Below are 140,907 nucleotides of genomic sequence, written 5' to 3'. Positions count from 1 at the left end.
TACACTCACGCTGTGTGGTGTTCATCACACAGTGACTCAATTACTTGCAGAAACAAATAGTATTCATGAGGGAATTCTGTGCCAAAAAAATAAAAAATTCTGCAAAATTCTGCATATTTTATTTGTCAAAATAACAATATAATCACACCATTTTCAATTGTTTTGGTAATGTATTTCAAAGTACCTGTCAGCAAGTATGTCTGTAACAATACAGACACCAAAAAAGATTCACAAACTTTTTTTGACAAATTGATTCCTTACTAGGTATATCAGCACATCTATATGGCTCCACAGAGCAGATGGTAATACTAATAATGGTGAATTCGGGGCAGGAACCTGTGTTACTTCTACACTAGGGTGGAGAATTTAAATGTAGCAATGGTGAGAAATGTAATCTGCTTTCAAGCCAGAGCTGATTGATTTAAATCGCTGATTTAAATTATTATTTAGCAGAAAACTTTGATTTAAATCATCAATTTTAATCATGTTTTGCATTTTTACTTTTTAGTTATTTTCCTAAAGAAAGATTGATTCTCACTGATAACCATTAGAACATGTTGGTTTTCCAATAAATATAGACTTTATACTAAATTTGCTGCTACTTTTTAATAACCAGGAAGGATACGTTGCATTTATACATGTGCTTAAGCAATTATTATATAGCTGAACTTATATTTATTTGGATTCTTGATTTTTACATTTTCATTATGTTAGAAAATGAATGATGCATTTCTGATTTCCCAGATGATTAATTTTTTATATCTAATTTCTGTCCCGCTTTATTTGGATAAAAATTCAAATTCAGTTAAAAATACACAAACGGTATTTTTTTATTTATTTAACTAAAATTATTTTAAATGTGCTGAATACATAAGAAGAAAGTTTATCAAGATACGTGTTACACTTAAATCTACGATATATACTCGATCATAAGCCAGTTTGTTTATAAGCTGACTCCCCCCAAGATGGATAAATAACAATGGAAAAATTTTATGATCCATTCATAAGCCGGCACTATAATTCAGGAGTTCAGCAAACTGGCTCTCGGGCTATCAGGATAAGCCGCTGGCAGGCCGAGATGGTTTGTTTACCTCGAGCGTCTGCAGGCATGGAGGTAAACCTAAGTAAACAAAGTGTCCCAGTGCGCCAGCTGCTTACCCTGACGGACCAGGACGGCAACTGGTGAGGAGATTTTTTTAGGGGGAGAAGCTGGAGGTTGGGAGTAACCCCTGTGACCACCACCACATGACCCCACCCTGAGGCCAGGACCCCTGCACTCTCCCTATCCCATACCTTCCCACCTTATCTGGGAAGGGCCAGAGGAGGATGTCTCTGACCTGGCTGGAGCTGCTCTGGCAGGCTGGGCAGCACAGCCACAGCATGTTTTGGCAGGCTGGGCTGGGCGGCGCGGCCACAGCGTGCTCTGCCCTCAGAGCACGGACCTGAGGCTGGTGGGGGAGAGCAGTGTGGCCAGAAGCGGAGAGACTCTGACCCTGCCTCTTCCCTTCTGGCTCTGCTGGCTGTGCTGCCTCTCCTTGCTCCCTCTGTTGTGGGGAGGGGCTGTGTCCCACCTCTCCATCTCTCTACCCATTCATAAGCTGACCTCCTTCTCTGGTGCTTCCCTTTTTTACTAAAAAAATTCAGCTTATGAATGAGTATATGTAACTAATTTGTTAAACAAAGGCAGATGAAATTCAACAAAATGGCAGATTAAATTTAATGTTGATAAATGCAAAGTAGTGCACATTGGAAAACATAACCCTAACTATACATATACAATGATGGGGTCTATAATAATGGAGATATACCTATCTCCTAGAACTGGAGGGGACCTGGAGTCCAGCCCCCTGCCTTCACTAGCAGGACCAAGTGCTGATTTTGCCCCAGATCCCTAAGTGGCCCCCTCAAGGGTTGAACTCACAGCCCTGGGTTTAGCAGGACAATGCTCAAATCACTGAGCTATCCTTCCCCCCCCTAAATTAGCTGTTACCACTCAAGAAAAAGATCTTGGAGTCATTGTGGATAGTTCTTTGAAATCATCCACTCAATATGCAGTAGCAGTCAAAAAAGGGAACAGAATGTTGGAAATCATCAAGAAAAGTATAGATAATAAGACAGAAAATATCATATTGCCTCTATATAAATCCATGGTACACTCACAGCTTGAATACTGCATGCAGATGTGGTTGTCCCATCTCAAAAAAGATATATTGGAACCGGAAAAGGTTCAGAAAAGGGTAACAAAAATGATTAGGGCTATGGAACGGCTTCGGTATGAGGAGAGATTAACAAGATTGGGACTTTTCAGCTTGGAAAAGAGGTGACTAAGGGGGGATATGATAGAGGTCTATAAAATCATGAGTAGTAAAGAGAAATTAAATAAGGAAGTGTTATTTAATCCTCATAATACAAGAATAAGGGGCCACCAAATGAAATTAATAGGTAGCAGGTTTAAAACAAACACAGGAAAGTATTTTTTCATGCAACACACTGTGAACCTCTGGAACCCCTTGCCCAGAGGGTGTTGTGAAGGCCAGTACTATAATGGTGTTCAAAAGGGAGCTAGATAGATTCATGGAAGATAGGTCCATCAATGGCTATTAGCCTGGATAGGCAGGAATGGTGTCCCTAGCCTTGTTTGCCAGAAGCTGGGACTGGGTGACAGGGCTTGGATCACTTGATGATAACCTGTCTGTTCATTCCCTTTGGGGCACCTGTCAGAGGACATGATACTGGGCTTGATGGACCTTTGGTCTGACCCAGTATGGCCATTCTTATGTAAGGAAATATTATCTGTAGTTAATAAATTGAAGTGATTTTTTCTGGTCACCCTGTCTGTCAGGATTTTAGAACTAATAGATCTCATCCTCTCATACCTATAGATGAAAAAGGAGAAACTAGTTTTTCTGCTGTTTTGACTCCTGTTGGTTTCTTAACTTTTAATGAATTAGTCATTAACCTGAACTAGATGAATGAACTGAAATGAAGAAAATATTCTCTCTGCACCTGCAGAAGAGGCTATTGAAGTCAAAAGCTGACTCCAGATGCTTACCCAGTAACTTCAATAAGTTCAGTGGTTTGATTTTTTTTAAAAAAGTTGGCACCAAGTATATTACTTAATATTATTTATTTAATTTAAATTATTTTAATAGATTATAATAACTTCAGGCCTTAATATAGGTTATCATAATTTCAAATTTAATTTTAAATAGGTGTATTTTTAAAAATAAACCTGTATTTACATTTTTTAAAATCAGATTTAAATTTTAAAAATCTAAATTTTTTTATTTTAAAACAATAACCTATTTTTTATCCTCCATGTTCCCAACAGCCCCCGCCTATGTCATGTTCACATATTGAGTGCGCTCGTGTTTATGCCTTAGATTTAAATGCAATGTAGTGAAGTTACGGTGCTTCTGGGAAGGGGAACTTAGAACTTTCTGAGTTGGTGTGTTTACTTTTTCATCCCTGAAGTTGTTGCAGTACCAAAGTGGGCTTTGTAACTGAATTTCCTGTGTCTCTTTTTTTCTCTATCCTTCCTGTGGCATGTGGGGAGGGCCTGAGTGCAGGCCTTTGGCATGGAGTTATCACACCACCCACACAAGAACATGTAACTTTTCTTGTAACTTTCAGCCGCGTGGCAGACTCTACCAGCCCAAACCCCAGAAACCAATTCTGAATGAATGAGAACTAGGGAGAGTCAGAAGGGAATGTGTTTAAATACATGCATGCATGAGCACCCATGCTATGTTCCTGCTGTGAGCAGGAGCAGCTATAGATGTCTTGCTAGGAGTGGGTGGGTAGATGGAGTAACAGTGTGGAGAACCTCGCTGTTTGGAGTTACCTGTGGTTTTCTGGCCTGCAGAGGGCACTGTCCTAGTGGAGAGATGCCCCAGATCTAGGCCCATGTAAGAGCTGCTGCTTCTAGCTCAGTGACTTACTGATTATCCCCTTAACAGATTGCTAAAGTGGAGAAGTTGAAGCCTCTGGAAGTGGAACTGCGGCGCCTGGAGGACCTCTCTGAGTCTATTGTCAATGACTTTGCTTACATGAAGAAACGAGAGGAGGAGATGCGGGACACCAATGGTAAGAGTTCATGTACTCCCAGGGAGGACTGCAGCTGTAAGATCTATACTCTCACTATGTCTGGGTTAATGGGACAGAATTTGGAGATTAGGCAATTACAGCTGTCACTGTCTGTTCTGTACACTGTCAAGAGACCTTTAAACTTCTGGGAGGGGGATGCTCAACCAGCCCTTTCTAGAAGTCAGTTCCTTTTCTCCCACACAATGCTCATGATTCTACCATGGGAAAATAACCTCATGGTGGTGCTGCATCTGCTCAGGCCCCAGTTCCCTCCTCCTCACCCTCAAATCTGAAATTTCACCACTGAAGTTCTACAGAGCTGAGGGAAGATGATTTCTGGGAGACCTTCCCCTCAAGAGGATCCTCTATCCTGACTCTGGGCATCAGAGCTTCTTTGTATTGGTTTGTCTGTTTCAGAGTCGACCAACATCAGGGTCCTGTACTTCAGCATCTTCTCCATGTTCTGTCTCATCGGACTGGCCACCTGGCAGGTCTTCTATTTGCGTCGTTTCTTCAAAGCCAAGAAGCTGATTGAGTAAAGGGGTAATTCCCCTTCCCCTCCTCTCAAACCCAGCTGGACACCGCTGGGACCCAGCCATGGCCCTCCAGAGCCATCTTGCAGATGATACATGCTGAGTGGAGGTTTTCTGCAGGAACTATCTCCTAAGAGGGGAGGGGAGTATAAGCACTGGAGACTACAAAGGGGCTTCTGACCTCTTGTTGGATGGTAGGGGCGGGGGAGGTTGTGGTGGGTTTGGGGACTCCTGAGGCAGTGATGAAATAAAATTTGTTTCTGTGACAGCTGCAGTTGGTTTTGCACGCTGTCTTTTCTCCTTTTATATTCTAAGCTTGGTGTCTCCCATCTGTCTGTGATCATTGTGTTACTCTGAGCCACTTGAACCAGCTAAGCTCATTAGGTGCCATGCAGCTAAAATTTGAGGAAGGGAGAACTCCAAAGTTCTGGAACCCAACCATATGCAAACAGAGCTTGGTGCAAAGTGACAGGGGTTGCAGTGCTAGCAGGGAGGGGGCATTGAATTTTAGCCTCTGTCATAGACATTGGTGTTTCTCCCTGTGGGAGCTGGAGTCTTTGTGATGATGGGTCAATGCATTCAGGCAGATAAGGGTTGGATTTGGAGGATGGGGAGCTAACAGGCTGGGCAAGATGTTACTGAGCTTGAAGAGAAGCCTGCTTGACTCAAACAAGCTGTTGAGAGTCAGCTCCACCCTGTCCCCATGTGTTGCTCTTGGATTTGCTTCTCTTTCTGAAACGATGCAGCAGTTCCCTGAAAGTGCCTTGGTCACTGAGGGACCTTTGTGTGGAGGCAGAAGGCCTTGCTCAGATTCAGATTTGCAATGCAGGCTTGGGCCCCATCTTTAAAATGGGAGCATGGTAGGTTGGGAATTTCGTGAGGCCCTCTTCTCATCTGCTAGAGTTAATGCCAAGTGTAGCTGGCTGGACCTTCATTCCCTATACATGACATGCCCTGTTTTGTGTTCTGGGGATGTATGGGACACCCTCCCGGCTGGCATTCAGAGGAGCAGAGGGAGTGCAGATGAAGTGGAGTACAGTACACAATGGGAACACGGATATGCCCCTTCTGAGGGTCTCTGAGTTGACGAGCACATGTGACAATGGCAGAAATGTCTTTCCTAAACTGGTGAGAGCAGCTGTGCTGTATGTAGTGAGAGGCCCTCTGTAGTCCTACTGCCTCTAGCACAATGTTGGATTAAACAGACCAGGTAGATTCATTTCCTGGACTTATCCCACAAGGGTTTCTGGGCAGAATTTTGAAAATTCTTTCATCTTCCCTTAGAACAAAAAGACCATCAGGGCCTAGCCCCTGATCACACACCCCTCCTCCTTCCAGCCCAGAGGGCTCCCTGCCATTCAGACAAAGCAGCATTTATGTTGTTTGTGTTTTCTGAAATTATTTTGTGAAATGTTTTTCTAGTCTGAATTTATCCTTCTGCTATTAAAAAAAAAAAAAAAAAAAAGCCCACAGGCAGCCAGGAAGGAAGAGGAGAAAATTGAAATTAAGACCCTCTATTGTCTTCTAAATCCATTAGACAAGTCACAGTTTTGTATCATTTGTCCTGAAATCTTGTATCTTTTTTGGCTTTTTGCTCTTTCTTCACTAGCCCTTCCTCCTCCTCCCCCACCTACAAGATCCTGACCTTGTTAGTTCCACCTGGAAGTGCCCAAGCTGCTTTTAATTTCTGCTTTTTTAACAGCTCTGTTCAGAACCCAAGGCCCACCTGCTTTATCCCTTTAAGCACTGGGAAGCTGTTACAACACCACAGCAAAGATGTCTCAGGATGGGACTGAACTAGAAGAGATAGTTACAGGTAGTTTAGCTTCCCACAGTCTGAAGCCTGTAGCAGATCTGCTAAGACTTAAAAAAGGGTGAGAATTAAAAGAATGTTTGGAGGCACTTCTCCTGTCTCTGCTTTTGCTCACCCCTTTGCTATGTTGGCACACTGAGATCTCTTACATAAATGAGGTGGTGAGGCTAGCACTACACCCAGGTGACTGTTGCTCTGTAGTCACATTGATGTTGCTCAGCCTCTGTCTCTGCTCTTAGCTCTTGTGGTATGGGGACTGGGGAACAGACACTGGGAACTTGTATAGAATTGCCTGTAATTACTTGTCTGGGGATTTTGTCATTTTTCTCAAATAAAGCTTCCTTTGGAAAAATAACCCTCCTGAATTGTGTGACTCTTGTCCTCTTCAGGCCACATTCCCACTAACTGATTCTCCTCGCACTCCTGACTGCAGGCACGCTAACCAGGGAAGTCTCAGCACTTAAAGGAGATTCGCAATTTCCTCCACTCTAACTTCAGTAACTGCTTGTAAATTAAATTTGTCTAAGGAATGTAAGTGAATTCTGGGCTGCTGAAAGGAGTCATGTTGATAGGCCTGGAGATTGCAGGCCTTCAGTTTGTAGAACAGGTACAGCACAGGCATCAGCAGGACAAACAGCACTCACGCTGACCTAGAAGGACCACCTCTAACAGGGAGAGTGTCTCTGGTTGATTAAATCCTTGCCCTCTCTACTAACTATGCCATCTGATCATGTGGGGGCCATCTTTTGTGAAGGAACTGGACTGAGACCATCAAATGATTTCACCAAATAACTCTCAGCTGGTAACTGACATGGGCTGGTGCTCTGGAGGTGAAAGGCTCTGTATCTCATTGTCGCTTCTCTGTGACATACAGTCCAAGTTAATTCCTATTCATTAAGAAAAATGGGGTAACTTTAGGTCTGTTCTACAGAGGGAACTTTAAATCTCAAACATGGGTTTGCCCCTTGTGAGTGACAAATATGCACTGAATGGAGTGACTACTAGGCAATTTCTTTATTGTATGCAGGCAGTATCCCCTGTTGTGCTCCTGTACCTCTTGCTGAGAGATGCTGGAACTGTAGTACTGGAAGCGAGCACCCCTTCCTGCACCACTTCCTCAGGTGCCCCATATGGTGAGATGGGTAATTGCTAATTCCCCATATGATCTGTGCTGCTGCATCATTCTTTAGAACACCCCTGGCATTGCAGGAGTAGAGGAAAGGATTTCAGACTAGTGTTTTCAGGAGAGCTTCCATTCTCTCCAGTTAAGTGTTGTTGCAGCCAAAAAAATCCATACTTCTATGGCAGCTTACTTTCTGGTGTGCATACTACAGACATCTCCAGAGGAGCTGGCCCCAGGTGACCTAGTCTAGGCCCTCTCATCCTGTACTCTTGCAACCTTATTTGTTATGTTTATACAGTGCCTGACACAATGGGGCTCAGGCCTGTGGCTGCTATTGGAATAATAACTGTCAATAGACAGTTCTGCCATTCAGCATTTCAGGAAGGGAAATTCTCAGCCCTGTCAGATAAGGTGTAGTCTCTCTGTATACATTTAAGTATATAATCACTAGATACAGCTGTTCTCTCATCTGGATAGTTTGGATTTGGGTCTGGATCTCCTCAAAGGTCTTAGGGAGTTGATGTGGTTTGTTAATTCTGTTCCAAGTCTGAGCAATGGGCTGAAGCTGAGCTATTCAGATAATTGGGTCTTGGCCCATCTCTACTTGTGACAAACACATCACCAGTAGATGTAATTATTGAAGCAAACTGCATCAGACAGACAGTGCCAGGCATCTTCCACCCACCCATTCTAACTGAACATGACTAACAATTCCTACATTATTTAGACAGTACATAAACATTTTACCTAGAACTGCTTTAACTCAGATATAGCCTCATATATTCCATCTCTCTTCCTATGTCAGGGCAAATTCTATGCTCTGTACAGAATACCTACCTCAGCTGCTCTATTTTTTGTTATGTAATTAACATTCTAGACCATATCACACACCTCCCAGAAGACATCAAAATGTGTAACAAATAACCACAATGTGGAACACCTGTGTTTTGTTGCATGCTATGCCATGACTGATGGTAGATAATGTTTTCTAACTAAAACATGTTAAAGACATTTTCTTGCTGTGTGTGTCAAATAAACCAATCTGTTAGAGAAGGGTAGTGGGTCCCTACCTGGGCATCTCATGGAAAGATAAGGGTTTGGAAAAAGAGGGATGGTCCCTGCCAAGGGTCTCCAAATTCACTTAATGTTGGTGGACTCCCCTTCTGAATTAACTTGGTTTAAGCTGGCCCTACTTTTAGCTTCCTTTGTTACTGCCTTCACCAGTACTTGCCTTCCTGAGGCTCACGAGGCCCTCAGGCTCTGCTCCTCTCTCCCTCTACCCTTAATGAGCAGAGAGAAGCCTCTGAGAGTGGGAACTTAACTACCCTGGAGCGGATAGTTGCGGTTGGGGAAGGAGGGCATGGGACCAATGCATCTTTCACAGGAGGAGAGCAGGGAGTAAAGAGAGAATGGCACCTATTAGCTTGTGAAGAGCACAGCAGTTCAGGTCCTACTCTGCTCTTTGCCTTTTCCCCTCCTCCCTCTGTAAAAATGTATCATCATACCCAGTTGCTGTCCCCCTTCTGCCTACCCAAAACAACCCCGGGCATCCTTCTGGGCTTGTTTCCTTAGAGGCCCCTCTCTCCTCCTTAGAAGGGAGGTGGAAATGGGAGAAGGGGAGCAGAAAGCAAAATGCACTGTAGAAGCCTGGGACACTTGAGTTCCCTGCCATACCAAAAATATTAAACTGGTATTAGTCACCTAGCACAGAAAGAACGAGCAATGAGAAAAAGGGATCAATGTATGTATGATATTTGGATGGTTTAATATGAATTTTCATATTATAAATGGACATTATAGTGAGAGGCAAATTAGAAATACCTAAAGATTACATCCTGTATCTGCATTACGGTGATAGATTATCTCCATACTTTGTTTTATTAACTAACATGTGGTGTATAGCTGAAGCAATACTTAGGTTATCTGGCAACCTTAACTTTGAGCTAAAGTTTTTGGCTGAAAATGTCCTTTTGGAGGACTAGGGGTTGGGGAGAGGGAGAGAGAGGAACAAAGCAGCAGAAGATACTTTAGGAGCTTAAGCTGATTTCAGTTATAAAGTTATATGTGGATAAAACTTTGTGTCAGAGACTTTAAATGAATTATTTTCAGTGTGTAAAGGGGTATATGTCTAAGTCTTTATGTACTGAAAAGAATTCAGTGTATAAATTTTGATGCAATTGTAAACTCTTCAGGGCATGTTTGTCCTCCTGTGTGCTTGAGGTAGAATGGTAGAGTGATTCCAGTTGGGGCCATTGGATGCTACCACTATACAAATAATAAATAAATAAGAATAAATGTGAATAAAACTCCTGCTGAAAAGGCCTCTTGGATTTCTGTGCTGTTTGCTAATTCCACATAGATGGGTTGTAGGTGTTAAAAGCAACTATAATTTTTCTGCTGGATTTACAATTTCTACTTGGATTCCTGTGAATGCTAGATATACTTTAGCCAAACATAAGTTATTGTGCTCAATACAGGGGTAACTGGGTGAAATGTAATGGCCTGTGTTATACAGGAGGTCAGACTAGATGGTGTAATAGTCCTTTGTGGACTTAATCTCTATGAGCCTATGAAATACTGGACCTAAACCTTTGTGTTGAAGGGTCTTAGCTTTTCCCTCATTTTATGTGGACACTCCTTTCTTCAGGTACAATGTAATGTGCTCCTCCTAGTGAATCCAGTACATGCAGTAGTTTGTGTACATGAAGTGAAAGGCATGGAGCTTTAACCTGCACCAGACTCAAATCCTGGTAGATGGTGAGGACTCAACATTTCAAATTTTATATTGGCTGAGGATGTTTGTGGCAGTTTATGGGGAGGAAGACCAACCACCTTTCAGTTGATTGTCTTTTGTACAAAATATTATCTGTGTGAGTCTTCATACACAAGTATTTTTTATTGCATAAGGTTAGAGGTTTGTCGGTATAATGTATGTGATTAAAGATGTCGTTACATAACTGACACCTTAAGCCATTCTGATCATCAGGTGGCCTGCCTTGTTTCCCACCTTCACTATCTAAAATGACATCTGAAGCCCAAGGTCTTTGTTCTTTACATCAGCTCTGCTGCCACCAGCGCTGCTAAGCTAACCATGGACAGAAACAGAGCAAAAATGCTCTGCATAGACTGGGAATGCACAGACTAGGAGCACCAGAGTTATGGGTCACAGGAGAAGAGTGGCAATGAGGAGCAGGGGGCTAGCTCAGTGCATGCAATTTTATGTCCAATGTTTGCCAGAGTCCATTTGATTAGCAGCTTTCCCTGTGTAGCTAAGGATAAAAGATACCAGGTATATTTAGTATATAGAGGTGAAATATAAGAATTAATGTTGTAACATAGGCCTGAGGCCTGTAAAACAACCACTTAGCTAAATTAACTATGACCTAAATATTTGACATAAGCCTCTAACCAGTAAGTGACCCTAAATCACAAGCTGCCACAACATAGCAATCACCCTATACCACAAGATGTCACAAACATGAACTACACACAGAAAACTTAAAACTCAGAAGTCTTATGAAAATAATAGTGTTTTCCATCAAACCCTTCTCACATCTACACTTTTAAACAATGGAGTGGCACCATGTTGAAAATTTTTCATGTTGGCCTTTGTGAGGAGAAACTGGTTTGTTTATATGACAGTAATGCCCAGAGGCGCCAGTCAGGATTGGAGTGCCATTTTGCTTGTAATTGCACAAACAGATCTGTCCTTGCTCTGAATCACTTCCCGTCTAAATTGGAACAAGATGTAGTGGGAGGGTGTAGAACAAACCACATGGTGAGGGGAACGATAAAGTTGCTAACAATAGGAACGCAGGTTGCATAACTTACTTAAGTTTACAATTTGGAGTGTGTATGTAGATAGAGAGATAGATATAGATACCAAGGATCATTAAAGGCCTGTTGGTGATTCTTTAGTTTCACTTGTTCACTTCTCTTTTTTTTTTTAATTGTACTGATTAAGGATGCTAATAAACTTGTTTTTAACATTTTCATATTAAAAGTTGCCTATTTTTGTTTTAATAGATAGAAATGTACAGAATGTTTGTGTGAAAATGCCATTTATGTTAGACATAAAACATTAGTAACATACCCAGATTTTTTAAAAGGCTAATTTTTAAAGTCCTATAATTTAAAACAAATAATAATGAAATAAATTAAAAGGAAAAAGGGAAATAATCTTTACTATAGTCTGTGAGTGGTGGCAAAAATGTTAAGGCCAAGAATGTTTCCAGAGTTCTAGGTCAATACATGTAAATGAGGCCTAGACTAGAAGAGGCCTTAACTATGAAGAGACTAAAGGCCAAAAGTGAAATCCTGGCCCTACGAAATACACAGGCGATGTCACTGGGGCCAGGAGCCCTCCAGAGTTCATATACTAACCGTGATGTGTGCATATATTGCAGTTTGCACAAGCACATGTACAATGAGCTATTTACACACCTAAGGCAGTCTCATGCATTTTGGGAGATTTGTCCTCAGCCTCTCCACAAATCCCAGTGCTGGGGTGACGGATGGGAGCCACAGTATAAGGGAATGAAGTTTGCTGTTGAAAAAGAGCACCATGAAACTCTCAACACAAGTCATCCCCACCCCTCGCCCTCCAACTTTCAGAAGTGTTAATGGAGCCTGGACCTCAGCCCTATGTGGAGCATCTTTGAGCTCTAAGTACACTCTAGGACCCAGCCAGCTGGTGTGTCCAGAGCTCTTCGCTATGGCATATTCTGCTGTGGGTCTCCCTCAATTGCTCTTATTTAAGTTCAACTTTATTTAAATAATAGAATAATTATAATTATGTGATGCTGGCAGACCCAGTGCCAGCTCAGGCCACGGTCGTTAGGCCTCACTGAACCCTTACAGATACATAGCTGGAAACCAGTGTTGCTTACCTGTGTGTTAGGTTACTAAAACAGATATTAGAGTTAAAACAATGTGTTTAGATTTTATGGAACACTTGTGGGATGCTTCATGTACTAATCCCACTTACAATGTCTGTATCCCATATTATAAACGATTGCTCTGTAACTATAAAAATGTATGTGATTTTTGATGTAAAGTGACCATCTATCACATAATCTAGCTTACCCGGGTGGCAAGATAAACTGGAATGTCCAAGGAGACTGTCTGTTACTCCATGATAAAACTGCTACAGTGCTTTTGGAGTTCACATTTTTTTATTGGATTGGTGAAAATTATAGAATGAACAACCAGTCTGGGGTTTCTGCCCTGCCTTTTGATAGTCTGTCCTGAGATCGGCACTCATGGTCATGAGACACTCCAGCCAGTGCGACACATTAACTGGGCCAAAGAGTTAGAATGACTCCATAGCTTAGTGGTTATTGCATTCATCTGACAGGGGGCAGGTCCCTGTTCAAATCCGTTCTCCTGCTCTGGAGACGGAGGGTGGGGTGGTAGTTGAATGAGGGGCCTCCCACATTCAGAATGAATACCTTCTTCACTTGACTAAATGTTATGACAGTGGTCCCCAACGCGGTGCCATCTTAATGCGCGCACATCCTGGCCCCCGAGAGAGCACCCGCCGAAATGCCACGGTGGGGATGCCTCTCGATGATGACACTTGTCACCGACAAGTGATGTCATCGAGAGGCATCGCCCCCGAATTTCGGCAGGGACGCCTCTCGCTGACGCCGCCTGCCGTTGACAAGTGACGTCATCAAGAGGCGTCGCCACCGAATTTCGGCGGGGACGCCTCTCGCTGATGCCGCTTGCCGTCGACGAGTGATGTTATTGAGAGGTGTCGCCACCAAATTTCGGTGGGGACGCCTCTCGCTGACGCTGCTTGTTGTCAAATACCTATCTTCCCCTGGTTCATGGATCACAGAGAGCACTTCCCTGCAACCTGTACTTAAGCACCTGTAATAAAGCCTTCTGTCCCAGATCTGGACTTTAGCGTCCAAAATCTGGGGGCTTACCTGAAACTCCCCCAAGCTCACTACCTGCTTGGATATTTTCTCGCTGCCACCAACTAGGACTATTGGGGGTCCAGTATCCCACCGGATTACCCCAGACTTCCCGCCCCCCGTGGGGACCCAAACCCAACCGCCTGGGTCTCTCCGTCTCCTCTCCAGCTTCCCCCCTTCCCTGGGTTGCCGTGCGATACTAATTCACCTCCTTGACAATGCAAACCACAAGAGACTATTTCTCTTCCCGAGCTAGGCATTCACAGCTGGGGCTAATCCGTAGCACACAAGGAAGATTCCCCCTCCCTCCGGTCTCGTAGCAGTAACTAGGAGAAAAACCTCAACACAAGAAGAACAGGAATGTATTCTTTCGCCCGTTCCTATTCCCTATTCGCCCTGGGAATAGGAAAAACCCAAGCCTGGTTTCCTTTCCCTCTCTGTCCTTCCCAGTGAGGAAGACGCTACCTGGTTCACAGAAGTTCTATCCCTTTGCCTCATCAGGAAAGAAACTCCCACCTATTATTCAAGAACTTATTAAGGGGGGGGGTGGGGAGAAAGAGAGAGCAGGGGGGAAAATACAAAACAATACTTGTCAGGTTAAGAAAGCTCGAATACAGGCTCTTGACTTATAGAAAATATGAATAAACAGTCGATTTAAAATAGCTCCGATTAAACCAGGTCCAGCAAATCAACATACATTAAATAAGACCAAAGCTCATCATCAGCCGAATACTTGGCTCACTTTTGTACTCACAGATGTTATGGAAACTTGAGATAGAGATGGAGTTAGAAGAAAAACTTGTCATTACTCCAACCGAGAGAAACAACAAAGACCGCAGTATACACAATATCCTGCCCTGACTTTATAAACAATCCAGCAAATCTTGATGGTCCTCTAGTCAGGGTTTGGTTCTCTTGTCCCGCTTACAGAAAGAACATTAACCCTTACCTACCTTATCTATTATGACACGCCCCCCAATGATACACAGACAGTTGGCAAGAAAGTCCTGAGGTATTTCAACCTAGATACTTTAAAACTAATGAAAGTAATACAAAACATGTACCGTTTACTACTTAGTAAGCTGTAAACATACAAGACTTTTACATTTTAAGAAAAGTTTAACCAGTTGTATCCGGAAAACTCTCAGCGGGAGAGGGCATCCAGCTACTTTGTTGAGCTCTGAAATGTGTCGATTTCCAAAATCAAATCTTGGAAGAGCTAGACCCAACGACAGAGTTCTTGTGTTGCCTTTGGCTGTATGCAAGCCACTTAGGCGCAGCATGGTCGTTTGTAGCGGAACCGTGCCGCTCCAAATATGGACGCAGCTTTTCCCAGGGCGAACAATGGCATATTTGCCTTCCTTTACTGGGACTGACCTATCGGAGAGGCCCACCGACCTGGCGAAAATGTCTGTAGCCTGGCACATACTGCTTATAGCTGGGTGTGTACGTAGGACAACTTACGCTTTGTGGCCATCGGGTTAGCAAAGTCCACAAGTCAGTACGATATGCTTTCCTGCCGGTGTATTGTGTGAAAAAGACCCGAATATGCCACAGCTACTCGCTGAACATGGACCTTCATTCATGGTGAGTCTGAGGAGGCCTTGCCGAATTGAGGCTTTCCCACTCATGTGCACAGGCTCACAAGAACTGGACATAACTGCAACTCCTTGACCCATCCCTCCCAGTAGCTAAGGAATTTCCTCCCAACCTGTCTTTGTGTTCTGTTCACCCGCAGCAGACCACTGGATGATCATGTGCTAAGACTTCAAGAGATTCCCCGTCGTTTTAGTTGGAACACCACTACCCCACGTTGCGGTGCAGCATTCTTCGGGCGATCCACCAGAAAAGAAATTTTCCCTTGTAAAAGTCCTTGGTCTATAACACCGGATCGTCCAGAAAGCAGCTGAGACGGCTGGGTTGTCCGTGCGCCACCAATGCTTGCTGAGGCTGTCATCGTCCTGCCTGCTGCGAGCTGTTCCCTTGATAGCGGGGAACCCGGTTGGTCACTCGAACTGGGACGACTTGGACTTGGTCCCTCTGGAAGTGAATGTAGCAGATGGGGTTTTTTGTCGCTGGTTACGCTGTCGCCGCTGTCACCTTGGTTGGGAAATTTCAGTGCTCTGGCTGCAGCCTCTTCCGGTATGGCTGGTTTTTGTTGCTCCTGCCAGTTAGGCTCTTGGTCCCTTCGGCGGTGGGTTGAAGATGTTGCTTGCATTGCTTGGCTGGTGCGGGTTGCTGTTCCATTCGGGTCTGGACTGGAGGTGTTTGTGGCACTGGCTATTAGCCGTTGACAATGGTATCCGGATCCACTACCTCAGTCTTGGGTCCATGGTTACGACAGACAGGTTCTCTGTGGACGGTCAGGCAATCGGAATGGGAAGTCTGGAAGCGTGCTGGTTTGGCTGCCGTGTACCATTCCTCTCTCTTGGACTGCTTCACTCCGGATGGCAAGTTCTTCCCCTCAAGAGCATGGGATGAATTACATTGCATCGAACTGCAAAGTCCACATCCCTGACCAGGCCTTTTTGTACCTGGACAGGCAGTTCAGCTTGCATCCACAGCTTGTACATGAAGGCGTTAAATTGTCACTTGTCCTGGGTTGATGAGTTGGAGTCGACCGAAGGATTTGGATAGCTGAACTTGGCTCCGTGTCTCTCCACTGCGGCCCTCTTTTCCGGCCACTCTCATAATATTTCCTTCGCTCCTCAAGGATTGAGAGGTACTTGGGCCTGGGGATCTTAGCGTTGCTGGGAGTCGCAATGACTTGCACTCCCGGGTGGGTTATGGAGCGTTGCCCTTTGGGCAGTTGCCTTGATATGTCCGTTCATTACAGTTATGACAATTTTCCAGATACCGTTACTGGATTGAAGTAAAGTTACTGGAGAGCTAGTGATGGGAAGGATATAGGGCTGTGCTTTTTTGAGCTATGTAGTGGGGTTTGGGTGCCTCGCTGTGTAGGGTTGTAAGTTGTCGGTGTGCAAGTGCCTGGCGTTATTCACTCCCCTTTACAGTCTTTCTTGCCTCCTGCCACTGCCTATCGCCATGGCTCCACTCCCCTGCCTCGGGTAGTTCGGGTGTCCAGCTAGGATGAGCGTGTAATGTCCTCAGGAAACCATCCAAAACTGCTCCATTTGCATGACGGTGGCGCAGTTTGTTCAAAAGGTTGAGTCCTGGGATCCTGCCTATCCACGTCACCAAATGCTTCCCCCAACGAGTAAGGTCGTGTTTGGGAAATGACCATCGGTTCCACTTTTGTTTCTGAAGCCGCCGAGGCGTGATGCGGAGGTAGCACTCCCCATTCTGGATCGGCATGGTTAGAAAACAGTGTATCTGCGTCCATTCGGTTCCGTGGCACTTTTCAGCGCCAAGTCTGCAAGACGGTCCACTGAGGTGTGACCTTAGCTCCGGATGTAATCAAGTCTGTAGGAATGTACCCAAACAGCGCCCTTCCAAAAAAGTTCTAAAAGGTCTCAGTGTCATCACACTGCTTGTAGTTGGGAAATTTCCTGTGCCGGATTAACACAACTGCGCGGAGGAGGTAGGATTGTCTTGGCCCTGATGCTTTAGCCTGTTCTATCTTCTAGTTCATGACTTTCTCTTGTTATCCTCTCTTCACTTTCTGTGTGTTTTCCCTCTGAAGTATCTATCTGTCTTCTGTGGACCGCCTCTTCTACGGTACTACTTCTTGTTCTTCTTCGTACGTTTCTCTCTTTCTAGTAGGCCACCTTCTTCTTTTGTTTTATGAGGTGTAGGCCGCTCTCGTCTTGAGTGTGTCTTTCGTCTGCCTTTTGAGCTTCTTGCTTCTCTTTGGTGGCGCCAGTTTGAATTGTTCCATACCTGCCTTCTTTTACGTTCCATCTCCTTTTTATTAATTTCACCGTCAGAAGTTTTTGTCGATAGTCGTTTGTGTCAGCGATATTTCTCTGTTCGTCCTTGGAACTCATTGGTTCCTGTTATCTTGTGATTGTGTGCCTCTGTGGTTGTTGCCTGAATTGCCGCTTTCTGGACTTCCTCGAGAATTTTTACCTACAACTGCTTTGACTTGTCGATGTCTGTTTGATAGCAACTGAACCAAACAAAAGCAACTGTATTCAACCGCTGTGTTTTGCTGCGTGGGTACTTAAGATCCAATTGTTACAAAGACCTGTATCTCTTTAATATGACTCTGCATCAAATGCGAAGCTCTAACAGCAAGCAGAAAAAAAACTTTTTCTCTCTAAGCACTTTAAAACCAACCCCTTTCTCTAGCTAATCCTAGACGAGAAAAAAGAAAAAAAGGTAGCTTGTGGCTTTGGAATTTCCGAACTTGCCCAATATACGCTGCCATCCATGTATAAGCTCTGTCGCCAGATCTGGACTGTAGCGTCCAAATACTGGGGGGGCTTTCCTGACCTCCCCAAGCTCACTACTTGCCTTGGATATTTTCTTCCCGCTGCCCACACTAGGACTTATTGGGGTGCTCAGTATCCCCCTGCAGTCAACCCAACCTTCCCCTGGGGACCCCAAGACCAGACCACTGGCTCTCTCCTTCCCTCTCCGACTTCCCCCACTTCCCTGGGTTAGCCGGGCGAGACTAGACTTCACTCCTTGAATCAAAACAGCAGAGACTATTCTCTCCCCCGAGCGTAGAGCATTCACAGCTATCACGTCTAGTACACACAAGGAGTATCCCCTCCCCTGGTCTCGTTAGCAGTAACTATGCAGAAAACTTCACCACAAGAGAACAGAGATGTTCTTCCCCGTCCAATATTCCCCGCCTGGGGAAGGAAAAACCATCACAGCCTGGCTTTCCTTTCCCTTCTCGTGTCTTCCGTGAGGGAAGAACGTACCTTGTGACAGAATCTATCCTTTGCCTCACTAGAAAAAGAACTCCCACCAGTTTCAAAAGAATCTTATATAAAAGAAAGAAAAGTACCAAAAGCAATATTCTGCATTAAAAAAAATCATACAGGCTCGTTGCTTATAAGAAAATATGAATAAACAGTCTGACTGAAAAGATGCCCGACTAAAACCAGTCCAGCAATCACATACAGTGTAAATACACACCAAGCTCCATCATAGCCGAATTACTTCGTTCCTTTTGTACCAAATACCCCAAAACTAGATGTTTTAGAGAAACTTGAGATAAGATAGAGTTAAAAGAAAAACTGTTTATCACAGCCGAGGAGAACGAAAAAGCCGAGTAATACAAATTCCCGCCCCTGACTTTAAACAATCCAGTTCTCTGATTGGTCCTCTGGTCAGGTGTTTGGTTCTCTTTGTTCCCCCTTTACAGGAAAAGAAAATTAACCCTTACCTTACCTATCTACTTATGACAGCACCCCTCTCTGAGAGAGGGTCAGGGCTTAGCATACTCTACTTGTCAGTGTCTCCCATTGGTTAGCTTAAGCAACTCCCTGCCTACTGTGGTGGCTTTGTGGATCACATTCTAAGGCACTTATCTCCCCATTCATTGTACAGAAACCTGGGTGCCTAATTCAGGCTTTGTGGATCCCAGTTGTCTGCCTGTGATTTTCTAGGCACCTAAAAGTTAGGTACCATGATGCTCATCCATTCACATAGCCATCTCAATGTAAAATGCTAGTGAAGATAAAGCACTGTAGTTTTTGCCTTGATGTAGCTAGTGGAGATCAAACTCAGGCAGGGAGAGGGGCATGGGGTTAACCTGCACTAGCTATATCAAGGTACAACTCAACTTGTCTTTGCTAGGATTTTACATCACAACTGCTATTCCCAATACAAAACCACAGCTTTCTGTAGTGAAGACATAGCCTCTGAGGATAGCACAGTAGCTGGGGTTATCTGACTCTTAAGAATATTAAAGAGACAAGGTGGGTGAAGTAATATCTTTTATTGGACCAACTTCTGTTGGTGAGAAAGCCAAGCCCTCGAGCCACACGGAGGGTATGTCTACAATACAACTGCTAAAGCAGCAAGGCTATGGTACTGCAGCTGTGCTGCTGTAGTGTAGACATTTCCTACATTGACAAAAGAGGGTTTTCTGTCAAAATAATTAATCCACCTCTCTGAGAGGCAGTAGCTAGGTTGACAGAAGAATTCTCCCATTGACCTAGCCACATCTACAGGGGAAAACAGGTTGACTTAACTACAACAGACAGGGTGCAAAATTTTTCACAGAACTCAGTGACACAGCTTGTTTGGTCTAATTTTTAAGTGTAGACCAGGCCTAAGGCTTGCACAGCTTTTTGCTTATCTTTTGGTGCATCTCCTTTTGCCATCTGAGGTGGACAGATGTCTGTTACATTTTGTCATTTTAAACACTTAAGTGTTTTACAGGATTATGAGAGTTTGCATCGGAGTGAATTATTACTTTGTAAAGAATGTTTTTAATTCAGTTTATAACAGATGAGCTGTGTGGCTCTCAAATGACAAATGAGTGGTGTTTTGTCTTATGCTCTCTGTTGGCCCGTTCCATGACCTTTGAAACAGCTGATCCTGAGATTTTATTGCAACAATAAAATGGTTGTATTCGTGTTGCAAGTGGTCAGCATGGTCTGTCATCGTTCATTGCCTTACCCCTGTATTTTCAATGTTGCCCAAACAGTCTCTGTCATGGGACTGATGGTAGCTGGGTAGCATTCCCAGTGCTCATGGCTGCTAGGGTCACATGCACAGCTGATGTCTGCAAAAGTTGTTGTTTCCTTGAGGCCTCATTTGATTTGTATTATTTCATTTTCTCATACTAGTGATTTAGATGTTGAATAACTTCCTCCTGGGAATTGTTACACAAAAACAGCTGCAACTGAACAGTTCTCACAAAATGTAATCTCATCTCCTTGGTAGTTTTTTCTCTTATTTTCCTTCTATAGTTCATCACCTTGAGGTATCTTTGCCCTTGAGCTGTTGAATCATGTACAAACTAACCTGTGTGATTTTGTATAAACAGCATCAGGCGAGGTTTCATGTTGCATTACAGCTTTATAGAGAGGAACTAATCTCTCCCTGCTTTGGGATGTGGCGCCTCAATAGGTGCAGCACAAAACCTTTGCTGCCATATCACACTGTAGCTCCTGTCTGCTTTTCTGTAAACCCTCATCATTTTGGTCTCTTTCACCCATTCCTGCTTCCCAGATCTCTTCTTCCCATTCAGTGTCTCATTTAAGGATAATTTTCCGCCAGGTGTATTATATTAGCTACACTTTCCCAAGTTGAATTTCATTCTCTTTCTATATTTCTAGATACTTTTCATTTCTCTGTCATTGGTACTGTCTGCAGTTCCTTCATATTAGTAACATTTACAAACTTCATTAACATGGTGTCTTGTCCCTTTTGAAGATCATCAATGAAGACATTAAATAATACTATTTCTATCAATGGATCCATCCATATGAGTCTTCCTATCCAAATCCATTTGAATTAATCTTTCAATTAAGATTTTGTGGGACATAGCATAGAATACTATTCTTCACCAAACTCCAAACATATTCTAATGTAAATAATTTGTTATTCACTTTTTTTTTTTTTTAAAGCAAACAGGTCTGTCTGACAAGACTTATTCTGTATTCACTGCCAATGCTTCTTATTAATCATAGTTCCATTACTCTCCAGTCTTCAGATTCTACCATTCTTACATGCATTGATTAATATCTTACTATGCAAGTGGTCCCACTGATTTGAGTAGGACTACTTGTGGAGTAGGGCAATGCTCAATGTAAGGGTGGTAGATGTTTTGTGATTTTATTCTCTATTTGTTCATCATTTTATGGACAGAAGTTAAATTTACAGGACAATATTGGACAGGATTATTCTTTTTGTGTGTGAAAAGGGGTACACTGATTTTCCACTTGTCTTCCAGTATCCTGCTCCTCACTCCAGAACTATTACTCTCACTTATGTCTTCATTTTGCCAGATCCCTTCTTCATGATGCAGGGACAAGGAGTGCAGGATAGTGACCTATTCAACTGAGTACTGTGTATCTGAGCTTTTACACACTCCTGTCAAAATCCTTTATTTATGAAGTTGAAAATGTGGCACTACCATTTTTCCTTTCTAGAAGACACTAGCTTTGAAAGACAGGACAGACAGAAGAGAAGAACTTCATGTGGAAAAAGTTATGTCACACAGCAAATGAATTTTGATGGGCAAATCATTGCTCTTTTAAAAAGTGTTTATAATGGAAATGCTGAGTAGCTCTTTAGCCCTAGCTGCATTAGCCAGCACCATAATCATGTCACATTCTAATGCGCAAAAAAAAGCCTCTCTGTTTTCAAACTGAGTGACAGAGACAACACTAAGCAGAGTTTAGTTGCCTCATTTATTTTGGGGGAAATTTATATATGAACTCCCAAAGTCTTTTGTGTGGTTAACATCAAATAGCTTAAAAATGAACATATTCCTGGCATTAATCCATATTTTCTTATATTTAACTACAATTATCTCAGAATAAAATATCGATATGATAGATTGTTTACATTTTTATGGGCAGAGAAACTCTAGGGCAGCATTTCCCAAACTGTGTTCCATGGAGCACTAGTGTTCTGCATGATGTAAATAGGTGTTCCATGAAAGACTCTTGCACTTGATTTTTGTACTACTTTATACACACTTTCCAGTTAGAAATTGTTAGTTCAATTTGTTTTATAAAATAAAATATATTTGAGCATAAATAATGCAATTTTTTACTTGAGAACCAAACAACTACAAAATAATATTATAAGGCTAAAAAGTGTTCAGTGGCCAAAAGAAGTTTGGGAAAAGCTGCTCTAGGGTTAAAGTCATTAGTACGTCTTATGACAGAGGGGCTATTGCAGCCCTAGGTCTAAATATTATTTATGGGGCTGCTCACAATAAGTTTACTTTGTCTTGGGTAGAGAAAGTCCAGAATGCAGCCATGTATTTCTGACTGGAGTGGTCTGGCAGAAGCATATTGAACTGGGCTGTGCTTCTGCACTGGCTCCCTCTGCTGGTCGCTATTTGCAAAGCCCTGAATACCTTTGATCCAAGTTAGCTTTAAAGGCGGCCTCTTCATCTAGGCTTCCCTGCAGTCTATCTGATCAACGGCCCAGAGCTTGAAGCTGGTTGTTTCTGGCATTCAGGCCTGGTGGAGACTTATTTAACCACGTAGCAGAAGATCTGTGGAGAAGCACATGCCTGGCAAGGCATGAGTGGTGCTGTGGGGAGGCCTGGCCAGGCTCCCTCACATTGAGACCGGTGAACGCAACCAACGAGAACCCCCGAGGCCTAGAACAAGTAATGATGGGGAAAGGAACAGCCCTAGCTAGAGGGGCTAATGGAGCCGGTCGGACTCCAGCAACTGTCTGCCCCCAAACTACCCAGGGGCCACAGAGATCCTCTCCCAGGCCCCCTCCCCCACCACAGCTGTCTTCGCTTCCCAATTGCAGAGCCCTCCAGAGTGCTCCCCCAGCCCCACAGAGCTCCCTCTGAGCCCTCCCCAGCTCCCGAAAACTGCCTGCAGAGCCTCTCCCTCACAGAGCCCTGACCACTCCCCAGTGCCCCCGAGTGCTCCCCCCCACAGCTCCTCCCTCAGAGCCCTGACCACTCCCCAGTGCCCCTGAGTGCTCCCCCCACAGCCCCGACCACTCCCCAGTGCCCCTGACTGCTCCCCCCACAGCCCCTCCTTCACAGAGCCCTGAACACCCCCCAGTCTCCCCAAGTGCTCCCCCACAGCCCCTCCTCTCACACAGCCCTGAACACCCCCATCTCCCCGAGTGCTCCCCCCATAGCCCCTCCCCTCACACAGCCCTGAACACCCCATCTCCCCGAGTGCTCCCCCCACAGCCCCTCCCCTCACACAGCCCTGAACAACCCCCCGTCTCCGAGTGCTCCCCCCACAGCTCCTCCCCTCACACAGCCCTCCTTGTCCCACCCCGTCTCCCCGAGTGCTCCCCCCACAGTCCCTCCCCTCACAGAGCCCTGAATACACCCGTCTCCCCGAGTGCTCTCCCCCAGCCCCTGCCTCACAGAGCCCTGAACACCCCCGAGTGCTCCCCCCAGCCCCTTTCTCACAGAGCCCTGAACACCCCCGAGTGCTGCTCCCCCCCAGCCCCTCTCTCACAGAGCCCTGAACACCCCCGAGTGCTGCTCCCCCCCAGCCCCTCTCTCACAGAGCCCTGAACACCCCCGAGTGCTGCTCCCCCCCAGCCCCTCTCTCACAGAGCCCTGAACACCCCCGAGTGCTGCTCCCCCCCAGCCCCTCTCTCACAGAGCCCTGAACACCCCCGAGTGCTGCTCCCCCCCAGCCCCTCTCCCTCAGAGCCCTGTCCGCCGCAGCCCGCCCCCCACCCAGGTCCCCCTCGTGCGGGTGCCCGCCAGGCAGCGGGAGCGCGCGGGTCACTGCGGCGGCCGGAAGCGGTTCCGGGACGTGCGGGAGCCAACATGGAGCCTGTCGGGGCTGCGGGACCTGGGGGAGGCTGGTGAGGGAGAGGTTCGACACAGAGCGGGCGCGGAGCCAGGGACGCTCCCGGTCTCTCCTGCGAGTGCCCGGCCGTGCGGCGGGCGGAGTTACCCGGACCATGTCCCTGGGCGAGTACGAGCGGCACTGCGACTCCATCAACTCCGACTTCGGCAGCGAGTCCTCGGGCCGGGGCGCGCCCCGCGCGGGCCCCAGCCTGGGCGCCGAGCAGGAGGAGCTGCACTATGTCCCCATCCGCATCCTGGGCCGCGGCGCCTTCGGGGAGGCCACCCTCTACCGCCGGACCGAGGTACCGCCAGCGGCTGCGCCCGGACCGCGGCTCCCCGGCCCGAGGGTCCCAGGCCTGAGGGCGTAACCGGCCCCTGCTGTCCCTGGGCGCTCCCCAGGTGCGGCCCTGAGCCTGCGGGCAGCAGGGGGCCAGCCGCCTTCTCCGCCAGCCAGGGCCGCGCTGCAGAGGAAGCGGAGGCCCAGGCCAGCCCGTTGCGCGGTGGAGGCGACGCGGGCATGGCTGGCTTGGCACAGGCTCCTGCCGGTGGGGGAGGTTTCGGTCTCTCCATCAGCTGTGGCTGGAAATAGGGATCCTGCGCGCCCTGCCTCCGCTGATAAAACCCCGCTACTGCAAACCGTCTTGCCCAAGCCAGAGCCTGCTTCCTAGACAGGGAACCAGCATGGACCCTGGCCACATCTCTTCTGCTAAGTGGTATCTCAGTGAGACTCGGCCAGTTCACTTCCAGCTCCCTTCCAATCTTTGTAGGGCACTGGGACGGCAGAGAAACTGTGGCCTGGTGTATGCTGAAATAGCCATAGAGCTGGGCATTTTCAGCATAATGTGTGATAATTACTGCCCAAAGCATCCAACTCCTGCAGAAGTCTCCTATAGCCATTGAACAGGAGGAGTCGCAGGATAGGCCACTGTGGTACTCCAGAGAGAGCCCTTGGGAAAATAGTAGTTCTTTAACAACAGCCTCTGAGTTCTCGCTGAGAGAGAGGAGCTAAACCACTGCAAAGTTGTGCCATATGCCTCTGCAGGGGCCTGCATGCACATCAGCAACATCGGCTGGTCAGTGGTATCATAGATCTAATTATTAGGATGTGTACCATTGTAAGGCATATATCTTCAGTCATAGATATCAGTACAGTTTCTGTGCCATACCCAGGCCTGAAAGCTGATTGTTTGCAACAGGAAAGCTGAGGAATTGAGGTGCTGGCAGCATGCCCTATAATAATCTGTTCAATTTTCTCCCCAAAAATAGGAGGTTAGGGCCCAAGTGATGACTGAAGATGTTAATGTCAAGCAATGTTTTTTTGAGCTGGAGTCTGGCTAGTGCTCCTTTTGGTCTTTCAGATTTTCAAAGTGAGGCATTAAGAATCCCTGCCACTAACGTACCTCAAACTTTTCTGCTGCTTTCACCAGTTATAACAAATACAAGGCAATCCTGCAGAGCTGACTGAAGCTCTCTTAGTATGTTCACAATCTCTGTAAAAACAGAGGAAACTCAGCCACAGAAACCAAAGCGCTCTCTTCTCCCCTTTCAATTAAATCCATCCAGATTCCTTTTTTCGTTGTTGCTGCTGCTGCTGGCAGAGAGAAACACTTGACTCCAGTTATCAAATTGTCTTTAGGATTTATTACTTCTGCTGGAAGAAGGGGACAACTAGGTATTGTAGCATGGGTGACTGGGGACAAATAATGATGTTTCACCAAGGCATTGACAGAATGACCCAATGAATGGACAGTATAATTCTACAATTGGGTGGGTCTATAAGGGCAGACTGTTACAATTCTCTGTAGCTCCTCAAGTCTCTGGATAAACTGGCTCTGGAATAGTGAGGAGCTTCTGAGGGACAGTGCTCTTTCACCATACCCTACATTAATGCTTGTTAGGGAAAAAAATGGAGTATAGCAGAACTGTTGTTTAACTGGGGAATGCACAATTTGTTTGAGTTTGTGCAAGAAAAAACAACCACCAAAGACAATAAAAACCTCCCATTTCCCTATAGCACTTTCCTTGATAAGTTCCTAATTTATTTTAAAACAAGAGAGCACTAGCCAGCTAGAAAAAACAGCTACATATAGTGATTTTTAGCCTCAGAAATAGAAAAACTTCAGATTAATTCTGTGCAAAAGCTTTGCCTGAATCATAGAATATCAGGGTTTGGACAGGACCTCATCTAGTCCAACCCCCTGCTCAAAGCAAGACTAATCCCCAGACAGATTTTTGCCCCAGATCCCTAAATGGCCCCCTCAAGGATTGAGCTCACAACCCTGGGTTTAAGCAGGCCAATGCTCAAACCGCTGAGCTATCCCTCCCACTCACTGAAATCTGTAAGCGGGAGAAAGTGTGTTTATCTTTCATGGAGGTTTAATTTCCTGACTCAAGGGTACATGTTGTTCTTTACCCTTCCCAGCAATATGTTTTAATTAAGAGTCTTTGTGTTTCAGGATGACTCGCTTGTGGTGTGGAAAGAGGTGGATCTCACCCGATTATCAGAAAAAGAGCGTCGTGATGCTTTGAATGAAATAGTTATCCTTGCTCTGTTGCAGCATGACAACATCATTGCCTACTACAATCATTTCATGGATAACACCACACTGCTGATCGAGCTGGAATACTGTAATGGTGAGATCCCCAGTCCCATCTGCAAAAGGGAAGGTGCTGTGCAGCTCTGGAGCAGAATCTGCTGGAGCATTAACTGTATTTCTTAATATCTTCTAGAGGGAAGAGGAATAAAGCCAAATCTTGTAGTGCAGCTAGAGAAGGGGATATTGGGGGTCTGTGGCAGGGTGCCAAAAAGAGAAGCTAAGTGATCAATCTAGGTCGTTCCAGAGACTGACTAGTGATTGTGAGCAGATGGAGCATTGAAAAAAGTGGAGGTATTGTTAATACAGAGCTTTAAATATATCTCCCACATTTGAGCATGTACATAGGTCTTCCTGCACTGTCCTCCTATCAGGTCATCTGCTCCAGCTTCCTGCCATAGGTCTGCTCCAGCTTCCTGCCATCAGGTCATCTGCTCCAGCTTCCTGCCAGTACAGGGCATATCTCTGTTTTAGGGACATGGCCAGAAGACACAGCACCTTTTTAAATGAGTCGTTTCTTTAGCTAGAGTTACAACCAGGGCTTGAAAATCCTCCTGTCTAGGGTAAGCAGGAATCTTTCCTGGGCATGTGCCATCAGATTTTGTAGAATCTAAATCTTCCATTGGAAAAAAAACTTTTCTAGCCATTATGGTTGTGGAGAGAACCTTGCAAACGTGACCCAGGTTTGAACCAATGCAATGATAACTTCCAAAGTCTGAAAAGAGAGTGATCCCATTTTGGGGGTGGGGTGGTTAGCAGATACCACTGTTGGGAGAGGGAAGGGGCCAGGCTATTACTGCTGGTAAGACAGCTGAGAGAAGAGAGAATATGCAGCTGCTACTGTTAAGACCAGAGAGCTCTGGATGGAGCTACTACCTCCACTCTCTGGAATAGGGGGCACTGTGGTGTGGGAATCCAGTCACCCCAGCAGATGACTATGTGAGCTTGGGGCCTTCCACTAACACTACCTGCCACTTACGCAGAAGATTATTCTGTATGGGAGCAAGGTCCCTCATGTTGCCGCCACCACCACAGGAAGGATGAGGACTCCACATATGCACAGCTTTTTGAAGGTGCCTCACACACACGGTTCTCTGCTTGTGGGGATATTGGCAGGAGGAGGTATTTGTACAAGAGCTCTTTGCTAGGGTGGCAGGCAGAGGGCCTATAATCATTGGCTGTCATGCTGGCCAGGGCCTCGCTGCTCCTCAGGTCCACTGCCCTTGTTTTTAGGTGAGATGAGGTGTCAGTCTAGGACAGGTGGGCAAACTATGGCCCGCAGGACCATCCTGCCCGGTTCTTGAGCTCCTAGCTGAGGAGGCGAACCCCTGGCCCCTCCCCTGCTGTCCACTGTCCCTGACAGCCTTAGCTTGCCATGCCGCCAGCGCTCTGGGCAGCAGGGCTGTGAGAGCCACTGGCCTGCCCTGGTTTTCTAGACTGCGCGGTGGCATGGCTGGCTCTGGCCAGGCAGTGCAGCTGCCAGTCCTGGTGCTCTGAGTGACATGATAAGGGGGCAGGGAGCAGGGGGGTTGGGTAAGGGGCAGGGCATCCCAGGGAGCAGGGGGCGGTTGGATGAGGGCGGAGGTTCTGGGTGGGGGTGGTCAGGGGACAGGGAACGAGGCGGGTTGGATAGGCATGGGAGTCCTGGGGGGCCTGTCAGGGTGGGGTGTGGATAGGGGGTGGGGTATTCAGGGACAGTGGAGTAGGAGGGGTTAATAGGTGGTGGGTCCGGGCGGGCGGGCAGAGTTAGGCAGGGGGTCCCAGAGAAGCTGTCAGGGGGGCAAGGAACGGAGGCAGTGAAGGGTTGAGGTTTCTGAGGGGGTGGAAGAGGGGGAGAATGGAGGTGGGGGCAAGAATGTTTGGGGAGGCACAGCCCTACCTGGCCCTCAATACAGTTTCGGAACCCCAATGTGGTCCTCAGGACAAAAAGTTTGCCCACCCCTGGTCTAGGAGGAGGGAAACAGCCCCCTGACACCAGTCCTCTTGTCACTGACAGAAGCTCTGGTTTGGGGCCAGTACAAATTGATTTGAGGGGGCAGATAAGGGCTGACCAGTTATTAATGGTTACATCCCCCCACGTACAATGCATGTGTGCATATGCACACACACACACTTTCTCTCTAAATTGTCTTATTTGAGGGCGGACCAGCATTAATTGACTTATTTGGTGTAGGAAAGGGCAATATGAGTTGAGAGATCAGAATTCAGCCTGTAGTAGACAGGAGTATTAGGGACCAGCGAGTGGTGACCAGGAGGAGGGTGTGTGACTTAAGACACAACTGTATTTTGGCCTAACAAATGGGCTTAGTGTTTGGGCCAGTCAGTGTTGGGAAAATATTATAAGCCCTGAAGACAGCAATAGTGGAGCAATGAAATGCACCAGATGTTGCTCATTGTTTTATTTTTGGTGTTGGCAGTGGGTTCCAGTTTAGTATAAACTGTGAATTTCAGTGTTAGATGTTTATGCACTACCTCCTTCCAGATAACTAATGAATATGATAAGACCATGCCTACTTCAGTTACTCACAACCCTACTAGGCATCTCCTGAAAATGGGATGCTTTTGAAGTTTATTGTTGCTCTGTGTTTGCAGTTCTTCAGCCAGGTTTCAGTCCAAAATAATTTATATTAATTTTTCAAGCAAGATTTCACTAGACACTATCAAATATACTGTGGAGATCCAAAAACACATGGACAGAAAATAATATTAGTATATAACCCCTCTCTTCCAAGGATCCAGGGATTTACAAATGTAGTTAAATATTATCCCCATTTTACAGATGATGCTGACACACAGGGAAGTTGTGACTTGCATAAGGTCACGCAGCAATAGTGGCAGAGCTGGAACTAAACCCAGATTCATCATGGAAGAATGCCAGTTAATACGTTTTTTGAAAATAACCTGAAGCATAATTGATGGGAGAGGGAAAAACCTGGGAAGCAAGAATGAACAAGAAAGACCCCAGTGTGTTAGTTGGCAGCAAATTAGACATGAGTTTGCAATGATTTGACATGAAAAGAAAAAAGCGAATGTGATTTTTGGCTTGCATACACACAGAGGCATCACATAACCAAGTGGGGAAGTAAAGTATCTCCCTACATATGACTGTGGAGATATTGTACCTGAGATACAGCATTCATACCTGGGCAGTTCTGTGCCAAAAAGATGCCGGTACACTGGAAGGAGTTCAGAGAAAACCAACAAAAATTATTAAAGGGCTTGGGATAGGCGGGATGGGGAGAAAGGGAATTTGATTTATGAAGAAAGAAAAGAGCTAAATATAAAAGCTTGGCTTTTAAATTACTAAAGGAGAAGATGTGTTGTTTTAAAGTATTTTAGAAAGTGTGAATGCAAAGTGAGGAAAGGTTTGCGTGCAGCCTGCATATGACTAGGAAGAATGGGAAGAAATTAAGCAAAGGGAAATTTAGATTGAATATCAGGAAAATCTTCCTTATAGGGAAATCTGTAGAACACTCTTTCAAGGGATATAAAGGAATTCCGTCACCAGCACTTGGAACACCTAAGATTTGACAAAGCCTTGGAGAATGTACTGCAGGATGTGCTATGCTCTCCCCATGGGAATGAAAAAGAGGGCCTAATGGGTCCCTTCATCCCTTACATCTATGATAATCACCACTGGAACATGAGTAGATGATTGTTGAGGACTAAAATGGTGCAGGATGTAATCAGAGGAGACTTGAGACTTGCCAGTAAGATGCTGGCTTGGTAGGGAGTATTTTCTTGCTCACTGCTTGCTGCAGTCCATTTGTTCATCATTCCTTTTAGCTTTCCTTGATCTTCAACTCACCCTCCTGGAATTGCTAGGCAGCCTGAAGAGAGAGAGACTGATTAGTGGTTAAGGCTTCTGCTCTTGTTGGGTTGTCCATTTCACATGGTATATCTCTCATCAGGGCATTTGATGGTCACAAACCTAGATAATGGGGCTTGCATGGACAGAGATGATGGGGATGTAATCACTGCTGCTCTTGGGGATTTTTCTGCAATGGTTGTAATTCTTTTTATTTTGTGTTGAATTTTTTGCTGTGCTCTGCCGGGCAGTCTAGTCTGATTTCCTGTACAGGGTATAAAGGTCTGCCCATTCTAGGAAACACTGTTACATAAGGGACTAGCTGTTCTTTCATATACATCTTTTAGAATAAATTGAAGGTGGTGCTGAGAGAGAATAATCCCTTTCTTGCTTTAGATGTGCCAATTTTCCTGTTAGAGGAAAGGGGTTTTTTGCATTCTGAAGAATTTTTTTGTGTGAGACACTGCAGAGTCTAAGTGAAGATTACAGAAGGAGAGCTACTTCTGAATAGGCTGCAACAGTCCAGCAGATTCCTAACTGGATTCCTGATGATACATCAGCAGAACATTTACTATCACTAAGATGTGCTTCTCTCTCTCACTTTTAATTGCAGGGGGGAACCTCTACGATAAGATCCTGCGGCAGAAAGACAAGTTGTTTGAGGAAGAGGTAATTTGGGCTGCTTGAGGATAGCAGTGGTGCTGGTTTCAGCGCTACTTGAACATATATAGTTATCTGGGTGTTTATACCATGCTTCTTCCCATAGCATTAGCTCACCTCTATTCTTGTCAGGGGTCTCACCTTGTATCCTTTGGGCTGTAGTCCTGCCTCTTCTTTTGGACATCATAAGCAATTATGAGGCATCAGGAAGCCTTTTATATCGCAAGTGGAATAATGGAGGGAGAATCAGTGGCTGTGGCTGCTTTACGGTCTCAGCTGAGATTTTGCTCTAAGATCTCCCTTTCTGCATTCCCGTCTGTCACTCTGCTCATTTCTCTGTTTTGGCCTTCTGTGGGATCTGTTCCAAATACGGGTCGTTCACCAACTAAATGAACCTGTCTGACTGGACTTTTTCCTGGGCCAAACTTGTTAATGTGTACTCTTCTTTTCTCATTAGCTCCCACATTCTCACTGCTTCCTTCTCCCATTTTGTATTAAGATTCTCACATTTGCACAGCTCATAAAATAAACTTGAAGAATTTCTGAGTCTTGTAAAGATAAAATGGTCCAAATTGGGGGTTGCAAAGACCCACCCCACACCAAATTCCCTCAGAAGATTGTTAGCTGCCACTCCTAATTATTTGTACTGGTAAGGTACCAATTTCTATAGCATGTGTCACAGTGCACTTTGAAGATCACTGACACAAAATTATCTTATGGACATTCCCTCCTATAAGGATCCCCAAATTGGGATATTTCCAGTGGAATGAAGAAGACCTCTCCCTAAAAGAGCCTCCAGCCAGGATATTCCTTGCTGATGGTCACCAGGTTCTCTTGCTGTAACTTGCCAGGACAATAGTGTGTGTAATTTTTGGACCTCATGTGACCTTTGTTCCTGCCTCTACAGATGGTAGTGTGGTACCTATTTCAGATTGCATCAGCTGTGAGCTGTATCCATAGAGCAGGAATCCTTCACAGGTAGGTGTCTAATGTAACAAAGCTCGGGTGAAAGTGGATTCATGTGTCTGAGGGCCGAACCCATTTGAAAATCTCTGCGCTCCTATTTCTAAAGCAGCATACCCCAGGCTAGCAGGAGGCATGGGGAGAGGGGAAATCTGTCATACTTGTGTGATCTTCCTTTGGGAAGCTTCCCTGCTCAGGGCTTCTCTGGGTACTTTGGCATTAAATGCCAGCTCACCTCACAAGTTTAGGTTAGAAACTGCATTGCTGATTTTGCACAATGAACTAGAAAAGAATTGCTCTATATAGCCCGTCCTGCGGCCATTGGAACCTATTGATTGTTGATTAAAAAGGTAAATATCAATAAGGGAATAAACAAGCCTCTGACTTGAAGCACAAAACAAATTTATTTCCTAAATCAGGCAGGATGGAGGTAATCACTAGTGGAGAACACTGTCCCCATCTGCAATAATATCCCAGCATCAGATCAGTGTGTGACTCTGCATCATTACTCATGTGGGCTAACCACATCACACCAGTGCTCCATGGACTGCAGTGGCGGCTTCTTCACAATTCCAGGTGCTGATGTTGATCTGTAGAACTCTAAATATAAAATAGTGTGTCTGGGGGACTATGTTTTCGAGGGGCTTAAACCTCTGGATTCACATTCTTTCATACTTAACAGTCTCCTAACCTTAAGAGCTTAGTGTAAAGCTCATTTCTTCCCAAAGGCCTTTGCTTAAGGCCAGAGGTTCTGGAACAATTTATATAATGTGGGTGCTGAGAGCCATTGAACCAAACTGTAAACCCTGTATATAATGGAAACCACTTCAAGCCAGGGGATGTGGCAGCACCCCTAGTTCCATCACCTATGCCTAAGGGTGAGGCAGACAGCTGTTATGTTTAACAGTTAAGTTCTAGGATGGGGTTGCTTTTACACTGCATTTTATTTTGTTAAGAATTTTCCATGGGTTCATATGCCTGAGATTGGCCCATTTCTGAAAATGGAAAAATAAAACTGTCTTTAATGGTCTTTGCTTTGGTTCACAGGAGAAAGAACCATAGTCTGTACATTGGGCTCTGAAGGATGAATGTTCTAGACTATTTCTGTTTGTGCATATATGATAAAACACAGCTAAGGTAATTACTGCCCTGGGACTATGGGATGAGAAGCTCTGTCAGTGATTGCAACAGTGGACTTTCCATGTCTGAAGAAATGCTAATCAAGTCTGATGCAGTGAGAGACACCATTCATGGCTAACAGAAAAAGGAAGGCAACAAGTTCACTCCAAATCCTGATGAGCAGAAAAATGCTCAAATACCCCAGCTTCATAGTGACACTTCTCTCTCTCTTTCTCACCAGAGATATAAAGACATTAAATATCTTCCTCACCAAGGCAAACCTGATTAAGTTGGGAGACTATGGGTTGGCAAAGAAGCTGAACTCTGAGTACTCCATGGCTGAGACTGTGAGTATTGTGACAAAGTTCCTCCTCTACCTTGGTGGGTCCTGCGCTTATTGGCGGATTTGCTCACCTCAGTGATCTTCCCCTCTTGTGGAACCCACAGTCTGGGTCAGCTCCTCCTGTGTCTGATCAGGAGTTGGGAGGGAACCCGGGCCCACTCTCTACTCCAGGTTCCAGCCCAGGGCCCTGTGGATTGCAGCTGTCTATAGTGCCTCCTGTAATAGCTGCAACTCCCTGGGCTTATTTCCCCATGGCCTCCTCCAAACACCTTCTTTATCCTCACCACAGGATCTTCCTCCTGGTGTCTGATAACGCTTGTACTCCTTAGTCCGCAAACTGAAGTGAGCTCCTTTTTAAACCCAGATGCCCTGATTAGCCTGCCTTGCCTGGCTACAGGTGTTCTAATCAGCCTGTCTGCCTTAATTGGTTCTAGCAGGTTCCTGATTACTCTAGTGCAGCTCCTCTCTGGGTCACTCAGGGAACACAAAACTTGGCTGCAGGTGTTCTAATTAAAGTAGCTATCTCCACTGCCTTCTGGAAAGATCTTAATTGGCCCAGGTGCCTTGATTAACCTGGAGCAACTGCCATTTGGTTACCATGGTACTAGGGATTTGTTTAGCCTGGGGCTAACCTGTTTCTCAGTACTTTACTGTAGCCATCTGGCCTTGCCCCATCACAGTATATTGTAGCATAGCAATTTTGGGGCAATGTAATTTTTGTTTTAAAGAAAAAAATTAGACATGTGAATGCTTGCTGGTAGGGGAAGTGCTTTTTAGTGGGTGGAGGAATAGGGATGTGAGTCTGCATCAAATGAAAGGGGATTATGGAGAAGGGATAAATGAAGCTGGGTGATAGGGGAGGTGAGAGCGACTTGAGTGCTCAGGTGAGGGGGAGGGACTCTGGGAAGGAGACATGGGGATAAGTGGCAGGAGGACTAGAGGACAACTGAGGCAGGGGCGCTGGTCAGCAACTCTGGTCAGTCCTACATTCCATAGGTGCCGTCTTCTGGCACCGATGGGTGCTCGACCTGCTCCTGCCCCAACTCTGCCCCGCCCCCATTCCAACCCCTTCCCCAAATCCCTGCCCTCTCCCTGCCTTATCCCTTGAATGCGTTGTGTTTCTGCTCCTCCCCCCACCTCCAGAGCTTGTTACAGCACGAAACAACTGTTTTGCGGCAGCAAGCACTGGGAGGAGAAGCGGGGATGTGGTGCGCTTGGGAGGAGGTGGAGGTGAGCTGGGTGCAGAGTACTTACCAATTTTTCCCAGTGGGTGCTCCAGCCCTGGAGTACCCACAGAATCGGTGCCTATGCTACATTCTCCCCTTCTGTATGTATGCACCCTTCATGGGAGATAGGATATGGAGGGTCTTGCCTCTGGGGATGTGCCAGGGTCCTGGGAGGACTCTGCCCATCTTTTGGGTCTGATCCTGCTTCCCTGATCCCCTCTTGAGTCAGGTTGTGGAGGGGGCTTGCCTGTCTGGCAGTCCCTGAGCCCCTCTCCTTACCTGTTCATGTGAGCTGGAGCTGCCTGCTCCTCTAGTGGGGGAGCGAATCTGAGTCCATCTCTCTGATGCCAATGGATATGTCTACATAGCAAAGACAAATCCTCGCCTGGCCTATGCCAACCAACATGGGCTGCAAGGGTGTTTCATTGCTATGTAGATTTCCAGGCTCTGGAGGGTCCTAGAGCCTGGGCTCTAACTTGAGCCTGGAATTCTGCACAGCAATGAAACAGTCTGAGCCCCATGAGCCTGAGTCAGCTGGCACAGGCCAGCTGCAGCTTTTTCTTTGCTGTGTAGACATACCCTATGTGAGCCAGGATCTGGAGAAGCCCTGCACTTCTAGGGAGAGCTGGGAACAGAACTAAACACTCTGCTGACACAGGTGAGGCATTAAGAACAGTCATGCTTGATGCGTATCACAGGGCAGGGAGATGGAAACACCCACTGATGAATGGAGCAGTTAACACATCTCTGAGTTATTGTTTCAGACTATGTTAATCTCCATAGGGTGTTCTTATTCATCTGAGATCATCACACCTCTCTGAGCCTCCTGTGTTTTTAGGATTATCCTGGGTTGGGGATCTGCGTATAGAAAAGCAGTTGCTGATGATTAATTTCATAAATATTATAGTGGAGCAGCAGCTCTGCTACAGTTAGGATTGAGAAGATTTTCTGTTTAAAGGATGATTTTCCTATGTGTTCCAAAATCTGCATGCCTGTCGATATTGTCTTGAAATTTGCTGTGTCTTATAGGGGTGCAGGGTAGGGTTTGTGATCCACATTTGGGGTCATTTGACCAAGGGGTTCCCTAGATATGACCCTCCCCAGAAAAAAGCTTTTCTTTAAAGTTCACAGATTCTTCCAGCATTTTTTGGCGCACACTGGGCTTCTGCAATACTAATGGTTTAATGGGACAGGAGCGGGAGGGTGAACTAGAAGTGGTGGTGATGGATGGAAATGGGAGCTATGTGTTGCAGGGAATAGGGGGGGTGGACGTGAGGAGAGAGAGGCATCAGTCTTTGCTCACAAAACTCGAAGCACCAAACTGCTTAGACTTTGATGTAGCACAGGTGTTTGGAGCACATTGTCCTGGAACATCCAATACAGTTCCGTTGAAGGAGCTCTCCTCTTCTCCCTCCAGTATCTGATCTCCCAGCTCCATTGTTCCTGTGGTGATTAGTAGGCTTGGAATTGGAGACTGCTCTCAATCCCAACCTGTTAAGGATTTTATAGGCTAGGACACCTGCCAGCACACACTTTTTTCCCCTAAGGGTTGATTGTTAAATTTAATGCAACTGTTGGTGTTTTGCTAGGATGCTTCCTTCCTTTAAAAACTTCCTTCCACAACATCAGCACTATTACATAGCTCCATAACAGAAGGGAACTTAGGGTTACTGTAGTATGCCCTAGTAGCTCCTGCTATATCAAAACCATTTCAGTTGTAACCCATTTTCCTCACATTCATAACATTTAGAAATTCACCTTTTGTGCTGAGAATTTCCATGCTTGATTTTTCTCAAAGGAGTGTGTGTGTCTTTTTCTTGCCCTCTCCTTTTTGGCTGGTGGATAGTTTGAGCAAAATTCATTGACACTTTTGAGTTCTCTGAGGGTGACAATAAATACATGCTGAAGTTGGTATTTGACTGTATGACTAGAGTTCGTGGAGTTGTATAACTACCACCCAGCTTAAGGGAAAATTGATAGTGGATGATAGAGTAAGAAGGGATTGAAATAGCCCTGTGAATGTTCTGGTAAGATTCTAGCAAAGACTAATGAAAGCCTACCTCATTTGTGACATAACTGCCCATTCTCCCAGCCCAGCCTAGCAATCCCAGGGTCTGTTGCTGAGGCAGTTTGCATAAAGAGGATTATAAATATCCCCCTCTTCCTAAAGACATGATCTATTCTCATTTCTCTCTCAATTTCATTCCACAGTGGTTAGTCTGACTCATTGCTAAGGGGAAGAGCCTATTCAGCTGGAAGCTTCTTCCTACTTACACCACTTGTCATGTTCATTCTCAGTTTCTCATTGTGATTTTGACCTGTTCATCTTTGATGTGGTGTTCATGATGGCTTCTGCAATTAACCAAAATATAGGTTTCATTGTTGAGGAAAAGCCAGTCCTGCAGCAGAAGCCTTCCAGATGGGACTTGGGCCTGCTTTTTGTCTTCCTGATCCTGAAAACTTCCCTCTTTATTCTGAAACAGAGCAGCTTTTGTCTGCTATCATCCCACGATCAGACAGAACTGCTCACCAGCTGTGAGCTGGCAGCTGCTTTCACATGCTTTGTCAGATTCCTTGCCCCTCACCTTCCCAAGACTACTCAGGAGAGTGAGGAGAAATGGATGGCTGAGCCTGATATGTTGTCATCGCCTGCTTTGTAGTCCTGTTTGTTCTCACCTGCAAGGTGGTGAATGGTGAGGTAGGGCTATAGGTCCCTCTCCTGAAGTCCTAACTTCCACTATGTGCTACATCAGAGTCTGAGCAGCTTGGGTACCTTGGCTTTTCTGTAAACATTAGAAAATTAGGGTTTGCAATGGAAACACTGATGGATCCATAGTAATTGTGGTGGGTCTGGGTGGAATGTGTATGAAGATTTTCTGCTTTTGTTGTCCAGTTGGTGGGAACTCCATACTACATGTCCCCAGAGCTCTGCCAGGGGGTGAAATACAACTTCAAATCTGATATCTGGGCTGTGGGCTGTGTTGTCTTTGAGCTTCTCACCCTGAAGAGAACCTTTGATGCTACAGTAAGTCCATAGACTGGAGGATAAATCGAATATGCTGTTTGTTATTGTCACAGTGTCTCTGCGTGTCCTGTAGTTTTTCTAACTTTTATTTTTATTCCTTCATGGCTATTGGTAATTTGAGTATTTATGAACATGAGGGTCTGAGAGCACAACCGAGAGCTGAAAGTAATATGGGCAAACTTTTCCTGCCCGGCTTTGCTGATACTCTTTGATCCTCCCTGCAGCCTGAGACATCACACACACAGGGAGTGTAGATGGTCCTGATTTGTACCAGTGTTTGAAGGGAAATATTCCCTTTTGACCAAAGCAGGACTTCATTAATTGGCTGTGCAACCAAGTCCCATTTTCCCCTCCATCCCCCCCCCAGAAGTCTTATGCTGGTAGTTGAGAGTTTGTAATTTCTGAACCTCCTAGGATTTAATCCTTTTGTCTTGTTCCACAGTTTGATTATGTGAGGAGTGTGGCTGACTGGCACAGCTGGGAGATACCACTCAGCTATGTGGGGAGCTTGGCTGGCTGGCTCGCACTTGTGGGTGGGTGGTTGAATAAAGCTGTCAGCTAGTGTAGTGTGGCCATGTGGGGAATGCAGCCAGCTGGCATGGTATGGCTGTGATATGTTCTGTACCAGCTATGGGGCCATTTCAAATCACTGTCCTTTTCTGACTTTTCATTGTCAGTGGTGCCAGGACTCCAGTACATGAGTGCCTACATGGTATCTTCAGAGCTGGGGAGCGTCTGCACACTGATGGAGCCTGACAAACAGGGAGGAGCCCACCCTCCACTCCCTCCTTGCCTCATTTGGAGAGAAGCTTGTTGTTGCCACCAAGCCCTAGCTTGGAAAGGCTATCTGGAAGAGGTAGCATTTCTGCAGGGGAGGTGACTAGGTTGCTGCAGCACCTAGTAGCAGCTGAGAGGAGGGGGGACATGTTGAAGTGGGAGAGTCAGAGAAAGACATGATAAACATCAGAGGCCTGCAGCATCCCTCCCCATTGGGCACACTGTCCAACTCAACTCAGCTCAGCTCCTTTACAACTGGTCATTGTTTCCTCCCTAGAATCCCCTAAACCTGTGTGTGAAGATTGTAAAGGGAAATCGGGCCATGGAGGTTGATTCCAGTGTCTATTCCCTGGAGCTGATCCAGATGGTGCACTCCTGCCTCGATCAGGTTGGGAAGATTAATTCTCTCTTCAGATCTACTGCCCCTTGCCTAAGTCCTGCAGCTCCAGAACAGTGGGTGACTGCTGAGATGGGTATTTCAGAGTGGGGTATGTAGGTGCAGACAGATTCCCACATGCAGCTGCCTATGCAGCCTGATGTGTCAGTGAGAGTGACTTCTGCTTCCTCTTGTTTTCTGAAAACTTCATGTCTGGATCCCTTTCCAGCTCCATGGGATTTGGGGGGCTGCTGGATTTTCTCTGATGCTGTATGTTGGGGGAATGGTTAGAGGCTGAGGTTTTCACATTCATCAGCAGGCCTATCAGCATGATAGATATGGAAGCATCTTCCCAGCATGATCTATCCTGGCTCCACCTCTGGCTCCAGCTCTCTGGGCTGTGGCTCTTGGCTTAATATTCTTGTTGCCCTCAGAGCATGTGCTTCTTGGAGGCAGTTAAATTGCCCACATCTTTGGAGTGTTGGGAGTCCACAATTTGAATATCTGGCATTTAACCCTGTGCTGTCCAGAGACGTGATGGCCCTTTGGTTCATTTCTGTTTGACCGCTTGCCTTTCTGAAAGCAAGCAGGGCATGAGAGGAGACGACCAGTGGGGCTTGGAATGAGCTATTCTATCCCAAGATTTCACTGTAGACACTGACCCTTTCCTTAGGAGTGACCTGTTGCTCATCTCTTTCAGGATCCTGAGAAGAGGCCAACTGCCGATGAGCTGCTTGAACATGTTCTTCTCAGCAAACGCAGGAGGTAGCCAAACGTTCTCACCTTGGACGCAGATGGGCTGTAGGGGTCAAGAGGGACCTTGGAGCTTTATGCAAACTAATAATTCTGATGTTTCCCGAATTCAGCCCTTAGATTGATTTCTGGCCGGTAGGAGAAACACCTGAAATAGACTCTACCCTTTTCAAAAGAGGGGAGTGAATTGCAGCTATTCAGGCAAGAGAAAACCTTGCTGGAGTGTTTTAATTAACCTGTGTACCGATGGGAGCATGGAGGTCTGGGGAGTGTCCCTCTGCTGTCTTTGGCCTAACAGCTGATATGCTGGGAACTCTGGTGTGTTTCTCTGAGACTCCTTAGAGGGACCCTAGCTACTGACATTCAAGTTAGACCTTTGGGAACACGTAGCAGCGCTCAGGGACTTGAAAGATCATTGTAAAAGCCCTTTTATCTCCTGTATCTCATATAATAAGCCCAGTCCTGCACTTTCCCCTTAGCCCTCCCTGCAGAGTTGTGATGGAAATGCCCCATTTCAGTGGGTGCCCACACTTAGCTGCACTAAAGACCATGTTGACAATTGACCAGAAGCCTGAGGACTGTGCTTGAGTATTTGCTCACCCTCATCTTCCGTGCAGAGGGGCAGCCCACAGAGACTGCACGTCAGGTCCCAAGATGTGCTGCTTCATGGTGTTCTAAATGGCCTGGCTGAGACGTAACCTACCCTTCATGTAAGATGAGGGTGGCTGTGGGCCATGCTGTTAGACTGTTTGAGTTACGTTTTGGCCACCCTAGTGATAGTAGACCTATTTCCTTGCTTGAAGATGCTTTTTGTTGGTACGCAACCCCCAGAATGGTGCTCCAGGCTGTTGTTTTGCTGAACATTCCATCTTTAGGGTGAGATTTAAAATCCACATCCTGTTCACTTGTGGTCATTAAAGATCCAGTGGTACTTTTCACAAATGTTGGGGTGTAAGCTTCATCATCATGGCCAAATTCTGGCTCTGGTATATACTTTTTGCCTCCCGTAATTCCCACGAGAGTTTGTTAGCTCTGTGGTGCGTTACTTCTGCCCTAATCATGTGTGTTGCTGTAGGATGTGTAAATAGCTGCTGCGGTCCACCCCAGAAGGAGCAGCATTTAATTTGAAGAGAAAGTAATCCCTGTGTATGGATTGTCAGTTTGTGGAGTCTGTAAAGTGTTTGGGCTATAGTAATATGTAGTTACTATTTTCTATAATGTTTTTCTTTTTTTTCTTTTTATTTTTTTTCCCCCCTGTGGCAGGGAGATGGAGGAGAAAGTCACTCTGCTTAATGGGCCAACCAAACGACCAAGGTAATGATTTGAGCATGTATTTAAAGAGAGATTTGTAGAGAATAGCTCCCTACCTAGTAATTTTGCTGAGAATGCTAGAGATGAGGCTGTGACATTCTTAATGGAGTGTTATAGTTAGAAAAACTTTAAATGCTAAAAACTCAGGGAGGGTGCAATTGTATGCTCATCAGTGTATGAGGCTGTAATCCGACTCCCTCTTTTTAGGCTCATCTCAAATGCAAAAGTGGGACTTTCTACTATATGTGGGGAGAGTGTTAAGTGGATCATTCCGTCTCTAGGCCAAATAGGGAAGGTTGTCATTTGCTTGAAGGGACCCCGTGATTATTGGCAGATAACATGCAGCTAACTGATGTTGAAGCAGCCAGTGGGACCCAGTTCAGAAGAGCAGGAGGTGTCCTGTGTGCATCTCAGTTCCCTCAGTGTACATTGTTATGTCACTTGGCTTGGTGAGTGGCCTAGGGGAAAGGGATGGGGTATGGGGGAGGCACTGCTTGGACTCTGAGGAGGCTGCCAAATGCAGCCTATATCTGTCAGCTACCCATCCTTCTCCGTGGAGAGAAGGTGTGATGTCCCCACATGCTTGGCTGTTTGTGGTAGTCTGGGATCCATGGACAGTGTGAGAGTTGGTCCTGGCCTGTATCTGGAGGGTGTGATCTCTGACTGGTATTGGGAGGGCAAATGAGGTAGTTACAGTGGGTTTCTTGGCCAGATAGGGAGGGTAGTCAGTATAGACTGGGCTCTTCAGACCATAGTGAAATGGGGGAGATGCTGGGTCTACACTGTGTTGAGGGTCAGATGTGAGATGTTGAGCTCTGTGGCACTATTGATGGTTGGATGAACTGCAGAATGGTCAGGTCACTGGCCCATATGTGGTGGGTGGGTTGTGATTCATCAGTTTGTGGTGTAAGGGAAATTGTGGGTCTGTGGCCCATTTTAGTAATGTAGATGGAATAGGGTGAGTGTTGATGAGGGGGCAAAGCTAACACTGGTATTTTCTGATCTTTAAAGTGTGCAACTTTCTATAAAAGTTCTGTTAGCAGCCTTTTGAGGGTGATACATTCTGAACCCTAACTCAGCCCTAATGAAGCTTTTGTTGGATAATTCCTTTGTGTGTGTGTTAAGTTTGAGTGAAAGAGAGTGTCTTATACTCAGATAACTCAAAAACAGTACTGGAGCGGTAACTCAAGTTAGCTATGGTTGTGGTGCGGAGATGAGCACAATTAATTGAGGTGTGGTGGAACAGTGAAAATTACGACGAATAAACCATAGTTTTTAAGTTAAATCCCATGGCAGACTCACATTCCTAGAGACTAGTTTCCACTTTGAGGCATTTGAAAATGAGGACAACTAGATTTTTTTAAAATGAGGTGAGGTGTGGTGGTATTCATAACAGTCATCAAGCACTCCAGGACAACATAATCACTGCCCACAGGTACCAGGCTGCCAGTGAGGAATTGGGCTATTCATTTTAATTTTGTGACAGTTTTTCATAAAACAGGGTATGTGCATAAATTCTTTCTTAATCCCAGCTAATGAGCTAATCTGTAGCAAACAATTTCTGCAATAAATGTAGCTGTTTTTCTGCTGGTGAATTATCAAACAGTTTGATTTTCACACATTGATTATTTGAAAGCATTGGCTCAGCTCTGTGTTTGATCCTGTTTCAGTCCATGTGTTGCTCACAAACTACTCGCTTTGACTGTGGCTTCCATTTTGTGATCTGTTGTTTATGAAATAATTGGTCACCTAAGTTATGTAGCGTGTTTTTATTCCTTGATTGGATGTCTGAAATTCTGTTAAAGGGAAACTGGAGACTGAGGTGGCCATGTATTCCTTTGTGTATGTTTGCGTGATTATTTGTGAATCTTTCACTTTCGGAGCACTCTTTCGTGAGTACTCATGAGACCTTCACGTTTGGCAAATACCAACTGTCATGTCAGTGTTCTAAATGTCATTAGATTGGATTCTGGTTTTTATTTGAATGATTGTTGGAGGCTCCTTTTTCTACAGTACTGACCCAGCTGTGCTCCTGAGCATATTAGAACACTCCAGACATTACAGTCTCTGAGGAGAGAAGAGTTTTTGTAAAGAAAAACCCACTAATGTTTGTGAACAGCTGCAGCTCAGACGCAAGCAGTCCAATTCTCTTTTAGCTTCTCCTCTGTGTGGGGACCAGAAAAAAGGATTTGGGTTGAACAGTGTTGACAGTGGTCATAGCTTCATACTAAGATCATTTGTGTTCTGGGGGATGTTATATAGGTCGAGCACCGTCAGTGAGACACCAATTGCAGTGGTGACTTCGCGCACTAGTGAGGTGTATGTTTGGGGGGGTGGGAAGTCCACCCCCCAGAAGCTGGATGTCATCAAAAGTGGCTGCAGTGCGCGCCAGGTGTGTGCCGGAAACACTCACTTTGCTGTGGTGACAGTGGAGAAGGAGCTCTACACTTGGGTGGTAAGTGAGCCAAGCAGAAAGAACTTAGGAAGGCAAGGAGGCCAGGGATAGAAGATTTAAAAGTTAGAGTATCCAGCCATAGGTCAGTTTATCAGTCTGTTAGAAACAGGAGAATGGAAGCTCAGGAAGGAGAGAGATTAAATGTAGACAGGTTTGGGGATTGGATGAAGTAGCGGAAATGGTTGGAGGCAGCCCCTTTGGGTGCTAACCTAAACCTCTCAAGTACAATATTTTTTTATGGTGGGGAGGGGGTAGGGGGTCAGAAGTTCTGCTGTGGAGTCGGGTGTAGAAGTGCTGCTGATGTTACCCAGAATTGCAGCACACCAAAGGGTGGTAAGTTAGGGACTGTGGCATGGTGCCGTGAGCCAAGTATCCTTTCTTTCTCTCCCTAATCTCAAAGTGCAGTGTCAGTCTTGTACTATTCCATTGGCCTGTATCTATTTTTGGAGAAGGGTTTTCAGAGACCACATGGAATGGGTGGGGAGGGTCCATTAGAATGCAGGAGTCACTGTGCTGAGTGCAGAAACCGTGGCCTGACTGGATATAGGTAGGACTCTGAGTACTCTGCAGCAGGCTGGTTCCAAATTCTGCAGCAAGGGCCTCTTCTTTCAGTGACCAAGCTGGAGACTGCCGCAGCTTAAGGTAAATGGAAAAATTGTTTTATAGTGAATTTTAAAATAATTCACTTTTGTTTCCCCTGTTGCTTTGGTATTAAACTAAACAAATGTATCCTACACCTACATTTTCAGCATTCTGCAGATTTTTGTATTGACAGCACACAACTGCAGCACAGAACCTGTTCAGAGGGGAAGGGGAGGAGCAGGAAATGTTGATCATTGAATAGGGGCTAGGTCTCTTGGGGAGGGAGGCAGTTGGTGATTATCGGACAAACACATTCACTACTAAACCCATCAGTGAGATCATTAACATTGTTGACACTCTAATTGTCATATTTAGGTTTCAGCATCAACAACCCATCAAGATGAAAGGGGAAATTCAAAATTTTCAGGGCTATTGTTTCAGTCTTTCTGCAGACTCAGGCAGACGTTGCTACATCAGTGACGCTTGTTTCACACGCTTAAGGATTTCTTTGCACTCATAAGCATTAGCAGTGTATATAATAATGAAAGCTGAGATCCTTGAGCACTGTTCTGCACCAATGAGCATATCCTGCAGCATAACAGATTACACAGGGCCTTAGCCATATAATGCACCTGTCCATTTGAGTAGGCATGGGAAAGAAGAGGCATTCCTTCTTAACTCTTGTGGCCATCAGCTGATGGCCTGAAGCCTGATTGCTCCTCCTAAGGGCATAATTAAAGCTACCTGAAAGCCCAAGGTGGTATTTAAGTGGCATTTGTATCATACTCCACTGAAAGACCAGATGTTTCCCTAGGATAGGGTAGCCAAAATGCTTTCCCTTACTGTTTTCTCCTTACTTCCTCATTCTCAGGCTTCAAGGGTACTGACAGTATCCCCCTGAGCTCTGGACATGCATCCTTACCAGGCTTCTGTGTATTACAGAATATGCAGGGGGGCACAAAGCTGCATGGCCAGCTGGGGCATGGAGACAAAGCTTCATACCGGCAGCCAAAGCGTGTGGAGAAGTTGCAGGGGAAGGCTATCCACCAGGTGTCCTGTGGGGATGACTTTACCGTTTGCATCACAGGTGAGAGATTGATTGGGTGGCATGAGGAGAGACCCTGGTCTGCTGCACAGTGGACCAGTCAGCCTCCAAGACCAGATCAGCAGAGCAACTTTACCAGGCGAAAGGCTACACTTTGGCTTTCTCTGAGCTTCTCAAACAAGAGGCCTGCAGGTCCCAGCATGCAATGACCCATCTTAATATGAACAACTAGGTTACATTTCAGGCAAAGACTTTATAATCTCCTGGGGCCACTCCTTTGTATTAAAGATGAGGGTGACCACAGGGATCAGGCTCCTTTGGCCACTCCACGGGAGGCTAATAGGCAGCCTGATGCAAGCTCCGTATGCTGTCTGAGTTTGCTCCTTCTTCTATGCAGATGAAGGCCAGATGTATGCCTTTGGCTCGGACTATTATGGTTGCATGGGTGTTGACAAGGCATTTGGCTCTGAGGTCCTGGACCCTCTGCAGCTGGACTTCTTCCTCAGCAACCCTGTGGAGCAGGTCTCCTGTGGAGATAATCACGTGGCTGTTCTGACCAGAAACAGAGAGGTCTACTCGTGGGGCTGTGGGGAGTATGGTATGTGCAGTCATGTCACATCCTCTTTCTGGGACCTGTTCCAAGCTTTGGAGGCCTAGGGAAGTCAGACACAGTATGACCCTAAGAGGGAATGGAAACACATCCACTTTTACTCGCAACTGGCAGGATGGTGGCTACGATGCTGTTATATAAAGCAGGGAATGGATGAGGGCTGCCTAGGGCATCTTGGAGGCCAAAAATCATCTAGTCGTTCATGAGGTTTTCTTTCCAAATTAGATTGAGAGATGAGGAATGAACCTTTGGGATTTTACTAGGAAGTTGGGAGGCAGGGTGGTTTCCCCAGGAATAGGTACTCTGCCTTTGGGACAGAGAGTTCCCTGTGAACTGCAGCAGTGCACTTTGTCCTTGATGAATAGAAAGCAGCACTGTTTTCCCAAAAGCAGAGCTCCTGGCTTTGGGGGATTCTGCTAGGAGTGGGGAAGGACAAGGGCATATCCCAAGTACAGGCCTTTCAGCCATGGAAAGATTGTGCATTCCTGTTTCTCACCATAGTCTCTCTGCTGACACAGGGCGCCTGGGTTTGGATTCGGAAGAGGATCACTACACCCCTCAGAAGGTAAAACTCCAGCTGCCTCCTTCTGAAACACCTCTCAGGCATTAATCTGGGCCCAAATGAGTCACTGTTTTTGAAAATTTGCTGCCTGACTTTGTTTTTCCCAAGGCACTGCAGAGCTTTGAGGATTCCATATTCACTTATTCCCTTCACCAATCACTGGCACTAGATTTAATGGCAGCTATCAGTCTGTCTGAGATGGGAAATATAACTCTCAAAATGGCCAAGCTAGGGTGCTCCCCGTGCCTTGTGACTTCCAACTTCACTGCTCTGAGACCTCCATGCAAAGACAAATAATGGCAAGTGCTGAACTTGACAAGAAAGTCCCGTAGAAGAGGAGCTTCCTGAACTATTAATACCAAATTCCATGCCCCAGATCTACAGAGGAAAATTGCACTTCTCTAACCTACTGGAATTCTTTGAGTATTTCACAAAATAATGGCAAAAGGAAAATGAGTTGATATAACTTGTCATAAATTACTGGAAATCCATATAAAATCCCTCCTAAAAGGAGTGGGAGGTGAAGTTCTATCATGGGTTAGAAACCAGCTAAGAGACAGAAAACAAAGGATCAATTTTCTTGGCAAGAAGTTTACTTGGAGGCTCCAAGTCTTACTTGATGTATTTATTAATGATCAGAACAGGTGGATTAACCCCCATCTGTTTAATTTTGCAGATTACGCAAAATTATGTAGGTTAGTCAATAGTAGAGAAGACTGTGAGGCACTCTGGAACCTCACATGGAACCAGCAAGTTTGCATGGCTAAAATGTTTACTGTGATCATTTTCCCCCACTCACTACAAAGATCACTCCTCACCATCTTTTCTTTACCAAAAAGATATCGTGTAGATCAACAATCCCCTGATCTTTCATACTTGTTCTTACTTCCCCTACACTGTGTGTTATTCTAATTCAGTAAGGATCAGATGTTTACCTTAAATAGGAAAGAAGATGCAGAAGGAAGAAAATCACATGCTTTGGGGATAAAAGCCAAATTCTGATAGTGCTTAATAAGTGACTGCCCTTATGGAGTAATAACAGTTACTAATGCAAAATACCATTAAGGTCACAAGCTTGGTAGGATTCACTGTAGGATCATACGTTGATATGAATGGGCTTCAGGTCATAAAACCAAACTAATTGTCAGGAAGATGTAACTTCCCGGTGGGCAGTTTATTCTGTTATGAAGTTTCTTACGCATTCATCTGAAGTAGCTTGTACTGGCCATTGTCAGGAATAGGACCTAGACTAGAACCACTGCTTTGATCCAGTCGAGTGTTTCCTGTGTTCTCGGTTTCGTCCTTGGCTTCTGCTCTGTATCTGTCAGGTCTTTGATTCCTGGCAATTATGTTTTCAATCTAGGTGGATGTTCCAACGACCTTGAACATTGTCTCAGTCCAGTGTGGCTGTGATGGGACTTTCCTGCTGACCCAGACGGGCAAAGTGCTGGCATGTGGACTCAACGAGTTCAACAAACTGGGCCTGAACCAATGCACGTCTGGGATCATCAACCATGATGTGAGTGCATCTGGTGCTCCTGTGCCTGCTCCCAGGGTTTCCTAGAAGATGGGGAAGCAGAGGTCCCCCAACAATGGCAAGGAATTCATCACATGGGATACGTCCATCCACTGGATCCCAGCTCAGAACTGCAGGGGGAAGGGAAATCCTAACGCACCTGCTAGTATGATGAGAGGCAAATCATTCCCCAGCCTCACATCTGCCAGTGGGTTCAGTTCACTTCTGTGGTGATAAAACAGCATGTTAGCTGCATCTGGGGCACTCATACAATGTAAGTGGAATCTGAACCTGGCAGGAATTGCCTGCCTTCTTGCAGGGCTGGCAGACCCAGCACTGTCCTCTGCCCAAGATTGCATAAATAGATCTTGGCTGATGAATGTGCGTGATGTGTATGTCCCTGGGGTGCTGGCTCTGGGCTTTACCTGATTATGTCTGGTCTCTTCCTTCAGACCTACTATGAAGTTCCCTACACCACTTCCCTTACTCTGGCCAAGCAACTCTCCTTCTACAAGATCCGCACCATTGCCCCAGGAAAGACGCACACAGCCTCCATAGATGGTGAGACCTACTCACAGTGCAAGTGGTATTGGGGAATGGCTCCACTTCCGCACTCCCAGTTAGAGGAGCTAGTTGTCCCCAGGGATAGGCTTTCACTGTACATGTCACTGGCTTGTATGCTGTGTTTGGAGTTAGTAGGATACCATTTGTGCTGGTCCTTTAAATCAGCTCTATTCCATTTCATTTCAGCTCCACTGAGCAAAGTAGAAGCTCATGAAGCCCCATCCAGTGATTGTGAGCCGAGTGCTGACCCCTGGGCACTGAAGTTTTTAGATAGGGTCTCAGCTCCCTTTGCCACTGGCTGTCAGTTCCTGGAGCAGGCATGAATTTCACATTGTTCAGCAGCAGCAATATCAGAGCTCGGTTCAGCCCTCCTAAAGGGAGGAGAGGCTTGTGGATGGAAAGGATAATGCCTTGGGAAAGGCTGACGTTCAGCTTTAGAACCTGATCAGGCACCTTGGTTCCTCCTGCCAGAGCACCTCAGTTAAGGGACTGGGCAGAGTCACGGGATCCAGAGTCAAAGGTGCGAAGCAAAGAGATATTGGAATGGCTGGGGGATTTTCTTGTGTTGAAGCAATTATCACTGGCTAATAGTCCCCTTCCAGCATGACCAAGTTCTTAGCTGAGTCCTTTTTGGTCATGGGCTGTTGCTGGTAATTCTCTCTGCCTGCATGGCTGCTTCCTGTCTTGGGTACCTACCATGACTCTCCTCATTCCTCCTCTCAGAGCGGGGACGCTTGCTGACCTTCGGCTCCAACAAGTGTGGACAGCTGGGTGTTGGCGACTATAAGAAGCATCTGGGAATTAACCTGCTAGGAGGCCCCCTTGGGGGTAAGCAGGTGATCAGGGTTTCATGCGGAGATGAATTCACCATAGCTGCTACTGACGGTGAGTGGGCATTTGTGGGGCTGCAGTGGACTCGTCCTGTGGGCTGGGTCTGCAGAAGTTCAACATTTGGCTCCCATCTAGCAATGGAAGCATTTCCTGTATCTTCTGCTATTCAGGGCAGCACAGAAAGGCTGCCATCTTTGCAGTTAGCCCTGGCACAGTCAGACTCTGAAAGGCTGTGACTGGAACAGGGAAATTTTCCCCAATTGGTGCCATATCAGTGGGGTAGGGCAGCACAAAGCTTTAGCTAATGCTGTCCATAGGCTACCAAGTGGTGGGCTGGAGACTAGCTGCTAGACTTCACTACACACAATTTTAGCCTTCCAATGGCTAGTTGGTAGCAGGTGGACTAGACGCCCTGTCTGTCTTGAACCAGAGTAGCTATGGTAAAGAAGTGAGGTGTGGTGGGGCCCCTGGAAGGGTAATGAGATGTTTCTAAGTTCAGGCTGATGGATCAGTTTTTTCCTAGATAACCATATCTTTGCCTGGGGCAATGGTGGGAATGGACGTCTGGCAATGACACCGACAGAGAGAGCTCATGGCTCCGATATTTGTACTTCATGGCCTCGGCCCATTTTTGGGTCCCTGCATCACGTTCCAGATCTGTCCTGCCGTGGCTGGCACACCATTCTCATTGTTGGTGAGTGTGTTTCAGAGACACGGGCTGTTCCAAGGACATTTGTTGTGATAACTCAGTACTCACTAACATGAGCTTACTGGGAGAGAGGGTCAAGATCACTAGCAAGTTCATGTCGGTCCTAGTACTGGAACACTGGTTTTGTCCTGTTTTGATTTGTACCACCTCTGTGAGAGCCCTTTACCAAAGGGATATTCTTTCTTTCCATAGAAAAGGTGCTGAATTCCAAAACCATCCGATCCAACAGTAGTGGCTTGTCCATCGGTACTGGTGAGTAATCAGCCCTGGGTAAAAGCCATGTGGTCACTCCACAGCTGGGGTTCCTGGGCAGCAGCAGCTTTGATGCACACCGGAAAGGTTCAAACATGTGCAGGGTCATTTCAAAGGGCTTTCAGAGCCAGTCATTACCCATCCCACCGTCACTGCTTCCTGCCTTCACTGGGCTTCCTGATCTCCTTCCCTACTGAGGCCAGCTGACTGCCTCCCTCTCCAGTATTGTAGTACCTGTGAGGAGCATGATTATAGGAGGTTACTTGCCTCAATTAGCACAGTGCGACATATGTCTGCTTAGGTGCAAGCAAAACCAGTCCTTATTAACCAAACCAGGTTTCAGCCCACTCAAACCCCCTAGAATTGTGAGATCTGAGAAAACTAGAGCAGCTGAAATTTCTGAGGAGCAAAGACCTCAGGTCCTTGCAGGAGGCGCTGGAGATAACAAATGTGAGAGCCAAGCAGCAGAAATGTAAACGTCTGTATACTCCATGTTGAAGTCCCCGCCCAGCAGAGGGCTTGCAGATTGAGTTAGACTGAGTGCAGACAAGAAGGCACATGGTCTGTGCAGGGTGGTTCTATTATTTTATCTAGTCACCATGCTATCTAGGTATGAATTATGGTATCTGTGTCCAACTGGCTCAGGCCTTTGTATTTTTTCAGACATGGCCCTTTCACCAATGAACTGTGAGAGTGGATGCAGTTGGTCCTGTCACAAGGTTTCAGTTCTATCTTTGCAAGGCCTCAAAGAAGAATGTAAGGGGCTTTAAATAAAGAGAGGGAGGCCAACTAGTGCACAGGATGAGGAAGGGCCAAGCCTAAGGGGAAGGATCCGAACAGCATGGAAGAGAAGTAGGAAGAGATGGAAGCAGGAGCTGAGCTGTGTGGGGCCTTTAACATGAGACGCTTGAACTTGATGTGAAAGGCAAGAGGAGATCAATAGAGGGAGGTGATATGGTGACAGCTGCTGGAGGGGACACCTCTGGCAGAAACATTTTGGATGGACTGAAGGAGGGCAAGATCAGAGGCTTCTGGTAGGAGAGCTGGACAGTGTGGGGTCTGTCTAGTTAGCTTAGCCTGGGGTGCCAGTGGTTCAGTAACTCTCACCAAAGTGGCAATGACCTCATTACCTTTCAAACAGACTGTGTTAGAAGGGTTAGGAAGGCAGGGCAGGCTGATAGGATTGGGCTGGATGCTTGTGGAGGTGGTGGGACTGGATGAGTATCTACAGAGATGAAGACAAGGAGATAGTGTGTGTGGGGGGAAAGCAGTCAACACTTCTGTCTGATCAGTCTAGGCATTTATCATCAGTGTCCCTTTATGTGACAGGAACATATGAACATAAGAACGGCCGTACTGGGCCAGACCAAAGGTCCATCTAGCCCAGTATCTGTCTATCGACAGTGGCCAATGCCAGGTGCCCCAGAGGGAGTGAACCTAACAGGCAATGATCAAGTGATCTCTCTCCTGCCATCCATCTCCATCCTCTGACGAACAGAAGCTAGGGCCACCATTCTTTACCCATCCTGGCTAATAGCCATTTATGGACTTAACCACCATGAATTTATCCACTTTTCTTTTAAACACTGTTATAGTCCTAGCCTTCACAACCTCCTCAGGTAAGGAGTTCCACAAGTTGACTGTGCGCTGCGTGAAGAAGAACTTCCTTTCATGTGTTTTAAACCTGCTCCCTATTAATTTTATTTGGTGACCCCTAGTTCTTGTATTATGGGAATAAGTAAATAACTTTTCCTTATCCACTAATAACTTAAGGAAGCAGCTTGATGGACAAGGAGGTGATTACCTATCTTAGAGTCACCCAGGGACTTTGGGGTTGGGAGAGATGGGGCCAGAAAGCAAGACTGTGTGGCAGAGGGTCACTTTTGGGGAGGGTGGCATGGTGTTTTATGAATTACATAGCTGGAAGGAGACACAGTCCAGGCAAATACTCAGCCTCAGGGTTCTGCAGTTAAAGTAGCTTCTAGGGGGATAACCTCCTCTTCTCTTTTATCTGCCTCATCTGGGATCCAGCGCCTGCTGCATTCCCTGAAATGACAGAGCCAGTGAAATGTGTAAAGTTGCTGCTTCTCTTTCTTGTCTGCCAGTGGCTCAGAGCTCCACAACTGGTGGAGGAGAGGAGGAGGAAAATGAACGGGAATTTGAAACCCCTGATCCAAGTGGAGGCTTTCGGGGAACCATGGAAGCAGATCGTGGAATAGGGGGCTGGGTCAGTGCAACAGAGGCCATGGGGGACAGCAATGCCGACAGCAGCTCCTGCCCTGGCTGGCTGCGTAAGGTAACAAACTGCCTCATGAATTTATCTCAAATCCCAGGGATCACGGTTAAGGGAGAACAAGCTGCCCCTTTTTCCTCAAAGAGCCCAGGAAGAGGAGTCCAAGAGGCTTCTCTCTAAACTGTCTGCAGCCTTTCTTCTTCCCCACCAGAGGGCATAGGAGATGTCCTTTTCACCAGATTGGCATCTCTCTGCACTTCTTGTTCTGTGGTAGTCCCTGGATTTAGACACACAGCCAACACCACTGGTTTGGTCAACTTAATGTACCCTATCTACACCCACACACCTCATACATCATTTGAAAGCTTATCACGTCTGCTTTAAGATGAGGTACAATGTGGAGCCGTCAAGTGTTGCCATTACCATAGAAATGGGATAAACAGTGACACCAAAATGACCATGTAACAATGCAACAACTCGCTGGTGCGGCACCTCCTGCTGTTGTCCAGGGAATTAGCTTTTCCAGCCTTGGAGCGCCCTCTGCTGGCCGGTGTCCCACCTGTTGCCGGCCCCCGTGTCCTTCCCAGACCCCAGTGCCCCTTTACCTTGGGTGCTGCCCCCTGGCAGTACCCCCACAGATCTGGGTCTCCTCTCCCTGAGGAACCCTTAACCCTCTATCCCCACCTCGCCTCAGTCTATGGCTACTGCCAGTCTCCATCTAGCCCCCACTCACTGGGGCAGACTGCAGTGTACAAGCCATTCATCATTGGCAAAGAGGGGGTTTGGACCTGCTGTCTTTGCCTAACCCCTGGGCTGCCCCCTGCAATCCCAGTACCTGGTTTGGCCTTGCACAGGGCCTGCAGCCTGGGGAGTTGGCAGGCAGGAGTTCCTCTCACTTTTCCCCAGCCCTGCTCTGTTGCCTGCACCTTCAGCTCCCAGGCAACTAGGTCCTTCTCCCCCTGAAGCTGGAAGGAGAGTGCTTAGTTCCTGGCTAATAGCCCTGTTATCAGGGCCAGCTGAGGTCTGATTGGGCCATGGCCCAGCTGTGGCTGCTTCCCTAATCAGCCTAGCTTTTAGCTCCCAGCCCTCTCCCAGGGTTGGCTGTAACCCTTTCCAGACCAGGGAGCAGGTGACCACCCTGCTACAGACCACTTTGAAATATTTGCGTACATTTGTTAGTTTAATGACTCTAGGTATTATTGCAAGACATAAAATTCAATTTCTTTGTGACCCAAAGCATCACATCATCAATCTAAAGGTGAAACAAAATCTAATAACACATTTTTACAGGTATCATTGAAATGTAATAGCGCTGGTAACATCTCCAGTCAAGATCTTGTTCATCATTATGATCTCTGTCAAGAGTGCATGGGATAACATAGTCTTCATTGCCTTGACTTATACACAGTTCTGTGCAGGAAAGATTGTTCTGACTACAGACGCAGTAGATCGTGCAACAACTTTTACTGATACAGGCACAAATAAGGGCTCGTAGAAGCTCAGCTGCTATTGGGCGCTTGAAAAGTACAGGCAGTAGTTTATCCTCTACATTGCAATAGTGATCCAATAGCTGGTTTACCGATTTGTGGAGACATTCAAATATGTGTTTGCCAAGGTGCACTTTTTATGTGCTTTTCAGAACTGTCCTCAGGCCTAGATTGAGGCGTAAGCAATTCGGTCTCTATGGGTCTCTTTTTCTTTCTCATACTGGTCAGACAGCACTGCTACCAACTTCTTTGGTACAGAAATTGCAGCTTGTCCATCACTCTTTCCCAGTTTGGCAAGATGTCTGAAGTGGTACGGTACCTTTTGTTTTGACAACATTAAACACAGTTTTTTCTAAATACTAAACAGGGCTGATACAGAGTCACATCCTGTTAATACATGTACAGCAGGAAGTGTGTTGCAGAAGTCAGGGTGAATGCATCACAAATTGCATGTACAGATATGAAGCAGTGCTTGTCCGTTGTGCTGGTAATGGTATCTACATGTTACCTATGTGTTCCAGTTTTGGAAAGCAATGAACAGCAAGGATCAAAACTTGTGTATCAGATGACCTTCTTATGGTTCCTTTGACACACAGAGAGCCAAAATCTATATTGGTACATACAGCATGCAAAAGTATCTTTGTGTCTTCTTTCTCTTGAGTACTGTATAAGTCTTGGACTACTTCAAAACCCTCTACTGCTGATGGCCTTTGCTTATTTCACCATCAGAAAAGCCTCCGGCAAAAAGGAATGTTTGTGTTGGGTGTGCTTCTGCACACTCAGGTGCATTTTTAACCCTATATTCATAGAGGAATTTTAGAAGTGACCTCCTGTTGGATACCACATTCAGAAATTTTTTTCATGGAGGCACAGAGCATCCACCAATCACCTGGTATTTCTTGCATCCAACCTTAGATCCTGTCCAGCACTGTCTGTCAGCAGTTTTCACAAAGTTCCTGCCATATCTGTCAAAGACTCTGATTACAGAATTGGCTTTGTCAAATCCTTTTAGGACCTGCCTTAGGTACTCAGCAGGTAATTCATCGAATGCGTAGAATTAGTGTCCAGCCATCAGTTGTATGACAGCTATGGCATCTCTGGCTTCTTTGTTGTATGCTCTTTGCTCATGGAGTCTTCCAACTTGAGCTTCCAGCTGATGCCTTAATTCAGTTTTATCTGTTCTTTTCATTGTTTCATCAGCATGGAAGAGGGACACAGGCACAGGTCCTATTGAGTGACTGAGAAGAGTTGCCATTGAAACATCATCTCTGCATCTTGCTAAGGACTGGGCTCTGCAGAAAACAATTTTGGGACTAATAGCTGCTGCAAGTTTCCCTCCTTTGCCTGACTTAAACTTGGTGGTCTTGGCCATGTCAGCAAATGTTTTGGATGCCAGATTTCTTGACTGAGCTGAAAAAGATATGTCCTGTCAGAATCAAGTGCCCCTCTCATAAGTTTCTTTATTTATTCTTCACTGACATCTGCTGTTTTCAGTAGACTCTTGTACACCTGATTTTACATGCAGTCTGGCATATATGTTGATAAACTCTTTTTGGATGTGATTCAGGTCAAATGGGTTTGTCATATAGTTGATGACATTGTTGATAAGAGTTGTAACATGTTCTTCATCCTTCAGTGCAGAAGTCTTCATTACTTATCGTTAGGCCACTTCTTTCTCCCATAGCTTTTGCATATTTATATTATGGCTCTGTGTATTATCATCTCTAACACTAACACTGAGCTCTGGATAAGTGTCACTGAATTAAAAAGCCAGTTTCTAGAATATTTCAAATGCAAGTACTGCACGCATAGGCAATTACAAATTAAAATATTTTACCAGGCAGACTAGATGCTACATTATATGTACAATAGCTTACAGATGGAGAAGCATTATATTAGAAATTCACATACATTTATATGTACCTACTATGCAGCACAAACTGTAGGCATGCAGTCTGCTTCTCCTGGTGCAAAACCTTCAGTATGAGACTGATCTGATCAGCAAATTTTCAGTTGAAGGTATAGAAAACTATACCTTATCACTTGTAAGATACTTTGATATTGATATTCACCGTTTTTTGCCACATTCTAAACAGCTTCATTTCTGAAGAATATACTTGCCCATGTGAAACTAAAAAATCTTTTAATATATTGTTGTTTGGTAGCTTTGACCAATAAGTACTACACTAAGTTGCTGAAATTAAGTTAAACAGTAAAAACTGTACTCATGGTCCTGTTGCAGTGTTTCTGGAACTGTGCAGAAAATGACACTTTTTTGTTTTAAGGTACCAGTGTTTCACCTTGTCTACAGGCTTACGGCACCACTTGACTACTTCATTTTATGCCTCATCTAAACATACATAAAATAAACTTTCAAGTTATATATGGTGTGGGTGTGTGTAGAGTGAGTACATTAGTATGGCCCTTTTTGGAGAATTGTTGCACACCTAAATGGTCACATAAATGGGACCTGTTGGCCAACCAGCCCACACCAGGAAATGGTGTGGAGTTCACCCCAATGAAGATCTGAGAGCCTAGTGCTGTCCCAGGCCACTATCCGGAGGAGAGTGTCGCTGCTAGTCTGACTTCAAGCAAGGGGTCTGCTGTGTGAGGAGCCCTTAAGCCATAGTCTTGTTTTCCACCACAAGAGGGTGCAGGTGTCCTGGCTGAAGAGATGCAGGGTGTTTGGGAGCATGAGGAATCTCTGACACAATGTTGCTTGTGTGTGTTCAGGAACTGGAGAATGCTGAATTCATCCCCATGCCTGACAGCCCCTTTCCTATGAGCACAGACTCTTCAGAGCCTGAAAAGGAGACTCTTCCCTACGTGGAACTGCAAGGACTCAAAGCGGCCTCTGATGCTTCTGCTGAATTCAACAAGCCCAAGACAGAGCCCCAGGTAGCATATATCTTAAGACCACATCTCCCACCATGAATGATGGTTGACTAAGAGCTGATGGGAGCATAAATGGCAACGTTTGAGTTGTGGGGAGGTCTAGTGGGGGCCATTGGGTCAGGCTAATTGATGGTCTGGATGAGAGTGGAAAAGGGCAAGTTAATGATGATCACAGCTGATGCTAACTTGGGAGGAGCTGTGAATACCAGTGAGGAGAAAGAAATCCAAGAGACAGTAGACATAAGGGCAGGAAATAAAATGAGTTTCAGCTTAGGAAAAATGCAACTAACGCATCTGGGGAAGTATTAACTCCATGCTGGGAGACTCCAGTGGGAGGGAGGAACCTGGGAAGCATGGACAGGGCAGGAAATTATACAGGAGTTTACAGTGCTGCCATCTCTAGATGAGGTGCTAATTCCCGACTCATCTGGGAAATTAGGCTGGGGTGGGGAGGCATCAACAAGGATCTCAGAATGACAAGGAGGTAGGGACAACAGCTGCAAAGAGGGAGGAAGGTGTGTCCAAGTTTGGGGTCAGGGGAATTGGCAATGAGTAACATAAGGGTTAATATCGTGCTGACCTGGCTGCCGAAGGATCCAGAACTTAGCGCTCGAAAATCTGCAGCTTCAGCAGCTGTGGTGCCATCTTCCATCGTCATTCTCTCTCACCATGGCACAGGCAGCCACTGGCCTGGGAGATTTCACATGTTCCACACATATACAAACTCACTCCCCCATCTCTCTTTGCAGCAAATGTGTTCAGCTCTAGCCCTGCCCTGTGTAGAGGGAAAGGCAGCATCTCCAGCTTCAGCCTGTGTGTGCAGCACTTTGCAAACTGAGGTGGAGCGGTTGCAGGGCTTGGTGTTACAGTGTCTGGCTGATCAACAGAAGCTGCAGGAGGAAACCAGTCGTCTCAGTGCCCAGCTCCAGAGGTTCTGCAGGGGGACGGAGGGAATGCAGCAGGTGAGGACATTCCTGGGGTGAGGCATTCAGGCTGAGAACCCCCACACTCGTTGGAAGTTGTGTGTGGGGGTAGAGAACTTTGATCCTGACTCTGGCTGGATTTAGGGGAGGGGAGGAGAAGAGGAAGAGCTTTTAATCAAACTCAAATCTCTTAAGCCAGGAGGAGATGGGACAGAGCAGAGGGGTGTAGGGTAAAAATTCCTTGTGCCTGTTGCTCTTTGTCAGCTGCAAAGACACTCTGGTTTTCCCTGTGGCAATAATGTAATGGTAATACAGCCATGAGGCAGGCACTTCAGTGCCTAAAGGGCTTTAGGCAACGTGTATTTCTCCTGTCCAAGAAGAGGGGAGCGGTTAGATGTAGGGTGCCCTGGCTGGGATTGCCATAGTAGCTCTCTCTGTGATGGTAGAAACTTGTATCTGGCGTAGCCAGCAAATTGTGTATGGCTAGCAGCTGAGTTCTGGGAATGATTGACTGTTTTGTCTGGACAGCTGCAGGCTCATTCCAAAGGAACCCAGACAGCCAAAGAAGAGATGGAAACGGATCCAAAAACTGACTTGGATTCAGATTCCTGGTGTCTCTTGGGAACGGACTCATGCCGCTCCAGCCTCTAGTCTCCTGAGCCTGCTGGGGTCCATTCAACTTCACAACACACTAACTGAATGCAGAGAGCGGCTTTCCTGGCTTCAGGTCACTCACAGATAAGGAGCGAGGGCGGAGGCTCCAGAGCAACACCCATGTACGTTTGGTGATATGGTCTAGGAGTGAGTTTTCAGAGGGGCAGGGCCCTGAGCTCCAGGCCATGGTCAGCTCAGTGATTATGGCAGCAGCAGCTCTTCTCTGTACCTCATCCGTCAATCCTGCCCTTGAGGCAAGACGACCCTGGACCCATCATGTTGATGGCTCCAGTAGCAGCTTGTGGCCCTTTTGTTTCATTGCTTCCTGAGAGCTGCCCTTGGGACCCCAGCATTAGTCACTGCACCTCTAGAGGAGAGAAAGAGAACCATTGAGAACGGAAGTTGGCTGAACTCTAACTCCCAATCTTCACTTTAGAGTGGTGAACTCTGAGCTGCTCACGGCCATTATGGCAATGGACAGGGCCTTAGCCTGTGGGACAGCTCAATGCTGCTTATGGGCAAACAGAGCTTTGAATGTGTTTTACTTTGGAGGCAGTGGGGAGATGGTGATAGAAAGCGTGCCCCTGACTTGAGGTGCAGCCATTGGCCATACAGCTGTGTGCCCTAGTCCTACAGATGAAGTTTAAATGCTTTATTCTGAGGACCTAGCACTCAGCTAGTGCTTTTCACCCTCCAAGCACTGCACAAACAGGAGAATTGGATGTAGTTTCCAGTTGTAACAGAGGGAACTGCTTGAGATAGGGTTCTTGAGTTCAGACCAGCTGCTTCCTAAACAGAAAAGGGGTGTCTGGATCTCAGGCTGTGTCACACTCATTACTCCATCTGTTCAGCTAGTTTTGGGTGCCAGAGCTCCTCTTGTCATGTCTGGTTTCTCAGAGTGAGACCATTGCTGCTCCTGGCTTTGCTTCTACTTATCCCTCACAATAGGCTGGCACACAGTCTCCATGCTGGTGTCGGCCTCGTCAGTATTCCCCCCAACCACTCCATTGTTTTGACAAAGTGGGAGCACAGCTGCCCTCTCAGCATGGGTCTTTACTGCAGTGCACACAGAATGTATCTTTCCCAAGGGCAGTATATGGTTAGGCCTCAGTCTAAGTCTCACCCCTTCTCTAGCTGCACCAGGTTCTCTCCCAAGGAACTTGAAGTGGCCTGACACTTGGGACTTTCCCATATCCCTAGTAGGGAATGAGATTAGATTTTTCTAAATTGTTTAGCTAATTGACTTGGGGTGGATTTTTGGGTTGGGAAGGGCCTCTAGGGGGAAGCTAGTCCCTCACTCCTTCCCCAGGGTGGGGCTTCTAGGAAGCAGAGTCCTCTCCTCCCGTGCAGTGGGGTGGGACTGTGATTTCATTATCCCTAAAACTGTCCCCATCACCCAGGGTGTCTCTGGTGTTGCCTTGAATCTTTCAATGAGAGCTGTTTCACCTGCCTTAGACTTTTCTTCCCTTGTGGGGACTGTTTAAGGGTGCTAAGGTTTTTCTTGATGAAATCCTCTGTCTGGGGACAGATGCCAAAGTGTCATGCTTGGAATCAGTGCTCTTTTAGGATCTTCTCTCGTGTCTATCACTATAGTATCCTAGAGCTGAATCAAATGCAGTCTGTTCTGGGCAGCAACCTGGGCAGAGTTAGACCTCAATCTGGCTGTCCTTATCGTTGTAGGGAGGAAAGGAGGGAGACAGCTCCAATGTAGAGTCTTGAATGCCAGGAGTTCAAGGATTGCTTGGTTACTGTTGGTGACTATGCCCTCTCTTCTCCCATACGTATTGGAGCCATTTCTCAGGTTAGGAGTCCCAGCATAAGAATTCTGTTGCTGCAGTGGAGATGGAGTCTGTCATGTTGCAGCAGTGGCTTTGAGAAGGAGTGAAGTGCTAATCCTAAGCCATGTCCAATAAGCAAGCACCAAGCTGATGGGAGTCGCTCTCCTGCAGTGTACTGCTATCCTCGTTTCTCAGTGCTCTGCAGTTGGGAAGACTGGATTCCCCTTGGATCTAGTAGAGGATTCAAATCCCTGGCAGAAAGTGTCCTGTGCTCCACAACCTCATATGTGCCTTAGAGGATTCACGCTATCCAAGTGGTGCCTATTACAGACCACTGATTTTCACACCAGCTAGCTTTGCAACCAAAAAAGCAGTTTAAACCCAGCACCATGTTTTGGGCTGGAAAGTGAAGGGCAAGTGGGCAGAAGTGCCTTTGAACAGTTTCAAAACCCTTTTTACTTCTCCCCCTTTTGCATTGCTAGCTCCATATGTCAGTCTCTTGCTAGTTTTGCTATTGAGTTGTTATAGTGGAACACGACTTATGCCTGCTCTGACACTGGCAGAATAACTAGTTTGTCATTGTCTTTCTTTGAAAGAATAAAGAGTGGAGTGGTTTGTAGTTTGTTTAAATAAATGTTTAAACTAATTCTCCAGTGCGTCCTGACTCTGTGCATATTCCCACCTCTCCTCCAGGCAGAATCTCGGCTCAGGGCAGGTTCCTGTTGGAGCAGGGTCTCCTGTGTTCTCATTCCACCAAGAGGTGTGGAGAAAGTGTGCACGCACTCAGCTTAGGGGAAGGTTCATTGCTGTGACAAAGTGGCAAGTTTTGCATTACTAGGGACATCTACATGAAAAGAGTCTGTGTGTTCCATGAGAGACCTGGTCTCTTGATGCTGCTTCCCTTCCTGATGAAGATACCATTTTTACCACAGCTCCAATGGTACCATGTGGGGTATGAGCAGTGGGAAGAGATGGGCTCCAAAGGAACAAAATCCTGATTCTCTTAGAACAGCTTTTACTGGAGTGTTAAAAGTCTCCCAGAGTCACCTATTCAGCAGTTTTAATAAGTGGCACTGCTGCCAGTTCTGATGATTTATTTGCATTACCAGAGCACCTAAAAGCATCAGTCATGGATCAGAGTCCCATTGTGCTGGATGCTGTACAGAGAACATAAAAACTCTGATTCTCCCTTGCTTCTCTGGAGGTTTTAATCAGGGCCTCCTGTATTCTGTGGTGTCTGTATGCCTGCCTGAGTCTGCAGACGAACTGAAATAGTAGCTCAACAAGAGCAGTGAACTGCCCATTGTTGACTCTGAAACATAAAGATGGCAAGCCAATTATCTCCTGGCATAATTCCACTGACTTCAGTGGTGTAACCCCAGCAGACAATTTGGCCTACAACTTCAATGTCAACATTAGCTATTTAATCTGCTCATCATTTTAGCAGAAAGTTGCAGTTAATGTGTTTATCCCACAATCCCAAACTGCCTCCCACAATTTCCCAAGAGCTAAAAGCTCCATTGTCCTTACCAACTTCCCCTGCTGACTTCTGTGATGCAGATCAGCATTATTGACACCAACAGCCTTTGGCACATTAAGAACAGGGTGAGGATGTTGTAAAATTGAATTTAATATAAACACATCACAGGGGTTACTGTACTGATTTTCTTAAACTCGTTTCATGTTTAGTTCATTTTAAACATTCATTTATCCATCAGTTCAGATGAATTTCCACTCTCCCTCCTTTCCCATTTTCTTGCTATTTACTCCTCTCCTGCCTTCCCGTTACCTCACTGCTATCCCACAATAAAACCAGAAATGGAGTTACTAAGCCACGTGCCCGGCCTCCGATGATCACCTGCATGTATGTTGAACGCATTTCAGACCCTGTGTCTGGATTTTAGTATTTCTTCCTAGGCTGTAAACTCTTCAATACTTGTACAGTGCCCAGAACCATGCAGCTTTAACCCTAATTGGGGTCTTTGAGCACTACCCTAGTGTCCCAAGGGAGGGAGCTTTGCTCACTTATCTTGGGGACAGGAGGTCTCCTACTTCCTTGGGAGACTGTTACACACCTCACAGCCAAGGACTATTTCCACATATCCAGCCACTGACTAAGCCTAGTTAAATCTGGCCCCTGTGTATCTTCCCCAGGCTGTGCTGAGTTGGGGCAGGATCACCGTGGGCCTTGAAGTAAAAGCTACTGGGCTTTTTTTGTTCATTTTCTCCTCTTTAATTACTTTGTTCTTCTATTGGTATCCCTACACTGCTTGTGACCCATCTGCTAGAGCTTCGTTAGTATTGAACAACCTGCTACTTACATGGGGCCTAAAGACATCTGCCAGCCTGGATGTTCTCCATGGAAAACTGAAGCTGGAAAGAACCTTGCATCTGAGTCCAAATTCATGCACCTAATAAGTAATCCCTTTGTAACAGTCACCCTGTCGCCTAAAGGCTCTGACCCAGCTCTAGGAGTCTTTACTATTCCACAGTTGACCCTGGAACAAGCACACTTGAGAGGAAAGGTGCCTCTCCAAATAGTAAGAGGCTGGTCGTGCATAGCTCCTCTGCTACTGAGGCCCCTCTGCAAGCTTTCTGCCCCAAGGAATTCTTGTGCTGAAGCGGCATTTTATGGGTCTCCCTCCCCAATCTGCTGTTCTGATTAGAGATGCTATGTCAAACATGGCCCAAAATTAAGGTTTTTGGATGTTGAAAAGCAAAATGTTACTGACCCCAAGTCCAATAGAAACAGTCCCAGGATTTTCATGAATTCCAGTGGAAACAAGCTAAATAAATCCTCCTGTGGACTATTGCAAGAGAAGCATGAAATGAGCCTGCCTGCTCAGTTTTCATTCTTCAGCTCAAAACCAATGCAGAAAATAAACAGGACTGAGCACAAAAAGCAGCTGAGAGAGGGAAGCAGTTCTGGATTCTGCCTCCAGGGGCTGTTAGAAACAGAGGGAAGGAAAGTTGTACTTTGTACATTATATTCTAGCTTGCTAATGTTATTTTATCTTCCCTCTCTCTGCAAGGAAACTACCTTTCCTGACTTATCCAAACTACTGTATCAGCCCACACAAGGTGTCTCTACTGCAGGAGCTGAGAACTCCCTCTCACCCCCTCTTCCCAGAGAGAGCCCCACACAGCCTTGGCAGATGAAGCTGGGGAGTTGATCTTTGGGGGCTTTCGTGTGCCAGCATCTGTAGCTAAACAGCAGTAGAATTCTAGCCCACTCCCCAGCTGTTCTGCAGGCAGGTGCTTTCTTCAGCAGTCAGGGTGCTAACATACAAATATCAGTTTGAGCTCAGCAGCATAGGGGTATTTTTGTGTGGCTGGTTCAAGGCTGAGCACATTGTTGGTGCCTAACTAAAGGGCATCTTTCCATCTGTGAGCCCTGGATGACCTCTGCCCCACACTGTACTACTTCATATCAAAGAAAAGAGCCCTCAACCTTTCATCCCCACCACCTGCCCATAGCAGCTAATCATGATTCTGAGGACCAGCCAGCCATGGTGGTTCTTCCCTTGCTGCTGTCCCATCAACAACCCCGTTCCGTACACAAGGGACATCATGGTAATCTCCTCCCACTCACACCAAGACCCAGCAATCTCTTCAACCAAGAGAACTTGAACTCTTTGTGAAGAGCTGTAGAAGGGGAAGGGATGGGAACCAGCAGCAGTAGGGTAGTGGCCTAAACTCTCACGGACCTATCCGCACACACTCAGGAATCACTGGCTGCAGCTCAAAGTACAAGCACTTTAGTATTCTGTTCATGGGGCCTGAGCTCCTTACTCACTTTACATGGGGATATCTTAAAAGTTAGCAGCCTGCTTGGGGGATGGTGAGAACACAAAGCTTGCTCTAGATGGAAGCCACTTTGAGAGAGAGAGAGAGAGAACTGGGATTCACTGCAGTGTGTCATCCTTAACGTCTCCTTTGTGGTGGTGGTGGGGGTCGGTTCTTGATGGTTTTGCACTTGGGAATATGTCTCTCAGCCACCTTGGGTGCAAAGCGGCGCTTGCAGTGGGGGCAGGAGATATAGTCTGGGTTCTCTACAGGGGGCAGTGGGGGCAGGTCTGAGAGCTTCCCCCCTTTGGAGATCACATGCTGCATCTCACGGGCCTGGCGCAGGGTCCGGATGAAAGACTCATGCTTTTGTCTCCAGTTATTCTTGGGTGGCTCATTCTGCACAGAGGGGGAAGAGTGGTTAGTATAGATGGCAGGAGCTATAACTGGGCTGGCTCCAGGTTCTGCCTTTACTCACCAGCTTCTCATGGAAGGCCTAACCCCACACTCAGCCGTGAACCCACCTCCAGTTCAGCAAACCTCCAGATTGGTACCACCCCTTTAAGGCAGCCAAGACAGTGGAGACAGATGGGGGTGCCAAGGGAAGGCATCAGTCACCAGGAGGAGCAGGGGAAAGTAGCCACTTAAAGGGAGCCTACAGCAGTGGAACCAAGATACATCAGGCAGGGCCTGCTGGAACTTGGCTGAGGGAAGCTGATGTTCCCACTGCCATTGGTTTGTTTTAACAATAGGCTTTTAGATCAGGTCCCACCCTGTCCCCAATAGCAGCTCCAATTATACTGCAGCTCCCTCAACCTAAGCACAGTCAACATCCCCCACCCCTCCCAACACTAAGAGGTTGCCCCTGATGGGAGCATCCTAGCCTGGTGGGAGTGGGTTGAGCCCCTTTCAGTGGGAGGAGATTCTACCCCTTGCACAGTGTAAAAGGCCTAGAAGTGGCATAGGTGTTGGAATAATTTTTATAGTTGGGGTGCTGAGAGCCATTAAGCAAAACTGTAAACCCTGTAAATGATGGAAACCACTTCAAGCCAACAGCTGCAGCACCCCGTTCCAGCACCTATGGGAAGTGGAGGTGGATCTGATCTCCCCCTTGCTGCTGGGAGTGCCCCAGTCAGGATCTCCTAGTTGCTAGTCTTGGTCCATGGTAGATTAACTGTGCCCAGGAGCCCAGGCCAATTTGGGGGTATGTCAAGCAGAAGCCATGGTTGCCCTAGCAGGAGCCTCAAGCCCAACTCGGGCTGCTGCAGTCTATGAGTACAGAAGTGAGGGTGTACCACCCTTATTTCTGTGCTGCCTCTGGACGTGGGTCTGATCTCCCCACCAAGAGCAGCTGTGCAGGGGAAGGACAAGTACCATCCCTGCCCAGCCCAGCCTGAATTAGCAGCCCCCAGCTAGGGCACTCCAAACAGCACCCTTAGATTGGATTTAATGGGGAAGGGCTATTTCACAGCCTATGACAAGTTTTTCGCAGCTGTGAAATTAGTAGCCGATGAGCAAGTTCTTTCATACCCCCTCATTATTTTGGAGATCAGGTGACTATCTCCAGGAAGCGTCGGTGTCCTAAACCAAGCACCTAAAACCTTCTAATGCTGGGTCCTGTGCATGGGCTCATTGCTGGCCTATCCCCTAAAGTTGGCGATATTCTAGTGGGCCTGAATGGAGTGTCAGGGGCATAGTAGGTATTATTAAAACAGGTATAATTCCATGCTTCTTAAAGAGGATTCCAAGGGGGAAGGACTGACCCACCCCCAGGCCAACCAGTTGCCTCGAAGTGCATGTTACCTGGGTGGGGGTTTTGCCCTTCCAGTGCTGATATTGCTCCAGCTCAGTTCCCCTGGCTCTCGCCATGCTTGAGTCAAATACTTTCCTCTTGGAGCCTTGGCTCTTGCTGCAAACATTCATGTGCTTCTCCAGCCGGAGGTGAAGAAACTTACGCCCACAGAAGCCACACTCTCCTAGCTCCCCCTGCTCCCTGCCAATGGGACCCTGTGAATGCAACAGTTCTGCTGCAGGATCTTGTTCTGAGGAGGCTGCTGCAGGTGGACCCTGGCTGTGTTTCATGACCAGCTTTGAACAGGAGGCCATGTTCTCCAAAGCCATGTGCTCTTGAATTTTGCTGTTGCTGGCCACCAGCCGCCCCTTCCTTAGTTTCTCTATGCCCTGCACATGGGGAAGGTGGGTATTGTTTGGCACAGGCATGGCACCCTCTGGAGACTGCTCCCAACCACAGTCCCCCTCACTGTGCCTGGCTGTAGCCCTGAAAATGTTCCCCCCAGAAGGCCCTGCTGCTTTCTTCTCTTGCATCCTCAGACCCTCTCTCTCCTTTCTCTCTTCCACCTCCACCTGTTGCTTCTCTCTCTGGATCCTCCTGAGTTCCTCTTCTGTTCTCCTCAGCTTCTCCTTGAGGAGGGCCTCTTTCCTCCGGATCTCCTCCTCCAGGCTCTGCCCAGCTGCCTCCAGCCTTTGGATGTAACCCAACTCTGCTCTGCTTGGATGGGTGGCTGACTGCTTATGCTGCTCTGCTGCCAAAGAAGATGGCAATACAGCTGGCTGGGCCCTGGCTGCTGGCAACTTCCCTCTCTTCTTTGAGCTATAGCTATTGCTGGGAGATTCAGCCATGGGTGTCGAGCTCCTGAGCTGACTTGTGCTGACCACTGGAACGCTCTCAGCCTTGCGGTGAAAGACTGGTTTCAGAGGGTAGGATCGATCCACCCCTTCTCTCCGTCTGGCTGCCCACTTAGAGGGCAAAGTACTGGTCTGGCTGGTGAGATGCCTGCTATGGGGTCCAGCAGAGTAGAAGCCTCCCTGTCCAGAGTCCTGCCGGCTGCTCCCAGAAAAGAGAGAGCAGGAATAACTCCGGCTTTTGCAGATGCAATGATCCTTCAGTTTCTCCTCCTTGTCACGCAAGAGCCGCTGCTGGAAGTTGTTCTTCAGGTGTTCTAGCTGGGACTGGTGCCCAAGGGCCTTGGGATGGTATCTCTTCTGCCCTGTTAATGGAAGACTGGGAGCTGCCACCATAGAATCCACAGGTGGACACACAGCCAGTTGCAGCTGAGCCATTCAGTGCCTGCGGCAGAACATTGGGGCAAAGACATTACACCCATGTTTGTTCCCAAGCTGAGGCTTCCTCCCCAAAGATCTATACTCTAGAGCAGGGATGGGCAAACTTTTTGGCCTGAGGGCCACATCTGGGAATAGAAATTGTATAGTGGGGCATGAATGCTCACAAAATTGGGGTTGGTACTCAGGTCGAGGGTGTGGGCTCCAGGGTAGGGCCAGAAATGAGAAGTTCAGGGTGCAGGAGGGGGCTCCAGCCTGGGGTGGGGGAGTGAGCTCTAGGGTGGGGCTGGGGATGAGGAATTTGGGGTATAGGAGGGTGCTCTGGGCTGGGACCAAGGGGTTCAGAGGGCAGGAGGGGGGGGATCGTTGCTGGGGCAAGGAGTTGTGGTGTGGAAAGGGGTGCAGGCTCTGGGGTGGGGCTGGGGATGAGGTGTTTGGGGTGCAGGAGGGTACTCCAGGTAGGGATTGAGGGGTTTGGAGGGCATGAGGGGATCGGGATTGGGGCATGGGGAGAGGCTCAGGGGTGTGAGAGGCTTAGGGGTGCAAGAGGCATGCTGCCCTATCTGCAGGCACCGCCCCTGCAGCTCCCATTGAAGCACCGGAGAGGGCCACTGGAGCGGGGCCATTGGTATGCATAGGAGCCACAGCTTCCAGGAGCTGCATGGAGCAGTCCCTGACCCTGCGCCCCAGCTGGATGCTGGAGCAGGGCAACATGGCTGTTTCTGGGAGCCACGTGGAGTAGCCTCTGACTGCTCCCCGGCTGGAGTGGGGCAAGACCAAGACCCCGCTCCCCAGCAGGAGCTCGAGGGATAGTTTAAAACAACTGGTGGGCCAGATTCAGCCTGTGGGCCGTAGTTTGCCCACCCCTGCTCTAGAGGCAGTGAGCTGACCAGCCCAAAGGACATTAATGGAGCTGTTGAATTCTCTAATGCAGTTGGAAATAAATTGCTTCTTTCTCTGCCTGTGCAATGTCTTGCTATGAAAGCAGAAGGAATGTGCTCAGCCAGCAGAGAAGTCTATTCCACTGAGACCAGGAAATTGAGGCTATAGCCTTCTGCTGATATTAGAACTCACCAACCCCTCTCTAAGTGGCACACTGCAACAAGGCTGAGAATGGGGCAGGTTTGCAGGGACTCTGTCAGACTAAACAGCATTTATTGTTATAACACACACACACTTTTCCTTATATTAACCAACAACCCGAGGTTACTAAAGCTGAATGAATTGACAGCACCTGCAAAGTGCAGCTGATGCTGATGATTGTTTCATTCATTGCCCTTCTCTCAGCCCAGGCAGTGAAAATCAATGAGGTCACGTTCCTTGGTGGGATATTTCCGTGCCCCAGCCGCTGAGACAGGCAGCGTTGTCAGACGGAGACCAGTCACGGCTTGCTGCGCGAGAGGTAGCTGCTGAGCTGGGACTTGAACCAGGCCCTTAAGAAAGCACCCTGCCTCCTTTCCGCGTGGGGAAGGCTCGGCCCGGCCCGGCCCGGCCCGGGACCTGTTATCCCCCCGTCAGCGAAGGGGGTCAGGAGGTGCTCGGCACCACACAAAACGCCCCCCGGCGAGCGAGGCTGTCCAGACACGCTCCGACACCCCGGCAGCCAACCCCCTGCCCTGACTCCCGCCGCGGGCAAGGTCGCACCTCCGGGGAAACAAACGCCCCGTCACCACCACCCTCACCTGGGTCGCTGGGCGCCCCGGGCGCTGCGCACCGCCTGTTTACTCCAGTTGCCTGGAAACCAGCACGCCAACGCTATCTGCGGGGTCGCTCTAGCCTCCAGCCGAGTCGGCCGCTCTGGCACTCGGCTCTATGGTCTGGGGCTGCTCTGGTCCCGGCTCTATAACCGGACGGCGGTAAAATTCGGAGCTCCACAGCGGTTGGGCAGCGCGAGTTCTCGCTCTGGCTACGGGTTTCTGGTGGGTGAGCTCGGCCGGACCCGCGCCCGAAGGGATCGGGCCCGTCTCCCCGCCCTGCTGCTTATTCGTGAAATTGCTGATGGGGACCTGTCGTGGGCGGAGGCGGGACGCCTGCCCGGGGGGCTGGCGGAGGCGGGACCCCGCCTCCAGGGCACGGCGGGGAGTAGGGGCAGCTCCCTCCGCCTGCTGGAAGCGCCGGGTGGCTGCTTAGTGGCTCCTCCTTGGGCACGGGTCCTGGGACGTTAGGCACCAAATAAGGCGCGGTTCCTGCCTGCCTGTCTCCCCACTTCCACCCCGCCGAGCTCCGCAATGCAGCCGCAGTGGGGCCCTGCGGGAAGCCCATCTTCCCTGCGTGGGGGAGGAGGGTGGCGGCATCCCCCTGGATCTCTGCTAATAGTAGCCGCTTTGTTTTTGTACCAGGCTCGCGTGACTATGACTGAGGGTGACAGCCTCATCTCTGTGGACTATGAAGTCTTTGGGAAGGTTCAAGGAGTGTTCTTCCGCAAGTACACCCAGGTGTGTCTGCTGCAAATGCTGGAGCAGAGGGTGAGGCTGGCAGCTCAGGCACCTTGATCTAGTCACCACCAGGGTCCAGGCTGTACTGAACTCTCTTCTGTATTTGAATCTCAGCACAGGCTGGGCCTGAGCTGCCTCTCCCAACTTGGCATTGGCCCCATCTGGCCAATGGGTTTTTATACCCACAGCTGTGTTTTTGTTTGGAATCTCTTCACACTGCCTGTTGCCAGTGACACTTGGATTGTATTCCCTGGGGGCAACTCCAGGGACGTATTGCAGGTGCTATTCAATGTAAAGGTGTTACAGTGGATAACTGGATTAATCCCAAAGTGCATTCTGCATGGCTATTCCATGGGATCTCTCTCATAGATGGCTTTACCATGGTCCTCCTTGGGGACTGATTCCTATATAAAGATGCCAGTCTGTGGTCTACCTTCAATTCATATTAATCCCATCTTCATCTCACATTTCCTTTTTAGGCTGAGGGTAAGAAGCTGGGGCTGGTTGGCTGGGTCCAAAACACTGAAGATGGCACTGTGCAAGGACAAATCCAAGGTCCCAGTGTCAAGGTACGGGAGCTGCAGGAATGGCTCAGGAAGATAGGAAGCCCCAAATCCCACATCAGCCGAGCAGAATTCCGCAATGAGAAGAAGATTGTTGCACTGGAGTACAGGAACTTCAGCATCGTGAAATAACTAGACTGAAAGACAGAAAGCACTGAGGAGGGAGTTGAGCTCTCAAAAACTTCCCTACCAACCTTTACTTGTTCAGTCAGATAGTGTCCAAAAACAGAGAGCCCTTTGTTTTATCTTGTTACTGTTCTAATTTATTATCTGTTTTTGTTATAGTATTTAACCCTGAATCTTCCTGAATGCCATCGGCAGGAAAACAGGCAGACTGGAGGGTGAGACTGCCTTTAATAAAGGAATTGTTTGGAAACCCAACCTCTCATATCTGAATTTATTTGCAACCATTCAAACTCATTTTGTGTATAAGAGAACACAGTCAGTATAGTGTCCCATCTAGTTCACAGAAGTCAAATAACCAGCCTTGGAATTGATACCTTGGAGGGCAGAACCATGGAATTTTGGCTTCTTCTAATATTAAATACTATTAAAGAATCATTTACCTCTTTTTATTAAGTTTCCAGTTCTCAGAAACATCTGTTTTATCCCATCCAGCCATGACTGTATTTGACAGTTTCTGTTCTATTGGGTGCCTTGTGTATACTTCACACTAGTGTCATTGATGTTTTTGGGTGACGGTTGGCCAAGCTGGGAAAGCTTTTAGTGGTACTGCAGCAACACAGCCAGCAGGGGATATTGCTTCTGCTGCTGCTTGTGATGTTTTTCACAATATATGAATGAATATAGGGCTGGTACAAGACCAAAAGCCCTAGAAATTGAAGCCTTCTCTCTGTCCCCTCAGATTGGTAGAGTAGTAGCACAGCATGCCCAATGCCTTGCTGCTAATTCTCTAGGAGGGAGAGGAAAATTCAGTCTGTGTAGCCGATTCAGTCTAAGCTCTATACTGAGTCTGCCAATAAAGTGGTTGATTAAAACCAATTGTAGCAGTGGTGGTGGTTTTGTCATGTTGTCACTTGGCTACTAGCAAGTAGACCTACCAACTCATTTTGCAGGTGGAGCTGCCATAATGGGTTTGAAATAGGACCAGCTTCTTAGAGTTACCATATTACTATTATTTTTGGCATGCATCGCTGTATAATCATGGTATACTATTGTTATTAGTTCATCCACTTATTCTGAAACATAAGATTTTTTTTTTTTGTCCCATTTTCAGTAAACTTAGCCTGCCCACTACTTCTTTGTGTGAGCACAGATTGCTGTGTAGTAGACCCTGTATGCTGCTGCTCGCTGAGATTTTGGTACACTACCATATGAGGCACACCTGCATAGAGGCAGCTGGCCTCCAGTCAGTGTTAACATAGGGAGAGGAAGAAGTGAATCAGGAATGAGCCTCTCTGGCCCTATATGGCTAGTGACCTCTAACCCATCTGCACCCTCAAGGGAACGTCCTGTCTGCTTACTAGATATTTATATGGCATCAGTCACCATCCCAGTCTAACCCCAACCTAATTTCCCATGCCACCCACCATCTGCTGTCTGCTCAGCTTTCCTATAGGTGCTGCTGCATCATGAGAGTGTTTAGGGGATGGTAGGGAAATCAAGGTGGGCAACTTTGGGCACGCACTCTGACCATGCCCCACTGAACAATACTGACAATATGGTACGTTTGCCCACGTCACAGGAGCCAGTGGGGCGGCACTCAATTGACAAAACGCGACAGACGGCGCCACCGTCAAGAAAGACAACTCCTCCCAGGAAGCACTGAATCATATTGCAATGTATGCTGGGAATTGTAGTCACCTCCGGCCGGCAGTGGTTCTTCCCTCGGCCCGACATATCTTCACTGCGCATGTGCCACAGGGTTTTTTCTCCCCGCCTTCCTGCCACCGGACTGAGTTTAGGACTTGTGCCTTGCGAGCCAAAGAGGCCGCGGCGGGCGGTTTATCGGTCGGTCTGTCTGTCTCGCGCCCGGCCCTTAATGTGGAGGGGGCTCCTCCCCCTTCAACGGGTTCTGAGGGAGACAGGGGAACTGTGCGGGGACATTTTAATTCAGTCACCAGAATGCAGCTGCCTCCCTGAGCTGGTATGGTGGTAGAGGGACTGGGAAGCTCCTGTTTGGCATTGGGCAGGGCTGGGCTGGCACAGCTCCCTCACCCTGCTGCGCCCGGGGATCTGGGCGGGCCCCTTTAAGGGCCTGTTGCTTGTAAGTCGATAGACTTCATCCCTTGGCTCCCTGAACTGTTTCCCTTCCTTCCCTGCCCGGCATTCTGGGCAGTGCCCTAGCGAAACTGGGCATCAAACTTTCCCAGCAGAGAGGCAGAGCTGTAACATGCTTCACACGGGCACCTGTGTGACAGCTCGGTCTCAGTGGGGACCTTTTGCAGGGGGTGAGTGACCTAGGCCTGCCCAAATTGAAAAGCTGGTTGATCGCAGCCTGTAGTGTGGACAGGTAATTGCACTGACACCTGTGACTAGGCTGAATCCTGGGATCTGGGCTGTGGTTGAAGTAGATTGAAATAGGAAGGGGAGCACTTGCTGTACGTGCAAAAGAGGAAGGAAGCTAAGCGGGAATGCTGCTCCCCAAGGAAGAGAAAGCAGAGGGGCTTTCCTCTGCTTTTAGCACAGGACGGGGACCTGTGCTTCCCCAATCCTCTTCACTCTAACATGTAGATGTGAGGTTCAAGGGAAAAGTATACATCCTGCTAAATACCAACAGGTGATAAATGAACCTATATGGTATAAAATAATCATAATAGAAAGAAAAGCTAAATTTATTAGACACGCCATCACCACCTTTGAGCCAGCCCATGTGCCAGTGTGATTTTATGGCAACTGCATCTTCCCAGCTGGATGCATGTTGGAGTGTTTCCAAGGATAGATGCTGTCTGGTCATGATGAGGATGAATATCCTGAGTCTGCTTGAAAGAAGAGCAGCAAAATAAGTTTATTGGATAACAATGATGTGAAGAGGGCTCTTGAGCCTCGCTCTTGGTGGCATTCAGTACATATTGCTGAAGTTACTGGCAATTGGTGCTTTCCCTGTGCTGGTCATTGATAGCTTGTTTTTGTTCTTTGTGTTTGGATTTTCTTTTAGGGAGTATAGGATTAAGGAAAGGAGTATAGTGTTAGTAAGGATCATGAAAATGCAGGCACTCTTATTCTTTATTGTTGCATTTTCATGCCTAGAGCATTGGCTGATGCCTGGTCATAGCCAGGGCGGGGAAAGTGAGCATAGAAAAATGCTCTGAATACCAGGAAAAAATTATGGCATTCATGGAGGCAAAATTAACTTTTTTAAATAGTTATATGGTAACTATAAGAGATTTTTAAACTCTGAGCTTTTACTCTTTGTCCCTTTGTTTTTTTACAGGAGACTGTTTCAAGGAAGGAAAAGGAATGATCTTCCTGAAATTTCTGGGTTCCTCACCTTTCTGCTTTTGCCATGATCAAATGTTTGGTGGAAGATGTGCGCTCCAGGTTACGCTCCGGAGTGGCCATCAACTCACTGGCCCAGTGTGTTGAAGAGCTTGTCCTCAATAGCATTGATGCTAAAGCAACGTGTGTGGCCATACGGGTGGATTTGGAAGCCTTCAAGGTCCAGGTGGTGGACAATGGCTCTGGGATGGGGAGAGAGGATCTAAATAAAGTGGGTAATCGATATTTCACTAGTAAGTGCAACTCGGTGGAGGATTTAGAGAATCTGAAGTTCTATGGTTTCCGAGGGGAGGCTGTGGCCAGCATAGCAAATATGGCCAGCATAGTAGAAATTTCATCCAAGACCAACAATACAGTGAAAACCTTTATGAAACTGTTTCAGAATGGGAAAGCACTGGAAGTCTGTGAGGCTGAATTGACTAGACCAAGTGGTGGAACAACAGTAACTGTGTATAACTTGTTCCACCAGTTACCAGTGAGGAAAAAGTGCATGGATCCCGTGCTGGAATTTGAGAGGGTGAGGCAGAAGGTAGAGGCTCTTTCGCTCATACATCCTTCTGTCTCGTTTTCCTTAAGAAATGATGCTTCCTGTTCTATGATGCTTCAGCTCCCCAAGACAAAAGATATGTGTTCCCGTTTTTGTCAGATTTATGGACTGGGAAGAACACAGAAATTACGAAAGATAAATTATACGTCTGGGGGGTTTGAGTTAAGTGGCTATATCAGTTCTGAAGGGCATTACAATAAGAATATGCAGTTTTTGTATGTGAATAATAGACTGGTTTTAAAAACAAGATTGCATAAACTCATGGACTTTTTATTAAGGAAAGAAAGTGTTATTTGCAAGGCAAAAGGTGGCCTTGCAAATAGACAGATGAGTTCAAGTCCTGTCCGGCATCGTGGCCCAGAGCTCTATGGAATCTTTGTTATCAATGTGAAGTGTCAGTATTGTGAATATGATGTATGTCTGGAACCTGCAAAAACTCTGATAGAATTCCGCAATTGGGATGCACTTTTAGCTTGCATTGAGGAAGGAGTGAAAGCATTTTTAAAGCGAGAACACTTATTTGTTGAACTGTCTAGTGAAGACATAAAAGAATTTAATGAAGACAATGGCTTTAGTTTGTACGGGATCAGAGCTCTGCAGCCTGCACTCTCTGAAGAAAAGAGCATACAAGAGAATTTTAAGAAAACATGTGATGATATTGTAGATTCCTATGAAATGTTTAATTTTCAGTCAAAAACTGTCAGAAGAAAAGTGACTGTTCAGGAAAAGTCTTCAGATCTCATAAGTTCAAATGATAATGCAGAAAAGGAAGTCTCCTCAGGTCTGATTATTGCTGAACCAGCTGACACAGCGAGTCCTCTGCTCAACAAAGAAGGCCCCACTTCTGATTTCTCAGAATTAGGTATCTCAGAACAAGAGCCAAAAGAGTTCAACAATCCCAAAATGATGTTTGTGAGCTGCAAGTCTTCAGAAAATCTCTCTGGGGAGTCCAGGTCAGAAAGAGTAGAAATAAACAGTTTTGCTGAAATGCCACTTTGTACTGAGAATTGTGTGGAAGATGCAAGAATGCAGGAGGACAGTGCAGCTCAGAAAAGCAGCATCAACATTGCCTTTGGAAATGGTGTCACTCAAGGGCAGCATGACAGAGTTGAAGATACAGCTGATGGACCAGAACTTCTTTGTGGGAGAGCATTGATGGGAATGTCTGGTGCGATGAAAGATGACAGTAGAAAAAGTAAAGGGCCAAATAATGATGGTGGAGGAAGGGTTGTTAGATCAGTACCACTGAAGTTGTGTTCCACAGGCCTTGTAACTCATGTGATGCAAAATCAGCCACCACATGAACAAACTGAAATGAATTGCTCATTAAACATGCATTCTAAACCTGGTCCTGTAATTGGCAAGGACATATTTGGAAACAAGATGAAATTTTCAGTTCAAGGTCTAAATGTTCAGGATATTTCTAGTATTTTAAATAAAGAGTATACTACACTACCCAATAGAGAAGTATGCAGAGCATATGCATATGAGTGGTTAGAAAATGAGACTGTATCACACCAGAAGAATGAGGAGTTAGGTTCCATTACTGCAAGAGATAGAAGGGAGTGTGTAACATCACACGTTAGAGAGTTGCTTCCTGTCACTTCCTTGGGTTTTGATCATCATGAAAATAATCCAAGCAACAGAAGACACATGGTTGAGCTATCTGTTATGCCCAGAACCCAAGCCTATAAGAAACTGAGCTTGTCCGTACAGTTGGGGTCTTTAGAGCGATTCAGGAGACATTATGGGAAGGTCAGGAGTGAACCATCAGTATCTATTCCAGAGAAGAGGAGTGAATTTGAACCTCCAGGTGTTCTTGGTTGTCTAGCTGATCTTGACACCTTGAAGAATCAGAATAACAATTTTGAATGTGTTAACATTTGTGAAACTCAAGTTCTGGAACATGCTGATTCTAATATTTGTCAAGCTGGTTGCCTCCTTTCCTTGGAGAGGTCTCAGCTCTGTGGCAAAGAAACTTTGTTAAATGGAAAAGCTCCTTGTGTGAGAGAGAGTCCTTTGACTTTGACTGACTACTCTCAAATTAGAAGAAAAGACCTAAGTAGCAGCAGATCACTAGCTTCTAAACTGTTCAGAATGAAGGGTGACCACAAGGAAGTTTTAGCTACAGAAGTGGTGGGACAAGTTGATGAACAATTCCAAGGAGATTCAAGCAGAAAAGGTAACACATTGCATCTTTTGTCTCAAACTGATGATTTTTTGCGGAGTTCTTATCAAATGTGTCAAAGCTCCTCACAAGAAGTAGGGGTAGACAATTGCATCCTTGCGTCTGCCTCTGATGAGCAGGATGCTCCCTGCAAAATGTATAGTACAAGAGGAGGGACTATGGAAAATGCCGTAAACCAGTCACTGCTCATCAACACAGATGGGGAGTACATGGCCACCACAAGCAGTGGTTTGGCATTACACAGTGAAAAGAGTTATTCTGAGGGCATCTGTAAAGATGGAAATATTGTGGATGTATCTTCAAAGCAGACTTCAAAAGCCACTGAGCTTCCCAATGTAACTTTATCAAGTAGTTTGGAAGTACCTGGAGATGTCACAAATGTAGTTCAGTCTAAAAATGAGGAATCAATATTTAGTCCTGTCTGGATGCAACACTTTGATGTTTCACTGGGTAAGATGGTATACGTCAATAAAATGACTGGACTAAGCACCTACAGTACTCCTCCAACTGAAGAACTTCAGGCTGCTTGTACTAAAGATATAACTACAATGGCTGTGAATGTTGTCTTACAGAGTGGTAAGTACATGATGTTTCATTTTGTTGCAAGGAAAGAGTGATGTAGATAGTTTGCGTCCTCCTGGCAGTCTAAAATACTCTTTATGGCAATGCCTGCAATTTTCATACAGAAATAACTATTGCATCACATGAATTAGTTCTGTAGAAAACAGGAAATTGTTGATGGCAATATGGAAATAGTACAGTAGATTCACATTTTGAAAAAGGTATGAAAATAGCATACTGCTTAGCAGACAACCACCTGTTGTCACCCTGCATCATGCTCTGAGAATTCTCATGATCATGACCAATTTTGTCATTTAATTTGTGAGATCTTATACCAGCTTGAGAAGTGTATACACTATGGGTCAAATTTTTGAAGGTATTTAGTAGAGCTGTCAATTAATTGCAGTTAACTCACATGATTAACTCAAAAAAATTAATTGCAATTAATCTGTGTTAATTGCACTGTTAAACAATAGAATACCAATTGAAATTTATTAATATTTTGGATTTTTTTACATTTTCATATATATTGTATTCTGTGTTGTAATTGAAATAAAAAAGTGTACAAAAACAAAATAATGTAAAACTTCAGAGCGTACAAGTCCACTCAAGTCCTCCTTGTTCAGCCAATCGCTAAGACAAACAAGTTTGTTTACATCTACAGGAGATAATGCTGCCCTCTTCTTAGAATCATAAAAGATTAGGATTGGAAGAGACCTCAAAAGGTCATCTAGTCCAATCCTCTGCTCAAAGCAGGACCAACCTCAACTAAATCATCCTAGCTAGGGCTTTGCCAAGCCAGGCCTTAAAATCCTCTAAAGATGGAGAGTCCACCACCTCCCTAGGTAACCCATTCCAGTGCTTCACCACCCTCCTAGTGAAATAGTTTTTCCTAATATCTAACCTAGACCTCCCCACTGCAACTTGAGACAATTTCTGCTTGTTCTGTCATCTGCTACCACTGAGAACAGCCTAGCTCCATCCTCTTTGGAACTCCCCTTCAGGTAGTTGAAGGTTGCTATCAAATCCCCCCTCACTCTTCAGCTGACTAAATAAGCCCAGTTCCCTAAGCCTCTCCTCATAAGTCATGTGTCCCAGCCCCCAATCATTTTCGTTGCCCTCCTCTGGACACTCTCCATTTTGTCCACATTCTTTCTTAGTGGGGGGCCCAAAACTGGATGCAATAATCCAGATGCGGCCTCACCAGTGCCAAATAGAGGAGAATAATCGCTTCTCTTGATCTGGCAATGCTCCTACATTTGTAGCCAGCATTGCAAGTTATTTGGGTACCAGATATGCTAAACATTCATTTGCCCCTTTCTGCTTCGGCCACCCATTCCAGAGGACATGCTTCCATGCTGATGACACTCGTTTAAAAAAAAATGTGTTAATTAAATTTGAGAGTGAACTCCTTGAGGGAGAATTGCATGTCCCCTGCTTTTATGTCGTCCCCCCACCCCATTTTACCTGTATTCTGCCATCCATTTCATGTTATAGCTGACTCAGATAATGACCCAGCACATGTGGTTCACATTAAACACTTTCACTGCAGATTTCACAAAATGCAAAGGTACCAATGTGAGATTTCTAAAGACAGCTACAGCACTCGACCCAAGGTTTAAGAATCTGAAGTGCCTTGCAAAATCTGATTGGGATGGGTTGTGGAGCATGCTTTCGGAACTCTCAAAAAAGAGCAACATTCTGATGCAGAAACTACAGAACCTGAACACCAAAAAAGAAAATCAACCTTCTGCTGGTGGCATCTGCTCAGATAATGAAAATGAACATGCGTTGGTCCCCACTGCTTTGGATTGTTATTGAGTAGAACTCATCATCAGCATGGACGCATATGCCCTGGAAGAGTGGTTGAAGCATGAAGGGACATATGAATCTTTAGCACATCTGGCACTTAAATATCTTGCGATGCCGGCTACAACAGTGCCATGAGAACGCCTGTTCTCACTTTCAGGTGATATAAACAAGAAACGGGCAGAATTATCACCTGCAAATGTAAACAAACTTGTTTGTCTGAGCAATTGGGTGAACGAAAAGTAGGACTGAGTGAACTTTGTTTTATTTTTGAATGGAGTTTATTTTGTTCATAATTCTACATTTGTAAGTTCAATTTTGATGATAAAGAGATTGCACTACAGTACTTGTATTAGATTAATTGAAAAATACTATTTCTTTGTATACAGTGCTTGTATACTTGTAATCAAAAATAAATATTAAGTGATCACTGTATTCTTTGTATTCTCTGTTGTAATTGAAATCAGTATATTTGAAAATGTAGAAACATCCAAAAATATTTAAATAAATGATATTCTATTATTGTTTAATGGTGTGATTAATCGCGATTAATTTTTTTAATCGCTTGACACCCCTAGTAATTAGTTGCTTAAATATGCAAATCAGTGGATGTTAGGCATCTGGTGGTTTTGAAAATCCCACTAGGCACCTACCTGCATTTTTCAGTACCTACATACCTTTAAAAATCTGGGCCTGCATCTTTGTGTCTGTCAGTTTCTCTTTGTAAAACATTTTGTAATATTTGATGTAAAGGACAATATAACCATGCACTATGTGTTTCATATTCACTTCATTTTGCACAGAAATGTACTGTATTACAAATATGCTTCTTTCTGTGTTTAATGTTTTAGTCTTTGTTCGTATCCTTCATTAAAACACACCTCTTCTGCCAAGCCAGCCAGTATTCTCTGAGTCACATTAGAAGTCAGGTTATTAGGTACTTATATTCATTTATTTTAAATGAAGTTCCCTATACTAGCTTCTGATCATTCAGAGCACTGTATTATTATTTCTTCATTGTAGACTTCTAGTTCTATGGAGCAGGAATAATATCTTCATTGTTTGTACAGAACTGAGCACACTATAACGATTTAGTTTAATAAAAATATGAAGAACAGGGCTCTAGAGATGTTTGGAACTTTGTTAAATTTGCAGCAGTAAATTTTTGTTGTGTGTTTAGGGTTTCAGTGCAGGTGCCATCCTTTTAGAAGTGAGCTTGTTCTTCCCTTCCTTCCTAGACCTCGGGAAGAGAGGATTCTGGCAAGCCAGGATTTCAGAGGTAGGGTCATTTTGCCAGGACAGAGTACTGGCAGAGGTGAAAATAAGCCGATCCAGTCCAGTATAGCGTACTAGCAAGAGTCAGTATGCCATGCTGGACTGGACCGGCTTCCCCAGGCTGGTGATTTAAAGGGCCCGGAGCTCCCTGCAGCAGCCGGAGCGCCGGGCCCTTTAAATCATCTCCCAAGCCATGCTGCTGGAACCCTGGGGTAGCAGCAGCCGGGCTCCAGTGGTGATTTAAGGGCCGGAGCTCTGGGAACTGCAGGGGGCCTTGGGCCCTTTAAAACGCTGCCCGAGTCACGCTGCCAGAGCCCCAGGGTAGCGGCGGTAGGGCTCCATTGGTGATTTAAAGGGCTTGGAGCTTCACTGTGGTAGCGGAAGCCAGCAGCCCAGGCCCTTTAAATCGCCCCTGAGCCCCAGGGCTCCCAGTCACCTCGGCTGCTGGTAGCTCTGGGGGTGATTTAAATGCCCCAGGGCTCCCAGCCGCAGCCAGAACCCCTGGGCCTTTAAATCTTGATTTAAAGGGGCCAAGTATTTAAAGGCCCCACCTCTTGTGGTTGAGGCCACGCCTCTCTTCTGGTTGAGGCCATGCCCCTTGCTCAGGACTCTGGCATACCAGTAAGTCCTTTAAGTTACTTTCACTCTGAGTACCGTGAAAAACAAAGCAAAGAACTCCGCCAGATGTCCTGACAGGAACACAGACTTACTCAAGGTCTGTTAACAATGGACTCTTTGAGTCATCTCATATGTGGAATTGGAAAAAAAATCCTGCAGGGTTGAAGCCTATTAGAAAGTGTTTATATTTATAAGATGATGTTCCCAGTTCTCTGTAAAATCATGCTCATAGTTTAAAGAGCAATTATCTAATCCCCTCATCTGTCCTCACATTCCAGTCTGAGTGCAGAAATTAGTTTAGTCCTTGGGACTCTTTCCCAAGAAACGATGAAATCAATGTTTTGGTATGTGGCTTTGGCCAGAGGGAGTGGGCTACTGAGTTTATACATCTTTTCCTTTCCAGATTTTGTTGGGTTGTTCTGTACTGTATTCTCTTGTCAGAGAAGCTGCCCAGAGTCCTCCTCCCATCTGACAATAGGAAGGAGCATTCTCTTGTCTCTTTTTCTCCCTTTTGTTCAAAAAAGAAAAGAAAAAAGAAACCCAGACAATGTAAGCTAGAGGTTCCCAGCTTGGTGGGAATGAACAATCTGAGTACATCTTCTGTTGGCACTCCTAGGCTTTCTTACTCTCCATGTTATACACAAATTCTCTCTTAGATGCTGATGAGGAGTCTCTCCAGTCCTTGTTTTCAGAGTGGGATAATCCTGTATTTGCTCGCTACCCAGAGGTGGGTATTATTATGTTCTAGAGTTTCAGTGGGAGCCGTTTCAATCTTGTCTTCTATTATGTTGATTTTTTAACTGAAATAGCAAATACTATAACTGTTGTGTATATTTATTCTGTTGTACATATACCAAGCTTGTCTATGGTACCTTTTTATAGATTATTTGTGAGTTCATTTGTGGGTTTATGCAAATTAGAAGTGATTGGTATTACAGCTGATCTTAAAGAATACCTAGTGTTATTTGGAATCCAAAGTGGTGGTGTGGGCTGAGTCTACAATGTAAAAATAATCACCTTGACTTAGGATAAAATTCTGTCCCTTGCAGTACTTCCCTCCCCCTTATATGTGTTATGAGTCATTTAAATATGTTTGTAGCATTGGCAGACCATAATGTGTGAGGGAGAAACAACATTGCACACTATGTCTGTGGAGCTTTTAGAGCCATTTCCTTTATAGTCACAGGGAAATAACTTTAATCAGTGTGAATAAGTGTACAATTTCAGTCAGGATGTGCAATATGTATACAAATATTTCCACTTGTGTACAATACAGATGCAGGAGCAAACCACCTGCTGGTGAGTTTCTGAAGGGGAACAATTCTTTAGAACATCTGCTGTAGTAACAGTCATTCTGAAATGATACATCTTCCTGGATTTTCAGCTCGCTGAGTGTGTACGTGTTGGCTGACAACTAATGTCAGATTGTCTAATGAAATAGCTCTTAGTGTGTGGGAAAGTGTTGAGAGAGGAGCAGAGAGATTACCAGATGGTATTTTGAGCTAGTTCTGTTCTTGTTAGAGGAACCAATGCACTAGGTACAGAGGGGCCCCTTTCCAGAATAGTCTTATTCAAGCTGGCAGTTTGATTTTTTGGCTTTAAACTCAATAGTTAAGTCTGCATCCTGTAAATTCTCTGTGTTTATCTTTTTCACAGGTTGCTGTTGATGTGAGCAGTGGCCAGGCTGGGAGTCTGGCTGTGAAAATTCATAATATCTTATATCCCTATCGTTTCACCAAGGAAATGATTAATTCAATGCAGGTACAATAAGTCAGATAGCAGCTTTGTGTAAACACCAATGTTTCAACTGCTGCTAACCAAATAGTATTTGTTAATGTTTCTGCTGGATGAAAAAAACGTAGTGAATTAAATAGATAATACTTTTTAATTTGCAAAGAAAAGCATTATTGGTTCGTGAGAAAGATACCAACAGATATATGCATATCAAGTTATATCTCAAAACCATCTCTTGGATGATTGTAAACAGTTGCCTACACAGTGGTTCCCAACTTGCTTGAGTTTAAAGCTGGTTAAGTCAAGAAATAGCCCTGCTATCACTGCCTTGTAACTTGCAGCACTATCATTGGCACTTCACTAAATAACATTTTGATAGGCAGTTGTAGGTGTAGCTATTTGGTTAATTCTGATTCTTTGACATCTATTTTCAAAAGAGATATGCCGAAGAAATTCTGACCTGCAGCTGAGCAGTTTCAATAGCAATCCCAAATCTCATGTGAGGACTTTTACACTTATTTTGAAGTGTGGTTCTGCTCTGAAAAGTGACACTAAAAATGGCACAGTAAACATGAAACCCAGTTGTATCCTAGTGCTTCTGTATCAAATGTTTTGCCCATAAATTTTAAAATTAATATAAATATGCTACCAACCTTGCACTTTTACTTTTGGACTCTGAGAGCCAATCTGGGTTCTTTTCTTCTCTCACATATAATCTAATGCAGGTTCTGCAGACCAAGCTATTCTTATTTACATCCATGCAGTCACATTGCGTCCTGTGGTTTTGTAGAATTATGAATGGTTAGGACTTAGTAAAAAGAGAGTTCACCTTGTGCATTAATACTAGAATCCAGTCCATTTTCTCTTAGTTGTGTTACCTCTGTAAGGTTAATGGGAGTAAAACCATTTGTCACTAATGGCAACAGATTTGTCTGAAACACCAGGGAAGAGATCTAGAGACTTGAAAGTTTCATTTTTACATTAACTTTTTCAGGTGGAACTGCAATTTTACTCAACCAGTGGTCCCAATATTAACTATTGGTGAGGAGAGGAGTTTTTCTCTCTAAAGTTTTGTATGTTTCCCTTCTAAAAAATGGTTTTGCCAATGGATAATGAACATTTTGAATATGTTACAGGTTCTTCACCAAGTGGACAATAAATTTATTGCTTGTTTAATCAACACTAGGAGTGACGTGAATGCAGATGCAGGTAAGAATGCCCATTAGTATTGATTAGGTTGAGCTCACCCTCAAGTACAGTTTCAGTACAGATAGGACACTGACCTGGCATTCTGAAACATGTTCAGAAGATGTAATTTTTTTCAGGGGTATATTCTTTTGGTCTGATAGTTCCGTGATGCTAAATGCAAAATAACAATGCAAAATTCCTCTTTCAGTAATATTAAGGCTCTAACTTGTATCTGACAAAAGCCAGGAAACCAAAAGCAAATGCCAGGATTGTGTCCTTATCTTCTGCTCTTGGGGGACAGGAGAAAAAGGCATGTTATTATGAATTAAGGAGAGTGCTGGCCTTCACTTGGAATTTCCTGGATTTTTCTCTCTCTCTGTTTTGGAGATTGCTAATGGACTTTGTCCATGGTGCTCCTCAGATGCTGTGGTGATTAATGCTGCTATAGATAAACACCTTACCTTTTGGTAATGTGAAATATATTGGACTTCATTCTCAGTTAATGGATGCATTTCATCTTCTGTATTGAAACTAGCTTGAGCAATACAAAAATGTTCTCCAAACCAGTAGCTTCTTGTTTTTTTATCTAATCTGCATAATAAAATAGAACAGATTGTAGTTGACCTCATCTTTAGTATACAGCGAATGGGAATTTGGCTGATGACATCATCATACATACAACTCCTTTAACGTCATGCTGGCCACCCCAGGTTTTAATGACTCATCTGGATCCTCACATTTAATTTCTGCATTATTTTATTTTCTGTTAAACCAACTTGCTCCTGAATTTAGCTCTGTTAAATAGACTGATCCCCAGCTGCTAAATCTGACCTCAGTGAGAGATGGGCAATGCTCCTTCTTCCTCCCAACATGTACAGTTGTTTGGAATGAAGGTGCCTGTTGTTAACGTCCTCCCTTACACTTCTAGATGGAAACCTGCTGGTGTTGGTGGATCAGCATGCAGCCCATGAGCGTATCCGCTTGGAGCAACTTATTGCAGGTGAGGATTCAAATGTCCAAAGAAAGCTCTTTACTGCCCCAGCAAAGTGCAACTGGGAGCAGTCTCCAGGAGGAAAACCGTGAATCAGCTTGCTAACAAAATTATTTAAAATATAAATTTCCTCATGGGATCCAGAGATCGAGCATGATCCTCGACCTTTCCCGTGTCATTGGGCCGTATGGGCATACAGGCATCTATGAGCTAAGATTTGAAAAATAGTGTCTAAATATTGGCACCCAAAGGAGTATTAGGTGCCTTTCAAAAGAGAGAGGATGATTCATGCCCCAAGGAGCTTTCAGACTGAAATAGGTCTGGGGGCTAACAACACAGGCAGGATGAATAAAGTCAGGAAAATGGGGATAACATCAGTAAAATTATGAGGTTTAGCAGTGTGGACTAATGGGTGGGATGATGGCGTAAAGAGCATGGGTTGTTTTTGTTTAACTAAACACCGTGATCGGAAGAGAAACCTAAAATTCACCACATTTAGTCATCTGAAACTATATGCAGAGGGATAAGTCTTTTATCTTGCCCAGTTAAATTTTGGTTATAGGTCTGTAAAACACAGTGCCCATTGACATCCATTGAGCACTCAAAAGATCACTGGCCTTCTCTTTCATTAAAAAGGGCCATGCAGTCCCTGCAAAGAAGATTCCAGGAAAGAAACACTGCTTCTTTTGGCCTACTGGTGAAAACAGCTAAAGACTGAGAACCCTTCTGGGATTGAGGGAAATGTCTAATGAATGGTATTAAAATGGAGACTGTATGTCAGGACCCAGACACAGGTAGCCAAATCTAGTGGGTAGCAGCCTGGTTCAGGAGGATCTTGTTCCAAGTTATGTGGAATCAGACAGGCACTAGGTTGAACTAATCCAGACAAGGTCAGACACTAGTAGGATCAGCAGGACTCAGGCCAAGGTCAGGATTCTCGTAATCAGGCAGATCAGAGTCTATAAAGCTGGGTGAGGGATCCAGACAGCAGCGACATAGAGCCTAGTTGTGCGTGCCTCTATTTGGATTTACGTAGAAGCCCTGACCAATCAGGGCTCCAGTCAGGGCCCACGGGAGGCCTTCCTGACATAACTTCAGGTTTCATGATTTCTCTGCTGGGTTAGTTAGTAGCAAGCTACTGGGTGAGAGCAGGAAGGCATCAACTGACTGGGGAACCAGCAGACCCAGCCAGTTTTGAGATCTGCAGACTCATGACACAATGCACTGATTTTAGATTGGGAGGAGGGATAACTCAGTGATTTGAGCACTGGCCTGTTAAACCCAGGGTTCCGAGTTTAATCCTTGAGGGGGCCATAATCATTTGAGGGGGCAAAAATCTGTCAGGGACAGTATTTGGTCCTGCTGTTAAGGCAGGTGACTGGACTCAGTGACCTTTCAACATCCCTTCCAGCTCTATGAGATAGGATAGGTAGATTGTTCAATTCACAAGTGGCCATCCCATGAGTTGAGCTAACTCTTGTATTAACCTTTGCTATGTAGGATAACTCCTTTTTAACACTGATGGGGGATCCAAGTGTGGAATTAATCATACTCCCTAGACAATGATTGTCTCTTCCATGACTATCCCTGCTCCCCGTGAGTCCCAGGAGGAAATCAAGCATGGAGGGCTACATGCCAAGCCATAGGGCCATTGAGGATAGAGCCTGCATGTACATTTTAAGAACAGTGTTCGTAATTTTTCTACCCACAGATTCCTATGAGAAGCAACCTGAAGAATCTGGCAAGAAGAAATTGCTGTCCTCCAACATCTGTCCCCCACTGGAGATTGAGGTAACAGAGGAACAGAGAAGACTTTTACGGTTAGTAATGGTTGATGGCTCCAATATCTTGGATAGGACTCCAGTGAATAGAAGAATGTAATTTCTGTGTGCTGTTTTGGATACCACAGCCATTGCTGGAGTTGCTTTCATTCTGCTTTAGGTGCACACTGAGTGAGTTCCAATAGCTATAATGTGAGGAGAAGAGAATAGAAGGGTATGGGAAGTTCGTACGATGAATCGTTAGAAAAGAAGAGTCTCTCTGCTCTTGAGTGACAGAAACCAGAATCACTACATAGAATAAGAAGTGAACATTGTCTCTCAAATGTTTTGGAATAGTGGATTGTCTACTGTCGGGAATTCTTCCATCCCATACAAGAATTTAGATTAGATTCAGATTTGGGTTTGAGTAGTTACATTTATCTAGCATTAATTAGAGGTTTATTCAGAAATCTCTGCTCTCACTCTGAGCAGGCACTCAAGTGGAGTGGGTATTTACAGTTACAAGATAATCTCTCCTTTTGTGCTCAGAGTAGGCTTGTTTGGTAATGGGGACTGTTCTGCCCTTCTTGTGTGGACTCATTAGGAACATAGGAATATCTGTACTAGATCATATTTGTAGTCCATCTAATTCAGCATTCTCCTTGACAGTGGCCAGTGCCAAATGCTTCAGAGGCATGTGCAAGAAATTACATAATGGATAACTATGGAATAACCTGTTCATAGAGGAACATTAAGGAAGAGGGTAACTAGGAGCACCTGATTTACCTTCTTTATCCCTGTTCATTATTTTGTATGCCTCTGCCATCTCCTATCTAAACAGTCCTAATATTCTTGATCTTTCTTCACAGGGAAGGCTTTCTGGATCATTAATAATTTTTGTCACCCATCTCTGAATCCCTTCTATTTCTTTTCTATCTTCTTTGAGATAGGGTGACCAGAATTTAACATAGTACTCCAGGTGAGAATATCCCATTGATTTATACAATGACACTGTGACGGGTTCCCCAGGGTGCAACCTGGAACTGAAATACCACTGAGTCCTCTGTCTCACCAACCTGAGCTCCCTCTCACACTGTGATGTTGTGGCAAGCTGCAAACCCCTCCTGCTACACTTGTACAGACATCCACAGGCAGGGACATACCCAACTGAGTTACGTGAATGCTTTCACCAGTCACTCATGAACCAACAATAGACAGGCTCCAGCCAATTCCCCCCAGTTCCCCAGCCTAGGACCCCAGATCTGTACCGTCTTGTCCTGGTCAGAAACTTGACTAGTGTAAGTCTGTTCCCCAGTCTGTCTGTCCCTCAATGTGGAGAAGACATGCACCAGCTCTTGTTCCTGAGCAGGAACAAATACTTCAAGCAAAACCCACTGGTTGAGATAAAATATAAAACAGATTTATTAACTACAGAAAGATAGATTTTAAGTGATTATAAGTAGTAAGTGTACAGATCAAAGTTGGTCACCTAAAAAATAAAAGTAGTGTCTCACCCTGATGGTGTAGTTCCTTAATACACAAGCTGGGATTCTCCTTTCCAGTCTTGGACCATCTCCCCAGTTCAAAGTCTTTGTTCTCCAGGCATGTTTCCAGGTGTTGAGTTGTGGAGGGATTGAGGCCAAGTGGTGATGTCACTTTCCTCTTTTATAGCTTATTCCAGCTTGCTGGAAAGATCCTTTGCTTTGCAATGAGTCAAGCTGTCTCCATTGTCCATGTGCTATCTCTGAGAAGTCTCCATTGTATATGGTTCCTGGGACAGTCCTTGTGAGTGTGTTATTCCCCTTAATGGGCCCTCATCAGTATCTGTCTGTTCCTTTGTTGTACATGAAAGGCTGGTTGTAGGTGTTCCCAACCTTACAATATATTTCAGTAACACACATGCAACAAACTTTGTAACTTCATATACAATGATAGCTCATACAATCCAATGGAATATTAATGTTCAACAAATCAAGACTTTTAAATGATACCTCACAAGGCATGCTTTGTACAAAGCATATTATAATCATATCACCATGATAAATATGGGGGTGCCAGGGTGTTGCTTTGGGGTGCAGAGTGTCACAGACATTACAATATTTCCATGTTATTTTCTGTCTCATACTTTTTACACCCTAACATTTTGTGTGCTTTTTTGGCTGCCACTACACATTGAGCTGTTACAATGACAGCCAGATCTTTTTCCTTAGTGGTTGCAATTAATTTAGAACTTCAGATTCTGTTATCCTTCCTAATCTCCATCTTACCTGCTGTTTTTTTATACTCCTTTCTATTGGCTTTACAAGAATTTGATAGCCTGTTTTGGAAAGATACATATTTGGCATCAATAACCTTGTGTCCCTTATCATTTAACCACAGTGAACTATTTTTTACCTTCCTGCGTGCTTGTTTAGGGCTATGCTTTCCTTCTGTAATTCTGTCCTGGTTACATAAGTGGCCTCCATGCAGAGTCTAATGATTTTAATTTCTTCATTCTTGACATTAGGGTCTCTTTGACTAGCTTCCTCTTTTAAAAAAAATTCTCCTTTCTAAACTTGTGTCACAATTCTGGTTTTTAGTATGATTCCTCTCAAAGGATGTTGAACTTTATGATATTGTATATTTGTCACAGGGTACCTCACTGCTAGGGCACTTCCTCCTGGCAACTCTAGGAATTAGCTCTTTCTGGGTCCAATGCCCCATTTATCGCTTGTCTGTATGCCCTGCAGCCTCTTGCTCTCTGCGTCTCAGGGTGCTCTCTCTCCATGGCTTGGCCCTCCAGCCAGCTCAATGTGTTTTGCCCCTTTTGGGAGATCAAAGTCTCTCCACCCAAATTATTTCAGGCAGTCTTCCCATTCGCTGCCTGGAGTGTACCAATTCCCCAGTGGCTGGTAGGGGAATCTGGGCCTACCCTCTAATCAACAGCCAAGATCTACAACATCCCACCTTGCTACTATTTCCCTGAGCCTTGTCCTACTCTGCATCTCTTAGGCTACGTCTTCACTACCCACCGTGTCGGCGGGTAGCAATCGATTGCTCGGGGATTGATATATTGCGTCTCATCTAGACACGATATATCGATCCCCGAACGCGCTTATATCGATTCCGGAACTCCACCAACCTGAACAGAGTTGTGGAATTGACAGGGGGAGCCGCGGACTTCGATCCCGTGCCGTGAGGACGGTGAGTAATTCGATCTTAGATACTTCGACTTCAGCTACGTTATTCACGTAGCTGAAGTTGCATATCTAAGATGGATTTTCCCCCATAGTGTAGACCAGCCCTCAGGCTTGTGCCAGCACCCTTCTGGATAAACTCTTCCTTCAGGGCGTGAATCCCTGGGGTTTCTACTGTCTCCTTGAGTTTCCTCTTTTCCCTCTCTAATGCCTACAGAGCAACTGCGGACTTCTTAACTGCAGCCCTTTTCTGCTGCCAACTTCCTGCCTTTATACTAGCCCCACTTGTTCCCTCTCAATAGGGCTCCATCATCAATCAGGCATTGCTTAGGGCTTGTCTACACTTAAAACATTGCAGCAGCACTGCTGTAACATTCCAGTGAAGATGTTACCTATGCCAATAGGAGGGCTTCTGCCATCACTATATCTGTTTCAGCTCCCCGAGAGATGATACCTAGGTCGATGGGAGAATTCTCCCTTCTACCTAGCACTGTCTACACAGGGAGTTAGGTCCATTTTAACTATATCATTCAGAGGTGTGGATTTTTCACACCCCTGAGCAACATAATTATATTGATCTAATTTCCTGGTGTAGCCCAGGCCTTAGCAAATCTAATTTCCCTCAGGCATGGCCTAACAGGTTAATTGTCTCTTCTCAGGCTCATTAACCCTTTCCAGGCTAGTGTGGGGGTGAATACCCAGTCATAATATTGCATTGCATGTATATAATATATTGTGGTCGCTATTACCTGAACTTCCTGTATGTATCTTAAGAAAAGAACTGTAGATAAGGGAAAAAGTGTTCACCATCCTATTGTGCAATAAAGTGAACTCCTGGAATCTCAGAACCATGGAGCCAGCATTCTGCACAAATTTAATGGAGAGAAATGTGAACTGAAAGAGAAGCATTGCTGGAAAATCCTGAGATGTCATTATATGGATGGAGGAGATGGGAAGCTTCTGTGTGGGGAGTGCAGAAGTGTCCAGCTTGGACTGATCCTGTAGGTGTGTGGAAGAGGGTGCTTCAGTTTCTCATTTCTGATGTTTTCTTTTCAGGTGCTGCCACAAAAGCTTGGAGGAAATAGGCCTTGAATTATCATTTCCAGAGAACAACAGCTCCCAGATTCTAGTTGGGAAAGTGCCCCTGTGTTTTATGGAGAGAGAGGCCAATGAATTACGAAGGAAAAGACAGCCTGTGGCTAAAAGCATTGTGGAGGTTAGTCCTGGTTGTGGAACTTGAGCAAATTACGTTGTGATGGTGTCGTTCTGCTCTATATTAATGGTGCAGGGTGTTGGAAGAGTGGCTCCTAAGTGAGAAGGCTAAAGAGCGCCCTTTCAATGCTTTCAATAGAATATTTATCCATGTCCACTGGCCTCAGGACTGCTTCTTTGCTGGTGTACTTTTCATCTTAAGTGAGATAGTCTCCTCCTGAAAATGAATCAGCATGACTTACTAATGCTGTTCTGTCCCTGCGGGATAAAACAGCAAAGATTTACTTATTAATTGCATAAGAGGCTACATGAATGGATGGAGAGACTATTATTTTAAGTTTAATACAACTAAAATGAGACTCCCTAGTATAGAGGCTAGTGTTCAGCAGTGTGGGTGACAAGGTTGGTTAAGAGGGGTCCTGCTATTTCTGGTGAAGAGGAGTGGGCCACCAGTCTCTCCCCCCCTACATCTGCGTGGCAGCAGAATTGATAATACATACCACCTCATGTACCTTCGACAGAGAGGCAGTGTTAATAGAACACTAGACTGGAACTCAGGAGAGCTCAGTTCTGTTCGCAGTTTGGCCCTGGCCTGCTGGCATATGACCCAGGGCAAGTCACCTCACCCCTCTCTGCCTCAGTTTCCCTGTAATAATAATGATGTTCCTTTGTAAAGTGCTTTGAGATCTACTAAAAAAAGCACTAGATCATAAGTTGTTATTATTGAACACAATTAGTGTTAGGTAGTGATGTTTGTTTTCTTTTAGTCCCATAATTAGGCTAACTCTAAGTCTATAACAGACATAATTAGAATCATAAAATATCAGGGTTGGAAGGGACCTCAGGAGGTCATCTAGTCCAACCCCCTGCGCAAAGCAGGACCAATCCCTATTAAAGATGATTGCAGATTTGGGGAAGTGGATAAAATAAAATTCATAGTGGGTGAGTTGCAAGGAGGATTTAAAGATAAGAACAAATTAAAACATTATTGTTTTAAAGATTCTCTTGCTCCAGTTGTATCTGTGTGGCTTTCATTTGCACCTGGGAGCAGGGGCAGCTCCAGGCACCAGTGCTCCAAGCGCGTGCCTGGGGAGCACGCCTGCGGGAGGTCTGCCGAAGCCACGGGACCAGCAGACCCTCCGTGCTTGGGGCGGCAAAATGTCTAGAGCCGCCCCTGCCTGGGAGGAGTTTAAACTTTGAAATTTCTTAGAAAATGTTTTTGGCATGAAACAATACCTGCAATCAGGAATCAGATTTGAAAAATATAAGTGGCAGTAATCTCTCATATTCTGCTCACAGCTCAAACTCCATCCATTCATGATGCCAAAATCATATACCTCTTACAGCAGATCATTCATAATTTGACTGCTCCTCTTTCTTGAGTGCTTTGATCAACAGTGACATAGTTAACAAGACTGACATTTAATTGCCATCACTTGGTGTCAGAGTTGTCTTCTCCTATCAACAAATAGGGGCAGTTCATCCCTCTCAGAGCTATTGTTTCAGGCTTTCTGAAAACTGAGGCAGAAATTGCTGCATCGATTGCTTACAGTTCACGTTTTGAAGATTTTCTTCACACCCATAAATATTAGAGACTTTTAAAAAAAACAAAAACACTTAGGGATGGCTCAGTAGTTTGAGCATTGGCCTGCTAAACTCAGCATTGTGAGTTCAGTCCTTGAGGGGACCATATAGGGATCTGGGGGGAGGAAATGTCAGGGACAGTTCTTGGTCTTGCTAGTGAAGGCAGGGGACTGGACTCGATGATCTTTCAAGGTCCCTTCCAGTTCTATGAGATAGGTATAATAACAAGATGCAGCCACCAGGCGGAACCATTGTGAGCCATTCCAATCCTACTCCTGTTTGCAATATGTTTCTCTCTTGTTCATGTGTGAGAGTTTATATACAGGGAAAGTGCCCTTTTCAAGAAGTAATACTGCTGATCTCTTGAGGGGAAAAAAAAAAACAGGTTGTGAAATGCTGTTGGCTTAAAAAAATGACCCATTTCCTTGTACTTAATGTGGGAAACTTGGAGACCTTAAGCTTACAGAACAAGTGTCATAACCACCCCAATACAGACTTGCTTGGATTTGACTCATTGAAGGGAGCCGTTTTTTGAACAAATATTTGGTTTTATGGTGTTTGCTCTTATTCCTCATTATATGTCATCTGCTGAATGATATTAGCAATATGAAAAATCAGGAATGCTTTTCCTCCAATCTATGAATAAAAACTAGATGTGAGAGGATATCTACTAGTTATAAAATCTTGAAGGACATGATGACCAGAAACAATCAGATCAGTTCACTAACTACAGATAATACTTCCTTTGTTTAATAAATCAGTTAGTTTTAAATTTAAAACATGTTTTGCTAAACTTTATGCTAAACATTTTTCTTTATGTGTCCTGCACGTTTAAAATAGTTTTATTCTAAAAATAAAATTCTGTTTTTTGTATTTTTAAATGAATTTTAATTTCCATCCCAAGCAGAGATTGGCAAAAATCACAAGTAAAAACATAATCATCTAGTAAATAATAAATGCATACTTCACCATTTTCTAACATGGTAAAAGGTGTAAAAGTTAAGAATCTTAACAAATGTAAGTTAAGCTATATAATTACTTAAATAAATATATATAGATATACTGTATCTTCCTGGTTAACAAAAACTAAAAGATGCTCCAAATTTAGTGTAAAGGCTATCTTTAGTTGCAATTCAACTGGGTTTTGTGGTTACCAGCCAATGAAACCAACTTTTCTTTAGGAAAATTAATGATTTAAATGTTTTAAATCAGCGATTTCTGCTTACTGATTTAAATTGTGATTAAAATCAGTGATTTAAATTACTTTTGATTTAAATTAATCCACCCTGTTAGAAAACAGCATCTTCTGACACATCAAGTTCATTCTTTTTTGAGTGATTGTCCACATGGGTCACTCGAGCACTGGAAGTGGAATACATATATATGAGGTCTGATTCTTTTGGCTAGCAATGCCCATGAGGGCCACACCTGTACCCTGGATGGCCTCATGCCTCTCTTCTCCCCTTTTTCCACTGCTAGAGATAAAGGACAGAGTAGGCCCAGCTGACCCTCAGCTCCTTCTTACTGTCTGTGGCTACAAGACAGAACCCTTGCAGCATCTGCTTCTCTGCACACTGTGTGACTTTACTGATCCTGTGTGTAATGAGATATATATATAGAGAGAGTAATATTAGTATGGTTAGCGTAGTGTCTTTTTTACGCTTAGTGGCTGTATATAAAAAACAAACAAACAAAATCCTCTTATTAATGTTAGAGACTTCCCCAGTACCACGATTTAGTCTCTATGGCTGAAAGGAAGTCCCAAGGGTTCAAAACTTTCTCCTCCTGTGATTCAGTTAATCTGCTTAATGACTGGCACTCATGGGGATAGATGCTCAATCTGGTGCCTCTTCTCCAGGAGGATACAGAAGGTGAGAAAGGTCCACCTTAAACGTTTTTTCCTGAGGCTCTCAGATAGAGCCTCCTCAGAAGCAGAGAGAAAAGGGCCTCTCTGGCCTGAACAGGCTTCCTCAGTCAATGCTTCAGTTTTCTGAATAGGGTAGGAAGGAATATCTTTCCCACAGCAAGCACAGAACTCAGTCACCCTTCTTGGGACCCAGTAAAAGGAGGCATAGATGTCCTCAGACTATTAAGACAAAGGGTAGTTCATGGCCCAAATTAGGTTCCTCTGACACCCTGATAAAACTCAGTTGTTGAGCACACATGTACTTTCTCAGGCAGTGGTCCACATTTCACCTGGTACTGAGTCTCAGTGCATGAGATGTCAATGACTTGTCACCTCTGAATCTGGTACTGACCCCTACAGTACAGATGCTCCCAGCACTGACTTTCTTGGCACTGAAGTTATTTGTGGTGTTATGTGATCTTGCAGTGACCATGAAGCCTGAGTCACCATTAGTATTCTCAGCTATAAGAGTGCCCTCTGTATTTTGGTATTGACTACCAATATTGCTACAGTACCAGTCAACTCTTTGGCTGCAGTGGTGGGGAAGACTCCAGTTCACCCCGAAACTCTGGTTAGGGTAGGGGAGGAGTACTCATTTTCTTTCTCCCCTCCTCAGCATAGTAGGAAGGATATTCCCCCAGCCACTCATCTCTTTCCCATTCATATGACCTTTACTGGTCTAACAGGGAATCTAGGAGTTGTATATGTAGACCTATGAGATCTCAGGGAGAGCATTCACCTTGATATCCAACCCCATAGCCCCCAGCCCCTTGCTTCTACCATGGGCCCTTTGGGGTATCAAACCAGCCATAGGCGCCGACTTCGACTTGTGCCAGTGGATGCTTGACCTCCATCTGCCCCTGGCCCTGCCCCAACTTCACTCTTGCCCTGCCCTGCCCCCATTCCAACCCTTTCCCCAAAGACCCCGCCCCAACTCCGCCCCCTCCCTGCCCCTATTCCAACTCCTTCCCCAAATCTCCTCCCCGGCCCCGCCTCTTCTCCGACAGGAATTGGCACCTATGCAACCACAAGGAAAACTACCTCCACTACCCCTTGTAGATTTAGATCTCATTCCCCTATGAAACTTCATAGAGTGCTCAAGGAGCGCTGCTGGTGCAGACTCACAGTATAGCACAGGAAGATGAGGAAGAACACCTGCAGATGGTAGAGCACTTGATCCCAGCAGTGATCTACTCTTCCTCACCAGGTTAGGCAGTAGGGCCCTCCACTTCCACGCAGCTGGATGATTGGAAAACATTTCAGTAACTGCTGCATTACATGGAAGTAGAGCAGGAGGACTCTCACAAGCTGCTGGACATTTTGTATTCTGGCTTGCCTGAAAGGTGTGCCATGACAATTAATGAGGGGCTGTTGGAGCCAGCAAAAAAATTGTAGTAGACCCCATCATCTGTGGCACCTAATTCTAAAAAGGCAGACAGGTGCTGTCAAGTCTGTCATAACGTTGGACAGATGGTGCTAGAGATCACCACCCATGGCTACCCTACATTTCTACTCCTTGCCCCCTATGCTCCCTTCCCCATCCCTTTTCAGGAATCCTTCTCACGGGAGCCTGTTATAAGCAGAAGTGGCCTTATTGCTTCCTGTAGAAGCCATAGAGGAAGGGCCCTCAGAATTCAGGGAAAGAGGCTTCTACTCTTCTCATTTCAGAGAAAAAAGGGGATCTTTGTCCTATCCTAGACCAGAGGAGATTCAACAAATGTATATGCCACCTCAGATTCAGGATGGTAATACTTGCCTCCATCATTCCATTTCTTGTGGCTCAGGACTGGTTTGTAGCTCTTTACTTACTGGATGTGTACTTCCATAGAGCTATCCACCCATTCCACAGGAAATACCTGAGAATCACAGTAGGGCCCAACTATTACCAGTACAAGTCTGTCCATGGCACCAAGAGTATTCACAAAATGTCTGGCAGCGATGGCAATGCATTTAAGGAGAGAAGGTATCCATATCTACCCAAAGTCTACCCATATCTGAATGAGCAGAGGAAGGTCCAAGTAGGAGACCACAGTATCAGTTCTTTCCTTGTTTTCCCAACTGGGATTCTTTGTGAACTGCAAGAAATCGTCTCTCACCCCATAACAGACAATAGAGTTCATAGGAACCATGATCAGCTCTTGATCAGCAAATCCCTACCTCCAAGAGGACAGGTTATGGTCTCTCCAGTCCATAACAAATGAGCCAAAATTAACTTAAACAAGTTGGTGTGTATGTGCTTAGGACTATTGGACCATATGACAGCATACGCGTATGTGACACTGCTTGCCAGACTTCACCTGTGGTCCTTGCAGTTATGGCTGAGGTTTGTGTACTCCCTGTCAAAGCATCACATGAGCAAGAGAGTCCTGATCCCACCCCAGAACTCAGTCGGTGGCTGGGAACATATAGAAGAGGGTTTCCTTCTCGATCCCCTCCCTGACAATAAAACTTATCACAGACACTTAAGATACAGGTTGGGAGTATCATCTGCATATGCAAGGGACCTGGTTTGAAATTGCATGTGAACATCCTGGAGCTCAGGGCTTCCAGCTGGCCTGCATGGCATTCCAGCTTGTTCTGCAGATCTTGACAGACAATATAGCCACAATACACTATATAAAGAAGCAATGAGGTGGTCAGTCATCCCCTCTCTGCCAGGAGGCCATCAAGCTAAAGACTAGCTAGGTATGCAATTGTATTAAATCATATCATGAGTTAGCTAGATTAGATCTATTCTATATAGGTTCTTAGACTGAACTTATCACTGTAGTATCTGAGCACCTTCCAGTAGTGCCCTAAGCAATGTGACTAAACATCTGTCAAGTATTGTTTTATTTTCTTATCGTCTCCTTAAGGAGAGAAGTGTATGCAGTGGAATGTCACATGTTATCGGGCTTTAGAGGGTTGGGATTTTGGGGTATTTTTTTAAATATACATATTATGTATTTACGTTAGAGTGAAAAGGTTAAAGAAATATGCTTCACACTTGGAGCAGAAGGTGGTGAGGTTTGTGATCATCCTTAGATCCACCCATGCAAGTTATAGCCCACTTCACAAGGGCTTAAGCAGCTTCTGGAGCATCTCTGAAAACCATACCAATTGCAGAACTTTGCAGGGAAGCCGTATGGGGGATCAGTCCACTCCATCATCCCACATTATTCCTTAGTTGAGGCCTGAAGATCTGATTCCTGTTTTGGCAGAACTGTCCTGCAGTCATTATTTAAATAGGACTTCTAGCACTCACTTCCCGATTATGAGGTCAATGCTTGCTAGCCACCAGAAGTGGAATACATGTGGATAATCGCTCCCAGAAGAAACAATGATTCCTTACTTACAGTAACTGTGGTTCCTCGCAATGTGTTGTCTATGGATTCTGCAACCCATCCACAACCTGCCCTCCTTCCCCATTACTACAAAGTACTATAGCTCCTAGGGTCTGTATTGGCGAAGAAACTGAGGGATGGTTGGACAGCCTCTGCCCTTTATGTCCTTGGATGGGAAGGGGAGAGGGGGCATGAGCACATCCAAGGTCTGGCACCAGTGAACACTGCAGGCCAAAAGATTCCAATCTTGCATGCATGGGGCAATGGCTCACTAGAGGTGGAATCAGTGTGGACAACACATCCCTTAGAACCACTGTCACTGTTGGGTAAGCTACCATTCTTTCTTACTAGCCTTGTAATTGAACAAGCTGATGAGAGATGCTTTAAGATTATGACTCAAACAGATTCTGGAAATTGTGTGTTGCTAGCTCCTTTACTGCAGTCTTGAAAAATTGTAGTGAGTTTGGGAGTTTGCTGGGGTGACTTCAGGCTCGCCTATGGTTAGGGTGACCAGACATCCCTATTTTATCGGGACTGTCCCAATATTTACTTGTTTGTCCGGTCAGGACGCAAATTGTCCTGATATTTTGCCCTCCAGAGCACAGGTGGAGGGGGCTTGTGTGCCCCTGCCCCAACTCCGCCCTCGCCCCACCCCAACTCTGCCCCTCCCTCGCCCATTGGATCCCTCCCCAAATCCCCCCCCCAGCCCCACTCCCTCACTGCCCTATTGGATCCCTCCCCAACTCCCCACCCTGGCCCCGCCTCTTCGCCAAGCATGCCTCATTCCTCCTCCTCACCCCTCCCTCCCAGGCTTGTGCTAATCAGCTGTATGGTGGCACAAGCGCTGAAGGGAGGGGGGAGAAGCAGGAAGTGGCAGCCAGCTCAGGGGAGGTGGAGGCAGAGGCAGAGCGAAGGCGAGCTGGGGGGCAGGGGCATAGAGCTGTCCCCCACCGATTTTTCCTATGCTCTGGCTGCTCTTGTTTTGTGTTTTTTTTGGTTGGTTGGTTGGTTGGGTTTTTTTGCCTTTTTTTTTTTTCCTGAGACTCTCAATCTTTAATGTATTTATCCTCCCAACATAGTTGCCGACTTCCCCTTTGTCTGGTGGGTGCTTGACCCCACCACCCGCCCCTGACCCTGACCCTTCCCACCCTTGACCCACCCCCATTCCACCCCTTCCCCAAAGTCCCGCCCCCATTCCACCCCCTTCCTACAGGCCTCCTCCCCTGAGCGTGCCGTGTCTCTCCTCCTCCTCCTCCCTCCCAGAAAGTCCAGAGCACCGCCAAACATCTGTTAGGTGGTGGGAAGCGCTGGGAGCTAGGCAGAGGCTGCTGGTGGGTGCAGAGTACCCGCTAATTTTTCCAGGTAGGTACTCCAGCCCCGGAGCACCCATGGAGTCGGCGTCTATGCCTCCCAAAACTCCTGTGAAGTGCTGTCATCCCCACTTTACAGAGGGTGACTTGCCCAAGGTAAACAGGAAGTCTATAGCAGAGTGGGAGACTTTAACCTGGACTCCCACTGCCTAGGCTAGTGCTCCAACCACTGGCCCATCCTTCTTGGTTATTTATCACAGTGAGTGACTTGGAACTGATACAGTAAATATGGCCAGGTTGGGACAGCAGATAGGAAAAGTGAGGACAGAAAAAACAGTAAGTGATTGATTGTTCTGCCTCTTGCTTTCCAGGAATTGATTCAAGAACAAGTTGAGGTAAGTAGTGCTCTTCTTTTAAAATGGATCAGGGTAGCTCTTTACTGAAAGTCTTGTTGCTTGAGACAGGACAAAACCTGGGAGAATACCATCCTTTAGCTCTTATGGATTGACAGTGGGGAGATGTGGACCAGATGGGCCCTACTAGATCTTCCTCATCTGTTCCTTCTCTAATGTTACTATTATTTCCTTTTCATACTCACTGGAAAGTTGGACCATGTTCTCTTTCTACTTTTAGCTATTGCAGACCACAGGAGGTGCACAAGGGACACTCCCACTAACCTTTCTAAAGGTGCTGGCTTCCCAGGCATGCCATGGTAAGTGAGCTGAACTTCTCCACAGTGTACTTTCTGGGGCTCTGGCATAATATGGCACTTTGAAGGGTTGCAGGAGTCTGACCTTTTAGAGACAGGGTATCTACTAGGTGGCAGGAGGCAGTTGCCTTCTTTTTGGAGAGCTCTGCCAAAGACAGAACATGCTGCCTCTATTTGCATTGTTTGTGGCTGTTATCCACATTCCTATTCAGATGTGAGATGCTGACAAAATAGAGCCCTAATGTGCATCGTTCATATGAGCTCTAGAGCTTTTAATTCAACAGTTCTGTGGGAGCAGGAGGAGTGCCCTGTTCTCAAAGAGCACATTTTTGGCTGCCCCAAATGGTAAGTTGTAGAAATGCCAGCGTAGGGTGTCCTGGAGGCCCTGGAAGTGCTTGTTCCATGATCCATGATGGACATCTGACTCACCTTCTGGGCTTTCAGAAGCCAGGAGGTGAGCAGATCTCACAAATGCAAGCTGCAGTAATTCTAACCCCTTCATGCCAGCAGACATGTTGCATATTGCATTAACATTCCCCTCATGGCCAAATTGCAAATGTGTATTGGTAGTGTTGTTGCAATGGCACATCACTAGAGTCTCCAAGTGGCAGACTGCATACAAGATTTCTTTCTGCTAGAAGAGCAGGACAAGTGCCATCTCTGAACTGCAGGATACAAGCTGCTAAGGTGAGAAGTAAATGAGACCATAGATTCTCACGGCTTCTGGTGTTGAGGAAAGATAAAGATTGTTAAAGTACCAGAGAGATCTTACTATCCTGCCTGGATTGGCAGTGGTTGCATTAAATGCCCAGATGTGGGAAAGAGTGGGTGATTACTGAGGTGGCACTCAATGTCTAAGTAGCATGTGGGGGTGGGTTTTCAGTCTTTCTCTGCTTTGGTAGCTCCTCATTTGTGGAGTGCCCTGGTTTTCAGCTCCAGAGGAAGCTGCTCACGTGCCTTGAGCTGCAACAACTGTAGCATCTAGGAAGCAAGGAAATAGTTGTCCTGCCATCTAGTAGCCTCAGACCAGACTAAGCAACTTAGCTGTGGAGAAGCCAGTCTGTGTGTGCCAGGAAGGCTTCTTGGGGGAAGTCTGATTAAGTGGAGCTAAATCTGAAGTCTGGTGTACTGTGCTGCTGGTTTGTGGTCTCAGGGTTGGGGAGGAAGTGGGAGCTGCCCCATATTAACTTGCTGTGCTGTCCAAAGTTCCCAGAGGGAAGCTTGTTAGCTGAGCTGAACTCTTGCCAGCACATACTATAATTCGCTTCTCTTTTCAGGAGCTATTAAGTTTAATGACAGCTTGACTAAGGAGGAGAGCTGCCAGCTTATTGAAGCTTTGTCCTCTTGCCAGCTGCCTTTCCAGTGTGCTCATGGGAGACCTTCCATGATGCCACTTGCAGATATAGACCACCTGAAGCAGGAAAAGCAGGTACAGTGAAGTGCTGGGCAGAGAAAGGCAAACAACTAACAGGGTGGGTTGTGTGAAAAGATGTGTTTAATCTTGCTAAGCCTTTTCATCCAAGTTTCATACCAACGAATAACACAGCTCACTCTGTATCCACCACTTAATACAAACAGAGGTATCCTGACTGAAATGACTACTGACCACATGTGATGTAAACAAACCTCTAGCTCCTGTCCCTCCCTTAACCATTCCTGTATTATTCCCCACAGTATTGTATATAAATGAAGACTGCAACTCACTGAGCACAAAGTACATGTCCAGATGCTATTTTAGATTCTACTCACGTGGTGTATTGCACATTTGCCTTTAGAACCCTACTGTTAACATGCCATTTCCTGTCATATTTCTTCCTGAGGTTGTACAGACTTGGTAAGCAGCCACTGGCAGTGGTTATTCAGCTATCCTGTATCATCTTAGGGAGTCACACTATTGGTAATACTCTGCAATTGAAACACTGTTATAAACTCATCTAAGGACAAACTGGAGGGAATTCAAAGAAGAGCAACAAAAAAATGGCCAGGGAACTGCAGGAGACTTATGAGGAGAGAATACGAGTTAAGTCTGTCTGGTTCGGCTAAGGGACAACTAATGGTGGGGAAAGAACTAGTAATGTGCACCTTTCTAAAGCTCCCTACTAAGTGTGCTGTTCCCTAAATATGTTGAGTACATGGGATAGCCCACAGCAGATCAGTACTTTTGCTTTTTCTCTTCTTTCATAATTCAGTTTCTTAGGAAATGGCTGCCTGAAACAGTACATTTGCTCTGTGTGCCTGGATGGTAAATCTACTATTTGAAAGGTGGAATTATTTAGGGTGATATGAGGAGTTATAACCAAGAGATATGGGATGAAAGAAAGAGAGGAAATCTAGGCTGAAGATCAGGAGACCAGTCAAGGTGGAGTAATTTTCTAAAATCAGATTGAGGTTTTGTAAAACTAATTTGAAAATTTGTACTATTGCAACTTTAGATGAAAATATATAATGAATTATTTTTCTTAAATGCCACTTCCAATAGGGTATTTGAATTTTACAAAAATAAATTGAATAGTATGATCCTGATCCCGATCAGTTCATGCTCCAATACGTCTGTTAGTCTATAAGGTGGCAGAGGACTCTTTGTGCTTTTACAGATCCAGACTAACACGGCTACCCCTCTGATACTTTATTCACAAGAGAAGCTCCGTTTACTTTAATGGGGTCACTTGTGCTTAAAATTAAACGTGCTTAAGTGTAGCAGCAGCAGCAGCAAAAACGTATTTTTATTAAACTTTTCTCTTAGGGGCATAAAATATTTCACTTCAGAACAAAATTGCTTCAGTGTTAACAATGAAAACTTACTTAGACTTTTAATACACAAGTTATTATGAACCATTTTTGTATACACACAGACCAAAAATTTCAAAAGCAGGAGCCTGAAATTAGGCTTCTACGCCTATATATAGGCACTTAGGTGATTTATGAGCACAAGTCCCATTGACTTCAAATCCTGCCAAAAGAGTATGGCCTTACTTCATTCATGCCAGTTTATGTCAGAATGTGGTGCTGGCTGCAAATATAGGAAGGACAGTTTGCTTATCAGTTTTATGTTCTTACAGTAAGGGTGTTAATGAGGCCCTGGGCTTGTGATTTTCAGAACAGATGAGCCTTCTAAGTGAGAGACTTAAGGAAAAAACATGTAAAATCTGAAATTCTACTAACAATGAGGAAACTAATGCAAGAAACAAGTACAAAACACCTAAGCCTAAAATGAGAACCAATGAACTAGCAAGATGTATATTTAAAAAAAAAATCTGATGTTTAATAAAATAAAATCTTGACTTTTATTCACCCTGCTGCCAAGGAACAGCATCAGATTGTGAAACTGGAAGTCACGGAGGATATTTAAAATTATATTTGATAAAACACTTGAGCATCTTTCTGTGTGGGGAAAGGACTGTGGAGGTCAGTGAAGTCCTTTTCTCTTAATGAAACTTTGTATGAATTCATTATTTCTCTTTTCTCCTACCAGCCTAAACCTAATTTGTCTAAACTGCGGAGAATGGCCCATGCCTGGCAGCTGTTTGGGAAACAAGGACAGCACTTGGAAGCGTGAGCTAAAAACCAGACCCTCCAGGAATGTTGATGTCACACAACCCTTCATACTTCCAGCCAGCAATGTGAAACCAATGTTGCTGCTTGGATGCAACTCCTGAGCCAGGACGGTATCAGAAGTACTACCTTCACAGCTGACCTTCTGAGGAGTCAAGATAATCCACAGGAATGTGACAGAAGGCTCCTATAGTCCAGAGAAGAGGCTTCAATGTTCAGAAATTATATTGTGTGCCCAGACTTGGCTATTCAAGGATAGGAGTCTCACACTTGCAAGTGTTAAATTCCCTTCTTGTGAGAATGGCAGGATTCCTCATAGCGGAAGGGTGGTTTTAATGTATTTACAATGCTTGAAAGTGTAGATGGCTAAGTATTTATTAATAAACCAACACCACTTTCCTCAGGCTCATGTCTGACTAGAGTGAGCACAGGCCATCTGCAAAGTTGTGCAGGCAAACTTAGTAAGACCATCAAAGAACCAAAAGTGTCACTTTATTCAACTAAGCATCTAATAGCAGAGCAATCCCAACTTGCTGTTTCTTTTCTTGCCTGTGGCTTTCACAGCACATCAGTCTTTTTCCTCCAGGTGGAGGGGAGATCTCAGAAATATAGCCAGATGCTATCTTCAGTGAAACATGAGGTTGCTGGAAAAGAAGTAGTTAAGGATCCTAGAGCACTTCTTGCAATAAGAAGTCCTGCTCATATTCTAATTTTATTCTGCCTCCACTCTTCAATTTACCATTTAGGTCTAAATAGACTGGGGTTTATTTCTATACCAGTAAGAGGGTCATGTTACAAATTTCTATTTACTTATTAGGCATTACCATAACACACAGGATTTAAGTGCCTAAATTAAAAACAAGAATCCTGGCTCAGCAGGTTTTACAGTCTAAGCAAAACCAGAGGAGGGAAATATTTCACTTACCCTAAACTGTGATGTAGTGTTGCTGTGCACTGTTAAAAGAGCTGTCATATTGCCAGAGACAGCTAAAGAGAATGCACTCTAAGGTCTTTGGTTTGTAATAGAAGGCTTTTCAGTTTGCATCCACCAAAGGAACTACAGCCATCTTGCTACAACAGCAGCGCACTACTGGAGCCAGTGTGCTGCTACTGTTTGAAGAATAACCATTTTATTCTTGTGTAGAAAATAAGCCAACAGCAGAGATCACTACAAGCAGTCTTTATTGTAGCACACTAAGGTAATGCAGCTTAGGGGCAACAGAGAATTCCATTTATACCCAGTCCATCGTTGAACCAGAACTTCAGTGGAGATATACAAGAATGGCAACAACAGGTTCCAAAAATCAAATGGATTAAAAACTGCTCCATGTGCCTTGTAATACAAGTGACAGAAGCAAAGCCAGGCATAGATCTCTGCTCACTGCTGCTCTTGGCTAGGGTGGAAACATTATACTCCATGCAGATGTTTCCTTTTGAAGACAGTCACACCCATCTCTGTAGCCCTGGATTTATTTAGCTGCTGGATCTTCTGAAAGAGCAAGGTAGGAAGAGCCTGGACACTGAGGCACTTCAAGCCAGTAGAGCTTAGAGTTCATGGTCGTCAGGATGGTAGAGCTCACTCATGAGGCGATAGATGTAGGAGGGTGCATTACCCCCAATATTGGAGATGAAGAGAGTAATGAGCTCTGGGGGAACATAGTCAAACACTGGGCAGTGAACATTGATCTTTGACAGGATCTCCCCTGAAAAGGAAACAGTCATGGTATTAGAGATGAGCAATGGACAAGATGTGGAGTGTGGCTTCACCATACACTGCTTGGAGCACAAGTTGTGACCCTCATCCCACCACCTCTAAAGTCAGCACTGAAATAGCAGAACAAGATTTGAAACAACCCCAACCATGGTAGGTTTATCTGAATTATGAGTATAGAGCCTAGTCTTGGATAAGAATGATAGAGTTTGCCCCTGCTGATGGCTGTTGCAAACCAGAAGAGCCTCCAGATGGAAAATCTGCAAAATGCCACAATGAAAGCCTTAATCAAAACTGTCTTAGCCCTGCACTTGTGGGGTCCTGCTGCACAGAAACATAGATTTGGAAGGTTGGTTGCTATGTAAATGGGCACCAGAGCTTCCATCTTTTTGAAGATGGAATCTCAGAATTTAAGGCCCAAAGGGACCATCATGATCATCTAGTCTTACCTCCTACATGTCACAGGCCACAGAACTTCACCCACTCCTTCCTGCAATATGCTTATAACCTCTGGCTGAGTTACTGAAGTCCTCAACTCTTCATTTAAAGACTTCAAGTTGCACATTCATTCTAGTTCAAACCAGCAAGTGACTAGTGCCCCACACTGCTGGGGAAGGCAATCCCCCCTCTCCCAGATCTCTGCCAATCTGATCAGGGTGGGGGGGAGAATGGGACACATATTGCCCTCAAGTATGGTGATCAGTTAGACTATGAACATGTAGCCAGACACCTGGGAAAGAACTGGCTGGAATAACTCTGTGCCATGTCCCATCTTCAGCCATTGGAGATATGTGCTAATAGTAGTCGTAGATGGGACATATGCCATTGTAGGCAACCTCATCATAACATCTCGTCCATAAACGTATCCAGCTCAGTCTTGAAACAAGTTAGGGTTTTTGCCCCCATTACTCCCCTTGGAAGGCTGTTCCAGAATTTCACTCTTCTGATGGTTACAAACATTAATCTAATTTCAAACCTAAGCTTGTGGAGGTCCAGCTTATATTCATTTGTTCTTGTGACAACATTGGCATTTAACTTCAGTCCTTTCACAGCCTGGTGTTTGGTCCTCTGATGTATTTTATAGAAAGCAATCATATCTCCTTGCAACCTTTGTTTTGTTAGGGAAAACAAGCCAAGCTCTTTATGATCTTTTCTTGTAAGACAGATTCTCCTTTCCTCTGATTATCCTAGTAGCCCTTCTCTGCACCTGTTCCAGTTTGAATTCATTTTTCTTAAACATGGGAGACCAGAATTGCACACAGTAACTGGCCTCAGAAGCTCCAGGGCAGAAACAAAACTATGTCAGCCAGTGGTAATAATCCATGTAGTATTTCTGGAGTTTTATGTTTCAAGAAGTAACACTACTTATGAGCACTACACAGAAACTAGTTTGGTTTCTCTGCTACTGTGCTAGGCCTGTTCCGCCCACCAGCAGGCAGTCACCATCAGAACCTTGATTTTAATTATTTTTTTAAATTACTACTGTATAAGGAAGTGTTTAATAGGGCAGGAACCCAACTGCAAGAAGAGTTCAGAAGAAGCCCTGTTTCATTCCTCCCATTAGCCAAGTAGCATGTAAACTAGGACAGTGGTCAGAGTCATTTCAGAGTTTAAGACAATCGACAGGGTTTCCTGCCCTTGGTTATAAGCTAATTCCATCTTTAAATATGCAAGACAGGATCCCGGTTCCTGCTGCCTGGGGTCAACACAGCTAGTTCCCCTTCAAAAACCTGCTCTAAAGAGGACCGGTACCTTCTGTGAATGGCAGCACTTCTTGTGGAGACACAAACTTGTAGAATGAATCCTCTTCATTAGGGAACTGGAAGAAAGAGCAATAGCATCAGAAGAGAACACCCATCCCCACTGTACCATATGGAGCTGGGGCATAAGTGCTGGAAGAGACTGAGCAGAGGAAAGTAAGTGCTTCACAGCTTAGGTTTGTAGAGTGTACAGCAGTTGCCTGCAGCCTCAGACTGGAATATGCATGGCAACTGCAGGTAAAACTGCAGCAAGGGGCTCAGGCAAGCCATACATTCCTAGTTCCTTTATGCCTGCTTAGATTCTGGCTGCTCTGCAGGATAGCCTGGTAGGTCAAGAAAGGAGAGATACATGAGTGCACCGAGCTGCTCTTCAGTGACTTGAGACAGGATCCATATTACAATATCAAAAAAGCAGAGAAGGAAAGTCCTAAAACATCTCCTTCTGCCTCTGAAGATGTGAGTTCAAATCACCACTGGATTAAGTGAGATGAATATGGTAACTCTCAGTCTCTAATGGATGTTGGTCTATATGATAAGAGCCCACCATTCAGCGTATCTGGCAATCTGTGCTGGAACAAAGGCCTTATCTGCATCAGTAGAGCTGTTGTGGGGAGGTGTATCAATGGGGCAGGGGCATCCTTGCATTAGGATCAAGGTGCATTAGCAGAGTTGGTAGAAGCCTTCTGGGTTGCCAACTTGTATTTTAGCCAATCAATACTATCCATCCCTCACTTTCATGAGCAATATACATCCCCCTATTTGCCACGAGATAGAGCAGATGCTGTAATCAAAGTTGCTGCACCTACCTGCGGTGAAAGCTTGAACATGGGTGCACAGACAATGAGGGGAGTGGAATGGTGTTTAGCTGCCAGTGCCAGGGTATGAGTCCCACTTACAGCAATCAATGCCCCATTGGCCAAGATTGTCTTCGTACCAATGATCACCTTCCAAGTACAAATTAGTATTAGAGCACTCTGCAGTGAACTGAGACAGGCAGAGAAATGGAGCTCCAAATCCTGGGCTACTGGCTCGGACCATGCTGGGGCTAGGGGCAGCAGGTTCCCACCATCTATATACATCACAGCAAGAGGGCATTACACTGACTAGACAGATAGTGAAAGGCTGGGATTCTAGCTCAGTAGGGTGCTGGGTCTGTTCCATCTGGGACTGGCTCTGCACAAAAGTTTTCCTCTAACTAGAACAGCACCCAGAACTGTCAGACCTGCCAAGTGGAAGTTAGAAGACTAGCAGGCATTCATTGGAGAGCTGTGGGGCCCTATTCTCATCTCCACATGATAGTGAGGAAAGCAGTCCGAGCTCAGGATGTCCAGCAGTCATTTTCTGACACCCTGCCAAGGGCTGGCATACTGCCTACCATGTGATTTGTGCTCCAGGCAGAGACACGGTGCTTCCCACTCGAGAGATGGGCACATTTGGGGTTTGGTTTTTTGTATTTAAAAAAAAAAAAAAAAATGGCTGGAGTCAACCCTTTGTCTCACCAGGCTCTAAATGTCTGTCTCAGAGCAACTCTGCCTCCACTCAGCATCACTGTTTGTTCTAATGAATCCTGGAAATTTAGCCACACAGGTGAGGGGCAGCTGAGAGTAAGTTGAGACTCCCAGTGGAAGTGTCCCAGTGTGGTCAGTCACACTGGTCTCTGCATGTACATTGTATCCTGCTCCCCATCCCTGGTCTTTTTAAATTGTAAGCTTTTCAGGGGAGAGGTTCTCTTTCTACATGTCTGTATAGTAGCACTCATATTGCGCTAGGTACAATATGGTAAATATTAAAACCCCTCCTGAGACCTCTCTAGCCACCTCTCTCCAAGCTCTTTGAGAATTTTGATAGGGGAAACAAACTCACTTGACACTGCCTATGGATGGCCCTATAAGGCCTGAGCACCAGAACCCCACTACTGCCCCCCTGCCCCCGAAAAACCCTACCTTGTTGACTCGAGACATGACAGCAAAGATGGCTGCATCACTCATGACAGTGGTTTCAATCTCCTCTTTGGACAGACGGACGGCCATTTCATGACCCTATAGAAGAGAGAGACTCTAGTGAGTTCCTTAAGAGAACCAGACAAGGAAGCTCCTGAGCTGCACTCGATGCAGTGCCAGACACACTCAATTCATGCCAGAATTTACATTATCTGAGCCAGATATTTGCCAGTGATATAGCACATATACTATCCTCTAAATCACTGGTGGGACAGGCAAAAGTTTCCCCCACTTCTTGGCCACAGCCAGCAATCTCAGCATTTCTTGGGGCAGCCTGGTCACGCCCTTATGCTGAACAGAAGTACCTGTTATTTCTACACCTGCTATTCCTAAGGCAGATAAAAGCACTGCACAGATACTACAGGCACAACCTGGAGAACATGGCCAACCAGGGTCCTACCTGGCAGAAGGGCGCACACTCCGCCACAATGACATGGAATTTCCGCTTGCGTGCTGCCTCCTTCAGGAAAGCCTCAACGGTGCGAGAGTAGCCAATGGTCATGATCACCTCATTGGAATGGATGTGCTCCAGTGCCTGCATCGCAATGTTATCAGTGGTACCCTCTGCAAGGGAAGCCATCCAGCAGTGAGAGGAGAGTCAGGCCTAACACCTGCCATGCTGATTCCTGCCACAGACAGCACCAACAGGAAAGGGCACAAGCCCTCTGCCACAGCACACAACTGCAATTACCTCTCCCTGGAGCTATCCCATAGGCCAAAAAAAACGACAAAACATACTTTTTAGAGCTTTGGGTTTGAAGGGAGAGCATCTGAGGGTTTGAGCTCCCACTTGATGAAAGGGCACACCATTCCTTATCTGAACACAGAGACCCCAATTTGGTAACTAGGTTATTACTTGACCTCCCCTACCCCCGCAAACCAGGCTCTGTGTCACATCACCCTTAGCTCAGGCAGCAACATGGCCATTGGTGGAAGAGGATCAGTTCAGTTCTCCAGCCCCTGCACCAGCTGGGATCAAACTAGAGCCTGGCTGTACGTACCTTGTGGCAGCACAAAGGGCACCACACCCTGACTTCCATAGGCTCCCAAACTGACCAGGAAAGTAAGGCATATTGAAAATCTCATCATAATGGGAGAGGAAAGGACTAGCATTACCCATGGTGGCCACCCTGCCCACAGACTAGCTCTTGGTGCCAGAATGGGAGATGCATGAGGAAGTTATAGCCTGCAGTACTGAATGGGGAGTGGGGGTTGCCAAGCAATTTAATCCTCAAGAAAATGGTTGCTGATCTGTGGACAGATGTAGAAGACAGTCACACTGGTCTCTGCATGTACACTGTATCCTACACCCCATCCTGAGTCTTTTTAAACTGTAAGCTTTTCAGGTGAGATGTTCTCTTTCTGCATGTCTGTATAGTAGCAATCAGATTGTGCTGGATACAATATTTAAATATTAAAACCCCTCCTGAGACATCCTCTCTGGCCACCTCGATGACCTGTTGGGAAGGAGAACTGAAGCAGAATGCTATACTATGTGCAGAGTGGAGTTTGAGACACTCATAGCAACCCTCCTAGCTGTCTCAGGTGCTGCATGCAGACTTCCTTGGCTGCAGAGACAATCCTTGCAATGCATCCACCAGGGAAGAAGTGCAGGGGAAAATATTTAATTCTGTTCCCTGCAGGACAGAAGTCTGTTTCCAGGGTCCATCCCTGTCCTGAGCACACCATGGCTCCATCTTAGTCAGTTGGAGGAAGGGCTCTGCTCAGATTCTTTCAAAGCCTTGCGTGTAAACAGCACAGGGCTGAATGTTGCCTGTTTCCAGAAGGTGCATACTTGACACTGTTCTACTCTCCTCACAGGACCACATAGGAAGGGATCCCTGTGTGCTGCTTCCGGTACACACATTCTGCAAGACTGAGTCTCACAGCTCCCCATCCTTTCCATTCAAACTGAGAACTGGTTCTTCCCCATCCCTAATCCCATGAGCAGCGCTCTCTTCCACCCTGTGATAGAATGGTTTTAGTTCATCTCCTACCCAGCTCTATTAGCAGCTCACTAATAGCTTCAATCACATTAGCCCTGAGTGGGGGATAGGGAGTGTTGAAGTCCTCACTGAGCCCTCCAGAGGTCAGAAGCTTGTGCAGTGACTCCTGCTGGTCACTCTCTTCACTGCGCCCATGGAGCCTATGGAGAGAACACAGCCCATCATAGCAAGAAGGGAGCACAAGTAAACAACCTGATGAAGCCTATGGAAGAGGCTGCTTTTGAGCTACACTGTCCTTCCACAGCAGAGAAATAAGGGGCCTTACTTATTAGGGGTCAGATAAGAGGGCTACACCTACTTTGTCAAACAGCCTCCAAAACGGACCTGCCAAATCTGTGGAAAAAAAGGCAGAAATTGGGCTTGTTTTTGGCTTAATTGGCTTGTGAGTTGGTTGTTGGCTAGTTTTTGGCTTGTAGCTTGTTGCTTCTTTTTTTGATCAGCTCCTGGCAAGCAGGGGGTGGAGGGGAGGGGGAAGAGAGTCAGGGGTGCACAACAGGCCCACCACAGTCTAGACTGTATGCGGGGGGGATCTAGTCACATAAAGTGCTGCAGGTTCTTAGGGATTGGCTTGTTCTGAAATTAGATTAGCTTGATTTTTGGTTTACTGTGAACGTCAGGATACTTATTTACTGTGTGAAAGTTGGCAATTGTGCTCCAGAGCTGTCTGTGGCAGAAAGCTACCTGAAGCTTTGCCAATAACTGTACCTTCTGAAAGCTATGTAAGTAAACTTTGAAAGCTGCAGGAGGCACATGGAACAACTTGGCTCAAGGCTGCTGCTCCAACAGAACTCACTCTCCTAGGAGAGTGGGGAGAGAACAGCACTTGCAATACAGGATCAGAACACAGAGAGATCTGCAGCAGAGGGAGGGTTCACACAGCAGTAACATATACTAGAGGAAACATTGTCAGTAGCAGGCAAACCACAAGGCTCATTGGGGCTACAAATCTTCTTAGAAAGGAATTAAAGGAGTTTAACCATGAAGGAAAATCTTTGACACAGGGAGGACAGACCTCTCTTTTAGACTCCTGAAGAAGTCTCACAGGAGCAGCAAAAGGAAGACACCACACAGGATCCAAATGATCCTGTCAGGAAGATCTTCTCCCAGATCACAGAGAGATATACACAGGCAGCAAGGGGAGAGAGAGCTTCACCTGCCATACTCCTCGCGAATGATCTTCAGCACTCGCCGCACCATGTTTCCCACAGTGGTCTCAGATGGCTGGGCTGCGGTCATCCTCTTGCCCTCCTTCCGAATCAGCGCCATCAGCTCCCCTGAAACAAGGGGATGACTTAGTCTCTATCCTTCCAAGAGCAGGTCCTGACCACAACCTCAAATAACTCCACAGCCAGTGGCCCTACACCTGCTTAAAACCAATCTACCCTTCAACAGCCGTGCACCTGCTTCAATTGCTACTAACATACTGGAACAAATATTTAGACAGAAAACTTAGTACCATGATCTAGAAAATAACAGAGCCATGAGCAAAAAAATAAAAAAAGTTTCAGGTGGCCTATAAAGGAGAGATCATTCCAAACTTGACAGGCTTTTAGGTAATATTACTACACAGTGCATGAGGTGAAGACAATAGATGAGATGGGATTTTTACTAAAATATTTGATCCAGTGCATCACTAAATCCCACTCGCAAAGCTAAGTCAAAGTGGTTTGGATGTCACACATTCTAGGAACTGTTCAAAGGATCATAAACAGTGAAGCACTGGGAAGAGAGGGAAATCCAGCTGCTGGGTATTGCACGTGTCAGCATAATTGGGAAGATCTGCAAATACCAGCAGAGGGAGAGAAATCCAGCGGGGCTCACGGAAAGGCAGGGGTGAAAGGATACTCGTATTCAGAGGGAAGTATCCCAAATCCAGGGCCGTGGTGGGCGGCAGACATTCATTTTGCTGATCAGAGAATGTTTCCTATCAAAGCCAGAGACGGGGGCTCATTGAAGAGCTAAGCCCTGGGGCAAGCCGTGATTTCAGGGCGGATGGAGGGATAATCACTGCGAGTGACAGGAACCTCGAGCGCGGGCCTGTGGCTGGGAGGAAGCAGCTGGGGCCGAGCGGCGCCGAGTCCTACGGAGAGGGAGAATCTCGGCTGCGGCTCAGGGAAGCCCCTTGTCAGCGAGATGGAGCCGGGGGCGCCCGTCGCGGGGGAAACGAGCCCAGGCGCCGCTCGAGGGCAGGGAGCTGGCGCAGGCTGCGGGGACACCAGCGCCCCAGAGGGGGGTTCCCAGCCAAGGGCTCCCGCGGGACCGCCGCTGCCCGCCCCGCCTCACCCGCGCTGCCCCAGCGCCCATGGCCGATGATCTTCCGCAGCAGCCCCACCGTCTGCCGCGCCGCCTCCTCCGAGCTGAGCCGCTCCCCGCCCCGCTTCAGCCGCGCCACGAAGGCCTCGATCCGCTCCGACAGCTCCGACTCCTTCTCGGCCGCGCCCGGCATCTTGGCGGCGGGACCGAACCGAGATCGGAAGTGTGGGATCCAAAGCACCACTTCCACCCGGACATAGGACACGCACGGATCACTTCCGCCTCTGTCTACTGCTATTGGCCGAGAGCCATTCTCTTCCCGTCCACTCCAGGCCGTTAAGCCAATCAGCGAGAAGGTCGAGGCGTCTCTCGTGCGCCGATTTCGCAAGAGGGCGGTCCAATGTTTTCAGTCTAGAGGCTGCGACGTCTGACCCTCTGATTAGCGTCATTCCAGCTCCCTCCCCCGAGTCCGGGGGTGTACGGTCTGCCGGGGTGGTGGAGCTAGGGAGGCTTATGGAGTCCACGTGGGCTAAAGTGAGACACGTGCCGAGAGAAGGGGCGAAGGGACCCCCACGTGCCTGAGATATGGGGAGCAAGTGCCTGGAATATTCTGGGGGAAGGATGACGAGAGCGCCACGTGCATACCTCCCAACATTTCAAGTGTTTGAAGTGGGATGCTGTGCCACTGAGGTTCAGCCTCTCTGCCCCTTGTGCCAAATATGATATTGCAACTGTGCATGTAGTTGCAATGATGCTGAAGTTTAGCCTGGCCACCCTGATGGAGACAGCAGAGGGACAGAGCAAACCTGAGTGGCGCTATGACTCTGAATCCCAAGTTGCAACACCACTTGGTTTGAGTGCCCAGAGCTAACTGCACTTCTCTTCCCCAAGCTGCCCTGAATGTGGGAAATGTTCCTTTTCCATTGGGATGGGGCAAGGTTGTGGGTGAAAGTGAACAGTCCTGTGGAACTGGGACTGTTGGGAGTTCAGCACATGTGTGGGACATAGGGGGTGCACAAAGTGAGCCCTGTGTGCCTGAGACGTGGGGGTCAAGGACCAAATAACATAGTGGACCTGACAAAGGGAAGAAAGCCCCAAAGACCCAGGGTTGCCATAAGGGAATAAGCCCTAAAGGCCCATAGATTTGAGGTGAAGGAGTAGGGGAGCAAGCCCCAAATGCCCAGAAGAGGTGGAGGGGAAGTAAACCCCAGTTGTCCATAAGAGGGCTCTCATTCACAACTCAGGGTGCTCTTTTGTCTGACTTATGTTTGCAGCCTGAGAGAAGGGTGAGAGACTTAGCTAACTGGTATAAAAGAAAAGGCATTGTGATCCCCACGCCGCACTTTTCTGTAGAGCAGTGCTCCACAAAGTCTACAGGTGTCAAAGTATAACACATACTCTTGATCTGAGTTGTAACTGCTCAGATACAGTTAGGGTCTTACGTACTGGGCACTGTCATCTCTTTAGACCAGGGATTCTTATGACAAATGTTTTGGTGGCCTCAAGAGTGCGGCCACCAACTCTGGTTGGTGGCGATGCTGACAATTTTTCCTAAAATATTTAATTAACTTTAGGAAAAGCAAATAAATATGCACATACAGATGTCCAAATCACTATAATTTATTTATGTAGTGTTTTTTAAACTCAGTAATAAAAGTAATTTACAGTTGTCTCTATTCTTTACTGGACATAAACGGAATAAACACACAAATAAGGTGCTTCACATGGTTCTTGTCTTTTTTGTTGTTTCTTTTGCTATTGTGGTTGCACCAGCTGCCTGCACCTCCAGCATTTCTGTCTCCGGAGGGGGGCAGGGCCCAACCTCTGTTAGCAGCCCTGGGAGAGGGGCCACTGCTTTGTACCCCCACCTCCCGGACCAGTAGACTGTGGTCGCAAGAAAAGGCCCTGGAGGCCATATGCAGCCACGATGGCCGCATTTGAGAAACACTATGACTGAGCTATCCTATTGAAGGTGTGGGTGATTGTGGGCAAACTGCCATTTAATCTACATGTACAAAATGCGAGTCAAAGTGGTGCCGAGGTGCTGTTTAATTCATTGGTTGCCTTGGAAGAGACAGAGTAGGACCTGTTGGTTAGTTCCAGGGTCTCACTAGTGTGGAGAGGAACCTTCCACATGGTGGAGCAGCCTAGAGCACTTGTGAGCACAGCAGAGTGGATGTGTAGTGTCTGCTCAGCAGAGAAGAGAAGAGACAGCTGGAGAGAGGAGGGTGGAAGCCATGTTGGAAGCTAGGTACTCTCTCTCACTCCCCTTTTAGAATTCCTTAATGCCTAATACTGACATTCTGCTCATAGCAATTTATCCTTTTCCATTGCCCACATGACATTCACGGTCATTTCAAAGGCAGATTTTGGCCAAAAAGAATTCTGACCTTCCTCGGCCCCACAACTGAATTGGGGTGGGAAAGAGATTGGGAGTGTCCATCCTGTGGGAACCTCCATGGGCAACGACTTCTGCAGGGCTAATTTGAAAAGGAGGTGGGAGGAAGGGCCTTGGATCACATGTCCTGCCCACAGTCCAGCCCTGCCAGTTCTCAGGAGCTCTGTTTTCTTTACCCACAATCCCCATGGTGTCCCCTGATGGAAATAGTAACAATCCCACGATTCCTAATAGCAGCATCAGAGTGAGACATTCCTGAGGTCACTTCCCTCTCTGCCCAGCTCCTCTTGAGGCTGTCTTCCCAGCCCATGGGTTCTTGCAGCCTGTCTCTGGCAAGGCTTGTGCAGATATAGTGTGAGGACAGCCTGACATGTGCCCCATTCCCTTGGGTCTCTGGAGGCTATGCCACTTGGAGCCGCTTCCAGTCTTGTTCGCTGCTCCTTCTATTCATTTTGAGTCCCAGTATCTCTACTTTCTGCTGCAATAACAAGGCTTTGGATTAAGGCTGTTAGATGTTATTTCAGCTGGGATGGGGCGGGATCAGCAGTGGGAAGAAATGGCTAGAGTACAAACTGCCTGAGAAAACGCATCTGGAATGTTCCCAGGGAGGGTAAGTGGGACCTCAGTACCAATAGTCCCTCAGTAGAGGAGTAAGGGAGAGGAGAAATGGGATAGGGGAGGAGGTGCTGCATCTCATCCCAGAATCCCTGACCCACACAGAGATAATAGGGACCCAGCTTCCCTTACTGAAGCTCAGGGCACATTACTAACGCTAATTAATGGGGGGCCTCCTGAGGTCCCTGGGTAGCAGGAGAGGATCACTGGTTTTCAGATGAGAAATGACTTGGCCAAGGCTGTGCTGGCTCTGAGCCAGCCCCTTCACCCCTCTCAGTTTTGCCAGCCCATTTCCAGAAAGCCCTTCCCAATTGCCAGATAGCTAGAATGGGAACTGGAAGGGACAGTCCAGCATGCTAGTGGGATGCAGTAACCTGAGAGGAGGGGGGACAGCAGAAGGGATCTCACTGCTTCTATCACTGCACTCATCCCAATGGCTGGAAGTGCTGTAGCACAGAGGAAGGAAGATTGAATAGGGATTCCCAGGTAGGCCCCCTGAAAAATGTGGAGCCTACATTGGTGGGGAGAAAGGGTGAGCGTTTGCAGGTGTCAAGCTGTCCCGCAGTGGCTCAAGAGCATGAATATTGACCTCAGGGCAGACTGTTAAGAGGCAGGACACAAACCCCAAATTGGTTGTGAGTTCCATAATTAAATTTCACCATCTGTCAAGTGTAAACTCCTCAGTCACTATAACAGCATAACCATGAAGTCACAGCCAGTTCCCTTGGGTACTCCAGTCTATAGGCGCACAGAAAAAAGTAGTGGGTGCTGAGCACCCACTGGCAGACCCACCAATCAGCTCCTCTGCCTCCCACCTGCTGTTGATCAGCTATTCAGCGGTGGACAGGAGGTGCTGTGGTGGGGAGAGGGAGGAGGGGGACAGAAAGAGGTGTAGCAAGGGCAGGGGAGAGGCCTTGGGGGAAGAGGTGGAGTGAGGGCAGGGCCTGGGGCTGAGCAGGGGTTGAGTACACCCCCCCCCCAGGAAAATCAGCAAGTCAGCACCTCTGCTCCAATCTATCTTGTCACCTAGGCAAGCTTGCCTTTGTGATAGATGGTTCTCTGCACCAAAAATCACAACAATATTCAGGTTACTCCCAGTCCCAAAGAACTAGTCACTTACCCCAAGTCAGTTGCCCCTTAGATCTCACACCAAAGATAACGCTTATAGCCAAGCTTGTAATGAACTATCTAAAGATTTTATTAATGAAGAAGAGGAAATCAGAGTTATTAAAAAGGTTAAAGCAGTTAAACATACACACACACATGAGTTACAGTTTTAAGTTTCAAAATGTAATAGAAGTGTCTATAATAAGCAAGCTTTATTTGTCCCAGGCTAAATGTTGGGGATCTCCTACTGATGCCTAGAAAACCTTTCCTTCCCAGAGTCCAAGCAGCACAGAGATACAGTTTCTCCTTGTCAGGGATTTTTATTCCCTTCTCTTCGTCTCTGAGCTCCTCTTCATGGGGTGGGGAGAGCAATGAACAAAGTGTTTTGTCCTTTGATGTTCCACAATAGGTCATCTGGTATTGGTGGGCTGGAGATAACACCTCCTGTTGGAAACTAGTATTTCACACTCATTAATGCTTTCCTGTCTGGTGATTTACAGTTACAGAGAATTACAATGCAAACACTCATATGACCTTATGGTATGGGATACAGACAGGAGTGAAAGTAGAAATGGGGACTTACCAGTACAGGGCCGGGTTGGGGCCGACTCTGGCCCCCGGAAGGGGTGGTGCCTTGGGCGGAAGGGGCGGGGATGAGGGGGAGTCAGAGCCAGCCCCGGCCCGCCCTGTACTGGTAAGTGTCTTCCCCTCCCCGGCTGGGTTAGCAGCGGCAGTCGGGGACTCCGGCAGCGGTTTAAAGGCTCCAGGGCTCAGCCACCGCTACTGCCCTAGGCCCTTTAAACCGCTGCCAGAGCCCCCGGCTGCCGCTGCTACCCCAGGGCTGTGGCAGCAGGGCTCCAGGGCTATTTAAAGGGCCCAGGACTCCCCTGCTTCTTCCATCCGGGCCCTTTAAATAACCCCTGGAGCCCTGCCCAGCCCCGGGGGTATCAGCGGTGGGGCTCTGGCGGCTATTTAAAGGTCCCAGGGTAGTAGAGGCACCGGAAATCCCGGCCCTTTAAATAACCCCCGGATCTCCGCTGCTACTCCAGGGCTCCGGCAGTGGGGCTCTGGCAGCAATTTAAAGGGGCTGGGGCTCCAGCCACTCCTGGGAGCCCCAGACCCTTTAAATTGCTGCCTGGGGAAGCCGGGCCACCCCGGTACAGCGCACTGGCTCTTGCCGGTACACCATACCAGGGCGTACCGGCTTACTTTCACCTCTGGATACAGATGTTACAAGTGATATCAATGCAGGCAGCAACTTACAAGCGTTCAATAAAGTCTAAACATTAAGCAGATGTTTATAATTCTAATATCTATTTTAACAACACTAACACACAGTTGAGCCTGACTAATTCCAGCTGTGTATTTGTCAGTGTCCAAGTGAGGCATGGGGCCCTTGGCATAAGCTGGCACCTGGTTTGTCAGCATCACAGCCAGTTAAAGAGTAAAACTGCCACGCTTCCAACAGACCCTCCCTGTGGCACAGGCTGCCTTGGCCAGCAGGGGGCACACAGGGCCCAATTCCTGGAGGAATCATGGAGGTGGATGCTGGTATATGAACTCAGATAATATTTGAGAGGAGTCAGGCCGGGGCAGCTAATGGAAGAAGGACATGGAAGTAGATCCCACACATTGTGGCCTGTGCTGGGCCCCAGACTACCTCACCCTGTGCAGTAGCTCCCAAGCCCCCCACATGCAGGACCACTGGACCAGTAATATAGGTGGGACCTGAAATGCAAGGTGCAGGCAGTGACTGGGGTTGGGGAGGGGAAAGGCAATGTTATTCAGCCCTAAATAGGCAAATGGCCCAAGTAATAGACTGGGTTTTAATATTGGAGGAGGATGCATCTGCCTGTGGGATAGGGTGACCAGATGTCCCGATTTTATAGGGACAGTCCTGATTTTTGGGTCTTTTCTTATACAGGCTCCTATTACCCCCCACCCCCATCCTGGTTTTTCACATTTGCTGTCTGGTCACCCTACTGGGGGAAGATGTGATTTGTGCCACAGAAGACAAGGTGCCTGTACTGGAGCAGAACAGGAGATCTGTGCCAAGCAGCAGGAAGGGTGGCTGGAGGGAACACCGGGTTTGCACCACAGAACAGGAGGCGTCTGTCCTGAGAAGGAATACAGGATTTATTTTGGACAATTCAATGTTCTAGAAACTGAGAGCCAAAGCAAATGGGCTGGGAAAGCAGCAGTTCCTGGAAGCATGAGCACTCTTGCTGGCAAAGCCAATACCTATCTAGAATAAGGCAGGAATGTTGCTCTTTGTCTCCAGTTGCTGGAATTCAGAGTCGATGTCTCAGGCAGTAGCAGGAGCATATTTCGCATCCCCACTCTGCTCTACCTGCCAGGCAGCCTCCCCTGCACCCTGTTCTATCAGCTTGTGAAAACCAAAGCAAACTGGCCTGTGCTGGGTGCTTGTGACAGGCACTCTGTCTGCATGGCCCGGGCTGTTCATTAGCCCAATCCACATCTGGCTTGCTCCACTCCCATTTAGTGAGTGGCCGAGCCCAGGGCAGGATGATACCAATTCATGGTTGGGCTGTGGGAGTATCAGAAATGTGATACCAGACGGTTAATCAGATTGAGCACCCAGTCCCACTCCACTTTCTAGCAGATCCCTTCCCCCAGAGAGTCCCATGCATCTGGAGGGGTTCTGTGCAGAGAAAGGGGGAAGTTAGCAACCCCAGGAGAGCCCAACTTAGTACATGGGATCTACTCAGCAGGAGCAGTGACTGCATGGCCAGCCTTGCTCGGACGATACATGGGGTTATAGCATGGGCAGGTGATGTCTGAAAGAGACTTACGGGGAAGGGACTGGCCTCCAAAGGATTTCTCCTGGAGGCATCTTGAATCTCTCTGCAGAGAACCTCCCCCCAACCCCCTCTCCCCTTGCCCATTCTGAGCCTAGCTAGTCAGCTCCCTTCATATGTCCATGGAGAATGGCTAACCTCACCCACTCCCCACGTTCTGTGCCAGGTCCCATCTGTAGCAAGAATTACGGCATTATTGGACCCAGTTCTTCCCATACACTGCATGGTCGACGCTGGAGCTACCTTTAGCCTGCAGAAGATCAGAGAGTCACTTGGCAGGTTGATGAATGTCTGTGTGTATGCATGTGTCCAGGTCTGTGCAGCAATGACTGATTCCTAAAAATAAGTGCCTCAGCGCACAACCGGTACCATTACTCATAAATGATTGTACGGAAGTACCAGAGCATCAACAAAATAAAACAATGCTGGAACAGTGTTCAGAGCATTCCAGCATGACTCCAGTCCTGCTGTGCAGGAGCATCTGGTTAGCTCTGTGTGTGGGCTGCACGTTCCTGTGCCTCGTACCTGGTGTCTTCATTTACAGCTGTGCAAAGTGAGCATAAAATGCTGCTTCCTCAGCAGTAAATAACACACACACACACAAAAAACCCTTAACAAAGGTTGGGCAGCTGCCAGCGGTGGCTCCAGGCACCGGCACTCCAAGTGCGTGCCTGGGGCGGCAAGCCGTGGGGGGTGCCCTGCCAGTCCCTGCTAGGGCGGCAGTCAGGCAGGCTTCGACGGCATGCCTGCAGGAGGTCCACTGGTCCTGCGGATTCGGCAGCAATTCGGTGGGGAGTACGTCGAAGCCACCGAAGCCGCGGGACCGGTGGACCTCCTGCAGGCAAGCCACGGAAGGCTGCCTGACTGCCGTGCTTGGGGCGGCAAAAAAAGCTAGAGCCACCCCTGGCAGCTGCTGTGCCGAGATCACCCCCAGCTGTGCCAATCAGTTCTGTCTCATTCCTAGTACATTTCCCAGACCTGGGGAAGAACTCTCTGCAGCTCGAAAGCGTGTCTCTCTCACCAACAGAAGGTGGGCCAATACGAGATATTACCTCACCCACCGTGTCATTCTTTCCCAGTGTTTCCCCTGTATCTTGCATCCGTCTACTGTCTCTTGTTCTATACTGCGACTGTAAGCTCCTTGAGGCAAGGATAGTCTTTCTGTTCTGTGTTCGTACAGTGCCCAGCACAGTGGGACACATACACTCTACTGCACTATAAATAACAGGAGGGGCAAGATTTTGTAGTCAGCCCTGTGTGAGCATCCACCTCCCTGAGTGCCTGAGCCTGTGAGCACCTGTCTCTGCTTATCTTTGTGCCTGTTTGGGCATGCCTGTGTCTGTGCATGCTTGTGTCTATGTGCTCATGTGTGTCTGTGCATGCAGCTGGGACCAGGGCGTAGAGTATCAACCAAAAATCATCGGTTCTGTGCTTTCCTTTGTTTGTTTACTTTTCGCTCTAGTAAACAGTGCAGCCCCAGAGATTAGGAAGGCGGGAACAGGAGGAAGAGAAACTGGACTCTGAGGTTATGACCTCCTTGTGGATCCTGGGTTGTTTACATTCCCCAGCTTCAATCCCACAGCTACTACAGGCCATTTTTGTCTCAGAGTCCTGCTACCAGTGGCTGGGTCTGAGGCAGCCAGGAGCTCACCGACCACCGGTGGTCCTACCCTGTTCCCTGCAGCCCCTGCTGCCGGAGCTCCCGCTACAGCCAGCATGTGAAGTTGTGTGTCATTTTCGTGAATGGAGAGCTCGTGAATGGGGATTTCAGGAGCTTTTAGCCCCTTGGCCCCCACGTGGCTGGGATATGCCAGAGCCTGATGCCCTCAGGGAACTGAAGGGAAGTGTTGGATTGTGGCTGCTTGGAGGGATTACAGTGCGAGAGACAAGTAGCATCTGGTTGTCATTAGCGAGGAGCTGCTGCCAGGACCCAGACAGAGTTAGGCAAGAAATGCCCAGGAATATCAAAGGGGGGAGGAAGAGATTGAAGGCACGTGAGGATGGGGTGGGGCAGGGAACACAGGGTATGGGGGGGATGGGTATGGAGAAAGAAATCATTTTCTCCAATACACAGTTTATACTAGACTGAAATCTTGTCTCTCCTGGCAGCTCAGCAGCTGCACAGATAGCCCAGGCAATAAGTTTGGAAGGTAATGCAACTAAGGGTTTCTGCACCCACTGCCCCTGGAGCTTGGAAAGCTTGCAGATAGGCTCCAAAGTCTCCAGAGCAGAGTTGAGTCATGTAGCCAGAGCTAACTGTCCTGGCTCCAATGAGGAGGCAGCCACAGCTTGGAGTGTGACTAAGACTCTATAACAACTGCGTCTTTCTGCATCCCACTGCCAGACCCTTTCAGACTCCCCTCCCTCCCACCCAGTCTCTGAGGTGTGTCCTGCTAAATTTGGGGGGGGGGGGGGGAGGAAGAGACTTATTAACCAAGTTGGTGAGGTTGCCTCATGATCCCAGCACTCCAGCAGCACCTGTGTGTGCTCCCTTGTGCACGAATCAGTGTGGAGGCCTAACGGAGGCAGTCACAGGACCCTTTAAGAAGAGTCCAGGGGTGGCAGACAAACAGGGCAGCTGACTGGAGCGCAGTGAGAGGAGCAGAGGGGTAGTTGCTTGGCTGCCAGAGGAGCCTGGAATATTAATTCCTTGGGTCATTTCCTGTAGGATTTAATGAGCTGGGTTTGGCCTTATCTGCTGAGATAAGAGCAGACACCCCAGTTAGGGATTGAAGCAGAGCCAGTGTCTCTAAGGGATGAGATGAGGAAAGCTTGGAAGCAGCAAGCTGCTCTTTCTGTTCACTGTCAGAGCAGAGTACCGTGCAGGCCAGGATAGGGGTTAGTGGACATCTCTTGTCCTCAGCAGCTCCAAAAGCCAGGCTGTCCAGCCCTCATTGCCACAGTGATCTCTGCTTTTGCAGATTCTGATTCTCTGTGGAAGCAGGAGAGCTACATGTAATCCACATAGTTTTTCCAAGTTCTTTCCAGTGTCAAGGTAACTGAGGAGAAGATGGAGACTGGAGAGCAGGGTTTGAAGTCAAGGGGCAGTGGGACCTTCTATGATGATGATGAGAGACCATTTGGATGAGAAGCTCTCTCTGATCGAGGACCATCAAGTGGGCAGGAATTGTAAAGTGACTAAACTAGGCTGGAACACTGGAGAGGGCAGGGCTGGCTCTAGGTTTTATGCTGCCCCAAGCCAAAAAACCCCACAAACCTCCCAGAATGCCGCCCCTGGAATTGTGCCGCCCCAAGCACATGCTTGGTTTGCTAGTGCCTAGAACTGATCCTGAAAATGGGATTCTGAACTTTAATAACCAGACATGTGGTTCCAACATCCAATGTCAATGAGAAGAATGAGCCATTCAACAACAGGAGATGAAGAGAAGGAGCATACTTACCTATACACAAACACCAGGAGTATAGGGAGCCAGCAAGACCCACAAGGGGTGCTTAATGATGGAGGCTTGGGTCTAGTGGGAATAACAATCTGAACTATCAATGTTGAGGGATTTGGGATAGGAAGAAAGGGAAGGAGAGGTGAAGGGACAGCACTATATGTCCAAACCTCTTACTTTACAAAAGTAATTTTGGGGAGGAGTTAGGAAATCTAGTGCATATGCTGCACTGGAGGAAGTATTAAAATCCACCAGCACAGGAGAAGGTTGAAGAAGGCTAAAAGATGCCATAATGAAGGGGTGAGAGATGACATTTCATCTGAGAGAAAGTTGGACAATGTGGCTTCGGAGCTGAGCAACTCAAAGATCTGAGAATTGAAAAGAAGAACGTGTAATGGAGAAGAATGAAAGAACCAGCAAGAACCAGAGAGTGTGTTAAAGCTGCAGGATGAGGATGATGTCAGGAAAAAAGCAGAATCAGTTAATGCTGCCAAAAAGCTAAGGAGACTCTGAAGTGCTCTCCCCTCATATATTAGAGGGAAGAAGAGCTAGAAAGAAATCAGGTCAGTTAATAAAAGAGGAAGGGGTGGGTGGAATCAAGGAGAGTTCTAAAATTAATTCATTTTTAAAGTCCAACCTTCCACAAAAGTGAAGAGAACTAACTTGTGATCAAAGGCAAGGAAGTTAATATTTTGAAAATTCAAACATACACAAATCAGAGGGTCTGAGGAATATACACAACTATTGAGGCATCAACAGTTATAGCACATTTGAAATTAATGGCCAACTAGACAAGCACTGGCACACTTCAGAGACGGGAATGTGATGCCAATTTTCAAAAAGAAAGTGATCCTGGCAATGATCAGCCCATAGTTCCAACTGTTGTCCCTAATAAAATAATAGAAACACTAGGAAGAGAGAACACTCCAGTAACCATCTAGAGGACAATGGAACCATGAGCATCATAAACAAGTGGGGTTTGTAAAGGCTTCTCTCCACAGAGTTGGTTGCTTTTCCATCACCCAAAGCACGTGGACAAAGGGAAGGCAACAGGACTGAATTAGTGTCTCTAGATGTAGAAAAGGATTTGATACAATTTCTCCCTGGGCAAAATGAATTCAGTTAGGCTTCAATACATACCTATCACATGACCTGAAAAATGGTTGTTGGGCCATAAACTCAGCTCGAACAGCAGCACCAGTGTACAGAACATCGGGAAGGAGGCCAGGGGCCAGCCAGGACAGGAAGAGATTAAGTGACCGAACATCATGTAGGCAAGCCTGATAGAGAGGTGAGAGAAAGAGAGCATCATGCAGGATGAAGTTAGAAGACACCAGGTACTCACATCAGCGCAGTTCTGGCCTATAGCTGCAATTGTCCGAGCTCATAAGTCAAATGGTGTTGGGCTTGTTGGTACTTGCATGGGAGATCCTCCCTCCAGTAAAAGCCTGGGTGCTCATGAAGTGGTGCGGGTGACTGAGTAGGGGGAGTGGCCCCTCTGAGTAGGTACTGAGTCAGGGCACCAGCATGGTGATAGAGGAGGTACTGTCTTTTGGATGGGACACAAAACCAAGGCTCAGACCGTTTGTGGTCACTAAAGAGTCAATGACTTTTTGCCTAATAGCCTGACCTGCATCCTGGTCAGATTCTATCTCCACACAATTACTCTCCTTCTATGCTCCTTGTAATCTTTTCCATACTGGATTGCCCTTTACTTCTTGTGCTAGGTGTGGTGGTGCAGACCATTCATCAGCTAGCATGTCATACCCCCATTTGGGTGGGGGTTAACGATCTCTGTCTGTGCATCCTGTAAAGTTCTTTAGGATAAAGCCTCTGGGGTACATACATTCGTCCTCACTAAGATGAATCTGGGTAAACCCTGCCAGTGTCGTTCAGAAGGGCCCTCTTATCAGCAGGTGTGGCAATAGGGTGTAGTGTTTGGAAGCAGCTCAGCATCCTGCCCCTAGCTACACAATGTAGGAGCCTGCTGCTCCCCTGATCCTCCTATGTTTTCACTCCAGAGCAAGGCAGGATTCCGCCTTCCCTATTATTTCATTCTGGGTCAATATTATGACAGCTAAAGCCAAGAGCGCTGTGTCCACATGATAAGCAGCCAGAAATACTAAGTTGGGTGTGGATGGTGCCTGAGTTTGGCAGTGGAGAATGCCCAGCATCAGGAAAGACAGATTGTGGGAGGGGGCAACAGATGGGGCAGATTGATGGATAATTGCCTCCACCTCTTGGAATAATTGCATCCTGCTCACCCCAAACCCAGGTAAGGAGCATAATAGCCATATCTCTGAGGAAAGGGGACTAGAGCAGCGGTTCTCAACCAGGGGTACATGTATCCTTGGGGGTACATCAACTCATCTAGATATTTGCCTAGTTTTACAACAGGCTACAGAAAAAGCACTAGCGAAGTCAGTACAAACTAAAATTTCATACAGACAATGGCTTGTTTATGCTGCCCTATGTACTGTACACTGAAATGTCAGTACAATATTTATATTCCAATTGGTTGATTTTATAAGTATATGGTAGAAATGAGAAAGTCAGCAATTTTTCAGTACCAGTGTGCTGGGACACTTGGATTTTTACATCTGGTTTTGTAAGCAAGTAGTTTTTAATGAGGTGAGACTTGGGGTATGCAAGACAATTCAGACTCCTGAAAGGGGTCTGGAAAGGTTGAGAACCTCTGGCCTAGAGGATCTGCTCAGGTGTTGGGCTCCCCTCCCCTTAGCAGCCCAGTCCCATTCTCATGGGAGCAGATCGATTCAGCTCACAAAGTGATGTCACTTGCAGGCGGTATCTACAGCTTGCTCTCCAGTATACAGCACAACAGCCGTCCTCCTGTACTTGCCTTGGGAGTTCTCAGCTCTGCCTGGGCTGTCCAAACAGCAGCAGAGGGTAGCACAAACACGGTCTTTCCAGACCCCTCACCCTGTGCTTGTTACGGTTCCAGCCCTGCTCCGCTGGCTGGTGTCTGGAGCCCGCTGTTTATTTTTGTCCAAGCACAGCACTCTGCAGCTATTTGAGTGACATTCCCAGGGGGCCTCTTGTTTCTGGGCTCCATTCCCTCCAGAACCCTATGTGCTGTCCTTGGCTGAGAGGGCGTGTTGGGGACAGCAGATGCACTGGCAGCTCTGTGTTCGTTCTCCCACGGTTACCTGGTACCGCCTGTGCCATGGCTGGGCTGGGAGCGATCGTGTCTCTGTATATTCTTCCTGCTTCTCAACAAAATAGAACAAACATCCGCCCACAGCTTTGGCCTCTCAGGGTAGTTCAACTCCTCCTGCCACCTGTCTCCGGCCCAGAAATGCTGCTAAAAGCCTACCCTGCGCGTACTGGAATTGAAAACACAGACTACACCAGCTGCCTCTTCACCAGCACCAACTGCAGGGATCGCAACCCCCTCGTGCACCACTCATTCCACATGGTAGATGAGGCCAAGGCCAAAGTCTCAGTGTCCATCATCAGTGGCCTACCTGGCTTTGAGCCTAGGTATCTCACTGAGAGCCTCTCTTCCTGGCAACAGCCTTCCCTGGCAGCTATGGACAATGATATTCTCAACCTTGAGGGGGAAGCTCATGAGACAGGGAGCCTGAGCTCTCTTGGTAAGGGGGCCAGTGCCTGGGGACTCCTTGCAGAGGAGAGTAGGAGGGGAATAAATCTCCAGAGCTGAGGCTAGAACCTCCTTCTTCAGCTTAGCACCTCGCAGCTGCCACCAAACCCAGTGCCAGGGAAGGGGAACACAAAATGGTGAGGGAAGAGACAGTAGGAAGGATAGATGGGAGGAAGGAGAAAACTGGCTCTCGTTCTGGGATGGGAATGAGAAGGAAGGGGCAGCAGCAATAAGGCAAATGCTCATTTGGGGCTTATGCCTGCAAAGAGGGATTCTTCGCTGCTCCCCTTCCCTGGCCTCAGACACATCACTAGGCACTTTCCATCGCCCAGGACTTGGGGCTCAAGCAGTCCGCAGGGCAACCTTGACACTGCCATCTCCCAGGACCCATGTGTCAGGTTCCCCTAAGAAGACTTCACTCCTCCTACGACTGTGTCAGAGCCACCACTGCCTCACACCCTGCTCTCCCTGTCAGATGGGCCATTTGTATGGAGGGATGCAGGGGGGGTTGTTCAGAGGCCAGGCCCAGCTGCTATCAGCTGGGTGGGCCAGCACCAAGCTGCCTGCAGTTCTTTTTCTCCCCCTTTGGCCATTCCTACAGTGAGGCTATCAGTCCCCAGGGCAGGCCTAATCCACACCAGCAACAAAAATAAACAGCAGCATTCCGGCCACGTGCAGCCAGGGGTGACTAACCGCCTGCCACTTCCTGCTGCTGCTGACAGCAACAACAGGAGCCTGTGCTCACAATGCATGTGGGGGGGAGAATGCAAAACACAGTCCACTTCCCCCAATTGTCAGCCTCCTCCTTTGCAAACAGACCTTCCCCTGTCTCCCCCTATCCTCTGCACCTGGCCCTGGAGGGAGCTTTGACACCACAGGAATTTGCAGCAAGGGGCTAAGGAATGTTCTAAGTAACACGTTTCCTGGTATCGCAGGGGCTGGCGATATCGCTGCCTGGAGGGCACTTTCCCTCCACACTGCACTGAATAGTTTTAATCCTTATGAAACACAGAGACAGAGGACACAGAGGCCCTGCTACGATACACCTCACACTCCTGTGCAGCAGAACTCCTGCTATTCCAGCCCTGGACTCCCCACACAGCTCTGTCTGTGCACCTAATTCCACACCTGTTATTGGCTAAAGAAGGAAATTGGATGGGGGCTGCTTCCCTTGCGCTTAGCACCATGTAACGATTAAATGTAATATCGTGCTGCTTCCAAAAAGCTATCCAGCACCTATCTCTTGTAAATATCACTGCTGCTACATGCTGCGACTCTATATACCGTGTTGTCACTGTCCATATTAGACTGTAAATTCTTTGGGTTATGGAGCATGTCTCTTTGTAGAGGCAAGGCCAAAAACACTACTGGTTCTTGATAAATTATGTTACCCCTTTGATCCAAGTGGTTAGCCAGTATTTGGGGCCTTGCTGGGTTGTTTTTGTTAGACGGAAAAATTGATGCTAAGTCAGTTATTTCTTTGGTGCAATCCTGTTTATTTGCAAAGACTACACAAAATCTTGCTTCCCTGAACACAGTGGAAACAATCAACAGCAGGTAGTTTCCTTGCTCGGAAATCCAAGTCTGCCTTTCCAACGAGTTCTGTGCTCTAAAGAAGCACTGTATCTCCGCTTCCTCCCAGGGCCAAGCTCACAGCTTTTCTGCTGCTTTCTGCCTCTCTCACACACAGCTATAGCCAATCAATCCCCTAGCCCTTGTATTTGCAATCAGCCCCAGGAAAACCCTTCTTATTTTCCAGAGGCTAGTTCTTGCTGAAGCCTTGCCATGGGGCTAAGTGATTTGGGTGGTGACTTTTATTGTTTCAGCTATCACTATGTAAAGGAGCATTTAATCATTCTTTCCGTTTAGCCTAAATGAAGCTTTGGTCTGCGATTGTCTAGCAATCAAAGACCTGCTTGATGCTGCCATTAATACCCGCCAATATAACGATAATAAACAGGTGACATGAAGGGACACCTGCAATGGGCTGTTTTCTTTAGACTGTCTTCCTTTGGCAAACATTCTGATGTACTTAGAGCCTCTCTGCAGGATCTGTCCCCAACTCTGGAGAATGCCAGTGGAATGGGAATTGTCCTTGTCACCTATAAAAGCAGCAGAGAATCCTGTGGCACCTTATAGACTAACAGACGTTTTGGAGCGTGAGCTTTCGTGGGTGAATACCCACTTCGTCAGATGCAGGTAGTGGAAATTTCCAGGGGTAGGTATATATATGCTAGCAAGCAAGCTAGAGATAACGAGGTTAGTTCAATCAGGGAGGATGAAAGAGGAGATTGGACTGTCCGGAAGCCACACCCACTAGCAGCTCCTACGAGAAGGCACGTCCTCTCTTCCCCACAAGATGTCCGTGGGAGGTTGAGTGCCTGGAAAGGAGCGGACCAGCACTTATCCTCAGAGAGCACCTAGTAGATCTGAGCTCTGCCCTCAGCCCATCAACCGGACCTCACGCCAGCACACCTAGCAGTACCCCAGTCAGCCCCTGTTCCTCTGCTAAGAGGGACCGAGAGACAAAGGGCACCCGGATCAGACACCAGGGATGGAATAGTGGTGGGGCAACCAAGAAGACTCAGACTGATCCCCCCAACTGTACCTGGCCTCAAATACACAACAAGGAGCGATTCCGAGCAAGCTCTAGCCCCCACAGTGATGACAAGGGGCTAATGGGGCTTGGGACCAAATACAGGCAGGACCTGAAGTCTTCCACTGCACGTGGCCCTCTCTGTCCCCACAGATCGCCTGTAGTGAGTGAACGTTGGGGGGAGGGTTTGCTAGAATGCTAGGGGTGCCTTCACCTGAGGTGTGTGAGCGTGCAGGACAAAAGCCACAAGAAGCTTCTGGTAAACTGCTGAGAAGCTGCATCGTGGTTTTGCCTCCTATTTGGCCCGTCAGGAGAGTCCTGGTTCCCAGCTTGAACAGAACATATCTGGGCCTCTGCTAAGAGATCCAGAGCTGGGGAAAGCAGATATCCCCTGGCTGGGGCAGCGCCTGGGAAGCCTCTTGATGCTGCCACATTCCAGGACCGAGCGTCCAAACACAGCCGCCCGTGGGATCCAGTCACAGCACTCACCGGTAGAGTCTGATGGTGGTCAGTGGTCAGGAGAGTGGGAGTGGTCAGGTGTTCAGAGCCCGCCGAGGGGCCGGGATGAGGGGTCTGCAATACGACCATGGGATAGATAGCGCAGATGCAAGTCCAAGCCCTCTAGCTGGACAAGGTTATCTGACATCCTAACCTTCTGCCTTGCTCAATCCAGCACACAGGTCCTCGCGCGCTCTGTCACTGGGTGTTGCTGTGGGGCCCCTCGGCAGTCCTCTGCTTCCGTGGGCGGTCTGCTCTCCTCTGCAGGTGGGAGTCCATGGAAGCTGCACTTCTGCCGGCTTTTTGCAGCTCGTTTCATGAATGCTTGGGGCTCCTCCGAATCCCTACCGAAATGCAACCTCCTCTCCCAACTTTCCCTCCTCGGGTGTAGACGCACGGAGCCTGCGCAGCAAGCCTCTGTGGCTCTTGGAGCCCCACAGGCCTTCAACAGAGCTGTTCATTTTCCTTCCATCGGGCATCAGTCCACATTGTCCATGTTGGCGTGTGGTGGCTATAAGTGCGCGCGTGACTGCGCAGGTGCGCTGGTGACTGTTGTGCAGTTCATGCAGTTACCAGTAGGGTGGGCTGGGAGGGATGTCAATGGGAGCTGGCACACATAATTCAGTGTGGTCCGTGGGAGGGGCTGTGCCTTGCCCAGCCCTTTCCAAGCCTCCCTGATCACTGATGTCTGCATATGCAACCCGTTGGCCTATATGGCTTGGGCATATGAATACCTACACATCACTAGACTAGAACTTTGCAAATAGATTGTAGAAACTAGCGTGCCCGACTCTCGGTGAGAATAGAGGGAACAAATGGCAGGGCAGCTCCGAGGGGATTCCAGCACGGCCAGAGCAGGTCCGTGGCTTGCAAGCCGCGGGAGCGACTTCGCCGGGGTCCGGGAGGTTTTTGATCGGCAGGATCAGGCTGCTTCGGCGGCAATTTGACTGGAATCTCCCCGCAGGTTGGTCTCACTAATATCCGCAGGGACCCTGGGACGCTGTTCTGGCAGGCAACTGCCAAGACGCCGGCACTGACCTGCTTGGGCGGCTAAAATCCAATAAGCCACCCTGCCAATAGGAAGTCTACGATAATTCTATGGCCTCCTCTGAAGTCATCTCTAGTTAATGTGGGTCTGGCTCTCTCTTTCTCTCCCCACTGCTTCCCGTCCCTCCTGCTCTTTAATACAAATGTTGAATTGAAAGATCAAGCTCATGAAAAATCGGCGGCACCTTAAACGGCTGCCTGTGGGTTTATGACTTTAAATGGATTTTCTCTGAGGAGTTCTCATTCAGTGGATAACTTATGTCGCGTTTGGCAGCACCGGAGCCGGCCCTATCAAGGGCACATAGTTGCAGGGGGCGTCAGACATCGAGAGACAGGTCTCTTTGCGTTGAAACATTCAGCTATAAAGATGTCGCTGTATGTGTATTATGTCGGGTTAATAGGCGCCCGACTGGAGAGTCACAGACCTGGGGCTGGGTTGGAGACTCCAATGATTTCATGTTATTAAATGGAGGACATTTGAACTGCACGTGGTGGGGTGGATGTAATGGGTAACATGACCCTTCTGAAGCTGCCGGAGTTAAAAACCTGTTGTGTATCGGGGAGCTCAGGAGGAAAGCTGGGGAGGACTAACCCGAGCTTGGGCTGCTGAATGCAGGGGGCCGAGAGGCATCAGATTCCTTGCTTCGATTTATGAGAGCAGTCTGGATTGATTGAAGCTCATTTAAGAGCTGTCTGGCCAGAAGGGCTGCCGTTTATGGCCGCAGTGGCACCAGCCACATAGCCATGAACACTGCAGAGGCCTGAGGCTATGCGTCGAGAGCGGAACTATATTGGACCTTGTAACGGAGAGAAAGAAGATAAAGTAGTCAAAATTTCCACAAGGTGCCTGGAGTCGTGATAAGCAAAAGGCATTGGCTGAGACATGTAAGATATGTCCCATGGCCGAAACCTCTCCGAGGACCCCAACGTATTCACCCTCCCTTCTTCAGCTCCCCCTCAGACGCCTTCCTCGGCATGGCCGAGGAAAAGTCATGTCAGACAACTGCTACCATAGTATTTAAAAAAGCTCCAGGCTGGCACAATCCACTGGTCATCGCCAGAGCATCGGTTCTGCTATTTTTGTTCCCGGGGCAGGGCTTATGGCTTTTTACAGGTCCGCACCAAGTCAGCACTTAATAAATAACGAAATCTTTGTCTCACATAACACAAGTGAAAGGGAACAGTGATGCTGACTGCAATATTTGAGAAGCCAGACCCCATCATGTCTAATACGCAAGAGTGGGGGCCGTATGTCCATATGTATTGAAGATAGTATTTTCTTGTAAGAACTCCACATTACACCTCTTGGGCACCTGTAGTTTTCCTTTGGGCTTCTCAGCCTGCTGCCAAGAGCTTTCAGCTGTATCAAAAACCAAGTGCCAAACTGGGTGGGAGGCAAGGGGAGAGGGATTAAGCAGTATAATCTGCACGTTCTGCTCACAAGGCGAACGTCCACCTGCCCGCAGAGCTAGAGCCATGATTTCGCGAACTCGTAGCAGGTTGGGTGGAGTGTGGTTGGGTCGGATGGCGGATAGTTGACTGCGACGCTGGCGCTAGAGTTGCACATTTTGCGACGGGGAGACATAACAGCTCCAGGGACTTTTCTTTATACTCTTGTCTTTCTTTGAAAACAGAGAGAACAAAAGCAGCGATGGAAGAGGTGTGGCAATACGGTGGCTGTACCTCCGTTAACCAGCCCTGGCCCAGTCCAGGGCGATGACCTGAGATCACGACTTAGCGGCTTTTCATATAAGCGCATGTATGCTGGCACTTGCAAGGGGTCGAGGGTTCATTTTTTAATTCTAGGGTTTATCTATCGATTGTTACGTGAAACTGTCATTGACGCTTGTCGACACGAGCAATAGCTGCTAGCTGAAACAACAAAGGGGGTGAATTTAAATCCAGGGTTATTTGATGCAAACTGCAAAGAGACTGGCCTAGGGCTCCCTCACCCGGGCATCAATAACGCCATCGAGCTGCTGAAGCTGGGCTCACATTGCCAGCTCAGCTGTGAAGACAAAACTCTAGAGAGTTCAACCCTAAGTCACTGCCAAGTATTGGCGAATGTCTTTTCTCTGAACACACGATGGTGAAAACCAATGAGTGAGAGTGGTGGGTGTTGGCGAGGCAGGAGTGCAGTTAAAAAGTGTAAGGAAATAACTCTCGTCATGCAGAAATAACAATCCCTCTAACAAAGGAGACCAACTCGCTCTCAAGGTGCTGGGTGTACAGGAACAACCGGACATTTGATTTCGTTCTGACCGCCAGGGGTACGTGGCATAATGCGCAGTTATGGGAGGAGCAGATTGGGGCACCGGAGAGGGGACAGCAGGATCCAACAATGGGGCATGAGTGATCAGCCTCCTGCACAATGGATTCCACACCCTGGTGCATAATCGGGTTCGACATGCTCTGGGCATCCGTGGAAAGATGTGGCCCTCTACGAGTGCACAATTGGAGTGCAGATGAAAGCCTTATCTCTCCTGACTTTTTGCACGAGGGGAGCAAACATGATCCACTGTGTCTCGAGCAGAGCAGAGAGGCCCCTGGTATGAGCGGAATTCTCAGCACAGAGCTGCACTGGCTGTTTTGGGGCGCAATTCCGCCAGGTTGTGTCAACAGCACTGTAATGTGGCTTCCACAATGACGCATTCTTTGTCAATACAGAGCCCGGGGTCAGGAGTCTGACTTCGAGACGTTCCGGTGGATCGGTTCAGCATCATCAACCCATCTGAGTTAAAGGACAAGCTCAAAAGTCACTGCACCAAGCTCCACCTTCACAAGGACATGCAGGAGGCAGGTGGAAATCATTTATCAGCGAGGCTGCGGTCATCGGAACTATCCGACATCTATTGCAGTTGAAATCATGAACATCCCTTTCTGGCCGTCAAATTGGCAGAGGAGTGTCAACAGCCCTAGTCAGCTCCCCTTCTGGACACCAGGATCTCACCAGGCTGTGAATTGGTCCCAACACACTGGGCCCAGCGCTAAAGTGTTCCTTGATCGGTGGCTCCAGCACTGGCTCCTTCTTTGGGCCTCTCTGGAAAACAATTCCTGGGCACAGCCTGCTGGTACCCTTCAGGAAAGGCACTTTGCGTCTAGCTGCCTCGCCACAGGACCAGACTAACACACCTCAAGACACTCCAGTACATAAGACAATAACTCCTTGCCCAGGCGTTCTGCGATACATTCACACCCTGCAAGGAATATGTGATTAGCTGAGGCCCACAACACACGGGAATTGTAAAGGTTTCTAACAAAACACATCCGTTAGTCAGGCTCAAGAGATACAGACTGAGGTAAAAACAACAAATACACCGCCATGCTGTCCTGCCTTAGCTTCCTCACCATTGGAGTGTTTTTGGCCTTTGGTCAAAGTCCCAAGGATCCAGGATCCCCTCCTGCACATGCTCTCCTGCAATACATGGAGTCCTTTCCTGCAACACTGCCTTCATCATCAGCTGGCCCAGAGTCTAAAGGACCCTCTGCATCAAAGCATGCCAGCCCCTCATGTCTCTCCCCTGCCTCAACCCCTTGTCTTTACACCCTGCTCTGCTCCACTCTGCTCTCCTGTTCGGGGGATTGCAACTCGCACTCCCTTATAAACTTGGATAACAGGTTTTCCACTCAGGGACCGTCTCCTTAGCGTACCTATATTGATAGCGACTGTCAGTAAAGGTTAATACTGCTTTGTTGGGCTAAGCTTAACTCCCAGACAGGGGAGGAAAGAGCGAGGGATCTCAACCCCTGTACTGACATCACCGATGGAATCAGTGCAGCAATTTCATAGAATGAACCAGAATCATCAACGGGGACATAGAACGAGATTCCCAAACCATCCCAATGGAAAATAAGAAAAATATTAAAAAGCCAACACAGCCTGCAATGGGGCATGCCTCTTGGGCTTTGCACAATGCACCAATCACATTGGTATGGTTTTTGGGTGGTAACCACAGCCAAGCATAGCTCAGCCCCATGACTGCATACACTTTCCCTGTTCCTCACAGGCGGCACTATATACTGGTGATGGAAACTGATGCCAGTCACCTTCCAGGCAGATGAGTAGAACGGGAAGAATAAGCGAAGAGCCCGGAAAGATAAGACGTGGGCATGAAAGAGAGGATCCTTGGCCCCGGGTGCACAAGGTTACATCAAATCGTCTCGCAGTGCCGAGTCAGTAATGACTATCCTGTTTTGCCCAGACTACGACAAATCATGCTTCCACCTGACACAAGTGGTACCAATAGCCAGGAAGAGTCGCACCATGAGAGATGTATACGCGGTATGACTAGTCCCGCAAACCCACACAGTCTGCTTTCCCACCAACACGGCACGTATCTGCGCGTGCTCTAAAAAGAAGTCACTGTACCTCTCCTTGTTTGCGTATACTCCGCTAGGGCCAAGCTCACGAGCTTTTGCTGGGCTTGGCTCTCTGCCCCCATCGCTCTACAGACACAGCTCTGTAGGTATGAGCCACTCAAGTCTACATAGTGCAGTAGTACAAATATGCACTATGAGCGCCGGCTGTTATATTCTGAGCAATAACAGAGACGACACCCCACAATAGACTAACAGAGCGTGTTGGAGCCGTGAGCTAGCAGGATGAGAACATCACTTCACTTATGTCCCACTCAGAGGGTAGTTGCGGTAGAATTTCTTGCGCCATGCAAAGCGTGTCTGAGCGCATGGAGCAGAGAGCTAGTGATTGGGTGGGTGAGACTCTTATTAGCTAATCTTCAGCTACAATGACTATATTGATAAAGAGTTAGTGAAATTCTGGAGATCATAGTATCTGTATGTGCCGTTTAAGCCTAGTAAAAGTGTAAAAAGCCAAGAGTAACATGCCGTATCTGAGATCTAGGCACAGACACAGACCACCAGTCGGCTTGGTATGGCGTCCAGACTGATGGTCAAATTATAAGATCACGTCGAACTGAGCTCAGGCAGTTCTTGGCAGATGAGAGTGTCCAGAACTATTCATTTTAATAAACTAGTGACATGTATAGGAGCAGTTGGCTGCAGGGATGCACTGGGATAAGGGACGCTAGTGCTGCTATCTAACTGTGTGTGTGAAAAGGGAGTCGCGTCCATCCCACGTGAGTTGTGCAATCCATGTCAATTTCCTGAATCTGATTGTGTTCCTCTTATCTTTCCATAGTGACTGTCTCTGAGATGTTACGTGCCAGCACTCTACACTTAGCAGGCAGAGATGTGCGCACGCATGCTGCGAGAATGCAGTTGAGGAATGGGCATGATTGACGAGTGCGATCTTGTATGCACCGTTGAGTATAATGAAGTCCGTGTATGCAAGAGACACACATCGCCTATGGCCACCATGCCATGAAAATAGCATTCTACACCAGTAGACCTCGTGGTACGCGAATCGACAGTGGGTCCTACTCGAGCGAGTAGGGTGCACAACTACCACTATCGTGTGCATTAAGAGTCATGAGTATGTCACGATATAGACACTTGGAAACATCTTCCAGGCGCGATAGTATTAGTATATGCCGAAAGCAACGTCCAAAGCGAGAGATCAAACCGCGATATGTAGTTCAAATCGCACAGCATTCTCTGAGGCAATCGTCACAGCCTGCGACATGACCTACATCCCGAGTGGCCTGCAGCCAGAATCATGCGAGTGTGAGGAGACGCAAGGAGCCGAGGATAACTCGTCTGGCTATACCTCCTCAGGATCAATTGGCTTAAAATACAGAGACCAACACCGTACAACACACCTATCTACCAAGTCTTATGGCTATAGTCCAAGAGCTGACAGATGTCAAATTCGTCGACGGAGGAGAGTGAAACCTGAGAGCAAGAACATCCAGATATCTCGTATGTCGACACTTGTGAGGTCTTCTATGAAGAGGACCGTCTCTATTCTTTTGCGATTTTCTGCAGGACTGGAACAAACCAAGTTATATATGACAGGGCGAGTGCTGACTCTCAATACTGCCACAGCTGATGTGACACGCCCACGAGAGGCGAATATAATCTGCTGATACCTACACCTACCAAGGGATTTTGAGACATCTCAATTTGCCTGCGATCATACCGATGCATATCACTACTGTCATACTAGTTCGTCGGCGAGGTCAGTTATCTTTCTCACCAATCATTTCCGAGACTGTCCAGATGGCCCCGAGTACAGACAACCGAGTCACGCAACCACGTAACGATAGGCACTTGCTACGGCGCAAGCAACTGCACACTGATGGCACGATATATTACATTGTGCATGTGGACATGGTGAATGAACCGGGTGATGGTGTGGCTGATCTGGTTAGGTCTGTGATGGTGTCGTGTGTAGATATGTGGGCAAGAAGTTGGATCTGAGGCTTGTTGCAATGGATTGGTGTCTGACCTACGGTTACTAGTACGGTGTGGCAGTTGCTGTGAGAATAATGTTTTCAGGTTGGCAGGTTTGTCTGTGGGCAAGGATTGGCCTCACCATGACTGTGAAGTGTGTCATGTCAGGATGGGTTGTAGATCGTGATGATGCGTTGGAGGATTTAGTCTGGGGTGTATGTGATTGGCAGTGGAGTCCTGTTGCTGTTCTTTCTGGTTTGTCTGCAGTAGGTAGGCTTACTGGGTACAAGTCTGGCTCTGTTGATCTGTTCCTAATTTCCTCGTGCGGGATTGTAGTTTTGAGAATGCTTGGTGGATAGATTTTGTAGTGTGGTCTCTGTTGAGGGGTTAGTAAGCAGATGCGGTTGTACCGTAGTGCTTGGTGCAGAACAATGGATCAGTGTGATGTGCGGGATGGAAGCTGGAGCATGAAGGTAGGCCTAGGCGGTCGTAGGTTTCGATATAGGGTTTGGTGTATGTGACCATGACACTTTATTTGCAGCGCATGGTGCTAGAAAGTGGCCTCCGTGTAGATTGGGTCCATGGCTTGAGGTGATGGTGGGGTGGAAGTTGTTTGAAAATCACCTGGTTCTTCACCGCATCGTCCATACAAGTAATATACGCATGCATATGCAGCAATTGCCCTGTATGTACTCATCCAACACTGGACAGTCATATAGGAAAAGGAATAAAATGGAACAAATCCCAGATATCAGGAATGGCAATATAAAAAACGATGTAGGAGAGGGCACTTTCACCTCCTTGAGCGCAGCATATAAGCAGACGGCTAAGGTGGCGCAAGCCTGCAGGCAAAAAAACTTCAGGACGTGACAGACTTAATCAAAAAGAAAGCTGCGAAGCTTCTCAGTTCATCTGCAAAATTTGACAGCCATCAGCTTCTGGACTAAACATCAAGACTGTGAATGGCTTGCCAATTAGACAGAACCACAGTTTCTCTCGTTGTTTGCACAACCTCACTGCTAGAACAGGGCCCGATCCTCCCTGATTGAACATAACCGTCGGATTATCTCTAGCTTGCTGCTTCTGCTCAGCGTGTTTGGGCTCCCCCTCCCCTAGGCCCGTCCATTCTCAAGGGACAAGATGATTCAGCCTCAAAAGTGATGTCATTGCAAAGGCGGTATCTCTTGGTCTCCAAGTAATACCAGACAAGCGTCTCCTGTACTTGCTGGGATCTCAAGGCTGTCACTGATCAGCTGTCAAACAGAGAGCGAGAAGTGTCAGCACAAACCGGTCTTTCAGACCTCACCTTGTGCTTGTTACGGTTCAGCCCGGCTTCGCTGGCTGGTGTCATGGAGCCGCTGTTTTTAATTTGTCCAGGCAAGCACTCTGCAGCTATTGAGTGAACATTCCAAGGGGGCTTTGTCTTCTGGGTCATTCCCTCCGAACCTATGTGCTGTCCTTGCTGAGAGGGCGTTGTTGGGGACAAGCAGTATGCGACTGGCAGCTCTGTGTTCGTTCTCCAGGTTACCTGGTACGGCCTGTGGCAGGCTGGGGCTGGGAGCTGATCGTGTCTCTGTATATTCTCCTGCTTCTCAACAAAATAGAAAACACGCCAAGCTTTGGCCTCTTCTCAGGGTAGTTCAATCTCTGCACATGTCTCGGCCGCAGAAATGCTGAAGCCTGCGGCGTATTGGAATATGAAAACATAGACTAACAGTCTCTTCACTCAGACCAACTGCAGGGAGCGCACTGCCTGTGCACTCATTTCAAATGGTAGATGAGGCCAGGCAAAGTCCAGGTATCATTCAGTGGCTACCTGGTTTGAGCTGGTATCTCACTGAGAGCTCTTTGCCTGGAACAGCCTCCTGGCAGCTATGGACAATGATAATTCTCAACTTGTGAGGGGGAAGCTCATGCGACAGGGAGCCTGAGCTTCTTGTAAGCGGGGCCAGTGCTGGGAACTCTTGCAGAAGGAGAGTAGGAGGGGACTAAATCTCAGAGTGAGGCTAGAACTCCTTCTTCAGCTTAGCACCTCGCAGCTGCACCACCAAACCAGTGCCAGGGAGGGGAACAAAAATGGGAGGGAAGAGACAGTAGGAGGATAGATGGAGGAAGGAGAAAACTGGCTCTGTTCTGGGAGGGAATGAGAAGGAAGGGCAGCAGCAATAAGGCATGCTCATTTGGGGTTATGCTGCAAAGAGGATTTCTTCGCTGTCCTCGCCCTGGCTCAGACAGCATCACTAGGCATTTCCTGCCCAGGACTTGGGGCTCAAAGTCGAGGGCACCTTGACACTGCATTCCGGACCATGTGTCAGGTTCTAAGAAGACTTCATCTCCTACGACTGTGTCAGAGCACATGCTACCTGCTCTCCTGTCAGAAGGGCATTTTGTATGGAAGGATGCAGGGGGGGGTTGTTCAGAGGCAGGCCAGCTGCTATCAGCTGGGTGGCAGCAAAAGCTGCATGCAGTTTTTTTCTCCACTTTGGGCATTCTTCAGTGAGGCTATCAGTCGCCGAGGGCGCTAATCCACACAGCACAAAATAAACGGCAGCATTCGGCACGTGGACAGAGGTGATACCGCTGCACTTCTGCTGCTGCTGAACAGCAACAAAGGAGCTGTGCTCACTAATGCATGGTGGGGGGGAGATGCAACCACAGTCATTCCCATTGTCATCCTCCTCCTTTGCAACGACTTCCGTCTCCCTAATCCCTGCACCTGGCTCTGGAGGAGCTTTGACACCACAGGAATTTGCAGGCAAGGGGCTAGGAAGTTCTAAGTAACACGTTCGTGTATGCAGGGGCTGGCGATATCGCTGGCCTGGAGGGAACTTTCCTCCACACTGCACTGAATAGTTTTAATCCTTATGAACACAGGACAGAGGACACAGAGGCCGCGTACATACACCTCACACTCTGTGCAGCAGAACTCCTGCTATTCAGACTGGACTCCCACAGCTCTGTCTGTGACCTAATTCCACACCTGTTTATTGGTAAAGAAGGAAATTGGGATGGGGGCTGCTTCCCTTAGGCGCTTATAGCACATGGGTAACCGATTAAATGTAATATCGTGCTGCTTCCAAAAGCTATCCAGCCTATCTCTTGTATATCATGCTGCAATTGCGCGATCTATTACGCTTTGTCACTGTCCATATTAGACTGTAATTCTTTGGGTTATGGAGCATGTTTCTTTGTAGAGGCAAGGCCAAAAACACACTGTTCTTGATAATAAATGTACCGCTTTGATCCAAGTGGGTTAGCCGTATTTGGGGCTTGCTGGGTTGTTTTTTGTTAGACGGAAATTGATGCTAAGTAGTTATTTCTTTGGTGCAACCTGGTTTTTATTTGCAAAGCTACACAATTCTTGCTTCCTGAACACGTGGAAAAAATCACAGCAGGTAGTTTCCTTGCTCGGAATCAGTCTGGCTTTCCGAGTTCTGTGGTTAAGAAGCACTGTATCTCGCTTCCTCCAGGGCAACTCACACGCTTTTCTGCTGCTTCCTGCCTTCTCACACACAGTATAAGCATGAATCCTAGCCGTTGTATTTGCAATCAGCCCGGAAAACCTTCTTATTTCCAGAGGCTAGTTCTTGTGAATCGTTGCCATGTGGGCTAAGTGATTTGGGTGGTGACTTTTTGTTTCAGATCCTATGTAAGGAGCATAATCATTCTTTCGTTTAGCTAAATGAATGCTTTGGTCTGCGATTGTCTAGCATCAATAGAACCGTTGATGCTGCACTTAATACCGCAATTAATAAACGATAATAACAGGTGAATGAAGGGACACTGCAATGGGCTGTTTTCTTAGACTGTCTTCTTTGCAAAACATTCTGATGCTACTTAGAGCTCTCTGCAGGATCTGTCCCCAACTCTGAGAATCAGTGGAATGGGAATTGTCCTGTATATAAAGCAGCAGAGAATCCTTGCCACTTATAGACTAACAGACGTTTCTGAAGCCGTGATTTCGTGGCTGTGAATACCCACTTCGTAGATGCAGGCTAGTGGAAAATTTCCAGGGAAGGACGGCCTAGGTATTATATATGCTAGCAGCAAGCTAGAGATAACGAGGTTAGTTCATAGGAGAGGGAGG

At 46.7% G+C, this 140,907-nt stretch overlaps 6 protein-coding genes across 17 annotated transcripts in view; 4 read left to right on the top strand and 2 right to left on the bottom strand.

Annotated features, from left to right (window-relative positions):
- The window catches only part of TMED10 (transmembrane p24 trafficking protein 10), a 20,691-nt gene extending 14,661 nt beyond the window's left edge, over window positions 1–6,030 (top strand). Inside the window, exons 4-5 of the mRNA XM_032801897.2 lie at window positions 3,960–4,086; window positions 4,504–6,030. Coding sequence (XP_032657788.1) covers window positions 3,960–4,086; window positions 4,504–4,625 — 249 coding nt within the window. The 3' untranslated portion in view covers window positions 4,626–6,030. The remainder of the gene's footprint in view (window positions 1–3,959; window positions 4,087–4,503) is intronic.
- A 17,768-nt stretch (window positions 6,031–23,798) lies between these two features.
- On the top strand, window positions 23,799–60,558 carry NEK9 (NIMA related kinase 9). Of its 4 annotated transcripts, none has more exons than XM_032802060.2 (22): window positions 23,799–24,162; window positions 26,317–26,494; window positions 30,876–30,931; window positions 31,830–31,900; window positions 33,246–33,351; window positions 37,467–37,598; window positions 38,653–38,763; window positions 39,452–39,516; window positions 40,768–40,818; window positions 43,078–43,270; window positions 44,795–44,939; window positions 45,295–45,495; window positions 46,026–46,072; window positions 47,433–47,588; window positions 48,038–48,146; window positions 48,873–49,034; window positions 49,504–49,674; window positions 49,882–49,941; window positions 52,047–52,237; window positions 56,395–56,559; window positions 57,306–57,518; window positions 58,008–60,558. In XM_032802060.2, exons 1-22 carry the CDS (start codon window positions 23,974–23,976, stop codon window positions 58,128–58,130), a joined length of 2,895 nt encoding a protein of 964 aa, XP_032657951.1. In that variant the 5' UTR covers window positions 23,799–23,973; the 3' UTR covers window positions 58,131–60,558. The 4 variants fall into 4 exon arrangements, with proteins under 4 accessions (XP_032657951.1, XP_032657952.1, XP_032657953.1 ...); XM_032802061.2 differs by having other exon boundaries at window positions 23,804–24,162; window positions 58,014–60,558; XM_032802062.2 differs by lacking the exon at window positions 23,799–24,162 and adding an exon at window positions 25,424–25,532.
- Window positions 60,559–61,525: 967 nt separating this feature from the next.
- ZC2HC1C (zinc finger C2HC-type containing 1C) lies at window positions 61,526–66,782 on the bottom strand. The gene is made up of 2 exons (XM_032801931.2): window positions 65,501–66,782; window positions 61,526–64,096 (listed from the first exon to the last, which is right to left on the bottom strand). The coding sequence occupies exons 1-2, from the start codon at window positions 66,776–66,778 to the stop codon at window positions 63,836–63,838; spliced, it is 1,539 nt and encodes a 512-aa protein (XP_032657822.1). The 5' UTR covers window positions 66,779–66,782; the 3' UTR covers window positions 61,526–63,835.
- A 1,710-nt stretch (window positions 66,783–68,492) lies between these two features.
- On the top strand, window positions 68,493–70,335 carry ACYP1 (acylphosphatase 1). 2 transcript variants are annotated; one of them, XM_032801934.1, is made up of 3 exons: window positions 68,493–68,697; window positions 69,118–69,213; window positions 69,693–70,335. In XM_032801934.1, the coding sequence occupies exons 2-3, from the start codon at window positions 69,130–69,132 to the stop codon at window positions 69,906–69,908; spliced, it is 300 nt and encodes a 99-aa protein (XP_032657825.1). In that variant the 5' UTR covers window positions 68,493–68,697; window positions 69,118–69,129; the 3' UTR covers window positions 69,909–70,335. The 2 variants fall into 2 exon arrangements, with proteins under 2 accessions (XP_032657825.1, XP_032657824.1); XM_032801933.2 differs by lacking the exon at window positions 68,493–68,697 and having other exon boundaries at window positions 68,737–69,213.
- A 1,287-nt stretch (window positions 70,336–71,622) lies between these two features.
- MLH3 (mutL homolog 3) lies at window positions 71,623–103,393 on the top strand. 6 transcript variants are annotated; one of them, XM_032802052.2, is made up of 13 exons: window positions 71,623–71,706; window positions 73,171–76,546; window positions 79,521–79,619; window positions 80,890–80,960; window positions 81,890–81,994; window positions 83,104–83,176; window positions 84,084–84,155; window positions 85,858–85,966; window positions 90,139–90,298; window positions 98,789–98,812; window positions 99,051–99,129; window positions 100,404–100,555; window positions 102,599–102,699. In XM_032802052.2, exons 2-13 carry the CDS (start codon window positions 73,243–73,245, stop codon window positions 102,680–102,682), a joined length of 4,332 nt encoding a protein of 1,443 aa, XP_032657943.1. In that variant the 5' UTR covers window positions 71,623–71,706; window positions 73,171–73,242; the 3' UTR covers window positions 102,683–102,699. The 6 variants fall into 6 exon arrangements, with proteins under 6 accessions (XP_032657943.1, XP_032657941.1, XP_032657944.1 ...); XM_032802050.2 differs by having other exon boundaries at window positions 71,688–71,883; XM_032802051.2 differs by lacking the exon at window positions 71,623–71,706 and adding an exon at window positions 72,074–72,249.
- A 450-nt stretch (window positions 103,394–103,843) lies between these two features.
- Window positions 103,844–112,714, bottom strand: EIF2B2 (eukaryotic translation initiation factor 2B subunit beta). 3 transcript variants are annotated; one of them, XM_032802055.2, is made up of 8 exons: window positions 112,439–112,714; window positions 111,309–111,429; window positions 110,147–110,295; window positions 108,550–108,713; window positions 108,093–108,188; window positions 106,956–107,093; window positions 106,142–106,208; window positions 103,844–104,381 (listed from the first exon to the last, which is right to left on the bottom strand). In XM_032802055.2, the coding sequence occupies exons 1-8, from the start codon at window positions 112,599–112,601 to the stop codon at window positions 104,224–104,226; spliced, it is 1,056 nt and encodes a 351-aa protein (XP_032657946.1). In that variant the 5' UTR covers window positions 112,602–112,714; the 3' UTR covers window positions 103,844–104,223. The 3 variants fall into 3 exon arrangements, with proteins under 3 accessions (XP_032657946.1, XP_032657947.1, XP_032657949.1); XM_032802056.2 differs by having other exon boundaries at window positions 112,488–112,566; XM_032802058.2 differs by lacking the exon at window positions 112,439–112,714 and adding an exon at window positions 112,180–112,202.
- Between the last annotated feature and the right edge of the window lie 28,193 nt (window positions 112,715–140,907).

The sequence above is a fragment of the Chelonoidis abingdonii genome, chromosome 4 (genome assembly GCF_003597395.2).
Source record: "Chelonoidis abingdonii isolate Lonesome George chromosome 4, CheloAbing_2.0, whole genome shotgun sequence".
Lineage (NCBI taxonomy): Eukaryota > Metazoa > Chordata > Testudines > Testudinidae > Chelonoidis > Chelonoidis abingdonii.
Note: the sequence above shows the minus strand (reverse complement) of the source record. Positions and strands in the feature narration are given on the sequence as shown.

Bases quoted from the DNA above. Each gene is read 5' to 3' on its own strand.
- NEK9 (XM_032802060.2), top strand. From the start codon at position 23,974: ATGTCCCTGGGCGAGTACGAGCGGCACTGCGACTCCATCAACTCCGAC. The intron at 45,496-46,025 runs GTATGTGCAGTC...CTGCTGACACAG, and splicing joins GTGGGGCTGTGGGGAGTATG to GGCGCCTGGGTTTGGATTCG. The intron at 49,942-52,046 runs GTGAGTAATCAG...CTTGTCTGCCAG, and splicing joins TGGCTTGTCCATCGGTACTG to TGGCTCAGAGCTCCACAACT.
- ZC2HC1C (XM_032801931.2), bottom strand. From the start codon at position 66,778: ATGGCTCAGCTGCAACTGGCTGTGTGTCCACCTGTGGATTCTATGGTG. The intron at 64,097-65,500 runs GTAACATGCACT...CCCTCTGTGCAG, and splicing joins AGGGCAAAACCCCCACCCAG to AATGAGCCACCCAAGAATAA.
- ACYP1 (XM_032801933.2), top strand. From the start codon at position 69,007: ATGCAGCCGCAGTGGGGCCCTGCGGGAAGCCCATCTTCCCTGCGTGGG. The intron at 69,214-69,692 runs GTGTGTCTGCTG...TTTCCTTTTTAG, and splicing joins TCTTCCGCAAGTACACCCAG to GCTGAGGGTAAGAAGCTGGG.
- MLH3 (XM_032802052.2), top strand. From the start codon at position 73,243: ATGATCAAATGTTTGGTGGAAGATGTGCGCTCCAGGTTACGCTCCGGA. The intron at 83,177-84,083 runs GTAAGAATGCCC...TTACACTTCTAG, and splicing joins TGACGTGAATGCAGATGCAG to ATGGAAACCTGCTGGTGTTG. The intron at 85,967-90,138 runs GTTAGTAATGGT...TTTTCTTTTCAG, and splicing joins GAACAGAGAAGACTTTTACG to GTGCTGCCACAAAAGCTTGG.
- EIF2B2 (XM_032802055.2), bottom strand. From the start codon at position 112,601: ATGCCGGGCGCGGCCGAGAAGGAGTCGGAGCTGTCGGAGCGGATCGAG. The intron at 108,714-110,146 runs GTAGGAGATGAA...CTTCCCTTGCAG, and splicing joins TGAGCTGCTAATAGAGCTGG to AGGGTACCACTGATAACATT. The intron at 104,382-106,141 runs GTACCGGTCCTC...TTTCCTTTTCAG, and splicing joins AGTGCTGCCATTCACAGAAG to GGGAGATCCTGTCAAAGATC.